Below are 118,947 nucleotides of genomic sequence, written 5' to 3' on the forward strand. Positions count from 1 at the left end.
TGTCCTCCAGCTCCTCCGGTGGGACCTCAAGGCGTTCCCAGGCCAGCTGAGAGACATAGTCCCTCCAGCGTGTCCTGGATCTTCCCCGGGGCCTCATCCCGGTGAGACATGCCCAGAACACCTCCCTAGGGAGGCGTCCGGGAGGCATCCTGAGCAGATGCCCGAGCCACCTCAACTGGTTCCTCTCAACATGTAGGAGCAGCGGCTCTACTCCGAGCTCCTCCCGTGTGACCGAGCTCCTCACCCTATCCCTAAGAGTACGCCCGGCCACTCTGCGGAGGAAACCCATTTCAGCCGCTTGTATCCGCGACCTTGTCCTTTCGGTCATTACCCAGAGCTCATGACCATAGGTGAGGGTAGGAACGTAGATTGACCGGTAAATCAAGAGCTTTGCCTTTAGACTCAGATCCTTCTTTACCACAACGGACCGATACAGCTGCAGACGCTGCACTGATCCGCCTGTCAATCTCACGCTCCATCTTTCCCTCACTCGTGAACGAGACCCTGAGATACTTGAACTCCTCCACTTGGGGCAGAGACTCACCACCCACCCGGAGAAAGCAAACCACCTTTTTCCGGTTGAGAACCATGGCCTCGGATTTGGAGGTGCTGATTCTCATCCCAGCCGCTTCACACTCGGCTGCAAACTGCCCCAGTGCCTGCTGCAGGTCCTGGCTCGAAGAAGCCATCAGGACAACATCATCTGCAAACAGCAGAGATGAAATCCTGTGGTTCCCAAACCAGACCCCCTCCGGCCCCTGGCTGCGCCTAGAAATTCTGTCCATAAATATAATGAACAGAACCGGTGACAAAGGGCAGCCCTGGCGGAGTCCAACATGCACCGGGAACAGGTCTGACTTACTGCCGGCAATGTGAACACAGCTCCTGCTCCGGTCATACAGGGACCGGACAGCCCTTAGCAAAGAGCCCCGGACCCCATACTCCCAGAGCACCCCCCAAAGGACACCACGAGGGACACGGTCGAATGCCTTCTCCAGATCCACAAAACACATGTGGACTGGTTGGGCAAACTCCCATGAACCCTCGAGGACCCGATGGAGAGTATAGAGCTGGTCCAGTGTTCCGCGACCAGGACGAAAACCACACTGCTCCTCCTGAATCCGAGGTTCGACTATTGGTCGGATTCTCCTCTCCAGTACTCTGGAGTAGACCTTACCCGGAAGGCTGAGGAGTGTGATTCCCCTGTAATTGGAACACACCCTCCGGTCCCCCTTATTATACAGAGGGACCACCACCCCGGTCTGCCATTCCACAGGTACTGTCCCCCACCGCCACGCGATGTTGCAAAGACGTGTCAGCCAAGACAGTCCCACAACACCCAGAGACTTGAGGTACTTGGGACAGAGCTCGTCCACCCCCGGAGCCTTGCCACCGAGGAGCTCCCTGAACCGCCACCTTAACGTGGTGGAGGGGTTTGAGTGCTCGAATGATCCTGGGAGCTATGTTGTCGGGGGCTTCATGCCCCTGGTAGGGTCACCCATGGCAAACAGGTCCAGGGGGACGGGTCAGACAAAGAGTGGTTCAGAAGCCCCTTTATGAAGAGTTAAATCAAGACAAGCTACGTCGCCCGGACCGGCGTTACCGGGGCCCCACCCTGGAGTCAGGCCTGGGGTGGGTGCTCGACAGCAAGCGCCTGGTGGCCGGGCTTTTCCCCATGGGGCCCGGCCGGGCTCAGCCCAAAGGAGTGACGTGGGGCCGTCCTCATGTGGGCCCACCACCCGCAAGAGGATCCGTAAGGGGCCGGTGCATGAAGATCTGGGCGGCAGTCGAAGGCGGGGCCCTCGACGACTGGAAAACATTTTTGATTTCTTTTATTCAGTTGAGATTGCACAGAAAGTCTACAATATCTCCTGGAGCACAGAGAAATGATGTTTAAATCCAGCTTAAATAATAGCTGTGTAGCTCCTAAATTTGGCAAATCTGGGGCTGAAATTATTCAAATGATTGTAGTGAATTTTAAAACACAGTGGAGCACTTCCTGTATTACCACTAAATGACATCACAAGGTGGAACAGAGTGTTTTCTATATTAGAGAAGAACTCCACCTAAATTTGTAGGGATTGTGTGTCAAATGTGTGAATGAAACAAAACACAACTTCATGTCTGTTTGTGATGAGGAAACTGCATTAGAACAGATCAGAAAATAGCCTAATATGAGCCCTTTAAAATAACCGTGATTTCAATAAAGGCATAAAAAGCAGTAGCCTGCAGCTGTCGTCACAGCCACGTACTTTATCACAAATGGATTTCTGCGATGGAACCAAAAGGACTATAGGATAATCAAGCCTTACATTAAATGGGGGCTGTTACACTTCTATGGGGTATGGTTTGTAAGTGGTTTGGGGCTAAGCAGACTTCATAAAGACACATTAGAATTTACACAGGGGAGAGATCATTCAGCTGTTTAATTTGTGAGAAAACATTTTTTACAAAGGCTAGTCGATATAAACATGTAAACGCACACGCCACTGAACGACCTTACAGCTATTCAACATTTACCATAAAGGGTAATCTAGACGCACGTATGAAAACACACGCAAAAGATAAACCATTCAGCTGATCAGCATGTGAGAAGACATTTTCTCACAGAGCCAATCTACGTAAACACGAGAGAACACACACTGCTGAGAAACCTTACCGTTCCATTTGTAAAGGGTTTTTACAAAGCTCTAATTTGAAGAAACACATGAAAACTCACAGAACAGAAAATGACTGAAGGCTAATTGGTTGTGTTCATGAGATGTTTTAAAAAGAATTCTGTGTTGGAGTCTATTGCTTCATTAGGGCTGAGCATGTGTGTGCGAGAAGGGCGACTAATATCTGTACCTCACTTCTCTTCAGTACAGAGAAAAGAAATGGTTTGAGAGAGAAGTTAAAGAAGCAATTGTTGTTAGGAAAGAGAATCCTTCCTTGATCAGGAATGGGGGGCCTCAGACATTGTTGTGGAATTTCTAATAAAAACCTTAAAAGATATAAAAATCAAGAGAGACCATGTCTTGAGTCAAAAAATCAGATTTATTGAATCAATTGTGCACAATTGTCAAAGAGATGTTGCCCCTAATAGTGTCGTCTTGCTCTCAGCTGACAAATGAACATGCATACAGTGTATTTATACCATCAAACAATCATACCAGTTTAGTCTAGTCCAAGTGTCTCAAGTCTGGTGGACACCATCTCGTAGGCAACAGACAAAAGATACATCCGTGTAATAACAGATAATATCACAAAGGTGAGATCAAAGAGATCCATAACAATCCCAGTAAAACTTTAGGATAAAGAATGCCATGACAACATAATTCATCTCCTATTTATAACTCCATTCTCAGACCCAAAGGAAACAAAGAGAACAATGGAGCTAGGCAGTAGGCTCATTTAGGCTGAATGATTATGCTAAGTAGGTCTCATTCATACAAGTAGGTAGGTAGGTCAAGTAGGTTCATACTTAGTGTAGCTGAATAGACCTAGCCTACAAACAGAAACTAAATAATAACTGTTTACAGTTTCAGTGTAGTTAGCTCCTCCCTTCAGACAGATATAAGGCAATGACAACGTTTTGTCCAGTTGACAGATTTAACTTTGTCTTTTACTATAGATCAGACCTGGACAACTGAGGGATCACACAGACAACTCCTTTGATGTTTTCCAGTCTGGTTTTAGACCCACCACAGCACTGAGACTGCTCTTATCAAGGCGACAAATGACATCCGCTTGAACACTGATTCAGGCAAAGTCTCAGTCTTGATCCTGTTAGATCTGAGTGCTGCTTTTGACACTGTGGATCATGGGATCCTCTTACAGAGACTAGAGGACTGGGAGGGCATCTATGGTAATGCACTGAACTGTTTCAAGTCTTATCTAGAAAACAGGGAGTACTTTGTTGAAATTGAAAAATGTGTCTCAGATAAAATGTCCCTGACCTGTGGGGTGCCCCAGGGGTCAATCCTGGGACCCCTGTTGTTCAAGCTCTACATGCTGCCATTAGTTTTATATATTTATAGTTTTACCCACAGGTGTCAGAATCACTGTAAGTTTGTCTGCTGAGCATTTATACACTTTGGAACACACATTAAAAAAAACAAAAACATTTTCTCATCCAGCCTAAAGGTGTAGAGAGCTGCAGTAGCTCCCTACTGCAGCTCTCTACACTGGTGACAAAAATACACCATATCTCAACTGACAAGATTGTTGACCACTTACATTTCAAATTTGAGGTTAATACCTATAAAAATGAGAGTTTTACAATCATTTTATCATGAGTAAGTCCAGGCCTCTCCAAACCTATCCATCAATGAGGCTCTACTGAAAACTCACACTGAGAGGAATCTGTATCTGCACACCCAGCTGCTCTATGACTGTACATTTATATATCATATCAAAACACAATATAAAATGTATATTTGTATATAAAATATAGTCAAAACAAGTGCTATGGGTCAAAATAAATATATATTTACAAACCACACACTGCAAACAGTGAACAAACACACACACACTTCAAAATGTAAACAAACACACACTTCAAAATGTAAACACACACACACTTCAAAATGGTCCCCCAACCCGAAGGTTGGAGGATTGAGTCCCGCTCGGACAAACTTCTGTCACTGTGTCCTTAGTTCTGTCATTGTGTCCTTAGGCAAGACACTTCACCCAAGTGGCGTGTGCGGGAATGATTGGTGGTGGTCGGGAGGGTGCAGATTGGCATTCATGCTCATGCTGTTCATGGACTTTAAGGGGAAAACATCACTAAACGTGTGTAATGTAACAGCTTGATTCTACAAGGGGGAGAGTGGGGTGTACTTTTTCAGTCATCTGTAGCTCTCATTCACTGTCCGCGGCTCCAGTAACCCACAGCCCCCACCTTATTGGCCAACTTTGGTGTCAATCACAAGCTAACAAGTTTGTTTTGTGCTGAGGGTCAAAGTTGGCGCTGTCAGAAGTTTATTATGCTTGAAATCGACAAAAGAAATGCAAAGAAGTGATGGAACAGATTTCACTTTCCTGCAGCAGATTGGACATGGAGGATCTAACTTCTTTTGTGGACATAATTTCTTGACTGGATTATATTCTCTGGACCTTTACGGAATGAATGAGACCAACTTTGTGTGAATATGTTGATGTTTGACAGAACCAAAGCGCTCAAAGTTAAGTAATGTCCAAATCAAAATGTTTGTCTTTTTCTGTAAAAACGTCTTTCCTGTCAGCACTGTGGTGATTACAGGTGTAAATGGTTTACATATTCAGAAAGATTGCTGTAAAGCTGTAACGTTGTAACACGGGCAGAACGTCGGAACGTCAAGTTTTAATACACAGCAATAATGTGTCTTACCACAACTCTGCAGATGACACTCAGATCTATGTCTCACTGCAGCAGGTGAATATGGACCAGTGGATTCACTCTGCCAAACTTTCTCCAGATAAACTCAGACAAGACTCAAGTCATCATCTTTTGTCCACAGAAACAAAGAGAAAGAGAAATTTTTATTTTGCCCTCTTCATTATGATGATTATTTGTGATTATTTATGTTTTGTTTTATTGTATTGTGATTTTAATGTCTTTCTTATTCTGTTAAGTACTTGAAATTACTTTGTGTACCACTTGTGTCATACAAATAAACTTGCCTTGTCTTTTATCCAACGGACTCCAAACTGGTGCTGCACCATCAGGACATGTAGATTCTTTTAACAACTTTTAATCCCACATAAGACTCATGGTGCGGTCATAACGAGCTCTTAACGTAGCAGCCATTTTAAAAGTAAAAAAATCCCTTTAACTTTTGCCAAAATGGTCAGATCTGGATGGACTAGCGTTTGAGTGGTTTGATAATCTGGACATAATGATGTGTGAATTAAACTTGTATATTTAAATGTGGCTCTTCAGCGCCCCCTGCAAAGTTAAAATGGGACAGAAAAATATATCTTCAACATGACACTGAAAATACTGAATCACATGTCAAGTTAAATATAACGTCTTCCCTTGAAGCCGAAGTGAGAGCCAGAGTGGGTCCTGGGTTCATAGTTTTGTGATACACTGGGAGATATTTGCAAACGAATACGCTGAGATCCAACATGCGTTTTGTGGTGATTTACAGTATTGTAAATAACACACAGAGCTATCAGCAGAGCAGCAGAGAGAATGGACATGGATGGATACAGCAGACTATGGTAAGACGGGTGAATGGAGGTGAAACTGGCGGTAAAACAAGTGGTCAACAAAAATGACGGCTACCCGGCCCTAAATCTCAACACCTATGTTCGAGGTGAGTGCCGCCTTTACACAGATACGTGCACACGCACTTGCCCATGTGAGCCCCGCTCTCTTTGCCTCTCAATCAACCAGACACACCCATGCAGCAAACACGCAGCGCACCCTTTTCTGTTTCCTACACACCAGCCCCTAATTATTAGATCCCACATAAAACTTCACATTTCCTAAGCATAATAGAAGACACATAACAGATGATCATAAACATCGACCAATGCAGCAGTTGTAATAGATCATTAATAGACCATGAATAGATCCAGTGGCAATAATACTTCTTCTGGTCACCCTTATGACCCAATAGTCCACGGTCTCAGTGGTCCAACTCATAATCCAGGAAAGAAAGTTCAGAAAAGGCAGTCTACAGACGTCAGCACTGTCCTTATGCTGCCTCCTCTGACTCCAGCAACAGACAGACTTTAGAGATGGATCTGTCCAAGCAGCTGGTTTTGGTCTTGATAGGGACTTGACGGACAAATACTTTTCAATCTAGAAAGGTTTGCACAACACGTCCCATAATCCATGACATTCTGGGTGCAGTACTGTCTATTAATAGAACTAGATCTCCTGTGATAAGATTCTTCTGGACTCCAGTCCATCTCTGTTGCTCCTGTAACAGAGGTAGGTACTCCTTTGTTCAGTGCTTCCAGAAAAGATCAGATGTGTACTCTACATGTTTCCATCTCCTTTGTGCAAACACATCTACTGCTTGGAACTGTCCAGATGGCAATGAGGGCTGGCCTTTGAGCAGTAACAGATGGTTCATGTTAGTGCCTCCAGATCAGTTGGATGCGTGGATGCTTTAGTGTTTAGTTAGTTTAGTTTTTTTCAACACACCAGAGTTAAACAGCTGATTGTGCACGTGGGTGCAGTTGACACCAGAATGGAACAGACTGAAATCTTGAAAGGGGATTTCATTAAATTATTCGAGGAGTTTGATAAAGTGGAGGTTAAGTGGTCCGCACCTGAGCAGAGGTGGAGAGAGAGTGCTGACAGATAAACTCCTCCACACTCCAGGCCTGGACAGGGTCCTGGGCCGTTGAGAGAAAAGACGAATGAGAGAAGCATCCTTGCTGCGCCAGCAAGAGACCGAGCCAATGTGTCAGCACCACCAGCAGCACCACAACTACAACCACCACCTCCCCCACCGAAGGAGTCATCACCAGCACGTCAGCCATCTCCCCCAGGGAAGGATTCAGCAAAATCTCCCCCAGAGAACAAGTCAGCACCACCACCACCTTCCCAAGTGAAGGATTCATCTCCAGCGTCACTTCCCCCTGGGCCCTCGTCACAGGCCTTGAACCTGTCTGTGACAGCTCAAGGAGAGGTTTCAATCCCAGCAGCACCTCCATCACCTCCCCTACCCACAGACCAGCCCTGGGTCCTCTTTGCTACATCTACTCCCTCTAGGGACTCTTCACTCTCCTTTTCCTTCCCACCTTCATCCACGGCCCTTCCCAACCATCAAGAAAGCCTCAGATCATGTTCATGGAAATGATACACTTTAAAAATACCTCATGTTCTAATGCTGAACTCTGTGACTTCACGTGTTTTGAATGTTCTGGACACCATTGCCCCGATGAAGGTTAAAATAGATAAAGATAAGCAGAAAGCGCCATGGGGGAATGATGACTTGGTCAGGGCTCAGAAAATGGAATGACGGAGGGCCGAGGGGAATGGTGCAAGTCAAAGCTCCAGGTTCATCATGAGATTTACAGAGACAAGGTGTACAACCACAGTTTATGTAGAATGAATGCTTGTATATTTTAGCTTTAGCTCCGAGGTAACCGCACACGGGGCTCTGTCTGCTTCCTGCTTTTTTTGCAGCAGAGTAGACACGGTTAGTGCACTGCTGCCCCCACTGGTCAGGCTGTTACACTCATTGAGCTTGTGCACAAGTGTACTATGTGTTTTCATTAGGTACGGCAGCGTAGAACCAAACCTGTACATAAATAAAATCATCAGTATTTCGTTTTAACATGATTTTACTGTAACACATTTAATGTTCACTCTGAAAATCTTTGTGTATGTTAAAGTCGCGCCCTCTAGTGGAGGTTTTTGGTTTTGTTTTCTGCTGCATGTGGACATTTTAAACATGGTCGGTTCACAGTCACAGACAAAATACATCCCCGTTTTCAGCCTTGAAAGTTCAACTTTGTTTTATGTTGTAATGTTTTTCTTTTTTTTAATTTGCATCATACTTGGGGTCAAATATTTTGATACATTTAAAACATTAGCGACTGCTAGCTCCTGTTATTATCTCCGTCCTATTTTAAGCTAGGTAACGTGTGCAGACTTTTATTTGATGGCACAATATTTTTTTTGTTGTAAAACATGTCCAGAAGTACATTTAATAAGGCCACAGTAATAATTCATGAATATCTATGTAACAAGGTACAAGTTTATGTACAACTGTTGTATTTCCCTGTAGTTACATGTACATCCCCTGTACAGTTTGTTAATGCACATTTCTGTGTGTTCTGGTTTACAATTTTACAAAGAGACAAGTGTGGAGAAAAACATCAGTAAAGACAAGTCTTTTGTTAATGGTGGTGTGGACTCTCTTTTTTGTTCCCTATCTGTCCAGCCCTGGTAGTGACGCCATAGTGAGGACAGAACAGTGATATTATTCAATTCAATTTCAATTAATTTATTTTTGTAATGCCCAAAATCACAACAACAGTTGTCTCAAAGGGTGTTCATGTTTTGGTTGATGGGGGAAACCGGAATACCCGGAGGAAACCCATCCAGACACGGGGAGAAACATGAAAAACTCCACACAGAAAGGCCTGGGCGACCCGGAGATCAAACCAAACCCTCTTGCTGTGAGACATGAGTGTTGCCACTCAGCCACCGTGCTGCCTACACACAAAAACAAAACAACAGGAAAAATCAGACAATGAAATCACACGTTACTATGTTGAAATGACGTGATGATAAAAACGTGATGGGACAGAGCACTGAAATGACCATGTCAGTGCGGTGGGCTGTGGTCCTCCACATCCAAACTCGAGGCTGAGTGAACTCGACTCAGAGCTAGATTTGAATGTGCCAAACCAACATGACCTTTCTCTTCTCCAGCGTTGGGACGCACCTTGTGTGTCTGCAGCCGTGTGCACTGCATTTATTACCCTTGACTTTCTACTGTATCTCTGTCCAGCCAGAACCACACGCTCTGACAAAACTTTACAAAAACGAATGGACCTGGAATCATATCCTGTCACCCCAACCGCAGCCACGATTACCAGGATGACCTCATCAAAAATATGTCTGAACAAGTTTTATTTGTCATCCATGTATGTTTGAGTAATCTAGTGAACAGCAAATATAACATTTCAAATCAATAAAGCTAACATGGTGATGTAAATATGTTATATGTTACAGTTAATACCCCATAGAAGAGTAACAGCCCCTCTTTAATGTAAGGCTTGATTAGCCAATAGTCCTTTCTGTTCCATTGCAGAAATCCATTTGTGATAAAGTGCGTGGCTGTGACGACAGCTGCAGGCTACTGCTTTTTAGGCCTTTATTGAAATCACAGTTATTTTAAAGGGCTCATATTAGGCTATTTTCTGATCTGTTCTAATGCAGTTTCCTCATCACAAACAGACATGAAGTTGTTTTTGTTTCATTCACACATATTTAACACACAAACTCTGCAGGCTTAGGTGGAGTTCTTCTCTCAAACAGAAATCACTGTTCCACCTTGTGATGTCATTTAGTGGTAATACAGGCAGTGCTCCACTGTGTTTTAAACTTCACTAGAATCATTTAAATAATTTCCGCCCCTCGATTTGCCAATTTTTGGAGCTATACAGCTATTGTTTTATCCTCGGTTAAACATCATTTCTCTGTGCACCAGGAGATATTGTAGGCTTTCTGTGGCAATCTCAACTGAACAAAAGGGAAAACTAAAACATTTTAGGAAGGTTTACAATTTATTCTACAATACACTAGAAAAAAACAAAGTAGTTCAAATGAGGTTAAAAATAGCTGCTAACCTTAAAATTACAAATAAATAACAGCACAAGGTGGAACAGACCAATTTGAGCTTCGGAGCTGGAGACCGAATAATACAGACAGAATTTTATCACATGTCATTAAATAAATACAGTCATTAGATCATCATTGGTGCTCAATTGTTCATGACAGGATTTTCACTCAAAATGAAGCAGCAGATTCCAAGACAGAATTCTCTTTAAAACATCTCATGAACACAACCAATTAGCTTTCAGTCACTTTCTGTTCTGTGAGTTCTCGTGTGATTCTTCAAATGTTGTTTACGTTTAAATCCTTTATTACAAATCAAACAGCTGTAAGGTCTCTCAGCAGTGTGTGTTCTCTCATGTTGCTCTAGATTACTCTTTCTGGCAAATGTCTTCTCACATGTTGAACAACTGTAGGGTCTTTCACCTGTGTGTGTTCTCAGATGTCGAAGAAGAGAACTCTTATCACTAAATGTTTTTTCACATATTGAACAGCTGAATGGTCTCTCTCCCGTGTGCACTCTCATATGTGCATCTAAAGTACACTTCATAGTAAATGTTTTCCCACATGTTGAACAGCTGAATGGTTTCTCTCCTGTGTGAATCTTCACATGGGAATCTAGATTAGCTTTTTGGGTAAATGTTTTCTCACATGTTGAACAGCTGTAAGGTTTCTCTCCAGTGTGTATTTTTATATGTGTATCAAGATGACTCTTCATGGTAAATGTTTTCTCACATGTTGAACAGCTGTAAGGTCGTTCACCAGTGTGTATCTTTATATGGTTATCTAGACTGGTCTTTGCAGTAAATGTTTTCATACAAATTAAACAGCTGAATGGTCTCTCTCCTGTATGAACTCTAATGTGTTTTTGCAAAGTCTGCTTAAACCCAAACCTCTTCATACACACAGAGCACTGATGTTCCTTCTTGTCAGCTCCTTGGGCTGTTCCTGACATGTCTCCATAGTTCACAGTGGGACTGGTCTCTGGTGCAGACTTGTATTTGGGGGATAGACCTGAGTTTGGTGCAGCGATGCTTCTGGCTCTGATCTGGACTTGGTTGCAGTGGTCTCCATCAGCCTCTGTCTCCATCTGTGCAGGTGAAAAGCTGAATGGAGCTCTCCAGTCTTCATCATTGTCAGTGTCAGAGGAGTGCTCCATGTGTCCCTCACTCTCTGAGTGTAAATGTGGCTCTGTGCTGATGTCCTCTCCCTGTGTTTCCTCTTTGTGCTCAGTTTGTCTATGTTGAAGCAGTGAGGACTCTTCTGTCTTCACACATACAACACTGAACTCTTGGACGCCCACTGGGAGCTGGGGTGGGGAACAAATACAGAAATTAATAGTAATATTTTTAATCTCCTGAGAACAATAATAATTAAAGTCGCACACGGCAATAAAAGCCCTCGCCATCCTTTGTGACATGCCACCGTGAAGTATGTGCCCCCCCCCAAAAAAAAAAATCAGCATCTATCTAATACTACTCCATTCATTCCAATGAGATTATATCTGACATTGTCACGCCTGCAGGATTGGAAATAAAGGCATGTCTTCATTGGCTTTTTTGTTTAGCATGATGTGTGGAGTATGAACCAAATTTCAATGTTTTATGGCAAACACATTTTTCATCCCAAAACCCATGTATTTCAATTAGTAATGTTGGTAATGTCCTCATTGGCTTTTTTGTTCAGTAAGACGACAAAGAGCCATGCCAAATTTCATTGGTCTTTGACAAACAAAAAATTGTGGACCCATTCAAATTTTCAAGGTGGCGCTGTAGAGCAGTTTTATTACAGTACTTTTACATCTTGTAGATTGTTGCATTCAGGTCATCAACATTTTATTGTGTCCGACTCAATTCAACATCACCTGTGAGAAATATGCATGTTTTTATACTTTTTAAAATTCCCACTGATTTGCAAATTAGCCACACCCACATTTTAGAATTCATCAAAACTTGAAACAATGATATTTCATTGCACATGGGTCTAAATTATTGGACTTAAGCATTTTGAAAGAAATTCCAAGGTGGAGATATTAAAAGTAAGACAAGCGCAATTTTGCAAAAATGGGGTTCCGCCCAATATGGCTGACTTCCTGTTGGGTTTAGGATGGGGTCATAACCCTCTCAGGCTCAAATTAAGTTTTAGTAACAGGAAAAATCTGATATTTGAGGAAAATTATCATACTGGAGTAGTAATATACAATCCTGACTTTTTTTTGAGAGAGATCTTCACACGTAATGCATTCTGGGATGTTGTAGATTTGCAACATTGGCCTGGTGTGGTAAATTAACACTGAAAACTGAATATGATATGAACGCTAACTTTATTTGTATGCCATTTGTCAAAACAATGTTTCAAAGTGCTTTACAGTGTCAGAACAATAAAAACAACTTAGATCACTTTTTCGTGTGGTACTCCAAGAAACAATTTTTTTCCTTTGTAAAGCACAAAAGTACTTTGCACTTCAGGCAGGCCGTTTGTGTGTAGCCATTCTTGCACAGTCTGCATCGTCCACGTTTATCAGCATGGATGGGAAAATGATCGAATCTGTCTAGTCTGATGACATCCCATGGTGCAGTGATCCTCTGAAGTGGAGGTGGAGGTGGAGCAGCTTGATGGGGTTCTGGAGCATCTTCCAATGATGGTCGTCCTCTTTTCCTGCTGTTCAAGTCAACCTGTTTTCCAACCTTGATGAGGGCATCTGCAACTTGAGCACGGAAGGCAAGAAGCGGCATATACTTCTTCTCCTGCTTCTGGGTGAGATGACGGCGGTAGAGGAGCCAGCCATTGACCAGTGATAGGTCAATCAAGTAGAACAAGATGCGCAGATACCAACGACGTGGGCGGATGTCAATGCGATAGAGAGCTGCAAACATGTCCGCCAAGTCTACCCCTCCCATGTTGTTGTTGTACACCTTAACAATGTGTGGTCTGTCCACTTCCACATATTCCTTCTTCTCTTTCGACCACCTTCTGCATCTATCAACAGGATCAGGGCCAATGAAGGATGACACTAGTAACACTGCCTTGTTATCATACCACTTCACGATGGCCATCCCACTTGTCATTTCGTATTTCACTTCATACGCACCACATCCAGCCTTTGACAGTTCCTTGTCACTTTTTAGGGTACATCCACGGAGATGGTTACGATTGATAATAGCAACTGTTAGAATTCCCATTTTCTTCAGTTCCACAATGAGTTCAGGGGAAGTAAACCAGTCGTCAAAGTAGCACTTGTAGTTTAGTCCTTTTGGAACTTCTGATACGAGACGAAGCACAACTTCACCGGCAACACCAAGTCCACACTCATTGGTCACAGTCCCTTTTCCAGTGTATATTTCAAAGTCATAGACTAGTCCAGTGACACCTGCACGAGTAAAGACCTTGAGACCCCATTTTTTTGGCTTGTTCTTGATATACTGTTTAATTCCAGTCTTTCCTTTGAAGGGGATCATCTGCTCATCAATGGAGTGGTTTTCTTCCGGTTCAACTTTCAAACAGTTGGCACGGACTTTCTCAAGTACTGGTCGCACCTTGAACAATGGATCGTATCCAGGCTCACCCTTTTGCTTCACATTGGTATTGTCGTTCATGTGGATGTATGTTCGCAGATGATCAAATCGCTTACGTCCCATGACTGTTGCAACTGGGTCGTAGCGTGTTGCCGTCTGCCAGTACAGGCGGTACGATGGCATACGTACTACGGTCATCAAGATGTGTAAACCAATGAATTGCTCCATTTCAGATGGGGTTGTTTTCAGTTCTGGCCCATTCTTCATAACTGCATACAGGTTAGATTGGTGAGAAATATGTTCAAACACGGATTTGTCCATGAACTGGTCAAAATACCACTTTGGACTTGGTATTTCTTCTGGTGGAGGTGAGAATGCAGGTCCTTGGAATGAAGAGTCTATGTCAGCTGCTGGGGGTTTCCTCTGCCTCCAAGAAAACTCTTTGTTTACTGGAGCTGGGTCTGGCTGAGGTTCATCATCATCTGGGACCTCAGTGTCATTGTCTGCATGTACGTTATGAATTTCAACATCAAGGTGGTTAGGATTATCTCTTGATATTGCTGCCAGTGGCTCATCATAATCAAGGTCAGACTCATATAATTCAGGAGCAAAATCTGTATTGCCAATTTCATCATCTGAAATGGATTCTGTGTCAGATAAAGCCCCATGTGGAAGGCAAACCATCTCAGTGTCTTCCCTGACTGAAAATCTTCGTCGGCCTGCCATAACGCACTGCAAATCCTGCAAAGAGAGTATTCTGTAAGAATAGTTTGCCAAAAAAAGCTCAGTCAAACAAAGATCTATATTATTATATGTGCCACGGAATTTAGGCTACATCAGTTTCCCTCACTGCACAGTCAAATGATTAAATCTGCTTCTGATAGTTTGTAACTTCACTCCAAATGATTTCATTTTCCACAGGATGTACCCTCAGTGGCACCTCAAAGTAATAAGTAAACAATAGTGATAGGAAAATAACCCTAGTATAAACTGTTGCTCAAAATATGGGCAATGGTACCTGTCCGGGGACACATTGCAAATCTGCAACACTGAAATAGAGCTGCCCCTGGGAAAAAAACCTGGAAGAGATAAAATCTACTAATTGGCATGTACTGTATCTATATATATTCATGATTTATCTTATGCAGTTGTGGTTTCAAATTAATGGAGGTTGGGAGTGATACTTACATGTAATTGATGCCTAGAAAATCAGTTTCAGTGAAACCAGGGAGGCAGACATGTTGGAAGAGAGACAGCGCTGACATCTGGTGAGCAATTGGGAAACTGTTGCTAATGCACAACTTAGTCCTGCAGTGGCACTTCTGAGTAAAAAAGGCTCATAAAATATAGATGTGGAGTAATTAGGTGATTGGCATTTAGCTGTTGCAAATATGTTTTTTTTTACTTGTCATGGAGTATTTTCATGTTAAGTTTCATCTTTCTATGTTTAAAAAGATTTGGACTCTTCTATTGGCGTAATGTATTTTGACTTTTTAAGTGGGTGCCACAGAGACATTTTCCTTAATTTTCAATTGTACTGTTACATTTGTCTGTCTTTTGGGATATTTGAATTTTAGGCCATAGTTGGATTAGTTTAGAACATCTATTTAGTCAACAACAAAGTCCAGTACAGTGTTTCCTTGTTATATCGCGGTTCGCTATCAACTACAAACTAATGGCAACTTTATTACGCTGGTTGCACCTGCTAGCATAAAGGCTAGTCATGAACCCAGACACACAGTCTTAGGAGGCACAGGAGGCTTAGCCGGGGCTCAGAGAGAGCGCTCTGAGGGAGAAAACCTCAGGGGAAAAGTGTCTGAATTCGTGTATTTTCGGCTTCTAATTATCAGTGAAAATGTCATAATTGCCATTATTGGCTGGTACTATGGATGGCCGATATTATGGTGCATCCTTACTGTTCCAGTCTGGTGGTACAAGTGTCTGTTTCATGCTTCATTTAATTGTTCATGGTTCTGATAAATAAATATATGAAATAAAATACTGAAACAGAAGCTGTGGCCTCCAATCTTAGGAGATCCGTTTCACCTAATTTCATCCTAGACAATCATGTGGATAAAGCTCACCTGTGCTGGGAGCGTGTCTTCCTCCTGTTTGACGCTCTGCTCCTCTGGCTCCTCTTTAATCCGTGGAGTGTCCTGGTTCCTCTGGTTCTCCTCTTTGGAGCGACACAGTTCCTCCTCATACTCCGCTGTCGTTCTTTCAAACAGCGCAAAGATCTCTTCAGCAGCTGCAGTCAGCCGCTCATTCACCAAAGCTCTCAGCGTTTGGCCTTTCTGGACTTGGTTGCAGTTGTCTCCATCAGCCTCTGTCTCCATCTGTGCAGCTGAACAGCTGAATGGAGCTCTCCAGTCGTCATCATTGTCAGTGTCAGAGGAGTGCTCCATGTGTCCCTCAGTCTCTGAGTGTAAATGTGGCTCTGTGCTGATGTCCTCTCCCTGTGTTTCCTCTCTGTGCTCAGTTTGTCTATGTTGAAGCAGTGAGGACTCTTCTGTCTTCACACAGACAGCACTGGACTCTAGGACACCCACTGGGAGCTGGGGTGGGGAACAAACACACAAATATTAATATTCATATTTTGATTGAAAAAAGTAATCAGAATATTTCTTGATTTTAATCAGAAATGTGCAAAATGTTTCATTTTCAAATAGTGCTTGGGAAATGAAATATTAATGATTTGGGTTAGGAGCTCGCTCTGGGCGCTGCTTACTCCATGCGACCGGAAGCAAAAGTTCAGCAATGCGGTTTACTATTAAACCTGTATTTCAATGTACTAATGCTAAAGTTAATGACATTAATGTTAATGAATAACAGTAACAGAAACACACACTATAAACACTGTAAACACACACCTCATGATCTGAAAATAGGTCAAATTGGACGCTTGTGAAAGCTAGATCCATGAAATAAAGCCTTGAGACTTTCCATTTCAGATTCATGTTGCTCTTTGACGCTTACACCACAAATGAACATCTTTAAACAGCCTCGTTGCTACAGCTCGCCCTCTGCCAAACCAACGGTGCGGGTGTGAAGGGCCGAGTGCCTTCACCAACCTCGCTCTCCATTGGCTTTTTGGTTGCTATGATACTTGTGGATATTTGTGACCTTAAAACCCTCAAACACAAGTTTCCTTTATGTTCCATGGGCTCTCTTTGTTATTCAAATTATAGACAGAAAATAAATGGACACCAGTCGTTCCCAAAGTGTGACGAGCCGTGGCCCCTACCCCCCTCCCGGACAGTTACTCAAAATGAGTATTCTGAAAAGACCTACGTATTTTCAGTCCGTGTATTTAGTGACTTCCAACACTGTGGATAAAGCTCACCTGTGCTGGGAGCGTGTCTTCCTCCTGTTTGACGCTCTGCTCCTCTGGCTCCTCTTTAATCCGTGGAGTCTGTGGAGTGTCCTGGTTCCTCTGGTTCTCCTCTTTGGAGCGACACAGTTCCTCCTCATACTCCGCTATCGTTCTTTCAAACAGCGCAAAGATCTCTTCAGCAGCCGCAGTCAGCCGCTCATTCACCAAAGCTCTCAGCGTTTGGCCTTTGGACATTTTAACAAAGTGTTTTTAGCTTTAGCTCCGAGCTAACCGCACACGGGGCTCTGTCTGCTTCCTGCTTTTCGTGCAGCAGAGTAGACACGGTTAGTGCACTGCTGCCCCCACTGGTCAGGCTGTTACACTCTTAAAATACTCACTGAGCTCGTGCACACACGTGACTAGGTGTATTCGTTACGTACGGCGGTGTAGAACTGTCAGATCTGTACTAAAATAAAATCCTTAGTATCTCGTTTTAACATGATTTTACTGTAACACATTTAATGTTCACTCTGAAAATCTTTGTTTATGTTAAAGTTGATTACTGCCCTCTAGTGGACGCTTTTGGTTTTGTTTTCTGCATACACTGATTTGAAGAATGAAGCTTAAGACTGAATTTGGAGCCCTACATGATTCACTGGTGTGTGACAGAATAGTATGTGGCATAATGTAACAGATGCAGATATGAACATGGAAAATACTGCCCTGTGTATGGTCAGACACACAATGTATGCCACAAAAAAATCATTTCACCAAGATGTGTAGAGCGCAGGACCAGCGCAAACAATACGGAAAGAAAGTTCACTCTGTTGAGCAGATTGACAATGAAACCCAAATGTTCCTGGAGACACTTAAAGTGCAGAATAACAAAAATGTTTCTGAAATGGAGTCCACTGACACAAGCCAAGCACAAAACATATGGACAGAAAAATTCAATATAGAGAAAAAAATGGTGACATTCAAGCTGGACAGTGGTACAGACAGCAACACAATGTCAATCAAGACTCTGGATGCACTGGGACTCGGGGACAAGCTCAAAATAAGCAAGACAAAACCCGTTCCCCTCTTTGGTCACAAGGGGCAGCGTTGGGCAAGAAATCACTGACATGTGAGTATAGAAGAAGATGTTTCCACTATTCTTGGAGGGACTACTCGCTTTAAGATAAGCTTAGTGAAAAGAATGGCAAGGCAGACAATGGAGAAGGTCAATAGTGTGGTCACTGTAGTCACACCAAAGAAAATACATATCTGCATGAACCGTAAAGATTTAAATCAAGCTACACAAAACCTGGATTTAACTAAGCAAATAGTTCCTCTCCTCCTGCAGTTGGTCAGGTCTAGGTTCAGCAACAGTCTGTGCTCAAAGAATGAGGTCAGCTGACACCTGAATATACTGAATGACCAGGTTATTCCATCAGTGGATTTTTTCTTCCCTGATGGCACAGGCAGATTCCAAGATGACAATGCCAGGATTCATCAGGCTCAAATTGTGACAGAGTGGTTCAGGAGCATGAGACATCATTTTCACACATGGATTGTCCACCACAGAGTCCAGACCTTAACCCCATTGAGAATCTTTGGGATGTGCTGGAGAAGCTTTGTGCAACGTCAGACTCGACCAGCATCAATACAAGATCTTGGTGAGAAATTAATACAACACTGGATGGAAATAAATCTTGTGACATTGCAGAAGCTTATCCAAACAATGCCTTTTTACTTGTTAGTAACCCTTGATAGAATTTTTACCTAGAGACTGAATAGTAGGGACTTCCACATGTTTGCCTGTTTACTAGCTAGCTACAACTAGACGGGAACTTCTCACATGACTGGTAGTTAACTGTGATGACTCCTAAACCTCACTCTGGAGAATAAATTCAAGTAGGTCCCAATACTAGATATTATATAAAACAAAGTGCAGCAAAACCAGTTCACCTTTACACAATGTCTCACAGCTCAGTCAGAGGTGGAGCTACAGTCAGCACAGCCCCATGGACTAGACCAGGATCAGGGGCGGGGCTAGTGACTGGGGCACATTCAGCACAGCAGGGGCATCACTGGGATGGGGAAGAGTGTTGTGTAGAACCATAGTGGCGTTCAGCAGCTTCACTCTTCTTCTGATGTTACAAGTTGACTTGGCTCCTCAGTTGGAATCCCCTTCTGTCCAGATCGTCTTGAAGTTTTGCTCTTCATTTTTGCTTTTGCACTTGTCTTAAAAGGAGGAATCAGGAGTGTTGGAACTGTATCTGCATCTTGGTGTTATAGCAGCATGGTGGCACACACATGACATTTTGTGGCCAAAAAGACTGAAAAAGGCCAATCTAGTCATTGAAACATGGGAATTTAGATTTTGTGAGATGAATGAAAAATGGTAAAGGATCAGAACTAAGACCGTTCTAATTAAGCATTTTACATTTTCCAAAATGCATTGTCCATTTACTAGTCTTTATAGATGAAGATTTGTTTGAATCCAGCGGTGGTGATCCAGGACAGAAACCAATGTCCATCCATGATCTTCTTTGAAAGGTCCATGTATGAGGAAAGAAAACAAAAGACAAAATGTGTTCTGGATGTCCACTCCTGGATCCCACTCTTCTGACACTATTATTGTTATAGAAAATACATAATTCTAGATGAAAAGCAATCCATTTGCAAAGCCTGTTGAGTTTTGAAATACAAAAAAGGTTTATTCTTTGTTACAGGAGATATGGACAGGCCAGACTGGTAGCCTTCCGCCGTCCCAAGTCTCTCTGAGTCTCTCTCCTAGAGCATCTCTCCCCCTGGTCACCAGTTTCCCCTCGAGCATCTGAGCTCTGAGTATTTATACCAGAAAGACAAAGCTACAAACATTTCAAAGCAGAGTGACTTTTGTTTCACACCGATGAGACAATGAACTTTGACCTGAGGATAGGTAAGACAACAAAGACTTTCCTGGAGGATGGGACAGAGCCTTCACACATGTTAATGTCTTGTCTGGGTCTCATCATTTACGCAAAGACATCCATCCATTTTCTTCCACTTTATCTGGGGCCGGGTCACAGAGGCAGCAGTTTCAGCAGGAAGGCCCAGACTTCCCTCTTCACACACACTTCCTCCAGCTCAGGCACCACCTTTTTCCGGTTGAGAATCATGGCCTTGGATTTGGAGGAGCTGATTTACATCCCAGCCGCTTCACACTCGGCTGCAAACTGCCCCAGTGCTGCAGGTCCTGCTTTGATAAAGCCATCAGGACAACATTGTCCTGTGTTTCTCAAACCAGACCTCTCCGGCCCCTGAACCGGACCCCCTCCGGCCCCTGGCTGAGCCTAGAAATTCTGTCCATAAAAACAATGAACAGAACCCGTGACAAAGGGCAGCCCTGGCGGAGTCCAACATGCACTGGAAATAGGTCTGACTTACTGCCGGCAATGCAAACACAGCTCCTGCTCCGGTCATACAAGGACCGGACAGCCCTTAGCAAAGGGTCCTGGACCTTGTACTCATGGAACAGCACCTGAAGAACTGGCTGGGCAAACTCCCATGAGCCCTCAAACACTTAATGGAGAATATGGAGCTGGTCCAGCGTTCCACGACCGGGAATCCGAGGTTCAATTATCAGTTGAATTCTCCTGTGACTAGCACAGAAGTCCAATAACAAAACAGCACTCTGGTTTAGATCAGGGAGGCTGTTCTTCCCCCTGTCCAGGTGTCACTGTCATTACCCACGTAGGCATTGAAGTCCTCCAGCAGACAACAGAGTCACTAGTCAGTGTACTGTCTAGTACCCCTCCCAGGGACTCCAAGAAGGCCGGGTACTCTGCACTGCTGTTCGGCCCGTAGGCCGACAAACAGTGAGAGACCTGTGACCTCCAACACAATGCAGAGTCCAGCCCCTCTGGAGGAGTTGGGCTCCAGAGACCAAGCTGTGTGTGGAGGTGAGGCACACTATATTTAGCCGGTAATGTTGTAACGCTCAACCTCCCACACAAGCTCAGGCTCCTCCCCCCCAGTGAGGTGACATTCCATGTTCCCAGAGATAGTCTCCATGCCCGGAGATCCAGTTGTTGACGTCCCCGCGTTCGACCGCTGCCCAGATCTCCATGCACCAGCCTTTCATGGATCCTCTCACAAGCGGTGGGTCCACAGAGGACGACCCCACACCGCTCCTTTGGGCTGAGCCCGACTGTGCCCCGTGGAGAAAGGCACCAGGCACTCATTGGCGAGCACCCACTCCAGGCCTGGCTTCAGGATGGTGCCCCCGTAACGCCAGTCTGGGCGATGTATCTAGCCTTGATCTTTGCTCATCATGAATGCCTCTGAATGTAAGGCTTGATTAGCCAATAGTCCTTTCTGTTCCATTGTAGAAATCCATTTGTGATAAAGTGCGTGGCTGTGACGACGGCTGCAGGCTACTGCTTTTTAGGCCTTTATTGAAATCACAGTTATTTTAAAGGGCTCATATTAGGCTATTTTCTGATCTGTTCTAATGCAGTTTCCTCATCACAAACAGACATGAAGTTGTTTTTGTTTCATTCACACATATTTAACACACAAACTCTGCAGGCTTAGGTGGAGTTCTTCTCTCAAACAGAAAACACTCCACCTTGTGATGTCACTTAGTGGTAATACAGGAAGTGCTCCACTGATTTACCAAATTTAGGAGTTATACAGCTATTGTTTTAGCCTTGTTTAAACATCATTTCTCTGTGCACCAGGAGAAATGGTAGACTTTCTGTGGCAATCTCAACTGAATAAAAGGGCAAACAAAAATATTTTTAGGAAATTGACAATTTATGTTTTTTTCTAGGGAGTCACTGATAGAAAAGCAGTTCAAATGAGGCTAAAATAGCTGTTGACCGACCTTAAATGACATCACAAGGTGGAACAGACAAATCTGAGTTTTGGGGCTGGACACAGAGTAATGCAGACAGGATTTTATCACATGTGTCTCTGTGCTCCTTCCATTATTAAATAAATAAACTCATTAGATCATCGTTGGTGCTCAAATTAGACTTTAATAAAAACAAGGCTATTTTTATTGTGACAAGATTTTCATTCAAAATGAAGTATCAGACTCCAACACAAAGTTCTTGTTATCTCATGAACACAAGCAAAACACAAAATTAAATCTGTCAACTGAACAAATTGTTGTTGGAGTGAAGATGTTTGGCTGCTCATCCAAGCCTATTCTTCAGTTCTGTTCAGATTGCTGGTGGACATTGCCTTAAGTCTGTCTGAAGGGAGGGGCTAACTACACTGACACTGTAAACAGCTATTGTCTCCAGTTTCAGCTGAAACTCTCTATTCAACCCTGCTATTCTTCTCTGCTTGGGTCTGAGGATGGAGTAATAGATGGGGGGATAGATGATGTCTAAAGCCCCCATTCCTGTTTAAGGATTGTCTTTCTGAGGAAACAACAATTTGTCCATTTGACAGATTTAAACTTCATCTTCTGCTATGGATCAGATCTGGACAACTGAAGAATTACAAAGACGTCATGAACACAACCAATAAGTCTTCAGTCACTTTCTGTTCTGTGAATTTTCATGTGTTTCTTCAAATACTGTCTAAGTTTAAACCCTTTCTTACAAATAGAACAACTGTAAGGGCTCTCACCAGTGTGTGTTTTCTCATGTTGCCTTAGTGTAGCCTTTGTGGCAAAAGTCCTCCCACAGGTTGAACAGCTGTAAGGTTTCTCTCTTGTGTGCATCTTCACATGGGAATCAAGATTGGCTATTTGAGTAAATGTTTTCCCACATGTTGAACAGCTGAATGGTTTCTCTCCTGTGTGAATCTTCACATGGGAATCTAGATTGACTTTTTGAGTAAATGTTTTCTCACATGTTGAGCAGCTGAATGGTTTCTCTCCTGTGTGTAGCTTCACATGGGAATATAGATTGGCTTTTTGGCTAAATGTTTTACCACATGTTAAACAGCTGTAAGGTTTCTCTCCTGTGTGTACTTTTTCATGTTTATCTAGATTACCCTTTAAGGTAAATGTTTTCTGACATGTTGAACAGCTGTAAGGTTTCTCTCCTGTGTGTGTTCTCAGATGTCGAACAAGAGTATGCTTATCAGAAAATGCCTTCTCACATATTGAACAACTGAATGGTCTCTCGCCTGTGTGTATTCTCATATGTGCAACTAGATTGCACCTTTTGGCAAATGTTTTTTCACATGTTGAACAGCTGAATGGTTTCTCTCCTGTGTGAATCTTCACATGGGAATCTAGATTAGCTTTTTGGGTAAATGTTTTCTCACATGTTGAACAGCTGTAAGGTTTCTCTCCAGTGTGTATTTTTATATGTGTATTAAGATAACTCTTCATGGTAAATGTTTTCTCACATGTTGAACAGCTGTAAAGTCGTTCACCAGTGTGTATTTTTATATGGTTATTTAGACTGGTCTTTGCAGTAAATGTTTTCTTACAAATTAAACAGCTAAATGGTTTCTCTTCTGTATGAACTCTAATGTGTTTTTGTAAAGTCTGCTTAAACCCAAACCTCTTCATACTCACAGAGCACTGATGTTCCTTCTTGTCAGCTCCTTGGGCTGTTCCTGACATGTCTCCATAGTTCACAATGGGACTGGTCTCTGGTGCAGACTTGTATTTGGGGGATAGACCTGAGTTTGGTGCAGCGATGCTTCTGGCTCTGATCTGGACTTGGGTGCAGTGGTCTCCATCAACCTCTGTCTCCATCTGTGCAGGTGAACAGTTGATTGGAGCTCTCCAGTCTTCATCATTGTCAGTGTCAGAGGAGTGCTCCATGTGTTCCTCAGTCTCTGAGTGTAAATGTGGCTCTGTGCTGATGTCCTCTCCCTGTGTTTCCTCTCTGTGCTCAGTTTGTCTATGTTGAAGCAGTGAGGACTCTTCTGTCTTCACACAGACAACACTGGACTCTGGGACGCCCACTGGGAGCTGGGGTGGGGAACAAATACAGAAATTAATAGTAATATTTTTAATCTCCTGAGAACAAAAATAATTAAAACTGCAAGCAGTGATAAAGGCCTTCGCCACCCCTTGCGACCGCGGGGTACACGCCACCGCAGAGATATTGCCTTTCGTTCCCGCTTACATCGACCCTGCCCCCAAAATCAGCGACTGAGTAATACTACTCCATTCATTCCAATTAGACGATTTATCACATTGTCACGCCTGAACGGTTGGAAATAGAAGTATGTCTTCTTTGGCTTTTTTGTTCAGTATGATGAGAGGAATATGTGTACCAAATTTCAATGGTCTATGACACAGTAATTATTTTTCATCTTTGTTATCCAAAACCCATGTATTTCTATGAGAAATGTCAGACGTTGCCATGGCAACACCTTTCAAAATAGAGGTATGGTGTCATTGACTTTTTTGTTCAGTATTGGAATAGGGATGCCCATGCCAAATTTCAAAAGTTTATGTCAAAGTAATTTTTTTGGTTCAATTCAAAAGTTCAAGGGGGCGCTGTGGAGCAAAAAAAATTCTGACACATGTAAATTGTATATCATTTCGTGCAGTTCAACATTTTAAACAAAACGTATATTAATGCTGGGAAATAGGACACTGCATGTGTGAGTTATGCACACTTTAACACTTCAAAATATTGCTTTTTTTTTTTGCAGGCTGACCACACCCACATGTTATGATGTAGAAAAATCCAAGACAATTCCCTATAATCCCACATGGGTCTAGTTCATTTTGACCAATTTGCATGTTTCTTGAATGAAAATCCGAGGCGCAAAACAATTCCGCCCACAATGGCCGACTTCCTGTAGGGTTTAGGGTGGGGTCATAATATAATTTTTTACTTGTCTTGACATGTTCTATGTTTGTAATGTATTTCAAATTTTGAGGTGGCACTATTGATAAAATTGACTTTTCATTAACGTTCAGGGGGTCAAAAGTGACTTCAATCCGGCCACCGAAATAATAAAGAATAATAATAATAATAATAATAATATGAAGAAGAAGAATGGAAACGCATTTTCCACCCATTATTTTTCTCCTAAACCATAACAGCTACAGTCATATGACTTTTTCATATTGTGCCCCATCACAAATAAGGCCCCTGTGAATTTTTCCACAAGTCCACAACAAAGCGATTGTCTTTGACAAATTTTTGAATATGAAATTTGAAGAGGGCGCTAGAGAGCCATTTGGTGCCTTGATTTGCATACCATTGCGTTCAGCTCACAAATGTGCATAAACACTGTATTAGCGTTTTCCCAACAAAAAATGTGTGAAAGAGAAATATTTTTTTGAAACATTCATAAATTTGCGATTTTGTTGAAAATTCACCCTGACCACACCCAAAGTCATAATCAAAATGTAATTGATAATCTTTAATCACACATGGGTTTAGTGGGATTTGGCCAAATTTCAAGTGTTTGTGATTAAAACTGTGTGAGAAAATGTTTCTCCTAAACCATAACAGCTACAGTCTTGTGACTTTCTCACATTGTGCCCCATCACAAATAAGGCCCCTGTGAATTTTTTCACACGTCCACGACAAATCGATTGTCTTCTATGAATTTATGAAAATGAAATTTGAAGAGGGCGCTAGAGAGCCATTTTGTGAGAGAGCGCCATCATTTGCATATCATTGCGTTCAGCTCACAAATGTGCATAAACGCTGTATTAGCGTTTTCCCAACAAAAAATGTGTGAAAGAGAAATATTTTATTGAAATTTTCCAAAAATTGCGATTTTGTTGAAAATTCACCCTGACCACACCCAAAGTCATAATCAAAGTAAAATTGATAATCTTTAATCACACATGGGTTTAGTGGGATTTGGCCAAATTTCAAGTGTTTGTGATGAAAACTGTGCGAGAAAATGTCCTGAATGTGAGAGTGCGCACTTTTGTCGTTCCTGGGTTTGATCCAAAATGGCCGACTTCCTGTACATTTTAGGGCAGGGCCATAATATCATTTTTGTCATGTTCCGACATGTACTATTTTTTTATGTGAGTTTCAGATTTTTACGTCGACTTTTTTCCAAGTCGGGCTCCCATTGGCCAAATGAAAATCAAAGTTTGAGGGGGCGCTGTGGAGCAATATAAAGTCTGACCTGTGTAAATTGTATATCTATGCGTTCAGATCAACATTTTGAATAAAACAGTATATTCATGCCGGGACGTAGGACACTAACTGTGTGAGTTACATGCAATTAAAAACTTAAAAAAATGGCTTTTATCTTTGCAGGCTGGCCACACCCACATTTTATTACTTAGAAAATTCCAAAAGAGTTGCTTATAATCCCACATGGGTCTAGTTCATTTTGACCAATTTGCAAAGTTTTTGAATGAAAATCTGAGGCGCAAAAAATCCAAATGTGAGAGGTAAAATTTTGAAAAAAATGGGGTTCCACCCACAATGTCCAACTTCCTGTAGGGTTTAGGGTGGGGTCATAATATAATTTTTTACTTGTCTTGACATGTTCTATGTTTGTACCAAATTTCATTTGTCTACGATGAAAAAGGTCTCTCATTGCCGCAATGTATTTCAAATTTTGAGGTGGCACTATTGATAAAATTGACTTTTCGTTAACGTTCAGGGGGTCAAAAGTGACTTCAATCCGGCCACCGAAATAATAAAGAATAATAATAATAATATGAAGAAGAAGAATTATTTTTCTCCTAAACCATAACAGCTACAGTCATATGACTTTCTCATATTATGCCCCATCACAAATAAGGCCCCTGTGAATTTTTCCACAAGTCCACAACAAAGCGATTGAATTTTTGAATATGAAATTTGAAGAGGGCGCTAGAGAGCCATTTGGTGCCTTGATTTGCATACCATTGCGTTCAGCTCACAAATGTGCATAAACGCTGTATTAGCGTTTTCCCAACAAAAAATGTGTGAAAGAGAAATATTTTATTGAAATTTTCCAAAAATTGCGATTTTGTTGAAAATTCACCCTGACCACACCCAAAGTCATAATCAAAATGTAATTGATAATCTTTAATCACACATGGGTTTAGTGGGATTTGGCCAAATTTCAAGTGTTTGTGATGAAAAATGTGCGAGAAAATGTCCTGAATGCGAGGGTGTGCACTTTTGTCATTCCAGAGTTTGATCCAATATGGCCGACTTCCTGTACATTTTAGGGCCATTATATCATTTTTGTCATGTCCTGACATGTTCTATTTTTTGATGTGAGGTTCGGATTTTTACGTTGACTTTTTTCCGAGTCGGGCTCCCATTGGCCCCATGAAAATCAAAGTTTGAGGTGGCGCTACTGAGTCGTCTTTCGTTATTTTTTCTTGGGGTCTTTCGTGACAATTAGAGCTCGTCGAGTTCTAATTATTGACACCACTCACTGCCATGTCGGGGCGTGTTTACTACTTGATTTTTGCCATTTTCCATGCTCCGGACGCGGTTTTAATGAGTCCCTCGCCGGGACGGAGTCCCAGGCTCGGGCCTAATTAAAGCCACACATGGCAATAAAGGCCCTCGCCACCCTTTGTGACTGTGTACATGACTGAGTACATGCCACCGTGAAGTATGTGCCCCTCCCCCCAAAATCAGCATCTATCTAATACTACTCCATTCATTCCAATGAGATTATATCTGACATTGTCACGCCTGCAGGATTGGAAATAAAGGCATGTCTTCATTGGCTTTTTTGTTTAGCATGATGTGTGGAGTATGAACCAAATTTCAATGTTTTATGGCAAACACATTTTTCATCCCAAACCCAAAACCCATGTATTTCAATTAGTAATGTTGGTAATGTCCTGATTGGCTTTTTTGTTCAGTAAGACGACAAAGAGCCATGCCAAATTTCATTGGTCTTTGACAAACAAAAATTTGTGGACCCATTCAAATTTTCAAGGTGGCGCTGTAGAGCAGTTTTAATACAATACTTTTACATCTTGTAGATTGTTGCATTCAGGTCATCAACGCGGTCAAATGTTTTACTGTGTCCGACTCAATTCAACATCACCTGTGAGAAATATGCATGTTTTTATACTTTTTAAAATTCCCACTGATTTGCAAATTAGCCACACCCACATTTTAGAATTCATCAAAACTTGAAACAATGATATTTCATTGCACATGGGTCTAAATTATTTGGACAAATTCTTAAGCATTTTGAAAGAAATTCCAAGGTGGAGATATTAAAAGTAAGACAAGTAAGCACAATTTTGCAAAAATGGGGTTCCGCCCAATATGGCTGACTTCCTGTTGGGTTTAGGATGGGGTCATAACCCTCTCAGGCTCAAATTAAGTTTTAGTAACAGGAAAAATCTGATATTTGAGGAAAATTATCATACTGGAGTAGTAATATACAATCCTGACTTTTTTTTGAGAGAGATCTTCACACGTAATGCATTCTGGGATGTTGTAGATTTGCAACATTGGCCTGGTGTGGTAAATTAACACTGAAAACTGAATATGATATGAACGCTAACTTTATTTGTATGCCATTTGTCAAAACAATGTTTCAAAGTGCTTTACAGTGTCAGAACAATAAAAACAACTTAGATCACTTTTTCGTGTGGTACTCCAAGAAACAATTTTTTTCCTTTGTAAAGCACAAAAGTACTTTGCACTTCAGGCAGGCCGTTTGTGTGTAGCCATTCTTGCACAGTCTGCATCGTCCACGTTTATCAGCATGGATGGGAAAATGATCGAATCTGTCTAGTCTGATGACATCCCATGGTGCAGTGATCCTCTGAAGTGGAGGTGGAGGTGGAGCAGCTTGATGGGGTTCTGGAGCATCTTCCAATGATGGTCGTCCTCTTTTCCTGCTGTTCAAGTCAACCTGTTTTCCAACCTTGATGAGGGCATCTGCAACTTGAGCACGGAAGGCAAGAAGCGGCATATACTTCTTCTCCTGCTTCTGGGTGAGATGACGGCGGTAGAGGAGCCAGCCATTGACCAGTGATAGGTCAATCAAGTAGAACAAGATGCGCAGATACCAACGACGTGGGCGGATGTCAATGCGATAGAGAGCTGCAAACATGTCCGCCAAGTCTACCCCTCCCATGTTGTTGTTGTACACCTTAACAATGTGTGGTCTGTCCACTTCCACATATTCCTTCTTCTCTTTCGACCACCTTCTGCATCTATCAACAGGATCAGGGCCAATGAAGGATGACACTAGTAACACTGCCTTGTTATCATACCACTTCACGATGGCCATCCCACTTGTCATTTCGTATTTCACTTCATACGCACCACATCCAGCCTTTGACAGTTCCTTGTCACTTTTTAGGGTACATCCACGGAGATGGTTACGATTGATAATAGCAACTGTTAGAATTCCCATTTTCTTCAGTTCCACAATGAGTTCAGGGGAAGTAAACCAGTCGTCAAAGTAGCACTTGTAGTTTAGTCCTTTTGGAACTTCTGATACGAGACGAAGCACAACTTCACCGGCAACACCAAGTCCACACTCATTGGTCACAGTCCCTTTTCCAGTGTATATTTCAAAGTCATAGACTAGTCCAGTGACACCTGCACGAGTAAAGACCTTGAGACCCCATTTTTTTGGCTTGTTCTTGATATACTGTTTAATTCCAGTCTTTCCTTTGAAGGGGATCATCTGCTCATCAATGGAGTGGTTTTCTTCCGGTTCAACTTTCAAACAGTTGGCACGGACTTTCTCAAGTACTGGTCGCACCTTGAACAATGGATCGTATCCAGGCTCACCCTTTTGCTTCACATTGGTATTGTCGTTCATGTGGATGTATGTTCGCAGATGATCAAATCGCTTACGTCCCATGACTGTTGCAACTGGGTCGTAGCGTGTTGCCGTCTGCCAGTACAGGCGGTACGATGGCATACGTACTACGGTCATCAAGATGTGTAAACCAATGAATTGCTCCATTTCAGATGGGGTTGTTTTCAGTTCTGGCCCATTCTTCATAACTGCATACAGGTTAGATTGGTGAGAAATATGTTCAAACACGGATTTGTCCATGAACTGATCAAAATACCACTTTGGACTTGGTATTTCTTCTGGTGGAGGTGAGAATGCAGGTCCTTGGAATGAAGAGTCTATGTCAGCTGCTGGGGGTTTCCTCTGCCTCCAAGAAAACTCTTTGTTTACTGGAGCTGGGTCTGGCTGAGGTTCATCGTCATCTGGGACCTCAGTGTCATTGTCTGCATGTACGTTATGAATTTCAACATCAAGGTGGTTAGGATTATCTCTTGATATTGCTGCCAGTGGCTCATCATAATCAAGGTCAGACTCATATAATTCAGGAGCAAAATCTGTATTGCCAATTTCATCATCTGAAATGGATTCTGTGTCAGATAAAGCCCCATGTGGAAGGCAAACCATCTCAGTGTCTTCCCTGACTGAAAATCTTCATCGGCCTGCCATAACGCACTGCAAATCCTGCAAAGAGAGTATTCTGTAAGAATAGTTTGCCAAAAAAGCTCAGTCAAACAAAGATCTATATTATTATATGTGCCACGGAATTTAGGCTACATCAGTTTCCCTCACTGCACAGTCAAATGATTAAATCTGCTTCTGATAGTTTGTAACTTCACTCCAAATGATTTCATTTTCCACAGGATGTACCCTCAGTGGCACCTCAAAGTAATAAGTAAACAATAGTGATAGGAAAATAACCCTAGTATAAACTGTTGCTCAAAATATGGGCAATGGTACCTGTCCGGGGACACATTGCAAATCTGCAACACTGAAATAGAGCTGCCCCTGGGAAAAAAACCTGGAAGAGATAAAATCTACTAATTGGCATGTACTGTATCTGTATATATTCATGATTTATCTTATGCAGTTGTGGTTTCAAATTAATGGAGGTTGGGAGTGATACTTACATGAAATTGATGCCTAGAAAATCAGTTTCAGTGAAACCAGGGAGGCAGACATGTTGGAAGAGAGACAGCGCTGACATCTGGTGAGCAATTGGGAAACTGTTGCTAATGCACAACTCAGTCCTGCAGTGGCACTTCTGAGTAAAAAAGGCTCATAAAATATAGATGTGGAGTAATTAGGTGATTGGCATTTAGCTGTTGCAAATATGTTTTTTTTTACTTGTCATGGAGTATTTTCATGTTAAGTTTCATCTTTCTATGTTTAAAAAGATTTGGACTCTTCTATTGGCGTAATGTATTTTGACTTTTTAAGTGGGTGCCACAGAGACATTTTCCTTAATTTTCAATTGTACTGTTACATTTATCTGTCTTTTGGGATATTTGAATTTTAGGCCATAGTTGGATTAGTTTAGAACATCTATTTAGTCAACAACAAAGTCCAGTACAGTGTTTCCTTGTTATATCGCGGTTCACTTTTTTTTTTTTTTTCTTGAGGTTCTCCTCTTTTCAAGTGTCAGTGCAGCGCATTTCCAGTGTCAAGACACCAGAGCTGAATAAGCTGAACTTTTGTCGATTGACGCACTGCATCAACCCATCAAAGACTACACTCCAGTGATGTAGTAACGTCATTATTCTGAAGGAGAAAGATATCAACTACAAACTAATGGCAAACTAATGGCAACTAATGGCCGCTCATTCACCAAAGCTCTCAGCGTTTGGCCTTTCTGGACTTGGTTGCAGTTGTCTCCATCAGCCTCTGTCTCCATCTGTGCAGCTGAAAAGCTGAATGGAGCTCTCCAGTCGTCATCATTGTCAGTGTCAGAGGAGTGCTCCATGTGTCCCTCAGTCTCTGAGTGTAAATGTGGCTCTGTGCTGATGTCCTCTCCCTGTGTTTCCTCTCTGTGCTCAGTTTGTCTATGTTGAAGCAGTGAGGACTCTTCTGTCTTCACACAGACAGCACTGGACTCTAGGACACCCACTGGGAGCTGGGGTGGGGAACAAACACACAAATATTAATATTCATATTTTGATTGAAAAAAGTAATCAGAATATTTCTTGATTTTAATCAGAAATGTGCAAAATGTTTCATTTTCAAATAGTGCTTGGGAAATGAAATATTAATGATTTGGGTTAGGAGCTCGCTCTGGGCGCTGCTTACTCCATGCGACCGGAAGCAAAAGTTCAGCAATGCGGTTTACTATTAAACCTGTATTTCAATGTACTAATGCTAAAGTTAATGACATTAATGTTAATGAATAACAGTAACAGAAACACACACTATAAACACTGTAAACACACACCTCATGATCTGAAAATAGGTCAAATTGGACGCTTGTGAAAGCTAGATCCATGAAATAAAGCCTTGAGACTTTCCATTTCAGATTCATGTTGCTCTTTGACGCTTACACCACAAATGAACATCTTTAAACAGCCTCGTTGCTACAGCTCGCCCTCTGCCAAACCAACGGTGCGGGTGTGAAGGGCCGAGTGCCTTCACCAACCTCGCTCTCCATTGGCTTTTTGGTTGCTATGATACTTGTGGATATTTGTGACCTTAAAACCCTCAAACACAAGTTTCCTTTATGTTCCATGGGCTCTCTTTGTTATTCAAATTATAGACAGAAAATAAATGGACACCAGTCGTTCCCAAAGTGTGACGAGCCGTGGCCCCTACCCCCCTCCCGGACAGTTACTCAAAATGAGTATTCTGAAAAGACCTACGTATTTTCAGTCCGTGTATTTAGTGACTTCCAACACTGTGGATAAAGCTCACCTGTGCTGGGAGCGTGTCTTCCTCCTGTTTGACGCTCTGCTCCTCTGGCTCCTCTTTAATCCGTGGAGTCTGTGGAGTGTCCTGGTTCCTCTGGTTCTCCTCTTTGGAGCGACACAGTTCCTCCTCATACTCCGCTATCGTTCTTTCAAACAGCGCAAAGATCTCTTCAGCAGCCGCAGTCAGCCGCTCATTCACCAAAGCTCTCAGCGTTTGGCCTTTGGACATTTTAACAAAGTGTTTTTAGCGTTAGCTCCGAGCTAACCGCACACGGGGCTCTGTCTGCTTCCTGCTTTTCGTGCAGCAGAGTAGACACGGTTAGTGCACTGCTGCCCCCACTGGTCAGGCTGTTACACTCTTAAAATACTCACTGAGCTCGTGCACACACGTGACTAGGTGTATTCGTTACGTACGGCGGTGTAGAACTGTCAGATCTGTACTAAAATAAAATCCTTAGTATCTCGTTTTAACATGATTTTACTGTAACACATTTAATGTTCACTCTGAAAATCTTTGTTTATGTTAAAGTTGATTACTGCCCTCTAGTGGACGCTTTTGGTTTTGTTTTCTGCATACACTGATTTGAAGAATGAAGCTTAAGACTGAATTTGGAGCCCTACATGATTCACTGGTGTGTGACAGAATAGTATGTGGCATAATGTAACAGATGCAGATATGAACATGGAAAATACTGCCCTGTGTATGGTCAGACACACAATGTATGCCACAAAAAAATCATTTCACCAAGATGTGTAGAGCGCAGGACCAGCGCAAACAATACGGAAAGAAAGTTCACTCTGTTGAGCAGATTGACAATGAAACCCAAATGTTCCTGGAGACACTTAAAGTGCAGAATAACAAAAATGTTTCTGAAATGGAGTCCACTGACACAAGCCAAGCACAAAACATATGGACAGAAAAATTCAATATAGAGAAAAAAATGGTGACATTCAAGCTGGACAGTGGTACAGACAGCAACACAATGTCAATCAAGACTCTGGATGCACTGGGACTCGGGGACAAGCTCAAAATAAGCAAGACAAAACCCGTTCCCCTCTTTGGTCACAAGGGGCAGCGTTGGGCAAGAAATCACTGACATGTGAGTATAGAAGAAGATGTTTCCACTATTCTTGGAGGGACTACTCGCTTTAAGATAAGCTTAGTGAAAAGAATGGCAAGGCAGACAATGGAGAAGGTCAATAGTGTGGTCACTGTAGTCACACCAAAGAAAATACATATCTGCATGAACCGTAAAGATTTAAATCAAGCTACACAAAACCTGGATTTAACTAAGCAAATAGTTCCTCTCCTCCTGCAGTTGGGCAGGTCTAGGTTCAGCAACAGTCTGTGCTCAAAGAATGAGGTCAGCTGACACCTGAATATACTGAATGACCAGGTTATTCCATCAGTGGATTTTTTCTTCCCTGATGGCACAGGCAGATTCCAAGATGACAATGCCAGGATTCATCAGGCTCAAATTGTGACAGAGTGGTTCAGGAGCATGAGACATCATTTTCACACATGGATTGTCCACCACAGAGTCCAGACCTTAACCCCATTGAGAATCTTTGGGATGTGCTGGAGAAGCTTTGTGCAACGTCAGACTCGACCAGCATCAATACAAGATCTTGGTGAGAAATTAATACAACACTGGATGGAAATAAATCTTGTGACATTGCAGAAGCTTATCCAAACAATGCCTTTTTACTTGTTAGTAACCTTTGATAGAATTCTTACCTAGAGACTGAATAGTAGGGACTTCCACATGTTTGACTGTTTACTAGCTACAACTAGACGGGAACTTCTCACATGACTGGTAGTTAACTGTGATGACTCCTAAACCTCACTCTGGAGAATAAATTCAAGTAGGTCCCAATACTAGATATTATATAAAACAAAGTGCAGCAAAACCAGTTCACCTTTACACAATGTCTCACAGCTCAGTCAGAGGTGGAGCTACAGTCAGCACAGCCCCATGGACTAGACCAGGATCAGGGGCGGGGCTAGTGACTGGGGCACATTCAGCACAGCAGGGGCATCACTGGGATGGGGAAGAGTGTTGTGTAGAACCATAGTGGCGTTCAGCAGCTTCACTCTTCTTCTGATGTTACAAGTTGACTTGGCTCCTCAGTTGGAATCCCCTTCTGTCCAGATCGTCTTGAAGTTTTGCTCTTCATTTTTGCTTTTGCACTTGTCTTAAAAGGAGGAATCAGGAGTGTTGGAACTGTATCTGCATCTTGGTGTTATAGCAGCATGGTGGCACACACATGACATTTTGTGGCCAAAAAGACTGAAAAAGGCCAATCTAGTCATTGAAACATGGGAATTTAGATTTTGTGAGATGAATGAAAAATGGTAAAGGATCAGAACTAAGACCGTTCTAATTAAGCATTTTACATTTTCCAAAATGCATTGTCCATTTACTAGTCTTTATAGATGAAGATTTGTTTGAATCCAGCGGTGGTGATCCAGGACAGAAACCAATGTCCATCCATGATCTTCTTTGAAAGGTCCATGTATGAGGAAAGAAAACAAAAGACAAAATGTGTTCTGGATGTCCACTCCTGGATCCCACTCTTCTGACACTATTATTGTTATAGAAAATACATAATTCTAGATGAAAAGCAATCCATTTGCAAAGCCTGTTGAGTTTTGAAATACAAAAAAGGTTTATTCTTTGTTACAGGAGATATGGACAGGCCAGACTGGTAGCCTTCCGCCGTCCCAAGTCTCTCTGAGTCTCTCTCCTAGAGCATCTCTCCCCCTGGTCACCAGTTTCCCCTCGAGCATCTGAGCTCTGAGTATTTATACCAGAAAGACAAAGCTACAAACATTTCAAAGCAGAGTGACTTTTGTTTCACACCAATGAGACAATGAACTTTGACCTGAGGATAGGTAAGACAACAAAGACTTTCCTGGAGGATGGGACAGAGCCTTCACACATGTTAATGTCTTGTCTGGGTCTCATCATTTACGCAAAGACATCCATCCATTTTCTTCCACTTTATCTGGGGCCGGGTCACAGAGGCAGCAGTTTCAGCAGGAAGGCCCAGACTTCCCTCTTCACACACACTTCCTCCAGCTCAGGCACCACCTTTTTCCGGTTGAGAATCATGGCCTTGGATTTGGAGGAGCTGATTTACATCCCAGCCGCTTCACACTCGGCTGCAAACTGCCCCAGTGCTGCAGGTCCTGCTTTGATAAAGCCATCAGGACAACATTGTCCTGTGTTTCTCAAACCAGACCTCTCCGGCCCCTGAACCGGACCCCCTCCGGCCCCTGGCTGAGCCTAGAAATTCTGTCCATAAAAACAATGAACAGAACCCGTGACAAAGGGCAGCCCTGGCGGAGTCCAACATGCACTGGAAATAGGTCTGACTTACTGCCGGCAATGCAAACACAGCTCCTGCTCCGGTCATACAAGGACCGGACAGCCCTTAGCAAAGGGTCCTGGACCTTGTACTCATGGAACAGCACCTGAAGAACTGGCTGGGCAAACTCCCATGAGCCCTCTAACACTTAATGGAGAATATGGAGCTGGTCCAGCGTTCCACGACCGGGAATCCGAGGTTCAATTATCAGTTGAATTCTCCTGTGACTAGCACAGAAGTCCAATAACAAAACAGCACTCTGGTTTAGATCAGGGAGGCTGTTCTTCCCCCTGTCCAGGTGTCACTGTCATTACCCACGTAGGCATTGAAGTCCTCCAGCAGACAACAGAGTCACTAGTCGGTGTACTGTCTAGTACCCCTCCCAGGGACTCCAAGAAGGCCGGGTACTCTGCACTGCTGTTCGGCCCGTAGGCCGACAAACAGTGAGAGACCTGTGACCTCCAACACAATGCAGAGTCCAGCCCCTCTGGAGGAGTTGGGCTCCAGAGACCAAGCTGTGTGTGGAGGTGAGGCACACTATATTTAGCCGGTAATGTTGTAACGCTCAACCTCCCACACAAGCTCAGGCTCCTCCCCCCCAGTGAGGTGACATTTCATGTTCCCAGAGATAGTCTCCATGCCCGGAGATCCAGTTGTTGACGTCCCCGCGTTCGACCGCTGCCCAGATCTCCATGCACCAGCCTTTCATGGATCCTCTCACAAGCGGTGGGTCCACAGAGGACAACCCCACACCGCTCCTTTGGGCTGAGCCCGACTGTGCCCCGTGGAGAAAGGCACCAGGCACTCATTGGCGAGCACCCACTCCAGGCCTGGCTTCAGGATGGTGCCCCCGTAACGCCAGTCTGGGCGATGTATCTAGCCTTGATCTTTGCTCATCATGAATGCCTCTGAATGTAAGGCTTGATTAGCCAATAGTCCTTTCTGTTCCATTGTAGAAATCCATTTGTGATAAAGTGCGTGGCTGTGACGACGGCTGCAGGCTACTGCTTTTTAGGCCTTTATTGAAATCACAGTTATTTTAAAGGGCTCATATTAGGCTATTTTCTGATCTGTTCTAATGCAGTTTCCTCATCACAAACAGACATGAAGTTGTTTTTGTTTCATTCACACATATTTAACACACAAACTCTGCAGGCTTAGGTGGAGTTCTTCTCTCAAACAGAAAACACTCCACCTTGTGATGTCACTTAGTGGTAATACAGGAAGTGCTCCACTGATTTACCAAATTTAGGAGTTATACAGCTATTGTTTTAGCCTTGTTTAAACATCATTTCTCTGTGCACCAGGAGAAATGGTAGACTTTCTGTGGCAATCTCAACTGAATAAAAGGGCAAACAAAAATATTTTTAGGAAATTGACAATTTATGTTTTTTTTCTAGGGAGTCACTGATAGAAAAGCAGTTCAAATGAGGCTAAAATAGCTGTTGACCGACCTTAAATGACATCACAAGGTGGAACAGACAAATCAAGGCTATTTTTATTGTGACAAGATTTTCATTCAAAATGAAGTATCAGACTCCAACACAAAGTTCTTGTTATCTCATGAACACAAGCAAAACACAAAATTAAATCTGTCAACTGAACAAATTGTTGTTGGAGTGAAGATGTTTGGCTGCTCATCCAAGCCTATTCTTCAGTTCTGTTCAGATTGCTGGTGGACATTGCCTTAAGTCTGTCTGAAGGGAGGGGCTAACTACACTGACACTGTAAACAGCTATTGTCTCCAGTTTCAGCTGAAACTCTCTATTCAACCCTGCTATTCTTCTCTTTGCTTGGGTCTGAGGATGGAGTAATAGATGGGGGGATAGATGATGTCTAAAGCCCCCATTCCTGTTTAAGGATTGTCTTTCTGAGGAAACAACAATTTGTCCATTTGACAGTTTTAAACTTCATCTTCTGCTATGGATCAGATCTGGACAACTGAAGAATTACAAAGACGTCATGAACACAACCAATAAGCCTTCAGTCACTTTCTGTTCTGTGAATTTTCATGTGTTTCTTCAAATACTGTCTAAGTTTAAACCCTTTCTTACAAATAGAACAACTGTAAGGGCTCTCACCAGTGTGTGTTTTCTCATGTTGCCTTAGTGTAGCCTTTGTGGCAAAAGTCCTCCCACAGGTTGAACAGCTGTAAGGTTTCTCTCTTGTGTGCATTAGTGTAGCCTTTGTGGCAAAAGTCCTCCCACAGGTTGAACAGCTGTAAGGTTTCTCTCTTGTGTGCATCTTCACATGGGAATCAAGATTGGCTATTTGAGTAAATGTTTTCCCACATGTTGAACAGCTGAATGGTTTCTCTCCTGTGTGAATCTTCACATGGGAATCTAGATTGACTTTTTGAGTAAATGTTTTCTCACATGTTGAGCAGCTGAATGGTTTCTCTCCTGTGTGTAGCTTCACATGGGAATCTAGATTGGCTTTTTGGCTAAATGTTTTACCACATGTTAAACAGCTGTAAGGTTTCTCTCCTGTGTGTACTTTTTCATGTTTATCTAGATTACCCTTTAAGGTAAATGTTTTCTGACATGTTGAACAGCTGTAAGGTTTCTCTCCTGTGTGTTCTCAGATGTCGAACAAGAGTATGCTTATCAGAAAATGCCTTCTCACATATTGAACAACTGAATGGTCTCTTGCCTGTGTGTATTCTCATATGTGCAACTAGATTGCACCTTTTGGCAAATGTTTTTTCACATGTTGAACAGCTGAATGGTTTCTCTCCTGTGTGAATCTTCACATGGGAATCTAGATTAGCTTTTTGGGTAAATGTTTTCTCACATGTTGAACAGCTGTAAGGTTTCTCTCCAGTGTGTATTTTTATATGTGTATTAAGATAACTCTTCATGGTAAATGTTTTCTCACATGTTGAACAGCTGTAAAGTCGTTCACCAGTGTGTATTTTTATATGGTTATTTAGACTGGTCTTTGCAGTAAATGTTTTCTTACAAATTAAACAGCTAAATGGTTTCTCTTCTGTATGAACTCTAATGTGTTTTTGTAAAGTCTGCTTAAACCCAAACCTCTTCATACTCACAGAGCACTGATGTTCCTTCTTGTCAGCTCCTTGGGCTGTTCCTGACATGTCTCCATAGTTCACAATGGGACTGGTCTCTGGTGCAGACTTGTATTTGGGGGATAGACCTGAGTTTGGTGCAGCGATGCTTCTGGCTCTGATCTGGACTTGGGTGCAGTGGTCTCCATCAACCTCTGTCTCCATCTGTGCAGGTGAACAGTTGATTGGAGCTCTCCAGTCTTCATCATTGTCAGTGTCAGAGGAGTGCTCCATGTGTTCCTCAGTCTCTGAGTGTAAATGTGGCTCTGTGCTGATGTCCTCTCCCTGTGTTTCCTCTCTGTGCTCAGTTTGTCTATGTTGAAGCAGTGAGGACTCTTCTGTCTTCACACAGACAACACTGGACTCTGGGACGCCCACTGGGAGCTGGGGTGGGGAACAAATACAGAAATTAATAGTAATATTTTTAATCTCCTGAGAACAAAAATAATTAAAACTGCAAGCAGTGATAAAGGCCTTCGCCACCCCTTGCGACCGCGGGGTACACGCCACCGCAGAGATATTGCCTTTCGTTCCCGCTTACATCGACCCTGCCCCCAAAATCAGCGACTGAGTAATACTACTCCATTCATTCCAATTAGACGATTTATCACATTGTCACGCCTGAACGGTTGGAAATAGAAGTATGTCTTCTTTGGCTTTTTTGTTCAGTATGATGAGAGGAATATGTGTACCAAATTTCAATGGTCTATGACACAGTAATTATTTTTCATCTTTGTTATCCAAAACCCATGTATTTCTATGAGAAATGTCAGACGTTGCCATGGCAACACCTTTCAAAATAGAGGTATGGTGTCATTGACTTTTTTGTTCAGTATTGGAATAGGGATGCCCATGCCAAATTTCAAAAGTTTATGTCAAAGTAATTTTTTTGGTTCAATTCAAAAGTTCAAGGGGGCGCTGTGGAGCAAAAAAAATTCTGACACATGTAAATTGTATATCATTTCGTGCAGTTCAACATTTTAAACAAAACGTATATTAATGCTGGGAAATAGGACACTGCATGTGTGAGTTATGCACACTTTAACACTTCAAAATATTGCTTTTTTTTTTTGCAGGCTGACCACACCCACATGTTATGATGTAGAAAAATCCAAGACAATTCCCTATAATCCCACATGGGTCTAGTTCATTTTGACCAATTTGCATGTTTCTTGAATGAAAATCCGAGGCGCAAAACAATTCCGCCCACAATGGCCGACTTCCTGTAGGGTTTAGGGTGGGGTCATAATATAATTTTTTACTTGTCTTGACATGTTCTATGTTTGTAATGTATTTCAAATTTTGAGGTGGCACTATTGATAAAATTGACTTTTCATTAACGTTCAGGGGGTCAAAAGTGACTTCAATCCGGCCACCGAAATAATAAAGAATAATAATAATAATAATAATAATAATAATATGAAGAAGAAGAATGGAAACGCATTTTCCACCCATTATTTTTCTCCTAAACCATAACAGCTACAGTCATATGACTTTCTCATATTGTGCCCCATCACAAATAAGGCCCCTGTGAATTTTTCCACAAGTCCACAACAAAGCGATTGTCTTTGACAAATTTTTGAATATGAAATTTGAAGAGGGCGCTAGAGAGCCATTTGGTGCCTTGATTTGCATACCATTGCGTTCAGCTCACAAATGTGCATAAACGCTGTATTAGCGTTTTCCCAACAAAAAATGTGTGAAAGAGAAATATTTTTTTGAAACATTCATAAATTTGCGATTTTGTTGAAAATTCACCCTGACCACACCCAAAGTCATAATCAAAATGTAATTGATAATCTTTAATCACACATGGGTTTAGTGGGATTTGGCCAAATTTCAAGTGTTTGTGATTAAAACTGTGTGAGAAAATGTTTCTCCTAAACCATAACAGCTACAGTCTTGTGACTTTCTCACATTGTGCCCCATCACAAATAAGGCCCCTGTGAATTTTTTCACACGTCCACGACAAATCGATTGTCTTCTATGAATTTATGAAAATGAAATTTGAAGAGGGCGCTAGAGAGCCATTTTGTGAGAGAGCGCCATCATTTGCATATCATTGCGTTCAGCTCACAAATGTGCATAAACGCTGTATTAGCGTTTTCCCAACAAAAAATGTGTGAAAGAGAAATATTTTATTGAAATTTTCCAAAAATTGCGATTTTGTTGAAAATTCACCCTGACCACACCCAAAGTCATAATCAAAGTAAAATTGATAATCTTTAATCACACATGGGTTTAGTGGGATTTGGCCAAATTTCAAGTGTTTGTGATGAAAACTGTGCGAGAAAATGTCCTGAATGTGAGAGTGCGCACTTTTGTCGTTCCTGGGTTTGATCCAAAATGGCCGACTTCCTGTACATTTTAGGGCAGGGCCATAATATCATTTTTGTCATGTTCCGACATGTACTATTTTTTTATGTGAGTTTCAGATTTTTACGTCGACTTTTTTCCAAGTCGGGCTCCCATTGGCCAAATGAAAATCAAAGTTTGAGGGGGCGCTGTGGAGCAATATAAAGTCTGACCTGTGTAAATTGTATATCTATGCGTTCAGATCAACATTTTGAATAAAACAGTATATTCATGCCGGGACGTAGGACACTAACTGTGTGAGTTACATGCAATTAAAAACTTAAAAAAATGGCTTTTATCTTTGCAGGCTGGCCACACCCACATTTTATTACTTAGAAAATTCCAAAAGAGTTGCTTATAATCCCACATGGGTCTAGTTCATTTTGACCAATTTGCAAAGTTTTTGAATGAAAATCTGAGGCGCAAAAAATCCAAATGTGAGAGGTAAAATTTTGAAAAAAATGGGGTTCCACCCACAATGTCCAACTTCCTGTAGGGTTTAGGGTGGGGTCATAATATAATTTTTTACTTGTCTTGACATGTTCTATGTTTGTACCAAATTTCATTTGTCTACGATGAAAAAGGTCTCTCATTGCCGCAATGTATTTCAAATTTTGAGGTGGCACTATTGATAAAATTGACTTTTCGTTAACGTTCAGGGGGTCAAAAGTGACTTCAATCCGGCCACCGAAATAATAAAGAATAATAATAATAATAATAATATGAAGAAGAAGAATTATTTTTCTCCTAAACCATAACAGCTACAGTCATATGACTTTCTCATATTATGCCCCATCACAAATAAGGCCCCTGTGAATTTTTCCACAAGTCCACAACAAAGCGATTGAATTTTTGAATATGAAATTTGAAGAGGGCGCTAGAGAGCCATTTGGTGCCTTGATTTGCATACCATTGCGTTCAGCTCACAAATGTGCATAAACGCTGTATTAGCGTTTTCCCAACAAAAAATGTGTGAAAGAGAAATATTTTATTGAAATTTTCCAAAAATTGCGATTTTGTTGAAAATTCACCCTGACCACACCCAAAGTCATAATCAAAATGTAATTGATAATCTTTAATCACACATGGGTTTAGTGGGATTTGGCCAAATTTCAAGTGTTTGTGATGAAAAATGTGCGAGAAAATGTCCTGAATGCGAGGGTGTGCACTTTTGTCATTCCAGAGTTTGATCCAATATGGCCGACTTCCTGTACATTTTAGGGCCATTATATCATTTTTGTCATGTCCTGACATGTTCTATTTTTTGATGTGAGGTTCGGATTTTTACGTTGACTTTTTTCCGAGTCGGGCTCCCATTGGCCCCATGAAAATCAAAGTTTGAGGTGGCGCTACTGAGTCGTCTTTCGTTATTTTTTCTTGGGGTCTTTCGTGACAATTAGAGCTCGTCGAGTTCTAATTATTGACACCACTCACTGCCATGTCGGGGCGTGTTTACTACTTGATTTTTGCCATTTTCCATGCTCCGGACGCGGTTTTAATGAGTCCCTCGCCGGGACGGAGTCCCAGGCTCGGGCCTAATTAAAGCCACACATGGCAATAAAGGCCCTCGCCACCCTTTGTGACTGTGTACATGACTGAGTACATGCCACCGTGAAGTATGTGCCCCTCCCCCCAAAATCAGCATCTATCTAATACTACTCCATTCATTCCAATGAGATTATATCTGACATTGTCACGCCTGCAGGATTGGAAATAAAGGCATGTCTTCATTGGCTTTTTTGTTTAGCATGATGTGTGGAGTATGAACCAAATTTCAATGTTTTATGGCAAACACATTTTTCATCCCAAACCCAAAACCCATGTATTTCAATTAGTAATGTTGGTAATGTCCTGATTGGCTTTTTTGTTCAGTAAGACGACAAAGAGCCATGCCAAATTTCATTGGTCTTTGACAAACAAAAATTTGTGGACCCATTCAAATTTTCAAGGTGGCGCTGTAGAGCAGTTTTAATACAATACTTTTACATCTTGTAGATTGTTGCATTCAGGTCATCAACGCGGTCAAATGTTTTACTGTGTCCGACTCAATTCAACATCACCTGTGAGAAATATGCATGTTTTTATACTTTTTAAAATTCCCACTGATTTGCAAATTAGCCACACCCACATTTTAGAATTCATCAAAACTTGAAACAATGATATTTCATTGCACATGGGTCTAAATTATTTGGACAAATTCTTAAGCATTTTGAAAGAAATTCCAAGGTGGAGATATTAAAAGTAAGACAAGTAAGCACAATTTTGCAAAAATGGGGTTCCGCCCAATATGGCTGACTTCCTGTTGGGTTTAGGATGGGGTCATAACCCTCTCAGGCTCAAATTAAGTTTTAGTAACAGGAAAAATCTGATATTTGAGGAAAATTATCATACTGGAGTAGTAATATACAATCCTGACTTTTTTTTGAGAGAGATCTTCACACGTAATGCATTCTGGGATGTTGTAGATTTGCAACATTGGCCTGGTGTGGTAAATTAACACTGAAAACTGAATATGATATGAACGCTAACTTTATTTGTATGCCATTTGTCAAAACAATGTTTCAAAGTGCTTTACAGTGTCAGAACAATAAAAACAACTTAGATCACTTTTTCGTGTGGTACTCCAAGAAACAATTTTTTTCCTTTGTAAAGCACAAAAGTACTTTGCACTTCAGGCAGGCCGTTTGTGTGTAGCCATTCTTGCACAGTCTGCATCGTCCACGTTTATCAGCATGGATGGGAAAATGATCGAATCTGTCTAGTCTGATGACATCCCATGGTGCAGTGATCCTCTGAAGTGGAGGTGGAGGTGGAGCAGCTTGATGGGGTTCTGGAGCATCTTCCAATGATGGTCGTCCTCTTTTCCTGCTGTTCAAGTCAACCTGTTTTCCAACCTTGATGAGGGCATCTGCAACTTGAGCACGGAAGGCAAGAAGCGGCATATACTTCTTCTCCTGCTTCTGGGTGAGATGACGGCGGTAGAGGAGCCAGCCATTGACCAGTGATAGGTCAATCAAGTAGAACAAGATGCGCAGATACCAACGACGTGGGCGGATGTCAATGCGATAGAGAGCTGCAAACATGTCCGCCAAGTCTACCCCTCCCATGTTGTTGTTGTACACCTTAACAATGTGTGGTCTGTCCACTTCCACATATTCCTTCTTCTCTTTCGACCACCTTCTGCATCTATCAACAGGATCAGGGCCAATGAAGGATGACACTAGTAACACTGCCTTGTTATCATACCACTTCACGATGGCCATCCCACTTGTCATTTCGTATTTCACTTCATACGCACCACATCCAGCCTTTGACAGTTCCTTGTCACTTTTTAGGGTACATCCACGGAGATGGTTACGATTGATAATAGCAACTGTTAGAATTCCCATTTTCTTCAGTTCCACAATGAGTTCAGGGGAAGTAAACCAGTCGTCAAAGTAGCACTTGTAGTTTAGTCCTTTTGGAACTTCTGATACGAGACGAAGCACAACTTCACCGGCAACACCAAGTCCACACTCATTGGTCACAGTCCCTTTTCCAGTGTATATTTCAAAGTCATAGACTAGTCCAGTGACACCTGCACGAGTAAAGACCTTGAGACCCCATTTTTTTGGCTTGTTCTTGATATACTGTTTAATTCCAGTCTTTCCTTTGAAGGGGATCATCTGCTCATCAATGGAGTGGTTTTCTTCCGGTTCAACTTTCAAACAGTTGGCACGGACTTTCTCAAGTACTGGTCGCACCTTGAACAATGGATCGTATCCAGGCTCACCCTTTTGCTTCACATTGGTATTGTCGTTCATGTGGATGTATGTTCGCAGATGATCAAATCGCTTACGTCCCATGACTGTTGCAACTGGGTCGTAGCGTGTTGCCGTCTGCCAGTACAGGCGGTACGATGGCATACGTACTACGGTCATCAAGATGTGTAAACCAATGAATTGCTCCATTTCAGATGGGGTTGTTTTCAGTTCTGGCCCATTCTTCATAACTGCATACAGGTTAGATTGGTGAGAAATATGTTCAAACACGGATTTGTCCATGAACTGATCAAAATACCACTTTGGACTTGGTATTTCTTCTGGTGGAGGTGAGAATGCAGGTCCTTGGAATGAAGAGTCTATGTCAGCTGCTGGGGGTTTCCTCTGCCTCCAAGAAAACTCTTTGTTTACTGGAGCTGGGTCTGGCTGAGGTTCATCGTCATCTGGGACCTCAGTGTCATTGTCTGCATGTACGTTATGAATTTCAACATCAAGGTGGTTAGGATTATCTCTTGATATTGCTGCCAGTGGCTCATCATAATCAAGGTCAGACTCATATAATTCAGGAGCAAAATCTGTATTGCCAATTTCATCATCTGAAATGGATTCTGTGTCAGATAAAGCCCCATGTGGAAGGCAAACCATCTCAGTGTCTTCCCTGACTGAAAATCTTCGTCGGCCTGCCATAACGCACTGCAAATCCTGCAAAGAGAGTATTCTGTAAGAATAGTTTGCCAAAAAAGCTCAGTCAAACAAAGATCTATATTATTATATGTGCCACGGAATTTAGGCTACATCAGTTTCCCTCACTGCACAGTCAAATGATTAAATCTGCTTCTGATAGTTTGTAACTTCACTCCAAATGATTTCATTTTCCACAGGATGTACCCTCAGTGGCACCTCAAAGTAATAAGTAAACAATAGTGATAGGAAAATAACCCTAGTATAAACTGTTGCTCAAAATATGGGCAATGGTACCTGTCCGGGGACACATTGCAAATCTGCAACACTGAAATAGAGCTGCCCCTGGGAAAAAAACCTGGAAGAGATAAAATCTACTAATTGGCATGTACTGTATCTGTATATATTCATGATTTATCTTATGCAGTTGTGGTTTCAAATTAATGGAGGTTGGGAGTGATACTTACATGAAATTGATGCCTAGAAAATCAGTTTCAGTGAAACCAGGGAGGCAGACATGTTGGAAGAGAGACAGCGCTGACATCTGGTGAGCAATTGGGAAACTGTTGCTAATGCACAACTCAGTCCTGCAGTGGCACTTCTGAGTAAAAAAGGCTCATAAAATATAGATGTGGAGTAATTAGGTGATTGGCATTTAGCTGTTGCAAATATGTTTTTTTTTACTTGTCATGGAGTATTTTCATGTTAAGTTTCATCTTTCTATGTTTAAAAAGATTTGGACTCTTCTATTGGCGTAATGTATTTTGACTTTTTAAGTGGGTGCCACAGAGACATTTTCCTTAATTTTCAATTGTACTGTTACATTTATCTGTCTTTTGGGATATTTGAATTTTAGGCCATAGTTGGATTAGTTTAGAACATCTATTTAGTCAACAACAAAGTCCAGTACAGTGTTTCCTTGTTATATCGCGGTTCACTTTTTTTTTTTTTTTCTTGAGGTTCTCCTCTTTTCAAGTGTCAGTGCAGCGCATTTCCAGTGTCAAGACACCAGAGCTGAATAAGCTGAACTTTTGTCGATTGACGCACTGCATCAACCCATCAAAGACTACACTCCAGTGATGTAGTAACGTCATTATTCTGAAGGAGAAAGATATCAACTACAAACTAATGGCAAACTAATGGCAACTAATGGCCGCTCATTCACCAAAGCTCTCAGCGTTTGGCCTTTCTGGACTTGGTTGCAGTTGTCTCCATCAGCCTCTGTCTCCATCTGTGCAGCTGAAAAGCTGAATGGAGCTCTCCAGTCGTCATCATTGTCAGTGTCAGAGGAGTGCTCCATGTGTCCCTCAGTCTCTGAGTGTAAATGTGGCTCTGTGCTGATGTCCTCTCCCTGTGTTTCCTCTCTGTGCTCAGTTTGTCTATGTTGAAGCAGTGAGGACTCTTCTGTCTTCACACAGACAGCACTGGACTCTAGGACACCCACTGGGAGCTGGGGTGGGGAACAAACACACAAATATTAATATTCATATTTTGATTGAAAAAAGTAATCAGAATATTTCTTGATTTTAATCAGAAATGTGCAAAATGTTTCATTTTCAAATAGTGCTTGGGAAATGAAATATTAATGATTTGGGTTAGGAGCTCGCTCTGGGCGCTGCTTACTCCATGCGACCGGAAGCAAAAGTTCAGCAATGCGGTTTACTATTAAACCTGTATTTCAATGTACTAATGCTAAAGTTAATGACATTAATGTTAATGAATAACAGTAACAGAAACACACACTATAAACACTGTAAACACACACCTCATGATCTGAAAATAGGTCAAATTGGACGCTTGTGAAAGCTAGATCCATGAAATAAAGCCTTGAGACTTTCCATTTCAGATTCATGTTGCTCTTTGACGCTTACACCACAAATGAACATCTTTAAACAGCCTCGTTGCTACAGCTCGCCCTCTGCCAAACCAACGGTGCGGGTGTGAAGGGCCGAGTGCCTTCACCAACCTCGCTCTCCATTGGCTTTTTGGTTGCTATGATACTTGTGGATATTTGTGACCTTAAAACCCTCAAACACAAGTTTCCTTTATGTTCCATGGGCTCTCTTTGTTATTCAAATTATAGACAGAAAATAAATGGACACCAGTCGTTCCCAAAGTGTGACGAGCCGTGGCCCCTACCCCCCTCCCGGACAGTTACTCAAAATGAGTATTCTGAAAAGACCTACGTATTTTCAGTCCGTGTATTTAGTGACTTCCAACACTGTGGATAAAGCTCACCTGTGCTGGGAGCGTGTCTTCCTCCTGTTTGACGCTCTGCTCCTCTGGCTCCTCTTTAATCCGTGGAGTCTGTGGAGTGTCCTGGTTCCTCTGGTTCTCCTCTTTGGAGCGACACAGTTCCTCCTCATACTCCGCTATCGTTCTTTCAAACAGCGCAAAGATCTCTTCAGCAGCCGCAGTCAGCCGCTCATTCACCAAAGCTCTCAGCGTTTGGCCTTTGGACATTTTAACAAAGTGTTTTTAGCTTTAGCTCCGAGCTAACCGCACACGGGGCTCTGTCTGCTTCCTGCTTTTCGTGCAGCAGAGTAGACACGGTTAGTGCACTGCTGCCCCCACTGGTCAGGCTGTTACACTCTTAAAATACTCACTGAGCTCGTGCACACACGTGACTAGGTGTATTCGTTACGTACGGCGGTGTAGAACTGTCAGATCTGTACTAAAATAAAATCCTTAGTATCTCGTTTTAACATGATTTTACTGTAACACATTTAATGTTCACTCTGAAAATCTTTGTTTATGTTAAAGTTGATTACTGCCCTCTAGTGGACGCTTTTGGTTTTGTTTTCTGCATACACTGATTTGAAGAATGAAGCTTAAGACTGAATTTGGAGCCCTACATGATTCACTGGTGTGTGACAGAATAGTATGTGGCATAATGTAACAGATGCAGATATGAACATGGAAAATACTGCCCTGTGTATGGTCAGACACACAATGTATGCCACAAAAAATCATTTCACCAAGATGTGTAGAGCGCAGGACCAGCGCAAACAATACGGAAAGAAAGTTCACTCTGTTGAGCAGATTGACAATGAAACCCAAATGTTCCTGGAGACACTTAAAGTGCAGAATAACAAAAATGTTTCTGAAATGGAGTCCACTGACACAAGCCAAGCACAAAACATATGGACAGAAAAATTCAATATAGAGAAAAAAATGGTGACATTCAAGCTGGACAGTGGTACAGACAGCAACACAATGTCAATCAAGACTCTGGATGCACTGGGACTCGGGGACAAGCTCAAAATAAGCAAGACAAAACCCGTTCCCCTCTTTGGTCACAAGGGGCAGCGTTGGGCAAGAAATCACTGACATGTGAGTATAGAAGAAGATGTTTCCACTATTCTTGGAGGGACTACTCGCTTTAAGATAAGCTTAGTGAAAAGAATGGCAAGGCAGACAATGGAGAAGGTCAATAGTGTGGTCACTGTAGTCACACCAAAGAAAATACATATCTGCATGAACCGTAAAGATTTAAATCAAGCTACACAAAACCTGGATTTAACTAAGCAAATAGTTCCTCTCCTCCTGCAGTTGGGCAGGTCTAGGTTCAGCAACAGTCTGTGCTCAAAGAATGAGGTCAGCTGACACCTGAATATACTGAATGACCAGGTTATTCCATCAGTGGATTTTTTCTTCCCTGATGGCACAGGCAGATTCCAAGATGACAATGCCAGGATTCATCAGGCTCAAATTGTGACAGAGTGGTTCAGGAGCATGAGACATCATTTTCACACATGGATTGTCCACCACAGAGTCCAGACCTTAACCCCATTGAGAATCTTTGGGATGTGCTGGAGAAGCTTTGTGCAACGTCAGACTCGACCAGCATCAATACAAGATCTTGGTGAGAAATTAATACAACACTGGATGGAAATAAATCTTGTGACATTGCAGAAGCTTATCCAAACAATGCCTTTTTACTTGTTAGTAACCTTTGATAGAATTCTTACCTAGAGACTGAATAGTAGGGACTTCCACATGTTTGACTGTTTACTAGCTACAACTAGACGGGAACTTCTCACATGACTGGTAGTTAACTGTGATGACTCCTAAACCTCACTCTGGAGAATAAATTCAAGTAGGTCCCAATACTAGATATTATATAAAACAAAGTGCAGCAAAACCAGTTCACCTTTACACAATGTCTCACAGCTCAGTCAGAGGTGGAGCTACAGTCAGCACAGCCCCATGGACTAGACCAGGATCAGGGGCGGGGCTAGTGACTGGGGCACATTCAGCACAGCAGGGGCATCACTGGGATGGGGAAGAGTGTTGTGTAGAACCATAGTGGCGTTCAGCAGCTTCACTCTTCTTCTGATGTTACAAGTTGACTTGGCTCCTCAGTTGGAATCCCCTTCTGTCCAGATCGTCTTGAAGTTTTGCTCTTCATTTTTGCTTTTGCACTTGTCTTAAAAGGAGGAATCAGGAGTGTTGGAACTGTATCTGCATCTTGGTGTTATAGCAGCATGGTGGCACACACATGACATTTTGTGGCCAAAAAGACTGAAAAAGGCCAATCTAGTCATTGAAACATGGGAATTTAGATTTTGTGAGATGAATGAAAAATGGTAAAGGATCAGAACTAAGACCGTTCTAATTAAGCATTTTACATTTTCCAAAATGCATTGTCCATTTACTAGTCTTTATAGATGAAGATTTGTTTGAATCCAGCGGTGGTGATCCAGGACAGAAACCAATGTCCATCCATGATCTTCTTTGAAAGGTCCATGTATGAGGAAAGAAAACAAAAGACAAAATGTGTTCTGGATGTCCACTCCTGGATCCCACTCTTCTGACACTATTATTGTTATAGAAAATACATAATTCTAGATGAAAAGCAATCCATTTGCAAAGCCTGTTGAGTTTTGAAATACAAAAAAGGTTTATTCTTTGTTACAGGAGATATGGACAGGCCAGACTGGTAGCCTTCCGCCGTCCCAAGTCTCTCTGAGTCTCTCTCCTAGAGCATCTCTCCCCCTGGTCACCAGTTTCCCCTCGAGCATCTGAGCTCTGAGTATTTATACCAGAAAGACAAAGCTACAAACATTTCAAAGCAGAGTGACTTTTGTTTCACACCGATGAGACAATGAACTTTGACCTGAGGATAGGTAAGACAACAAAGACTTTCCTGGAGGATGGGACAGAGCCTTCACACATGTTAATGTCTTGTCTGGGTCTCATCATTTACGCAAAGACATCCATCCATTTTCTTCCACTTTATCTGGGGCCGGGTCACAGAGGCAGCAGTTTCAGCAGGAAGGCCCAGACTTCCCTCTTCACACACACTTCCTCCAGCTCAGGCACCACCTTTTTCCGGTTGAGAATCATGGCCTTGGATTTGGAGGAGCTGATTTACATCCCAGCCGCTTCACACTCGGCTGCAAACTGCCCCAGTGCTGCAGGTCCTGCTTTGATAAAGCCATCAGGACAACATTGTCCTGTGTTTCTCAAACCAGACCTCTCCGGCCCCTGAACCGGACCCCCTCCGGCCCCTGGCTGAGCCTAGAAATTCTGTCCATAAAAACAATGAACAGAACCCGTGACAAAGGGCAGCCCTGGCGGAGTCCAACATGCACTGGAAATAGGTCTGACTTACTGCCGGCAATGCAAACACAGCTCCTGCTCCGGTCATACAAGGACCGGACAGCCCTTAGCAAAGGGTCCTGGACCTTGTACTCATGGAACAGCACCTGAAGAACTGGCTGGGCAAACTCCCATGAGCCCTCTAACACTTAATGGAGAATATGGAGCTGGTCCAGCGTTCCACGACCGGGAATCCGAGGTTCAATTATCAGTTGAATTCTCCTGTGACTAGCACAGAAGTCCAATAACAAAACAGCACTCTGGTTTAGATCAGGGAGGCTGTTCTTCCCCCTGTCCAGGTGTCACTGTCATTACCCACGTAGGCATTGAAGTCCTCCAGCAGACAACAGAGTCACTAGTCGGTGTACTGTCTAGTACCCCTCCCAGGGACTCCAAGAAGGCCGGGTACTCTGCACTGCTGTTCGGCCCGTAGGCCGACAAACAGTGAGAGACCTGTGACCTCCAACACAATGCAGAGTCCAGCCCCTCTGGAGGAGTTGGGCTCCAGAGACCAAGCTGTGTGTGGAGGTGAGGCACACTATATTTAGCCGGTAATGTTGTAACGCTCAACCTCCCACACAAGCTCAGGCTCCTCCCCCCCAGTGAGGTGACATTTCATGTTCCCAGAGATAGTCTCCATGCCCGGAGATCCAGTTGTTGACGTCCCCGCGTTCGACCGCTGCCCAGATCTCCATGCACCAGCCTTTCATGGATCCTCTCACAAGCGGTGGGTCCACAGAGGACAACCCCACACCGCTCCTTTGGGCTGAGCCCGACTGTGCCCCGTGGAGAAAGGCACCAGGCACTCATTGGCGAGCACCCACTCCAGGCCTGGCTTCAGGATGGTGCTCCCGTAACGCCAGTCTGGGCGATGTATCTAGCCTTGATCTTTGCTCATCATGAATGCCTCTGAATGTAAGGCTTGATTAGCCAATAGTCCTTTCTGTTCCATTGTAGAAATCCATTTGTGATAAAGTGCGTGGCTGTGACGACGGCTGCAGGCTACTGCTTTTTAGGCCTTTATTGAAATCACAGTTATTTTAAAGGGCTCATATTAGGCTATTTTCTGATCTGTTCTAATGCAGTTTCCTCATCACAAACAGACATGAAGTTGTTTTTGTTTCATTCACACATATTTAACACACAAACTCTGCAGGCTTAGGTGGAGTTCTTCTCTCAAACAGAAAACACTCCACCTTGTGATGTCACTTAGTGGTAATACAGGAAGTGCTCCACTGATTTACCAAATTTAGGAGTTATACAGCTATTGTTTTAGCCTTGTTTAAACATCATTTCTCTGTGCACCAGGAGAAATGGTAGACTTTCTGTGGCAATCTCAACTGAATAAAAGGGCAAACAAAAATATTTTTAGGAAATTGACAATTTATGTTTTTTTTCTAGGGAGTCACTGATAGAAAAGCAGTTCAAATGAGGCTAAAATAGCTGTTGACCGACCTTAAATGACATCACAAGGTGGAACAGACAAATCAAGGCTATTTTTATTGTGACAAGATTTTCATTCAAAATGAAGTATCAGACTCCAACACAAAGTTCTTGTTATCTCATGAACACAAGCAAAACACAAAATTAAATCTGTCAACTGAACAAATTGTTGTTGGAGTGAAGATGTTTGGCTGCTCATCCAAGCCTATTCTTCAGTTCTGTTCAGATTGCTGGTGGACATTGCCTTAAGTCTGTCTGAAGGGAGGGGCTAACTACACTGACACTGTAAACAGCTATTGTCTCCAGTTTCAGCTGAAACTCTCTATTCAACCCTGCTATTCTTCTCTGCTTGGGTCTGAGGATGGAGTAATAGATGGGGGGATAGATGATGTCTAAAGCCCCCATTCCTGTTTAAGGATTGTCTTTCTGAGGAAACAACAATTTGTCCATTTGACAGATTTAAACTTCATCTTCTGCTATGGATCAAACCTACAAAGACCTCATGAACACAACCAATAAGCCTTCAGTCACTTTCTGTTGTGTGAGTTTTCATGTGTTTCTTCAAATACTGTCTAAGTTTAAACCCTTTCTTACAAATGGAACAACTGTAAGGTCTCTCAGCAGTGTGTATTTTCTTATGTTGCCCTAGTGTACCCTTTATGGCAAAAGTCCTCCCACAGGTTGAACAGCTGTAAGGTTTCTCTCCTGTGTGTGTTCTCAGATGTCGAACAAGAGAACACTTTTCAGAAAATGTCTTCTCACATGTTGAACAGCTGAATGGTCTCTCTCCTGTGTGTACACTCATATGTGTATCAAGATGACTCTTCATGGTAAATGTTTTCTCACATGTTGAACAGCTGTAAGGTTTTTCTCCTGTGTGTATTTTTTTATGTTTATCTAGATTACCCTTTATGGAAAATGTCTTCTCACAGGTTGAACAGCTGTAAGGTTTTTCTCCTGTGTGTGTTCTCAGATGTTGAACAAGAGCACTCTTATCAAAAAATGTCTTCTCACAGATTGAACAGCTGAATGGTTTATTGCCTGTGTGTGTCTTTTCATGGTAATCTAGACTGTATTTATGGGTAAAAGTCTTCTCACATATTGAACAGCTGAATGGTTTCTCTCCTGTGTGTATCTTCACATGGGAATCTAGAATGCATTTTTGGGTAAATGTTTTCTTACAGGTTAAACAGCTGTAAGGTCGTTCACCGGTGTGCATCTTTACATGGTTTTCTAGACTGGCTTTTTCAATAAATGTTTTCTCACATATTAAACAGCTAAATGGTTTCTCTCTTGTGTGAACTTTAATGTGTCTTTGTAAAATCTGCTTTGTTCCAAACCTCTTCTTACACACAGAGCACTGGTGTTTCTTCTTGTCAGCTCCTTGGGCTGTTCCTGGCATGTCTCCATAGTTCACAGTGACACTGGTCTCTGGTGCAGACTTGTATTTGGGGGACAGACCTGAGTTTGGTGCATCCAGATCAGAGCCAGAAGGGGTGCTTCTGACTCTGATCTGGACTTGGTTGCAGTGGTCTCCATCAGCCTCTGTCTCCATCTGTGCGGCTGAACAGCTGATTGGAGCTCTCCAGTCTTCATCATTGTCAGTGTCAGAGGAGTGCTCCATGTGTTCCTCAGTCTCTGAGTGTAAATGTGGCTCTGTGCTGATGTCCTCTCCCTGTGTTTCCTCTCTGTGCTCAGTTTGTCTATGTTGAAGCAGTGAGGACTCTTCTGTCTTCACACAGACAGCACTGGACTCTTGGACGCCCACTGGGAGCTGGGGTGGGGAACAAACACACAAATATTAATATTCATATTTTGACTGTAAATGATAATCAGAATATTTCTTGATTTCAATCAGAAATGTGCTAAATGTTTCTGTCATTTTCCAGGTTGAGGTTCGTTAGAAATATTGTTCTACATTTATTAATTTCAAGATGAGAACAAACGCACAGCCTCCAGATGAAGGGATTTCCTGGTAACAAACCTTTATAGACACACATGCATCTGTTTTAATGTTTTAGTTGGATGTACAGTTCTTAGCCAAAGAAAAGTAATCATTTGAGAGAGAGGTTAAAGAGGCCATTTTTGTTAGGAAAGACAAAGTATTTTCGAGCAGGAAGGGGCCTTAGACATCATCTATCTATTTATAATTCCATCCTCAGACCTAAAGCTAAACAAGGAAAACAATGGGGTAGCTAGTATGGTAATAGGTGTGAGAGGACCAATTAGGGGCCTGCATCATACTTAGAATAATCACACTTATACACATATATTATTTCTGTGGATCCAAACATCAAGTTCACACAGGAAGAGGCCAAGGGAAAAAAAAAAACAGCCTTCGTAGATTGCGCAGTAAGTATAGGAGAGGACCGGGGAATCTTGGCTCCTCTCGGCTTGTCACCAACCTTGGCGTCACCATAGACAGCGATTTTAAATTTGACAAGCATATTAATGCCGTTTTAAAATCTAGTTTTTATCATCTGCGGCTTTTATCCAAGTCAAACCGTTTTTATCTTTTAAACTTTTTTAACAAATCGTGCACGCTTTTATTTCTTCGCGCCTGGACTACTGCAATGCACTTTATTCTGGCATTTCGCAAAACTCGCTTTACCGACTGCAGTTAGTCCAAAACTCTGCTGCACGACTTTTAACAGGAACCAAAAAACACGATCATATCACACCAATTCTTGCATCTTTGCATTGGCTTCCTGTTAATTTTAGAGTTGATTTTAAGATTTTATTGTTTGTTTTTAAAGCTTTGAATGGTCTGGCCCCAGATTACATCTCGGACCTCATCAAAATTTACACCCCGGTGCGCGCTTTGAGGTCTGAGGGCCAGCTCCAGCTCGTGGTCCCTAAGACCAGACTTAAAACCAGAGGGGACAGGGCCTTTTCTGTGGTTGGACCTAAACTGTGGAACGCCCTGCCCCCCCACGTTCAAACAGCTCCCACTGTAGAGTGTTTTAAGTCTCGTCTTAAGACCCACTTTTATTCTCTGGCTTTTAACATCGCGTGAGTTGTGTGGTCCTCTGTGTTTTTCTTTTCTTTTATTTATTTTTATGTGTTTTATTGATTTTATTTTTTTATGTCACTTTGTCTCTGTGCAGCACTTTGGAAACAATTTGTTTAGGAAATGTGCTATATAAATAAAGTGGATTGGATTGGATTGTCCGGGGGACTCCCAGACTTCTCCCACCCCAGACATGTCAGCTCCTCCGATGGGACCCCAAGGTGTTCCCGGGCCAGCTGAGAGACATACTCCCTCCAGCGTGTCCTGGGGCTTCCCTGTGGCCTCCTCCCGGTGGGATATGCCTAGGAAGATGTCCAGGAGGCATTCTGAACAGATGCCCGAGCCACCTCAACTGGCTCTTCTCGACGTGGAGGAGCAGCGGCTTTACTCCAAGCTCCTCTCATGTAGTTGAGCTCCCAGCCACCCTGCGGAGGGAACTCATTTCGACTGGTTGTATCTAACTCATGACCATAGGTGAGGGCAGGAACATAGATTGACCTGTACATCAAGAGCTTTGCCTTTCGGCTCAGCACCTTCTTTACCACAACAGACCAATACAGCGACTACATCACGGCAGACGCTGCACTGATCTGCCTGTCAATCTCACACTCCATCCATCTCTCACTTGTGAACAACACCCCTAGATACTTGAACTCCACCACTTGAGGCAAGGACTCAGCACTCACCCGGAGAGGGCAAACCACCTTTTTCCGGTCACGAACCATGGCCTTGGCTTTGGAGGAACTGATTCTCATCCCAGCCACTTCACACTTGGCTGCAAACCACCCCAGTGCCTGTTGAAGCTCCTGGCTCAATGAAGCCATCAGCACAACATCGTCTCTAAACAGCAGAGACGAGATCCTGTGGTTCTTGAACCGGGCCCCCTCCGGCCCCTGGTTGTACGTAGAAACAACATAACTACAATGAAGAGAACTGGTGACAAAGGGCAGCTCTGGCGGAGTCCAACATGCACTGGGAACCAGCCTGATTTACTTCTGGCAAAGCGAACACAGCTCCTGCTTTGGTCATACAGGAACCAGACACCACGAGGGACACGTTCAAATGCCTTCTCCAGATCCACAACACACATGTAGACTCGTTGGGTAAACTCCAATGAACCTTCGAGGACCCAATCGAGAGTATAGAGCTGGTCCAGTGTTCCGCAACCGCACTGTCCCTCCTGAATCCAAGGTTCAACTACCAATCAGGTTCTTGTCGTCAGTACCCTGGAATAGACCTTACCGGGAAAGCTCAGGAGTGTCATTCCCCCGTAATGGGAACACACCCTTCGTTCCCCCTTCTTAAACAGAGGGACCAGCCTCACAACATCCAGAAACTTAAGGTACTCTCATCCACCCCTGGAGCCTTGCCACTGAGGTGTTTGTCATTCACCTCAATGACTTCAGCCAGGGTGATTGATCAGTCTGCCTCTGGGTCCCTGGTCTCTGCTTCCTCCTTGGAAGACATGACAGTGGGATTGTGGAGATCCTCAAAGTATTCCTTCCACGGTCCGACAAAATCCCCAGTTGAAGTCAGCAGCTCTCCACCCACACTGTAAACAGTGTTGGTGAAGCACTGTTTCCCCCTCCTGAGGCGACGAATGGTTTGTCAGAATCTCTTTGAGGCCGTCCAATAGTCCTCATCCATGGCCTTTCCGAATTCCTCCCAACCCCAACTTTTTGCCTTTGCGACCGCATGAACCACAGCATGCCTCCATATCTGGAGTTTTGGTTGCTGAGGCCCATGCCGTCGACTGCCACCTAGATCCTTCTGCACCTCACGGATCTTCCCGCAGGTGGTGGGTCCATGGGAGGACAGCCCCAACCCACTCCTTTGGGGTGAGTCTGGCCGTAGAGCACTCACTCCAGGCCTGGCTCAAGGGTGGGGCCCTGGTAACACCAGTCCGGGCAACGTGGGTATGTAAAATGGGCCTTCAATAAATCTAAGAGATTTAAGAAAAAACAAAACAAAACAGAGAATCTGAGCCTAGACAGAATGGTGTAATCATTCTTTACAAAAGTAGTGTGTCTGAAAAGTTTCAAAGAATTTTCAGACAGCATGAAATTCCGGTCTATTTCAAACCTACAAACACAGAACTGTTTCATCCAAAGAACAAAACCCAGAGCCATAAACAAAGTAATGTGTCTACTCCATTCAGTGCAGTGAAGAGTGCAGTGAGCGTTACACTGGAGAAACTTAACAGCTACTCCATAAGAGGATGTACTAACACCGTCAAGAGAGCAGCTCAGAACCACAATCTTCTGTACATCTCTATCTTCAAGGAACAGGTTCATTGATATAAAGTATCCACATTTAGCAATGTGGTTTATTATTAAACCTGTATTTCAATGTACTAATGCTAAAGTTAATGGCATTAATGTTAATGAATAACAGAAACACACACACACTATAAACACTGTAAACACACAACTCATGATCTGAAAATAGGTCAAATTGGACGCTTGTGAAAGCTAGATCCATGAAATAAAGCCTTGGGACTTTCCATTTCAGATTCATGTTGCTCTTTGACGCTTACACCACAAATGAACAACTTCAAACAGCCTCGTTGCTACAGCTCGCCCTCTGCCAAACCAACGGTGCGGGCGTGAAGGGCCGAGTGCCTTCACCAACCTCGCTCTCCATTGGCTTTTTGGTTGCTATGATACTTGTGGATATTTGTGACCTTAAAACCCTCAAACACAAGTTTCCTTTATGTTCCATGAGCTCTATTTGTTATTGAAGGATGTAAACGTCATTGCTCATAATATTAAAGATTAGACTAAAAGGAGGTATAGGACTTTCACGTAACACTGCATAAAACACGCTCCATTCTTGCCCTATCGCATAGAAAAGAACGTACTGTGACAATAGATAGATTGTGTAGCATGTCCTCTCAGGTCAAGCTGTTGCAGATAACGCTGCGCCAGCGGGGCGCCTGGAGGGTAAAGGAGTGCCAGAAGGAAGAAGATGTCCACACCCAGCTACTGAATATTCATGATTTAAGTTTAAATGTGGCGTTCAGGGTCAGGCACTCAGATCAAAACGGGACTGCCCCTGAGATCTCCATGCAGGTACTAGGGACAGCATCACGCCTGACTTGTATTAGATTGGATGTATAGGGAACAATAAAACTCGAGTGATTCTACTCTCTGGTCTCCAGTGATTCTTCTGATCGGATAAAAGGAACATGCTTACATTATTCAAATTATAGACAGAAAATAAATGGACACCAGTCGTTCCCAAAGTGTGACGAGCCGTGGCCCCTACCCCCCTCCCGGACAGTTACTCAAAATGAGTATTCTGAAAAGACCTACGTATTTTCAGTCCGTGTATTTAGTGACTTCCAACACTGTGGATAAAGCTCACCTGTGCTGGGAGCGTGTCTTCCTCCTGTTTGACGCTCTGCTCCTCTGGCTCCTCTTTAATCCGTGGAGTCTGTGGAGTGTCCTGGTTCCTCTGGTTCTCCTCTTTGGAGCGACACAGTTCCTCCTCATACTCCGCTATCGTTCTTTCAAACAGCGCAAAGATCTCTTCAGCAGCCGCAGTCAGCCGCTCATTCACCAAAGCTCTCAGCGTTTGGCCTTTGGACATTTTAACAAAGTGTTTTTAGCTTTAGCTCCGAGCTAACCGCACACGGGGCTCTGTCTGCTTCCTGCTTTTTGTGCAGCAGAGTAGACACGGTTAGTGCACTGCTGCCCCCACTGGTCAGGCGGTTACACTCTTAAAATACTCACTGAGCTCGTGCACACACGTGACTAGGTGTATTCGTTACGTACGGCGGTGTAGAACTGTCAGATCTGTACTAAAATAAAATTCTTAGTATCTCGTTTTAACATGATTTTACTGTAACACATTTAATGTTCACTCTGAAAATCTTTGTTTATGTTAAAGTTGATTACTGCCCTCTAGTGGACGCTTTTGGTTTTGTTTTCTGCATACACTGATTTGAAGAATGAAGCTTAAGACTGAATTTGGAGCCCTACATGATTCACTGGTGTGTGACAGAATAGTATGTGGCATAATGTAACAGATGCAGATATGAACATGGAAAATACTGCCCTGTGTATGGTCAGACACACAATGTATGCCACAAAAATCATTTCACCAAGATGTGTAGAGCGCAGGACCAGCGCAAACAATACGGAAAGAAAGTTCACTCTGTTGAGCAGATTGACAATGAAACCCAAATGTTCCTGGAGACACTTAAAGTGCAGAATAACAAAAATGTTTCTGAAATGGAGTCCACTGACACAAGCCAAGCACAAAACATATGAACAGAAAAATTCAATATAGAGAAAAAAATGGTGACATTCAAGCTGGACAGTGGTACAGACAGCAACACAATGTCAATCAAGACTCTGGATGCACTGGGACTCGGGGACAAGCTCAAAATAAGCAAGACAAAACCCGTTCCCCTCTTTGGTCACAAGGGGCAGCGTTGGGCAAGAAATCACTGACATGTGAGTATAGAAGAAGATGTTTCAACTATTCTTGGAGGGACTACTCGCTTTAAGATAAGCTTAGTGAAAAGAATGGCAAGGCAGACAATGGAGAAGGTCAATAGTGTGGTCACTGTAGTCACACCAAAGAAAATACATATCTGCATGAACCGTAAAGATTTAAATCAAGCTACACAAAACCTGGATTTAACTAAGCAAATAGTTCCTCTCCTCCTGCAGTTGGTCAGGTCTAGGTTCAGCAACAGTCTGTGCTCAAAGAATGAGGTCAGCTGACACCTGAATATACTGAATGACCAGGTTATTCCATCAGTGGATTTTTTCTTCCCTGATGGCACAGGCAGATTCCAAGATGACAATGTCAGGATTCATCAGGCTCAAATTGTGACTGTGAGTGGTTCAGGAGCATGAGACATCATTTTCACACATGGATTGTCCACCACAGAGTCCAGACCTTAACCCCATTGAGAATCTTTGGGATGTGCTGGAGAAGCTTTGTGCAACGTCAGACTCGACCAGCATCAATACAAGATCTTGGTGAGAAATTAATACAACACTGGATGGAAATAAATCTTGTGACATTGCAGAAGCTTATCCAAACAATGCCTTTTTACTTGTTAGTAACCTTTGATAGAATTCTTACCTAGAGACTGAATAGTAGGGACTTCCACATGTTTGACTGTTTACTAGCTACAACTAGACGGGAACTTCTCACATGACTGGTAGTTAACTGTGATGACTCCTAAACCTCACTCTGGAGAATAAATTCAAGTAGGTCCCAATACTAGATATTATATAAAACAAAGTGCAGCAAAACCAGTTCACCTTTACACAATGTCTCACAGCTCAGTCAGAGGTGGAGCTACAGTCAGCACAGCCCCATGGACTAGACCAGGATCAGGGGCGGGGCTAGTGACTGGGGCACATTCAGCACAGCAGGGGCATCACTGGGATGGGGAAGAGTGTTGTGTAGAACCATAGTGGCGTTCAGCAGCTTCACTCTTCTTCTGATGTTACAAGTTGACTTGGCTCCTCAGTTGGAATCCCCTTCTGTCCAGATCGTCTTGAAGTTTTGCTCTTCATTTTTGCTTTTGCACTTGTCTTAAAAGGAGGAATCAGGAGTGTTGGAACTGTATCTGCATCTTGGTGTTATAGCAGCATGGTGGCACACACATGACATTTTGTGGCCAAAAAGACTGAAAAAGGCCAATCTAGTCATTGAAACATGGGAATTTAGATTTTGTGAGATGAATGAAAAATGGTAAAGGATCAGAACTAAGACCGTTCTAATTAAGCATTTTACATTTTCCAAAATGCATTGTCCATTTACTAGTCTTTATAGATGAAGATTTGTTTGAATCCAGCGGTGGTGATCCAGGACAGAAACCAATGTCCATCCATGATCTTCTTTGAAAGGTCCATGTATGAGGAAAGAAAACAAAAGACAAAATGTGTTCTGGATGTCCACTCCTGGATCCCACTCTTCTGACACTATTATTGTTATAGAAAATACATAATTCTAGATGAAAAGCAATCCATTTGCAAAGCCTGTTGAGTTTTGAAATACAAAAAAGGTTTATTCTTTGTTACAGGAGATATGGACAGGCCAGACTGGTAGCCTTCCGCCGTCCCAAGTCTCTCTGAGTCTCTCTCCTAGAGCATCTCTCCCCCTGGTCACCAGTTTCCCCTCGAGCATCTGAGCTCTGAGTATTTATACCAGAAAGACAAAGCTACAAACATTTCAAAGCAGAGTGACTTTTGTTTCACACCGATGAGACAATGAACTTTGACCTGAGGATAGGTAAGACAACAAAGACTTTCCTGGAGGATGGGACAGAGCCTTCACACATGTTAATGTCTTGTCTGGGTCTCATCATTTACGCAAAGACATCCATCCATTTTCTTCCACTTTATCTGGGGCCGGGTCACAGAGGCAGCAGTTTCAGCAGGAAGGCCCAGACTTCCCTCTTCACACACACTTCCTCCAGCTCAGGCACCACCTTTTTCCGGTTGAGAATCATGGCCTTGGATTTGGAGGAGCTGATTTACATCCCAGCCGCTTCACACTCGGCTGCAAACTGCCCCAGTGCTGCAGGTCCTGCTTTGATAAAGCCATCAGGACAACATTGTCCTGTGTTTCTCAAACCAGACCTCTCCGGCCCCTGAACCGGACCCCCTCCGGCCCCTGGCTGAGCCTAGAAATTCTGTCCATAAAAACAATGAACAGAACCCGTGACAAAGGGCAGCCCTGGCGGAGTCCAACATGCACTGGAAATAGGTCTGACTTACTGCCGGCAATGCAAACACAGCTCCTGCTCCGGTCATACAAGGACCGGACAGCCCTTAGCAAAGGGTCCTGGACCTTGTACTCATGGAACAGCACCTGAAGAACATCACAGGGGACATGGTCGAATGATACGAAGGCACATGTGGACTGGCTGGGCAAACTCCCATGAGCCCTCAAGCACTTAATGGAGAATATGGAGCTGGTCCAGCGTTCCACGACCGGGAATCCGAGGTTCAATTATCAGTTGAATTCTCCTGTGACTAGCACAGAAGTCCAATAACAAAACAGCACTCTGGTTTAGATCAGGGAGGCTGTTCTTCCCCCTGTCCAGGTGTCACTGTCATTACCCACGTAGGCATTGAAGTCCTCCAGCAGACAACAGAGTCACTAGTCGGTGTACTGTCTAGTACCCCTCCCAGGGACTCCAAGAAGGCCGGGTACTCTGCACTGCTGTTCGGCCCGTAGGCCGACAAACAGTGAGAGACCTGTGACCTCCAACACAATGCAGAGTCCAGCCCCTCTGGAGGAGTTGGGCTCCAGAGACCAAGCTGTGTGTGGAGGTGAGGCACACTATATTTAGCCGGTAATGTTGTAACGCTCAACCTCCCACACAAGCTCAGGCTCCTCCCCCCCAGTGAGGTGACATTCCATGTTCCCAGAGATAGTCTCCATGCCCGGAGATCCAGTTGTTGACGTCCCCGCGTTCGACCGCTGCCCAGATCTCCATGCACCAGCCTTTCATGGATCCTCTCACAAGCGGTGGGTCCACAGAGGACAACCCCACACCGCTCCTTTGGGCTGAGCCCGACTGTGCCCCGTGGAGAAAGGCACCAGGCACTCATTGGCGAGCACCCACTCCAGGCCTGGCTTCAGGATGGTGCCCCCGTAACGCCAGTCTGGGCGATGTATCTAGCCTTGATCTTTGCTCATCATGAATGCCTCTGAATGTAAGGCTTGATTAGCCAATAGTCCTTTCTGTTCCATTGTAGAAATCCATTTGTGATAAAGTGCGTGGCTGTGACGACAGCTGCAGGCTACTGCTTTTTAGGCCTTTATTGAAATCACAGTTATTTTAAAGGGCTCATATTAGGCTATTTTCTGATCTGTTCTAATGCAGTTTCCTCATCACAAACAGACATGAAGTTGTTTTTGTTTCATTCACACATATTTAACACACAAACTCTGCAGGCTTAGGTGGAGTTCTTCTCTCAAACAGAAAACACTCCACCTTGTGATGTCACTTAGTGGTAATACAGGAAGTGCTCCACTGATTTACCAAATTTAGGAGTTATACAGCTATTGTTTTAGCCTTGTTTAAACATCATTCACATTTCAACATAAATCTGTCAACTGAACAAATTGTTGTTGGAGTGAAGATGTTTGGCTGCTCATCCAAGCCTATTCTTCAGTTCTGTTCAGATTGCTGGTGGACATTGCCTTAAGTCTGTCTGAAGGGAGGGGCTAACTACACTGACACTGTAAACAGCTATTGTCTCCAGTTTCAGCTGAAACTCTCTATTCAACCCTGCTATTCTTCTCTGCTTGGGTCTGAGGATGGAGTAATAGATGGGGGGATAGATGATGTCTAAAGCCCCCATTCCTGTTTAAGGATTGTCTTTCTGAGGAAACAACAATTTGTCCATTTGACAGATTTAAACTTCATCTTCTGCTATGGATCAGACCTGGACAACTGAAGAATTACAAAGATGTCATGAACACAACCAATAAGCCTTCAGTCACTTTCTGTTGTGTGAGTTTTCATGTGTTTCTTCAAATACTGTCTAAGTTTAAACCCTTTCTTACAAATGGAACAACTGTAAGGTCTCTCACCAGTGTGTGTTTTCTCATGTTGCTCTAGTGTACCCTTTATGGCAAAAGTCCTCTCACAGGTTGAACAGCTGTAAGGTTTCTCTCCTGTGTGTATTTTCTTATGTTTATCTAGATTACCCTTTATGGCAAATGTCTTCTCACAGGTTGAACAGCTGTAAGGTCTTTCTCCTGTGTGCATTCTCAGATGTCGAACAAGAGAATACTTTTCAGAAAATGTCTTCTCACATGTTGAACAGCTGAATGGTCTCTCTCCTGTGTGTACACTCATATGTGCATCTAGATGGCGCTTTGTAGTAAATGTTTTTTCACATGTTGAACAGCTGAATGGTTTCTCGCCTGTGTGTATCTTCACATGGGAATCTAGATTGGCTTTTTGGGTAAATGTTTTACCACAGGTTAAACAGCTGTAAGGTTTCTCTCCTGTGTGTACTTTTTCATGTTTATCTAGATTACCCTTTATGGCAAATGTTTTCTGACATGTTGAACAGCTGTAAGGTTTCTCTCCTGTGTGTGTTCTCAGATGTCGAACAAGAGCACGCTTATCACAAAATGTCTTCTCACATATTGAACAACTGAATGGTCTCTCACCTGTGTGTATTCTCATATGTGCAACCAGACTGCACCTTTTGGTAAATGTTTTTTCACATGTTGAACAGCTGAATGGTTTATCTCCTGTGTGTGTCTTTTCATGGTAATTTAGACTGGATTTTTGGGTAAATGTTTTCTTACAGGTTAAACAGCTGTAAGGTCGTTCTAGACTGGCCTCTGCAGAAAATATTTTCTTAGAAATTAAACAGCTGAATGGTCCCTCTCCTCTGTGAATTCTAATGTGTCCTCGTAAAATTTGCTTAGTCCCAAACCTCTTCTTACACACATAACACTGGTGTTTCTTCTTATCAGGTCCTTGGGCTAAAACCATGTGTGCAACTGGACAGCTGATTGGAGCTCTCCAGTCTTCATCATTGTCAGTGTCAGAGGAGTGCTCTGTGTGTTGAAGCACTGAGGACTCTTCTGTCTTCACACTCTCCATTAGGAGCTGGGAACAAAAACACAAATATTAATATTCTTATTTTGATTTTCCAGAAAAAAAATAAAATAGTAATACATTTTATTCATAAGTGCCTTTCAAAACCCATGGACACTGTACAAAACATATTAATAACAGAAAAAAACAATACAAAACTGGAGGACGTGTGAATAGTTGATGCTGATTGAACAAGTTTTGAGTCGTAATTTGAAGAGACGAAGAGTCGATATTGCGGTGACGAGCAGAGGGAACAGAGCAGAAGAGGCGGAGCAGAGAGAGAGAAGAGAGGAGAGAGGACAGAGAGCTGCAGAGACAGGAGGAGAGAGTTTGGACAATGACACCCAGACTCTTGACCTGAGGGGAAGGAAGGACAGGAGTCACTGATATAAATGGACAAACTGTTGGATTTATCAGAGAGGAAGTGCCTACAAGCAGGACCTCCAGTTTGGAGCTGGTCAGTTTGAGGAAATTGGAGGAGAACCAGGAGTTGTTTTCAAGTGGACAGAGGGTGAGGGAGGTGGAAGTGATGGTTTAGTGAAGAGGTAGAGCTGGGTGTCATCTGCGTAACAACGAAAGTGGTTTAATTTTCTATAAGCTCAACATTCAAATGGCAGAATGTAGACTGAAGAAAAGGAGCCAGAGGAAGGATCCCTGGGGCACACTAGTGGAGACAGAAAAGGAGTGAGGACTGTGAGGTTTAATTTGAATGAACTGACTGTGATCAGAGAGATATGAAGAGAAGCAGGAGAGAGGAGTGTGAGAGATACTGATAGACTGGAGTCTGTGAATGAGAGTGGTGTGTGAGATGGTGCCAAAGGCTGCTGTTAAATGGAAGAAGATGAAAATGGAGAGAAGGCCAGAGTCAGAAGCTATGAGGAGGTCAATAGTGAGTTTCAAAAGTGCAGTTTCAGTGCTATGGAGAGGGTAAAAAACTGAAATTATTCATTGATATTGTTGCTGATGAGATGGGTGCAGAGTTGAGAGGCAACGGTTTTAGACAGAATTTTAGAGATGAAGGGTAATTTATAAATGGGATGATGGTTGCTGAAATAGTTAGGGTCCAGGACGTTTTTTGAGTTGTTTTTTTTTTTCCAGAATAGTGACGGATTAGGTTTGGAGTGATGATGGGACAGTTCCAGAGGTCAGGGAGGAGTGAATAATATTAGTAATGAAGGGGACAAGTGACAGAGGACAGGATATAATTTAGAGGAAGTGGGAGGGGGAGTTCGCTCCAGTGATGTAGCAATGTCATTATCCCGAAAAAGGAGAAAGACATCAGCTACAAACTAACGGCAATTTTATTATGATGGTCACACTAGCTAGCATCGAGACTAGTAAAAGACCCAGGCTGTGTCTCAATTCAATGGCTGCACACTTCCTCAACTGCATTTGAAGGGCACTTATGTAACTTCCCGCGCAACAAGGCCTGTCCCATTTCATGCACCGCATAAATGCAGCCGACAAATGTGCCCTGCATTTCCAGCGTTTCCATGGAGGTCAGCTATGAATGAAGTGTGCATTCGAGCACACTGATATATCCCATCATGCACCATGCTTCACTTATGCAATACACCTTTAAATGCAAGTACTGGTTTATGTCTCTTACAACAGTGCTACGACACATATCTGCACCATCACGTGGCGGTCGGGGACAGTGTCATTGGACTGGCAGACCAGGGTGGTGGTCCCTCTGTATAAGAAGGGGGACCGGAGGGTGTGTTCCAATTACAGGGGACTCACACTTCTCAGCCTTCCCGGTAAGGTCTACTCCAGGGTACTGGAGAGGAGAATCCAGCTGTCAAACCTTGGATTCAGGATGAGCAGTGCGGTTTTCGTCCTGGTCGTGGGACACTGGACCAGCTCTATACTCTCTATTGTCTCCTCGAGGGTTCATGAGAGGATGGAGTGTGAGACTGACAGACGGATCGGTGCAGCGTCTGTTGTAGTAAAGGAGGAGCAGAGTCAAATGGCGAAGCTCTCGATTTACCGGTCAATCTACGTTCCTACCCTCACCTATGGTCATGAGCTCTGGGTAATGACTGAAAGGACAATATCATGGATACAAGGGCCTGAAATGGGCTTCCTCTGCAGGGTGGCTGGACGCTCCCTCAGAGATAGGGTGAGGAGCTCGGTCACACAGGAGGAACTCGGAGTAGAGCTGCTGCTCCTACATGTGGCTCGGGCATCTGCTCAGGATGCCTCCCTAGGGAGGTGTTCTGGGCATGTCCCACCGGGAGGAGACCCCGGGGAAGACTCAGGACACATTGCAGGGACAATGTCTCCGGGCTGGCCTGGGAACGTCTTGGGGTCCCACTGAAGGAGCTGGAGGACATGTCTGAGGTGAGGGAAGTCTGGGAGTCCTTGCTTAGACTGTAGCCCCCGCGACCCGGCCCCGGATAAGAGGAAGAAAATGGATGGCCATAATCAAAGCTAAAGACGGTCCAACCAAATATTACAGTGTGTGACCTTTTTTTGGCCAGGCAGTGTATAAGCTGCTGTATTTATAATTGGGTAAATTGTGAATGTTTTTCAGTATGATTCAGGACAATACTGCAGAAGCTGGGCCTGGAGGGAAAGGTCACGCCCCTCAGGCCAAAAGAAAGTGGGACAATTTACAAAAGAAATATTAAGCATGTACATGATCTGAATGTATATTAGTTTGTATTTGTCCAAATAAACCATTGTTTGTCTTGTTTTCACATGTCTTGTATTAACATTTATTCTGTCAAAGGAGGACCAAGTGTCCAAATACTGGAGAAGGTGCGGCGAAGAAGGTCACTGCTCAAACTTGGCCCTGGTTTGTCTCCATGGATGAGGTGTTGGGGGCAGAGGCCCTTCATCAATCCCCCTGCCCTCATCGCCTCTAACCCTGAGGACACACCAGGGCCAAGTACTGCCAGGCAGTAGCAGTAAAAAAAAAAAAAAAGGCGGGAGAGTGACATTATAAACCTGTAAAGGGAGGACTTGAGGAGACAGAGGGAGCGACATGAGAGGAAGGCAGATGAGAGGGGGGCAGAGGAGAAAGAGGCTGACAAAAATGACAAAAACACTTTGATTTTGAAGCATTTGAGTGTTTATTTTCAAGTATTTACATGTATTATCATGATATTTCTTTAACAAAGGAAAACAAAGTACAATGTACAATATATTAACATAAAACACTAAAATAACAAATCAATAAACCTGAGTGTGCCACTGCCATGTTTTAATCATCAAGAAACACTTCCAGGGGTCTTGGCATTGCTAAAGAACCTTCTCTGCCTGGACCGACTTCACAGTGTTAAGATCAAGGTCTTCATCTTCTGGCTGCTAAGAGGAGCTCTCATACCGGGTGCTGTTCCACTGTCCACTGCATCGTTCATGGGTTGGATTTGCAAGGCTGGCTGGGGCAATAGATGACTGGCACTTTAGAAAAATCAGAAAAATAGTGATCGTACTCCTGCTCATGCTACATCACATCACACATTTACCAGTGTTTACAATATTAACAGGTAATCATCCTGAAACACTTTCAAAAATAATTTGAAATTGTTGATATTATGTAACTACCTAGATATAATCATGGTCCATGGGAACCTCCTCCAGGGCAGACACCTCAGCAGACAGCTGGTCCCGCCACTGTGCTCCAGCGATGGCCTCGACCTCATTCTCCCCCTCGTCCTCCACCACATTTTCCTCTGGCTCGTCCTCCAGGGCCACGATGTCTCCTGCCCCAAGACAGATGTTGTGGAGGACGGCACAGGCAGTGATGACCTACAACAAGAAAATATGATTTAGTCTTTCACAATCACATATGTGATGCTATTTAAGATTTCACTTACATGTGGTGCAAAAGTGTGTTGGACCTCCAGCGTATGAAAAAAGATGGCCCTGAACCTCGTTTTCATCATGCCAAAGGCACGCTCAATAATCGAGCGTGCTCTGGAATGATGGTAATTAAAGCGCTGGGCTCCTACACCTCGCACTTGCCGCTTGTAGGGAGTGATGAGGGGGAGTGGATGTTGGAGACAGGGGTAGCCTCTATCTGCGAGGATGAAGTGCCCTGGAGGAGGATACAGTCCTCTCTGGTACAGAGGACTGTTTCGCAGGACCCTTGCATCATGGACAGAACCAGGCCACCCCACGTAGGTGTCTATGAAGTGACCTTGATGGTCACAGACAGCCTGTAGGATGATGCTAGGAAACAGTTTCCTGTTTCTGTAACAATGACCATCAGGGTCGCTGGGTGGCCTGATTCTCACATGGCAGCCATCTATTGCCCCAGCTGCTCGTCTAAAGGCTCTGTGCCTCGCCAGCCCTGCAAACCCACGGGTCACTGCCTCAACGTCTTCATCACTGTTAGGGAGGTGGATGACTTTGTGACGCAGGGCCACCACCTCCTCAGTGACACTGTGGACAATGCGGTGGACAGTGGAGCGGGGTATCCCAAACACAGTGGAGACGATCCGGTATGACGTCCCACTTGCTAGCCAGAAGAGGAAGACCAGGACCTCGAGCTCAGGAGCGCATCTGTGTCGTCCGTCCTGTTCGAGAAGGCTCATTAGCACCGCCAAGGATTCCCTGCTCAGTCGAAAATCAGGCCATGTGTCTTGCTGATTAAAATACCTGTGCAGCACTGCCACACTCAGGTTTATTTTGCAGAACATTCTTCTGGGCTGGTTTGGGGAAACAAAAAAGTGACATTGAATAAAGGGATGTGCAGTTATTCCCAGACAACAACAATAATAATAATAATAATAATAATACTTTATTATCATTAGAAATTATTGCAATAATAAGAATAATAAGATGAAATGAACTAGCACAGCACTGAAAGTAAACAGCACCCTCTACTGGTATTAAAGTAGTGTAGCCACAGATCAAATTAAACCTGCCCAAATACTAAATCATTAAACTGCAATATCCCACTTGATGTACAACTAATCAGTATTCTCTGGTTTATATTTTATTCTTCTGGTATATTTTCTTAAAGTTATGCAATACTAGCTACAGTTGGGAACAAATCACCGTTATATTTGCCTACTGATAATCAGAGGCAAAGTTTAATTTCTTACTTCATTCAGTCTAAACAGAAATAAACGCTTGCGGTGACGGCGCCTTGACTCTTCTTCAATGAAATAATAACTAATTATTTCGGTGTCCATTTTACACCTTCGGTCATGAGTCAGCAGCCGTCATGGTTGCTAGGCGACATAATGTAAGCGACGTAGCGTAAGCGCACAGGCAGCGGTTGAGGTACGCACCGTGGTGTAGGCCTGTCCCATTTCGACACAGCCTTTGCGGTCGATGGAGGCTACACGGAGGAGCACCCTTTGTTGATCGGATACTTAGAAAGGTACTTCGAAGTGTGCAACCGTCGAATTGAGACACAGCATCAGACACACAGTCTGCTCTGCTCTGTCTGTGCAGCTGAAGCAGGAGGTGGAACCAGGGCTCAGAATGAGCGCTCTGAGGGAGAAAACCTCAGAGCGCCTCACCTTATGTGGTCTGTTTCACTTAACTTCATCCTAAACAATCATGTGGATAAAGCTCACCTGTGCTGGGAGCGTGTCTTCCTCCTGTTTGACGCTCTGCTCCTCTGCCTCCTCTTTAATCCGTGGAGTCTGTGGAGTGTCCTGGTTCCTCTGGTTCTCCTCTTTGGAGCGACACAGTTCCTCCTCATACTCTGCTGTCGTTCTTTCAAACAGAGCAAAGATCTCTTCAGCAGCCACAGTCAGCCGCTCATTCACCAAAGCTCTCAGCGTTTGGCCTTTCTGAACTTGGTTGCAGTGGTCTCCATCAGCCTCTGTCTCCATCTGTGCGGCTGAACAGCTGATTGGAGCTCTCCAGTCTTCATCATTGTCAGTGTCAGAGGAGTGCTCCATGTGTCCCTCAGTCTCTGAGTGTAAATGTGGCTCTGTGCTGATGTCCTCTCCCTGTGTTTCCTCTCTGTGCTCAGTTTGTTTATGATGAAGCAGTGAGGACTCTTCTGTCTTCACACAGACAGCACTGAACTCTGGGATGCCCACTGGGAGCTGGGGTGGGGAACAAACACACAAATATTAATATACATTTTTTGACTGAAAACAGTAAACAGAATATTTCTTGATTTCAATCAGAAATATGCTCAATGTTTCTGTCACCTTGGTTGAGGCATGTTACAAATATCATTATACATTTACCAATCTCAAGATGAGAACAAATGCATAGCCTCCAGATGTTCTTTCTGGAGGCGGCACATCACCTGCATGTTTCCATGAAAATACTGTGGACTATTATAACCAAAGAAACAATATTTCCAAAGAAATAAGCTGTTTGTGTGGACAAGACAGCATATGGCTAAGAACTAGCTGCACCAAAACTGAGACACAAAAGAGGCTTTTAGTCGTTTTTCTTCACAAAAATGGAACACACTCAAAGGAAAAGCAACGCTGGTGACACAATCGCAATTTAATAATCTGATAATGAACTTTTATACACACACCTGCAACTGTTTTTAATTAACTCTTAGTTGGAGGCCAAAAGAAAGACAATCCATTTTTGAACAGGAATGGAGTCTTATGGTGCATGCACATCGAGGCGTCGAGTTCACATGCAAAGTCTATGGTGAACGTGCGTCTTGGCCGTCCTGCGGAATCTGGCATTGAGCCAGGTGTCGGACGCTTTGTTTGTGCATCCAAAAGTTGAAAAAACTGAAGTTTTTGGCGTTCGACGTGCAGCGTCAACCAATCAGAGACTACTTCAGTTACAAAGCGACGTCATTATCCAAAAAAAGTAAAAAGACTAACGGAAACTTAATTATGCCGGGCGCGCTGGGTAGCTTAAAGGCTAGTCACAGACCTAGATGCCCCCACAGAGCTGATCGCCTCCGTTGATGGGTTTTATGTAATAAATAGACTAAAGTCACTTTCAACCTGGTCTGCAGCGTTCACAAAGACACAGAGAAAACAAAACATCCAAAGGCACTCGCAGGCTGCAAAGGACGTCATCTTGACGCGTGTCCAAAGAGTCCATGACGTGCGTCAGAGGTGTTTGTCCTCAAATGCAAAAGTATCCACCTAGAGGCATCCAATGCATTCTTGAAGCCCCGGTGTTAACGCACCATTAGACATCATCTATCCCCTATTTATAACTCCATCCTCAGACCTAAATCTAAACAAAGAAAACAGGGCTGGCCAGTATGTTAGTAGCCAGTATGCCAATAGCTGTGAGAGCACCAATTAGGGGCCAAACGTCTTCAGTCCAACAACTTTCTATCCAATGAGAGGTTTGACTTTACTATATTCGGTAATAATGTAGTTTTGATCAAAAGGAAAAGATCGTAGATACAAGCGGCCAAGATGAGTTTCCTCTGCAGGGTGGGTGGGCGCCCCCTTAGACATCGTGTAGCTACCCTGGTTTTCAAATATACTGACATATTACCATCAGCTACAGATAGGATGAGAAGCTCGATCAGGAGGAGAAGGGAGGAGTAGAGTCGCTGCTCCTCCACGTTGAGATAAGCAGCTGAGGGGGCTCGGGCATCTGCTCCGGATGCCCCCTGGACGCCTCCTAGGGAGGTGTTCCGGGCAAATCCCACCACATGGGACCTTTTTCTTTGGACTAGTTGGAAAATTTTGATTATTTTCTGTTATTCATAATCCAACTCTCTACAGCTCAAATCTCATCAAACTTTTATGACTCATAGAAATTAACTCCTAAAATGCTGCATTCTCTCATTGATTTAATGCAGCTCATGTTTTGTTTTTTGTTTTGTTTTGTTTTTTGTTTTTTTAACAATATTGTACATTTAGAATACCTTTGCTTTTCGCTAATGCTAGTACAGATTTGGAAGTTCCATGAGCTTTCTTTATTATTCAAATTATAGACAGAAAATAAATGGACACCAGCTCCTCCCGGACAGTTACTCAAAATGAGTATTCTGAAAAGACCTACGTATTTTCAGTCCGTGTATTTAGTGACTTCCAACACTGTGGATAAAGCTCACCTGTGCTGGGAGCGTGTCTTCCTCCTGTTTGACGCTCTGCTCCTCTGGCTCCTCTTTAATCCGTGGAGTCTGTGGAGTGTCCTGGTTCCTCTGGTTCTCCTCTTTGGAGCGACACAGTTCCTCCTCATACTCCGCTATCGTTCTTTCAAACAGCGCAAAGATCTCTTCAGCAGCCGCAGTCAGCCGCTCATTCACCAAAGCTCTCAGCGTTTGGCCTTTGGACATTTTAACAAAGTGTTTTTAGCTTTAGCTCCGAGCTAACCGCACACGGGGCTCTGTCTGCTTCCTGCTTTTTGTGCAGCAGAGTAGACACGGTTAGTGCACTGCTGCCCCCACTGGTCAGGCGGTTACACTCTTAAAATACTCACTGAGCTCGTGCACACACGTGACTAGGTGTATTCGTTACGTACGGCGGTGTAGAACTGTCAGATCTGTACTAAAATAAAATTCTTAGTATCTCGTTTTAACATGATTTTACTGTAACACATTTAATGTTCACTCTGAAAATCTTTGTTTATGTTAAAGTCGATTACTGCCCTCTAGTGGACGCTTTTGGTTTTGTTTTCTGCTGCAGTGACAGACAAAATGCATCCCCGTTTTCAGCCTTGAAAGTTCAACTTTGTTTTATGTTGTAAAGTTTTTTTTGTTTTTGTTTTTTTTAATTTCCCTAAAAAAAAAACTAAAAAAAAAACGTCAACTCCTATAAAATGAGCTAGCAGTAGCTAGTAGGTAATCTGTGCAGACTTTTATTTGTTGGTACAAAATATTTTTTGTTGTAAAACATGTTCAGAAGTACATTTAATAAGGCCATAGTAATAATTCATGAATATCTATGTAATAAGGTACAAGTTTATGTATAACTGTTGTATTTATCTGTATTTACATGTACATCTCCTGTACAGTTTGTTAATGCACATTTCTGTGTGTTTTGTTTGTTCCGTTTTACAATTTTACAAAGACACAAGTGTGGAGAAAAACATGAGTAAAGACAAGTCTTCTGTTTATGGTGGTGTGGACTCTCTTTTTTGTTCCCTATCTGTCCAGCCCTGGTAGTGACGCCATAGTGAGGACAGAACAGTGATATTATGAAATCACACGTTACTATGTTGAAATGACGTGATGATAAAAACGTGATGGGAGGGAGCACTGAAATGACCATGTCAGTGCGGTGGGCTGTGGTCCTCCACATCCAAACTCGAGGCTGAGTGAACTCGACTCAGAGCTAGATTTGAATGTGACAAACCGACATGACCTTTCTCTTCTCCAGCGCTGGGACGCACCTTGTGTGTCTGCAGCCGTGTGCACTGCATTTATTACCCTTGACTTTCCACTGTATCTCTGTCCAGCCAGAACCACACGCTCTGACAAAACTTTACAAAAACAAATGGACCTGGAACCAAATCCTGTCACCCCAACCGCAACCACGATTACCAGGATGACCTCATCAAAAATATGTCTGAACAAGTTTTATTTGTCATCCATGTATGTTTGAGTAATCTAGTGAACAGCAAATATAACATTTCAAATCAATAAAGCTAACATGGTGATGTAAATATGTCATGTGTTACAGTTAATACCCCATAGAAGAGTAACAGCCCCTCTTTAATGTAAGGCTTGATTAGCCAATAGTCCTTTCTGTTCCATTGCAGAAATCCATTTGTGATAAAGTGCGTGGCTGTGACGACAGCTGCAGGCTACTGCTTTTTAGGCCTTTATTGAAATCACAGTTATTTTAAAGGGCTCATATTAGGCTATTTTCTGATCTGTTCTAATACAGTTTCCTCATCACAAACAGACATGAAGCTGTGCTTTGTGTGTAACACACAAACTCTGCAGATTTAGGTGGTGTTCTTCTCTCAAACAGAAGTCACTGTTCCACCTTGTGATGTCAATTAGTGGTAATACAGGAAGTGCTCCACTGTTTTTTAAACTTCACTAGAATCATTTGAATAATTTCAGTCCCAGATTTGCCAAACTTTGGAGCTATACAACTATTGTTTTATCCTCGTTTAAACATCATTTCTCTGTTCAGTTGAGATTGCCACAGAAAGTCTACAATACCTCCTGCTGCACAAAGAGGAAAACTAAAATATTTTTAGGACATTGAAATTTTTTTTAATTTTTTTTTTGGGAGATTTAAGTAGTTCAAATGAGGTTAAAAATATCTGACCTTAAAACTACCACTAAATGATATCACAAGGGGAGGGTTATAAAACAGTGGTGCAATCTCACCCTGTTAGACTCTGCACTAGACTCTGAGTAGTGTCCTAAGTGGTGTCTGAAGCACTTAGACTCTGCTCTGAATTTTGCTGGACGCTACCTTTAACCTGACTGTATTGCTGTAATCAACAATAAAGATCTATAGAACGTTCCCCTGCATTTGCGCCTGTTATTTATGCAAAAGAACAGAAACTTACAGGCTCAAATTTGTCTTTTAGAAAAACAAAACTATTTATTGTGACAGGATTTTCATTCAAAATGAAGCAGCAGACTCCAACACAAAATTCTATTTAAAACATCATATGAACACAACCAATTAGCCTTCAGTCACTTTCTGTTTTGTGAGTTCTCATGTGTTTCTTCAAATGCTGTTTGAGTTTAAACCCTTTATTACAAATGGAACAGCTGTAAGGTCTCTCACCAGTGTGTATTCTCTTGTGTTTCTCTAGATTACCCCTTGTGGCAAATGTCTTCTCACATGTTGAACAGCTGAAAGGTCGTTCACTTTTGTGCATCCATAAATGTTGATGTAGATTGGCTTTAAGAGAAAATGTTTTCTCACATGTTGAACAGCTGTAAGGTTTCTCTCCTGTGTGTGTTCTCAGATGTTGAACAAGAGCACTCTTATCACAAAATGTCTTATCACAGATTGAGCAGCTGAATGGTTTATCTCCTGTGTGCGTCTTTTTATGGTAATCTAGACTGGTTTTATGGGTAAATGTTCTCTCACATGTTGAACAGTTAAATGGTTTATCGCCTATGTGTATCTTCACATGGGAATCTAGACTAGATTTTTGGGTAAATGTTTTCTTACAGATTAAACAGCTGTAAGGTTTCTCGCCCGTATGTATTTTTATATGCCTATCTAGATGATTCTTTATGGTAAATGTTTTGTTACATATTAAACAGCTGTAAGGTCTCTCTCCTGTGTGTGTTCTCATATGTCGAACTAGAGCACTCTTATCGCAAAATGTCTTCTCACAGATTGAACAGCTGAATGGTTTATCGCCTGTGTGTGTCTTTACATGGTAATCTAGGCCGTTTTTTTGTTTAAATGTTTTCTTACAGGTTAAACAGCTGTAAGGTCGTTCACCGGTGTGTATCTTTACATGGTTATCTAGACTAGTCTTTGCAGTAAATTTTTTCAAACAAATTAAACAGCTGAATGGTCTTTCTCCTGTGTGAATTCTAATATGTCTTTGTAAAATCTGGTTAGTCCCAAACCTCTTCATACACACAGAGCACTGGTGTTTCTTCTTGTCAGCTCCTTGGGCTGTTGCTGATATGTCTCCATAGTTCACAGTGGCACTAGTCTCTGGTGCAGACTTGTATTTGTGGGACAGACCTGAGTTTGGTGCAGCGGTGCCTCTGGCTCTGATCTGGAATTGGTTGCAGTTGTCTCCATCAACATCTGTGTCCATCTGTGCAGCTGAACAGCTGAATGGAGCTCTCCAGTCTTCATCATGTTCAGTGTCAGAGGAGTGCTCCATGTGTCCCTCAGTCTCTGAGTGTAAATGTGGCTCTGTGCGGATGTCCTCTCCCTGTGTTTCCTCTCTGTGCTCAGTTTGTCTATGTTGATGGGACAGTGAGGACTCTTCTGTCTTCACACAGACAACACTGAACTCTGGGACACCCACTGGGAGCTGGGGAACAAATACACAAATATTAATATTAATATTTTGACTGAAAACATCTGAATATTTCTTGATTTCTGTAATTTTCTTGGTTGAAATTTGTTTAAAATATTGTTAAACATTTATCAATCTCAAGATGAGAACAAATGCACAGCCTCCAGATGAAGGAATTTCCTGGTAACAAACCTTTATACACACACCTGCATCTGTTTTTAATGTTTTAGATGGAGGTACAGATCTTAGCCAAAGAAAAATGGGTTGAGAGGGAAGTTAATGAGATAAGTTAAAAGATTTTTGTTAGGAAAGACAATCTGTTTTTGAACAAGAATGGGGGCTTAGACATCATCTATCCCCCATTTATAACTCCATCCTCCTAAATCTAAACAAAGAAAACAATAGGCCTAGCCAGTATGCTAATAGATGTGAGGGCACCTATTAGGGGTCTGAATGACTATGCTCAGGAACAGTTTACACTTTGTGTAGTTCATTAGACCTAGCGTATAAACAGAAACTGTAAACAAACAAGTGTGTTAGTTTCAGTGTAGTTAGCTCCTACCTTCTGATAGATATAAGGCAGTGTCCACCAGCAATCTGACCAGAACTCAAGAATAGGCTTGGATGAGCAGCCAGACCTCTTCACTTCAACAACTTTTTGTCCAGTGGACAGACTTGAAATTTTCTTTTACTATATCTGGTAATGATTCTATTCAGATGGGGCTAAATTCACAATGAAATACTTGATGAGAACGGTATCATCAGTATGCATGTTCATGAGTTCCTCAAACATTTCCAGAGGGATTGGAAGGGACGGACCAACCCTGTTTGCACCACGTTCACCAGATATCACACCTCTGGATTCCTGTCTATGGGGCTATGTCTGGGTAATCCCTCACTTGTCTGATACATTGTGAAAAAAGACGTTTGGCTACTCATTTAAGCCTGGTCAGATGACTGCTGCACACTGCTTCATATCCCCATATTCCCACTCCTTTTTGGGCAATCGGAGGTACTCTTTTTTTGTGTGTGTTTTGCTGTTTTGCTGTCTGTTTTTGTTTATTTTTCCTTGTCTCTTGTATCATGTGTTGATTGATATCGATTGTGGCTGCCTAGGCTATGCAAGAGAAAAGATGTCCATTTGCCCAAGACAAATAAAAAAAAAAATAAAATAAATAAAAATATCTGTCTGAAGGGAGGAGCTAACAACACTGAAACTAACACACCTGTGTGTTTACAGTTTCTTTTTGTAGGCTTTGTCCCATTGACAGATTTGAATTTTTCTTTTCCTTCTATGGGGCTTTGTTAAAGATATTGTGTATCAAGGAAACATGCGGGACATTAGTGAACTAAAGCAAAAAATACAACATCTATGAGGATCTGCTACATTGACAGGGCAAAAAAAATCCAGTCCCATCTTGATGTGCTTTGTGCCCCTAATGGAGCCCATACAGAGGTGTATTAAATGAGGCCAAACACTTTGGACACCACTGAGTACAAGAGAACATGTTTGATTAAGATCTGATCAATTGCCTTTGTAATAACTTATTTAATTGTAAGAGGACTTGGACACCATGTATAATCGCACTTCAAAATGTGTTACCGTGACATTATCAAGCATTGTGTAGGATTCTCTGTGAAATAATGTTTTGGAGGTTTTACTACTGCTGTCTGGCTCAGTAGAGTTGTGGTCATAGAGTGTGCATGAATGAAGACAGGGCCAGGCCTTGTGTGTAGGCAGCACGGTGGCTGAGTGGCACTCATGCCTCACAGCAAGAAGGTTTGGTTCGATCCCCGGGTCACCCAGGCCTTTCTGTGTGGAGTTTTGCATGTTTCTCCCCGTGTCTGGATGGGTTTCCTCCGGGTACTCCGGTTTCCCCCATCAACCAAAACATGAATGCCCTTTGAGACAACTGTTGTTGTGATTTTGGGCGTTACAAAAATAAAATGAATTTAATTGAATGAATCTTAAATACTCCTCATTGGACGTCCACCTCATTGTGGTGGGGGACTTTGCATATCTCAATGATCCTAGGAGCTATGTTGCCCAGGGCATTATGCCCCTGGTAGGGGCGAGCCTACAGGTCCTAGGTGATGGGTCAGACTAAGAACAATTCACAGAAACCCTTTGGACAGTAGTATATCAAAGACCATGGTGTCATCCGGTATGGCCCTGCTGGGCTAAGCCCAAAAGAACAACGTGGGTTTGCCCTCCTGTAGGTTCACCACCCGCAGAGAGGTCATAGGGGTCAGGTGCAAAGAGGACTGTGCAGTGGTCACCGATGATCTCTGTGGTGACATGGAACGTCACCTTGATGTGGAATGTCACCCTGCACGAGCAGGAGTTTGAGCTAGACATGAGGCTAGATATAGTTGGCCTCACCTCCACGCACAGCTTGGGCTTTGGTAACCAACTCTCGAGAGGGGTTGGACTCTCCACTTTTATGGCGTTGCCCGTGAGGAGAGGTGTTGAGCTGGTGTGGGCTTGCTTATTGCTCCACAGTTCAAATCCAAGTGTTGACAGGTCTTTCACTGTTGTGTTGGCCTAAGAGCAGTGTAGAGTACCCGGCCTTTTTGGAGTCGCTGGGAGGGACTAGACAAGGGGTCTCAGACTCACTGCTCACGGACCAATTGCGGCCCCCGGGATGATAGTTTGTGGCTCCCACCTTAATATGAAAATTTAATGTTAGTGCGGCCCGCGAGTTTGATATATATGGCACTTTACAGTGTGGAGCTGAAAGAACCTACCAATCACAGTGGGGTAGATGGCTCTTGGAGGTGGGACATCGGCCAGACTTGATGTAAGCAGAGAAACATTTCTCAATGAGTGAAAGTTACAGCATTGCCATGGAGTGTTTTCTTCCATACCTGGCTGGCTGCCTCGTTTTTATTGGGCACATCCAGACATTTGTCCCAGAGCACTGCGTTCACAACACTTAAAAAAAAGTTATTATAAGTTGCTGCCGAACAGGACATTATACGTATATACATGTATATAAATATATACATAAATTTACACACACATCAATGGCACTTAGAAAGTTAATATGAGGTCTCTCTCCCTCTCTGACAAAATAAATCAAAGTGATGCGTACGCCGCGGGGTAAAAGAAAAGTAAGGAGCTCAATGTAGCCTAATGTAGTCTGCAGTCACATAGCGACACCTGTCCATCGGTAATAATCCAGAACAATTATAGGGTCGCATCGTTATTTGTGAGTCACTGGCCGTATACCAACTTGCCAAATGCATAATTCGAAGTACCGTTTGAAGTACCAGGCTGAAAATGTGTACTCCTCAGTGTAGCCACCATCTTGCCGAAATGGGACAGGGCTACACCACGGACCGCACTTCCACTGCTTTCTTTACGGTTACGTTACATATGTTATGTATGTTACGTATGTTATTTTTTATGATTTATTATTTAATAGAAGAAGAGTCAAGGTGTCGTCATCGCCGCTGTTTATTTCTGTTTAGATTGAATGATGTAAGGAATTCATGAAAGTGATTTTTTCTCAGTTGTAGCTACTACATAACTTTAACAAAATATATACCTTGTTAAAAAGTAATAAAGACAGAGGTAACCAATATTGTTTTTACATTCATAGTCTATAAACCAGACAACACTTATTAGTTGCAGCTTAACGATTCGGTATTTGGGCCAGGTTTAATTGGATCTGTGGCTAAACTACTTTAATACCTTTGGAGGGCTGTTTACCTTCTATGATGTGCCAGTTAATTTCATCTTATTATTCTTATTATTACAGTAATACTTTCTAATGATAGTCCAGGGACATTTTTCTACTAGGGGACATTAACGCCCACATGGGCAACATCAGTGACACCAGTGGAAGAACAGCCTCCCTGATGTGAACCATAACGAACACCATGTTCAAGCACAAGGGTGCCCATCAGTGCACGTAGCACCAGGACATTCTAGGTTGGAGATCGATGATTGACTTTGTCATCCAAGATTGCGCAACATACGGTCGCCCTGGTGATTTGGTGTGTTGTGTGTTTTTTGTTTTTGTGCGTTTGTCCTGTGACAGCGTGCTCTTAAACCCGTGAAGAGCTCTTATCCATCAGAACTACCACTCCTGTTGACCTACTGCCAGTTTTTTTAGTACCTGCAGTAGATTTTGTTCACTCTTTGGCCAAAAGAGTGAGACGCCGAAGACGAGGAAAGCGGGCACGGGCCTTGGTGCGCCTTCAGAGACGTGCCGCTCGCACACCCTTACCTGGGATTTTCCTCTCTAACGTTTGCTCACTCAGCAACAAGACAAATGAACTGGCGCTGCTGATGAGGAGAAAAAGGACTTTTCTTCCTCTTGCGTCTTGTGCTTCACGGAGACATGGCTCAACGTGCGTATCCCGGACTGCGCACTTCATCTGGAGGGATTCCAGCTCCTCTGCACGGACAGACAACGGGAACTCTCCGGGGGAAAGACGAAAGATGGAGGTGTCTGTTTCTGCATCAATAACGCCTGTTGTACGGATGTGACTGTGATCTCCAAACACTGCTCTCCCGCCGTGGAATATCTGTTCATTAACTGCAGGCCTTTCTATTCTCCACGTGAGTTTGCTTCATTCATTCTGGCCGCTGTTTACATCCCTCCGTGCGCGGACACGCACGAGGCCCAGCACGTGCTCGCAGAGCAGACTCTGAATGTGGAGCGAACCTTCCTGAACTCTTTACTAATCATCCTAGGGGATTTTAATAAGGGAAATCTGAGCCAGGAACTGCCCAAGTACAAACAGTTTATTAAATGCCTGATGAGAGAGCATAAGGCGCTGGATCATTGTTACACAACGGTCAGTGGAGCCTACAGAGCCGTGCCCCGTGCTGCTCTAGGATTCTCTGATCACGTCATGTTCACCTCATACCTGCTTACAAACAATGGCTGAAACTCTCCAAACCTGCTGTGAGGACTTTTAAGAAGTGGACCACTGAGGCTACGGAGGAGCTTCGCACGTGTTTGGACACTACAGACTGGGATGTGTTCAAGGCTGCCACAGACAGTTTGGATGAGTACACAGACACTGTGACGACATACATTCAGTTCTGTGAGGACAGCATCGTTCCATCATGTACCACGTTGACTTTTAAGAACGACAAACCCTAGTTCACACCCAGACTGAGACGTCTGAGGAGGGAAAAGCAGATGGCTTACAGGGCAGAAGATCGTGAAGGCTACAGGCGTTGCAAGTATGCTTTTAGCAAAGAGGTGGAGAAGGCTAAAGCAAAGTACAATACACGTCTGGAGCAGCATTTCTCCACCAACGACTCTGCCTCTGTCTGGAGAGGGCTTAGGCAAATCACCAACTACAGGCCCAAAGCCCCTCCTGCCATGGACAACAAACAGCTAGCAGAAAAGTTAAATAGCTTTTATGCGAAGTTTGAGGTCTCACACCCCTCCCCCTCCTCCGCACTACCATGGACATTACAGCCAAACCCACTTCAGACCCCTCCTCCTCCCCCAGCGCCCTCACAGTTTTGGAGCAGGACGTGACTAAGCTTTTCAGGAAGCAGAACCCTGGACCCTCTGCAGTTCACCTACAGAGCCAATCGTTCTCTAGACGACGCCATTAACCTGGCCCTTCACTTCATCCTCCAGCATCTGGGCATCTCCCTGCTCTGCACCAGGACAAGCTCGCTCAGCTCAACATGCCTGACTCCACCTGCAGGTGGATCACTGACTTCCTGAAGGACAGGAGACATCGTGTGCGGCTGGGGAAGAATGTCTCGGACGCTGGGATTATCAGCACAGGAACTCCACAAGGCTGTGTACTTTCTCCCCTGCTCTTCTCCCTGTACACCAACTGCTGCACCTCCAGCCACGACTCTGTCAAAATTAATCTCGGATGGCGATGAGTCTGCCTATACGAGGGAGGTGGACCGGCTGGTGTCCTGGTGCAGCAGCAACAACCTGGAGCTTAACGCCCTGAAGACAGTGGAGATGATCGTGGACGTCAGGAAAGTCACAGCCTCCCGTCAGGAAAGTCACAGCCTCCCTGCCTCCCCATCACCACAGTGGACTCTTTCCGCTTCCTGGGCACCTGCATCACCCAGGATCTCAAGTGGGAGCCGACCATCAGCTCCCTCATCAAGAAAGCCCAGCACAGGATGTTCTACCTGCGGCAGCTGAGGAAAGGCAAGCTGCCGGTCCAGCTGATGGTGCAGTTTTACACGGCCATCATTGAGTCCATCCTCACCTCCTCCATCACTGTGTGGTTCGCTGGGGCCACTGCCAGGGACAGACAGAGACTGCAGCGCATTGTGCGCTCTGCTGAGAAGGTGATTGGCTGCAGCCTTCCATCTCTACAGGACCTGTACGTCTCCAGGACTCGGGGGCGAGCAGGCCGTAGAGCAGCTGACACTTCTCACCCTGGACATGGACTATTTGAGCCACTTCCCTCTGGCAGGAGGCTACGGTCCATTAGGACCAGAACCTCTCGTCATAAGAACAGTTTCTTCCCTTCTGCCGTTTGTCTCATGAACACTTTATAATATTTGCACAAAACTGGACACTTTATAATACCAGTCACTTTAATAAGTCATGTTTGCACTGTTGTTCTGATGCTGCTGTTGTATATATTTTCTACCTGTAAGTATTTTATTTAATTTTTTTAAGCATATCTTTTTTTTTTTACTTTGTGCATGCTCTTATCTGTATTTGTATTTATTCAGTCTGTTTTATGTGGCACTATATCACCGAAGTACGTTCCTAGTTTGTGAACTGTGTTCACAAACAATGGCAATAAAAGTCTTCTGATTCTTCTGATCTGACCTTCGGTCGTGTGTCTTGAACGCTCCTATGAGCTGTCAATCGATCACCGCCTGCTGGAGAGTTGAATCCACTGACACAGGAGAAAGCCGGACAGACATGGAAGACCCAAGCATATTGTGAGTGTCTGTTGGGAATGTCTGGTGGAGCCATCTGTCAGGGGGGTCTTCAACCTACACCTCCTACAACTTCTCTCTCCCTCCTTTTGTTAGGAAAGACAATCCTTCCTTAAACAGGAGTGGGAGCCTGAGACATCATCTCTCACTGATCAACAACTCTATCCTCAGACCCAAAACAAACAGGAACAAACAGAACAATAGACCATTACAGGTTGAATAGGATCGTTAAGGCTGAACTGTAGACAATAGCTGTTTACAGTTTCAATGTAGTTAGCCCCTAACTTCATATAGATATTAGGCAATGTCCACCAGCGATTTGACCAGAACTGAAGAAGCGGCTTGAATGAGCAGCGAAACGTCTTCACGCCTACAATGATTTTTCCAGTAGACAGATTTAAACTTAATCTTTTGCTATAGATCAGATCTGGATGACCGAGGGATTACACAGACATTTAGAGGTAGAGTAAATGTAGTTTCTTTTATTCTTAGCTGAAGAGCACCTAAACAGTTTTATCATTGAGGAAGTGGACCATGGTAATGTTCCAGTTACAGAAAATAGATTTGTACTTCACGTTTGAAGTGTGTGTAAGTGGCAGAATGTTTAAAGACCAGAACACAGTTTATCCATGATGACCACAAGATAATTTGTGTTTTAATGATGTTTTCTGTCTATACTTATAACGCAACTAAGAGCATGATCATGATTTGTAGGACTAAAGAGGATAAACACATGCAGTATCCTGATTTTTGCCCGTCTAATGTTGTATTGAATGTTACAGCTAAAATTAAATATCTTGGGCATATCATCACTGCGGACATGGCAGATGATGATATTTATAGACAATGCAGGATGTTGTATGCACAAGCTAATACTCTTCTGTTCAAGTTCAGTTCATGCTCTGATGATGTAAAGTTAATGTTATTTAAATCATATTGCACACAACTATACACTGCCCACCTCTGGACTCAGTACAAAAAAGCCAGTCTACAGAGGCTGCAGGTGGCTTAAAATGACGCGTTGCGGGTGCTCTTGAGGAGGCCACGATGGACCAGTGTGACTGAAATGTCACTGCACGAGTGAATATGTTGCAAGCTGTACTGAGAACTTTAATGTACAGATTTATCTGCAGGCTGAATAAGTCAGAAAATGAAATTATACTGTCACTCACAAGCATAAGATGCAGTGCAATTCGCTACCAATCCAGAATGTGGAGACATTGGTATGGTTGTCTTTTTAAAACATAGATGTTTATTGTTTTGTATTGTTACTGTCTGTCTGTTTGTTTTTTTTGTTTGTTTTTTTTAAATGGACCTCAAGTCCGAAATAAAGATGAAATAAATAAAATATACTGACTTTGGATCCACTGTGAGATGTGACACTTATTTGTCTCTTTTTAAGAGATTTGGCTAGAGCTACTGTACAGTTCAGCTCCATTGACTCCAGGCCATGCTCACTGGCGCATGTCGCCATTATTTAGCCTAAAAAAAGTTTATGAATTGGAATTAGGTCAAAATCACCACAGAATTCAAGTTTTGTGAAAGCTGTAGGCGACCTGTCAGTGTCAGCTGAACATGAGCAGTTTGTGGTGACATTGCGCTCTATGAGAAAAATCCTTTCAGGGAAAGAGGGATTTTTTTGCTGTAGAGCCAATGAGTGGCCACTAGTCCAACTGGACAGTTACTCAAAATGAGTATTCTGAAAAGACCTACGTATTTTCAGTCATGTATTTAGTGACTTCCAACACTGTGGATAAAGCTCACCTGTGCTGGGAGCGTGTCTTCCTCCTGTTTGACGCCCTGCTCCTCTGGCTCCTCTTTAATCCATGGAGTCTGTGGAGTGTCCTGGTTCCTCTGGTTCTCCTCTTTGGAGCGGCACAGTTCCACCTCATACTCCGCTGTCGTTCTTTCAAACAGCGCAAAGATCTCTTCAGCAGCCGCAGTCAGCCGCTCATTAACCAAAGCTCTCAGCGTCTGGCCTTTCTGGACTTGGTTGCAGTTGTCTCCATCAGCCTTTGTCTCCATCTGTGCAGCTGAACAGCTGAATGGAGCTCTCCAGTCTTCATCATTGTCAGTGTCAGAGGAGTGCTCCATGTGTCCCTCAGTCTCTGAGTGTAAATGTGGCTCTGTGCTGATGTCCTCTCCCTGTGTTTCCTCTCTGTGCTCAGTTTGTCTATGTTGAAGCAGTGAGGACTCTTCTGTCTTCACACAGACAGCACTGGACTCTGGGACGGCCACTGGGAGCTGGGGTGGGGAACAAACACACAAATATGAATATTCGTATTTTGACTGAAAATAATAATCAGAATATTTCTTGATTTCAATCAGAAATGTGCTAAATGTTTCTGTCATTTTCTTGGTTGAGGGTTGTTAGAAATATTGTTATACATTTATCAATCTCAAGATGAGAACAAATGCACAGCCTCCAGATGAAGGATCGCCCTGACCAGAGGACATCAAGTCAACAACTGGCCCTTAACACATATTCTGTGTATTAGATAATGCTCACTCTCCCTCACTGAATAAAAGATAACAGCTCCATTTGAATATGTCCTGTTAGAGCCAAATTGTACGGTGTTTGGTTGGCCAGCAGGTGGTGCTGTTGTATTGTGCCCATGGGAGACCTCATTTATCAACATTGTGGTGAGACATTGAGGGTGAGTATAGTTGTGTGTATATTTGTGTATCCAGCAAAGGGCATGTGATATTTGAGACCTTGTGGCACAGCTCCACCCAAAAACACACCCAAAAATATTCAGGTTTCCAGAGCCCTGACCCCCGAGATGTATAGCACGAGCACATACAGCAAAGAGACGAGTTTATATGAACAGGAAATACAACACAAAAAAAGAAATACATGGGTTTGGCTTTGTGCTGGAATATTCAGATATTTTTAGGGGTTTAGGGCATTTGACCCAGTGACCCCAAATCATATCAGAGTATATATACACAGACGTGGATAATAATAATAATAATAATAATAATAATAATAATAATAATAAAATAAATAAATAAATAAATAATACAAATTCTATTAAATTTAACCAATGAAAGTCAGACATTGCTTTTCAACCATCCTAGAAAAGACTGAAAATAATGTGACAAAAGGGACATGTTAATCCAAGGTGTGTCCACTATAATTAGCATCACAGGTGTCTACAATCTTCAGTGGGCCTATATATATAGGGCTACAGGTCATCACTGTGCTGTTTGTGTACCACACTCAACATGGACCAGAAGAAGCAAAGGAAAGAGTTGTCTCAGGAGATTAGAAAGAAAATTATAGACAAGTGTGTTAAAGGTAAAGGTTATAAGACCATCTTCAAGCAGCTTGATGTTACTGTGACTACAGTTGCACATGTTATTCAGAAATTTAAGATCCATGGGACTGAAGCCAACCTCCCTGGACGTGGCCGCAGGAGGAAAATTGATGATAAATCAAAGAGACGGATAATACAAATGGTAACAAAAGAGCCCAGAAAAACTTCTGAAGAGATTAAAGGTGAACGTTAAGCTCAAGGAACATCAGTGTCAGATCGCACCATCAGTCATTGTTTGAGCCAAAGTCGATTTAATGGAAGACGACCAAGGAAAATACCATGGTTGAAAATAAATCATAAAAAGCCAGATTGGAATTTGCCAAACTACATGTTGACAAGCCACAAAGCTTCTGGGAGAATGTCCTATGGACAGACTAGACAAAAATTGAACTTTTTGCCAAGGCACATCAGCTCTATGTTCATAGACAGAAAAATCAAGCATATCAAGAAAAGAACATTGTCCCTACTGTCAAACATGGAGGAGGCTCTGTTATGTTCTGGGGCTGCTTTGCTGCATCTGGCACAGGGTGTCTTGAATCTGTGCAAGGTACAATGAAATCTCAACATTGTCAAGGGATTCTAGAGAGAAATGTGCTGCCAGTGTCAGAAAGCTTGGTCTCAGTCGAAGTTCATGAGTCTTGCAACAGGACAATGACCCAAAACACACAAGAATGGCTAAGAGGAAAACATTGGACTATTCTAAAGTGGCCTTCTATGAGCCCTGACCTAAATCCTATTGAGCATCTTTGGAACGAGCTGAAACATGCCATCTGGAAAAGGCACCCTTCAAACCTGAGACAACTGGAGCAGTTTGGTCATGAGGAGTGGGCCAAAATACTTGCTGAGAGGTGCAGAAGTCTGATTGACAGTTACAGGAATTGTTTGATTGCAGTGATTGCCTCAAAAAGTTGTGCAACAAAATATTAAGTTAAGGGTACCATCATTTTTGTCCAGGCCTGTTTCATAAGTTTTTTTTTTTTTTATATAATTTTGTTGAAGCATGGTTGAAAAGCAATGTCTGACTTTCACTGGTTAAATTACATAGATTTTTTATTTATTATTACTTTTGTCAGATTCAAGTAATTTCTGTGACCATTCTGAGTTTTTCTTTGATTAACCAAAGGGTACCAACAATTTTGTCCATGTATGTACACACACACACACACACACACACACCCACCCCCCCCCACACACACACCCCCACACACACACACACACACACACACACCCACATACACCCCTACATACATACATACATACACACACACACTACCTTTATATCTGCTTGTCAAGGTTTTTAGTATTAAATAGATGAATTTCTATAGAATCCTGCAGATGACGTAAAAGAAATAAGTTATAATACTAAATCTTGTGGCCACAGATTAATATCTTAAGGGAAAGACACATACCGTAAATTTCGGATTATAAGCCGCTACTTTTTTTCCACGCTTTGAACCCTGCGGCTTTTACAGCAGTGCGGCTTATATATGGAATTTTACTGGATAACGGACCCTGGGGGGCGCTCTCTAGCTGTAAACGTAAAAGTGAGACAGACGTGGGGAAAGATTCTGCTCTGAAGAATTCACTAGTTTTGATTTTGAACGATCATTTTGCGCATCATGAAATGGATATGATGCAGTTTTTAAGATAAAGAAACAGAAAGGAAACAGAGCAGGGGTCGGCCTTTAACACGCAAAGAGCCATTTGGACCCACTTTCCACATAAAATAAAACACTGGGAGCCGCAAATACTTTTTGACATCTAAAATGAAGATAACACTGTATAATAACAATAATGTAACGGAATAATGTAGGTTTTACTTTCACGGACAAGCCTTCTACACGTGGCAGATAAATATGGCAAAAACAACTTAAGTGCATAAAAAATACAACTCACCAAACCGCTGCATCATGCATCGCGCTGATTATGTGATTATGTCTACTCTACTCCGCAGTTTCTTTAAAAAAACAACAACAAAAAAACTCGTAGCGTATCGTTTAATCCCAGGTGCTTATTCTCCATGTGCCAGAGCAGTTTTGAAGGTTTCATTGCCTTATTTGCTTTTCCCGTATGTTACGCAGAGCGGACTCTGTGCGTGAGAGTCACCTGTAGCGACAAACCCAGATTTTAAGTAGGCATTGTCTGTTAAATTTATCTTTCTTTTTCTTGGAGGTCGTAGTCTCCTCTTCTGGCTCCTCAGTTGTCCTTTTCCCTTTTGTTAAAAAGATCTCCAAAGACTTTTGTTTTGGCTCATTTTCACTCGCTTGTGGCTCTACTTTTGTGCGTCGTGTCTGATGTGTTATACGTGATACGTCATCGCGGAGACAAGAGCAGATAATATACTTGCTACTACATCAAATAGATTTCTGTGGCGATTTCCAGCAGGATTTTCATGATACATCTACGGACGAGCTTATTAGTGTGTCATTAGGGACGGGCCAAAGTTGCTCCTGACCCCTGTGCGCACAGCGTCTGAAAATCAGGGCTCTTTACGCAGGACTGTGAGCTGTGTCTGTGTCAGTTCCCAAGCCACGCAGAGCCGCAGTATAAGGCTGAAAGAGGCGATACGGCTCCGGAGCCGCGAGTTGCCGACCCCTGAAATAGAGCCACTGCACGTGAGCTCGACATCAATGAATCCAACTTGGTCAATGTAAAAAGACGACAAAAGTTTTCAGAGGAAATAAAAGCAGATTTTCCGTGTTGGTGCAGCTTTATTTTCTAAACCTGCAGATGTGTTCATCCCGTGTTGTTGTCGTGTTGGTTCCAATTTTCAGGCACAGTTTAAAAAAAGCGTGTCGGTGCACCGTCTTTCTGTGTAAATATCTCATGTTACAATATGAAAACCTGCGGCTTTTATTCAGGTGCGGCTTATATATGTACAAAATTGATTTTCTCTTCAAATTTAGCTGGTGCGGCTTATATCAAGGTGCGCTCTGTAGTCCGAAATTTACGGTAATTGTCACATGTGCACGACTCCCTGGCAAACAGCCTGTCTGTGCGTGTTCAAACTTAAACATGGTTCTGCTTTACTCTCTTTACAGGTGTTAGAGCGAGCAGGTCTGTGAAGAGACTGCAGTGACTTTATTAGAGGAAATGAGTCTGTTTAGAGTTAAGGATGTGACAGGCCTTGGGGCCTGTTTGAGCTCTACACTGCTGTGTGCCTCTTTGTGTCATCCCTCTACAATTTAAACATTAGTTTCCATTAGTTTCCTGTGGATGACACAGTGCACAGGCAGTGACTAGATCAAATCCAGATGGACAACTTTACTCCCACCAAAGGTACAAGAGTGTGCAGCCAGCATTTCATGCAAGGGTGTGACAAAGAGAGGATCTTTAACTTTCTCAGCCCTGATGTAGTAGTGTGTATGTACATTATATAGATTTATATATTTTATATAGTATACATATTAATTACAGGCCAAATTGTGTCTTTACGTCTCATATAGGACACTTTCATATAGTCTACTTTTCCTCCTCACATAAACAATGATGTGTTTTTGATGTGACCTAAGCCTGACTTGGCTCATTGGTTTAATTGATGTGGTGCCTTCAGGGCCCGTATGGAGTGTGAACAACTTCAATTTCCCTACTGAATGCAAATGTATCTCTTGACACTGGTCACAAGGCATGTATGTCAGGGGTGTCAACATTTTTTTGAAAAGAGGGCCCAATTTGGTGAGGTGAAAATGTGTTGGGGCCAACCATTCGGCTTGATCATTCTTTGACCGGTTAATATTAAATAGAAATGATTTTTTTTTTTTTACTTTTTATTGCAAATAGCTTTCACCTTTCAAAAAGAAAATGAATGATACACAGATAATAAATATGAAAAAGTGAACATTTAAACTGTGTGTAAAATAAATTCACTGAGATTTCAGAATTTGTTCTCCTCAGAAGGCAAACAAATAACTTGCCTACACTAAAGTGAAGGGCGAGACTGAGATCTGGACTGTAGTAAATAGACTGTAGTTTTAATGGCAAAAGGTCACGTAAAACGTCACGTAAAACGTCACGTAAAACGTCACGTAAAACGTCACGTAAAACGTCACGTAAAACGTCATGTAAAACGTCACGCAGGTGAGAGTCAGTCTTGTCCTTGCACAGTTCTTGTTAAAGTTCAAAACCAAGAATGTCTTCTAACCAACAGCATTTTCTTAGCTAACATTCAAATTTCTTTAAACCTGTCTTTATCCAATTGGCAATAAAAGTCAGCGAGAGCATGGCCTCAGATCTCATGCCGTCTTCCAGTGAAATATAATATTGCTTGTACATTTTACACTGGTCAACAGCACTGACGGGCCACACATAATTATTTTTATTCCAAAGGTGGTGGGCCAGTGGAAATTTGTACATGGGCTGCAACTGGCCCCCAGGCCGGACTTTGGTTATGTCTGAAGCATGTGTATGTGATGCCTTCTGCTTCACCTTTAAGCACGGAGCACCCGTTCTCCAGCCGAGAAACATAGTCCCTCCAGCGTCCTGGGTCTCAGCCTAAATATGTTTGTGATGAGGAAACCACATTATAACATAGATGAGAAAACAGCCTAATACGGCCCTTTAACTATTCTCCAGACTCACCATCAGCTGCAGCCTCTGCTCTGTCACAAATACTGCACCAAACCCTGTCCTTTAGTCCGTCTGCAGAGCACAAAGCGGCGGCTTCATCAACCGAGTTTATGCAAATGATCCATGTGAGTTTAGGTTTGTTTCTATGAACGTAAAAGACGTGTCCAGATCTTTCCTTACGTCATTATGCATCTACAGATGAAGCGCGTGAGGCTGTGATGGCCGTAAAGCTTTTATTTTCACTCTTATATAAAGTTTGCTTTGTCCAGACACATGTTTTTTTTTACAATGTCGGGGCCAATTCAACTTTTACAGTGTAGAGATCAGCCGTGTTCGGAAACCTGCGGGAGAAAAGCGCACTGTATTGTGGGATGCCTCATAGGTCCTTAGCGCTGGTTTGGAAGCTCCCGAAGTTCCCATGCTAAAGGAGCTAAGAAAGGAAGCATACAGACTCCTTTTACAAATGAAATATTGAAACAGAAGCTGTGCTCTCCAACCTTATGTGGTCCGTTTCACGCAACTTCATCCTAGACAATCATGTGGATAAAGCTCACCTGTGCTGGGAGCGTGTCTTCCTCCTGTTTGACGCTCTGCTCCTCTGGCTCCTCTTTAATCCGTGGAGTCTGTGGAGTGTCCTGGTTCCTCTGGTTCTCCTCTTTGGAGCGACACAGTTCCTCCTCATACTCCGCTATCGTTCTTTCAAACAGCGCAAAGATCTCTTCAGCAGCCGCAGTCAACCGCACATTCACCAAAGCTCTCAGCGTTTGGCCTTTGGACATTTTAACAAAGTGTTTTTAGCTTTAGCTCCGAGCTAACCGCACACGGGGCTCTGTCTGCTTCCTGCTTTTTGTGCAGCAGAGTAGACACGGTTAGTGCACTGCTGCCCCCACTGGTCAGGCTGTTACACTCCGAAAATGCTCATGGATCACATGACCTTTCTCTTCTCCAGTGTTACCAGGCAGATTAACCAATCACACCTTTAGAAACTTTGTAAAATGTTCCAAACTTATTCCCTCATTAAAAACTTCCCTGAAGAGTCGGCCTGTCATGATGACACATTTTGAAGTACGATATAAGAAAATATCAGAAGAAGACTTTTATTGCCATAGTCTGTGAACACAGTTCACAAAGTAGGAACTTGATTCGGTGAAAAAGTGCAACATAAACACACTGAATAAATACAAATACAAATAAGGGCATGCACAAAGTTAAAAAAAGATATGCTTAAAAAAATCAAATGAAATACTTAAAGGGAGAAAATATATACAACAGCAGCATCAAAACAACAGTGCAAAGTGGCTTATTAAAGTGACCAGTGTTATTAAGTGTCCAGTTTAGTGCAGATATTATAAAGTGTTCATGAGACGAACTGCAGAGGGGAAGAAACTGTTCTTATGGCGAGAGGTTCTGGTCCCAATGGACCGTAGCCTCCTGCCAGAGGGAAGTGGCTCAAATAGTCCAGGGTGAGAAGTGTCAGCTGCTCTACGGCCTGCTCGCCCCCGAGTCCTGGAGACGTACAGGTCCTGTAGAGATGGAAGGCTGCAGCCAATCACCTTCTCAGCAGAGCGCACAATGCGCTGCAGTCTTTGTCTGTCCCTGGCAGTGGCCCCAGCGAACCACACAGTGATGGAGGAGGTGAGGATGGACTCAATGATGGAAGTGTAAAACTGCACCATCTTCTGGACTGGCAGCTTGCGTTTCCTCAGCTGCCACAGGTGGAACATCCTCTGCTGGGCTTTCTTGATGAGGGAGCTGATGGTCGGCTCCCACTTGAAATCCTGGGTGATGCAGGTGCCCAGGAAGCGGAAAGAGTCCACAGTGGTGATGGGGGAGTTCGTCAGGGTGAGGGGAGGCAGGGGGGCTGTGACTTTCCTGAAGTCCACAATCATCTCCACTGTCTTCTGAGCGTTGAGCTCCAGGTTGTTGCTGCTGCACCAGGACACCAGCCGGTCCACCTCCCTCCTGTAGGCAGTTTGACGGAGTCGTGGCTGGAGGTGCAGCAGTTGGTGTACAGGGAGAAGAGTAGGGGAGAAAGTACACAGCCCTGTGGAGTTCCTGTGCTGATAGTCCGAGTGTCCGAGACATTCTTCCCCAGCCGCACACGCTGTCTCCTGTCCGTCAGGAAGTCAGTGATCCACCTGCAGGTGGAGTCAGGCACATTGAGCTGAGCGAGCTTGTCCTGGAGCAGAGCAGGGAGGATGGTGTTGAATGCAGAGCTGAAGTCCACAAACAGGATCCTGGCGTAGGTTCCCGGGGAGTCCAGATGCTGGAGGATGAAGTGAAGGGCCAGGTTAATGGCGTCGTCCACAGACCGATTGGCTCTGTAGGCAAACTGCAGAGGGTCCAGGAGGGGGGAGGTGAGGGACTTGAGGTGGTGCAGGACCAGGCGCTCAAATGACTTCATGACTACAGACGTCAGCGCCACAGGTCTGTAGTCATTAAGTCCAGTGATCCTGGGCTTCTTGAGGACGGGGACGATGGTGGACAGCTGGGACGTGACATGACTCCAGGGAGGTGTTAAAAATGTCAGTGAAGACAGGAGCCAGTTCCTCAGCACAGTGTCTAAGGGTGGAAGGAGAGACACCGTCTGGGCCCGCTGCCTTACGGGGATTGTGCTTCCTGAAAAGCTTAGTCACGTCCTGCTCCACAACTGTGAGGGCAGTGGGGGAGGAGGGGGTCCGAAGTGGGTTTGGAGGTAATGTCCATGATGGTGGGGGAGGAGGGGGAGGGGTGTGAAACTTCAAACCTCGCATAAAAGCCGTTTAACTTTTCTGCTAGTTGTTTGTTGTCCACAGCGGGAGGGGCTTTGGGCCTGTAGTTGGTGATTTGCCTAAGCCCTCTCCAGACAGGAGCAGAGTCGTTGGTGGAGAATTGCTGCTCCAGACGTGTATTGTACTTTGCTTTAGCCTTTTCCACCTCTTTGCTAAACGCATGCTTGCAACGCCTGTAGCCTTCACGATCTGTAGCCTTACACATATACATATACACAATAAACAATAAAGTTGAAACTAATTTATGCAACTCACGCAAAAGCCCTGAAGTACAGTTATCTCTAAAAAATAGTCTACATGTTTTGATTTGGTTAGGAAAAAAAAAAATCCATCCATTTTCTTCCGCTTAGCTGGGGCGGGGTCGCGGGGGCAGCAGTCTAAGCAGGGACTCCCAAACTTCCCTCACCCCAGACACGTCCTCCAGCTCCTCCGGTGGGACCTCAAGGCGTTCCCAGGCCAGCCGAGAGACATAGTCCCTCCAGCGTGTCCTCCCGGTGGGACATGCCCAGAACACCTCCCTAGGGAGGCGTCCAGGAGGCATCCTGAGCAGATGCCCGAGCCACCTGGTTCCTCTCAACGTGTAGGAGCAGCGGCTCTACTCCGAGCTCCTCCCGTGTGACCGAGCTCCTCACCCTATCCCTAAGGGTGCGCCCGGCCACCTACGGAGGAAACCCATTTCAGCCGCTTGTATCCGCAACCTTGTTCTTTCGGTCATTACCCAGAGCTGATGACCATAGGTGAGGGTAGGAACGTAGATTCACCGGTAAATCGAGAGCTTTGCCTTTGGACTCAGCTCCTTCTTTACCACAACTGACCGATACAGCGACCGCATCACTGCAGACTCTGCACCGATCCGCCTGTCAATCTCACGCTCCATCCTTCCCTCACTCGTGAACAAGACCCCGAGATACTTGAACTCCTCCACTTGAGGCAGAGACTCACCACCCACCTGGAGAGAGCAAACCACCTTTTTCCGATCAAGAACAAGAAATGGCCTCGGATTTGGAGGAGCTGATTCTCATCCCAGCCGCTTCACACTCGGCTGCAAACTGCCCAAGTGCCTGCTGCAGGTCCTGGCTCGAAGAAGCCATCAGGACAACATCATCTGCAAACAGCAGAGATGAAATCCTGTGGTTCCCAAACCAGACCCCCTCCGGCCCCTGGCTGCGCCTAGAAATTCTGTCCATAAATATAATGAACAGAACTGGTGACAAAGGGCAGCCCTGTTAGAGTCCAACATGCACCGGGAACAGGTCTGACTTACTGCAACACAGCTCCTACTCCGGTCATACAGGGACCAGACAGCCCTTAGCAAAGAGCCCCGGACCCCATACTCCCAGAGCACCCCCCAAAGGACACCACGAGGGACACGGTCGAATGCCTTCTCCAGATCCACAAAACACATGTGGACTGGTTGGGCAAACTCCCATGAACCCTCGAGGACCCAATGGAGAGTATAGAGCTGGTCCAGTGTTCCACGACCAGGACAAAAACCACACTGCTCCTTCTGAATCCGAGGTTCGACTATTGGTCAAATTCTCCTCTCCAGTACCCTGGAATAGACCTTACTGGGAAGGCTGAGGAGTGTGATACCCCTGTAATTGGAACACACCCTCCGGTCCCCCTTGTTATACAGAGGGACCACCACCCCTATCTGCCATTCCACATGTACTGTCCCCGACCGCCACGTGATGTTGCAGAGACGTGTCAGCCAAGACAGCCCAACAACATCCAGAGACTTGAGGTACTCAGGACGGATCTCGTCCACCCCCGGAGCCTTGCCCCGGAGGAGCTTGCCAACCACCTTGGTGACTTCAGCCAGGGTGATGGTTTCTGCTTCCTCCTCGGAAGACGTGACAGTGGGATTGAGGAGATCCTCAAAGTATTCCTTCCACCGCCCGACAACATCCCCAGTCGAGGTCAGCAGCTCTCCACCCGCACTGTAAACAGTGTTGGTGAAGCACTGCTTCCCCCTCCTGAGGCGTCAGACAGTTTGCCAGAATCTCTTTGAGGCCGTCCGATAGTCCTCCTCCATGGCATCCCCGAACTCCTCCCAACCCTGAGTTTTTGCCTCTGCGACTGCCCGAGCCGCAGCATGCTTGGGCCGCCGGTATTCATCAGCTGCCTCAGGAGTCCCACGAGCCAACAAGGCTCGATAGGACTCCTTCTTCAGCTTGACGGCATCTCTTACTTCCGGTGTCCACCACCGGGTTCGGGGATTGCCGCCGTGACAAGCACCGCAGACCTTACGACCACAACTACGAGCAGCCGCATCGACAATAGAGGTGGAGAACATGGCCCACTCAGAGTCCATGTCCCCAGCCTCCCCCAGGATCAGGGAGAAGAGAGGTGTGAGTTGAAGACCCCTCTGACAGAGGGCTCCACCAGACGTTCCCAGCAGACCCTCACGATGCGCTTGGGCCTGCCAGGTCTGTCCAGCTTCCTCCTCCGCCAGCGGATCCAACTCACCAACAGGTGGTGATCAGTTGACAGCTCAGCTCTTCTCTTCACCCGAGTGTCCAAGACACGCGGTCGGAGATCAGGTGACACGACAACAAAGTCGATCATCGACCTCCGACCTAGAGTGTCCTGGTGCCACGTGCACCGATGGACACCCTTGCGCTCGAACATGGTGTTTGTTATGGACAAACTGTGACTAGCACAGAAGTCCAAAAACAAAACACCACTCGGGTTCAGATCGGGGAGGCCATTCCACCCAATCATGCCCCTCCAAGTGTCACTGTCATTACCCACATGGGCATTGAAGTCCCCCAGGAGAACAACGGAGTCCCCGGTTGGTGCACTATCTAGTACCCCTCCCAGGGACTCCAAGAAGGACTCTGCACTGCTGTTTGGCCCGTAGGCCGACACAACAGTGAGAGACCTGTCCCCGACCCGAAGGCGCAGGGACGCGACCCTCTCATTCACCGGGGTGAATTCCAACATGTGGCGGCTGAGCTGTGGGGCAATGAGCAAGCCCACACCAGCTCGCCGCCGCTCCCCGCGGGCAACGCCAGAGAAATGGAGAGTCCAACCCCTCTCAAGGAGTTGGGTTCCAGAGCCCAAGCTGTGCGTGGAGGTGAGGCCGACTATATCTAGCCGGTAACGCTCAACCTCCCGCACAAGCTCAAGCTCCTTCTCCCCCAGCGAGGTGACATTCCATGTCCCCAGAGCTAGTCTCCATGTCCGGAGATCCGGTTGTCGAGGTCCCCGCCTTCGACTGCCGCCCAGATCTCTCTGCACCCGCCCCTCATGGCTCCTCCCGCAGGTGGTGGGTCCACGGGAGGACGGCCCTACGTCGTTCCTTCGGGCTGGGCCCGGCCGGGCCCCGTGGGGAAAGGCGCTCGCTGCCGAGCACCCACCCCAGGCCTGGCTCCAGGGTGGGGCCTTGGTAACGCCAGGTCGGGCGACGTACCTGGCCTTATTGTTTCTGTCTTCATGTGGGCTTCTGAACCACTCTTAGTCAGACCCGTCTCCAAGGACCTGTTTGCCATGGGTGACCCTACCAGGGGCATGAAGCCCCCGACAACATAGCTCCCAGGATCATTCGGGTGCTCAAACCCCTCCACCACATTAAGGTGGTGGTTTGGGGAGGAAAATCCAAATTACAATAAAAATCATAATGAAACATGTAAGTGCCGAGTTTGTTTCTATAATGAGTCATTGAAGTGTGTTAGTGTGTTATTCAAGCCTCTACAGCTCAAGTCTTATTGTAGTACAGAAACAGAAAAATAACAAATGTTACGCACTAGTACGAAGAAAAAATCTCCATGATAAATAGTGAAAAGTACTGTTCAATCTTTCATATCATGAACAATAACTCCATATAGTAATTATCAGGACAGGCCAACTGAAGAGGTTTTAGATGTCATCCATGCATGTTAATCCCGTGACCTCTCCTGGGCCCTATTTGAACAATCCTTATGGTCAGCTGTAAGATTCTGCCCAATTTCATTAGCGAAATGCACACTGATCATGTTGTTATAGCGTTCGCTAACTAAGCGAGAGGAGCGACTCAGAGCGTCAAAAACAAAAGTGAAACTTATGTATTAAATATGTTTTGTGTGAGTTGTACAAATTAGTTTCATGCTTTTGGTGAATATATCATTCAAAACAATAAAAAGCAACACAGTGATCTAAATATGTGTCCCAGACTTCCCTCACCCCAGACACTTCCTCCAGCTCTTTGCAGAAACTTCTGGAATAAGGTGAAAAGGACCTTCAAATGTAAATTCTGACTACATGGTCCAGGAGGAGGCACTGTGGGATCACAAAATCAGTGGGTCTGAATTCGTGTGCAGAGGAAGTTGAAGTTAAAATGCAAGAAACACAAATGTTCAAATGGTTTCATACTGTCAACATAAAGCTTTTGTCACTTGTAGACTTACAGTGGGAAGAGGAGCCAAAACGTTTACTTTTGATGAGAGCAGTGTCAGTGCTGGGGTGGTGGGGTAAAACATCAAGGAGCTGTCTGTGGAATCCTTCAGTCGTCCAGGTCTGTCCTATAGTAAAAGCCAAACTTAAATCTGCCAACTGGACAAAACGTAGTAGGAGTGATGACTAGTGGTCCAGCTACTATCGGTCCAGCAACACTGATGCACCGGCGCATGTGTTGAGCTTAAAGAGCAAAGCCCCGTATCAATGCATGTGTTGCTTTAAGAAAAAGTCATGTGATCGATACTGCAGCTGTTTTGCTTGTCTCTGATGCACCAAACTGTGTTCAAAAGGTACCACATCTGCATCTGTCAATGGGATGAATCACTGTTAAAAGAAGAAAATTACCCTTCCACAGATTTAAAAAATCCATCCCCTTCTACATCAACAAAATGTATCTCGAAAGAAAAAGATAAAATTCTGCTGTGCGGGATCACTTGATTTATCAGAATTAAAAAAATAAATAAATAAAATGCAGGTTAAATGCCACATCTGTTCAATAGAGCTGTCCTAGATCAATAAAAGCACCTCCTCAATGCTGATGTTTTACAGACAAGTACACCCAGAATGAGCACTGGTATACAGACACTGAACAGCTTCCTCATGGTTGCTATATTAATATGTGTTTTATTATTTTAGAACATCAAGCCTCTTTGCAGTTTTTATGTACTCCAGCTTCATCTGTGCCCTGTGAGCGTGTATTTTCAAAAGCTGGGGAAATAGAGTGAAAAAACCCCCGCAATCAACTGACTTTTTTTTTTTTATTAAAAAAAAAAATCTCCCTGAGTCAATGACATTTAAATTGGTAAATTACATTCACATTTTCACTTTAATTTTCACATAAGATATAAAATAATACCACAGGAAATACAATGACTTAAATAATATTCTGTATACAAGTATGACTAGGTCATTGAATCAGTGTGTCTGCGAATCTCAACTAAGTTGCCTGTAATGATGTACACCGTATGATCCAAAAGGTGTCAGTATAGAGCAACACTACACCAGCACAGTATCGATACAGTTTGGGGAATGTGCCAAAACGCTTCACGAGGCCTCATCTATCCGTCACTAGTGAAGACGTTTGGCTGCTCATCCAAGGCACTTCTTCAGTTCTAGTCAGATTGCTGGTGGACACTGCCTTATATCTGAGTGAAGGGAGGAGCCAACGACACTGAAGCCAAAAACACCTATCGTTTATAGTTTCTGTTTGTAGGCTAGGTCTATTGAGCTACACTATGTATGAACTGAGCCTGAGACCTACTTAGCATAACCATTCAGCCTAAATGAGTCTACTGCCTCACGCCATTGTTCTTTTTGTTTCCTTTGTTTGCTTTGGGTCTGAGGATGGAGTTATAAATAGGAGAAAATGTATGTTGTTATGGCATTCTTTATCCTAAAACTTTAGTTTTTTGATGGATTTCTTTGATCTCACCTTTGTGATACTATCTGTTATTACACGGGTGTATCTCTTGTCTGTTGCCTACGAGGTGGTGTCGACCAGACTTGAGCCACTTTGACTAGACCAGGGGTCGGCAACTTTTAACACCCAAAGAGCCCGGTTTCCACGGAAAAAAAACAAAACACTGGGAGCCACAAATATTTTTTGACATCTAAAATGAAGATAACACTGTGTATATTGTTGTTTTACCTTTATGCTTTGTGTAAACAACTAGAGTGTGCTTATGACAGGGGCCCCCAACCTTTTTTGCATCATGGACCGGAATAATGTAGGTTTTATTTCCACAGACCAGCCTTCTACGTGTGGCAGATAAATATGGCAAAAATACGTTAAGTGCATAAAAATACAACTCACTCTACTGCTGAATCAGTGGGACCCTACGCTTATTTCTTTGCGATGAGGTGGTCCCATCGAGGAGTGATAGTAGACAATGACTCCCCCTTTGTGTTTCTTATGTCCAGTCTGCTCCGCAATTTCTTTCCAAAAACTCTAAAGGCTTATCTTTTAATCCAGGGAATTTAGCCTCCATGTGCTGAAGCCGTTTTAAAGGTTTCATTGCCTCATTTGCTTTTCCCGCATATTACACAGAGCGGACTCGGCACGTGAGAGTCCCCTGTAGCAACAAACCCATATTTAAGTAGGACTCCTGGTATTGTCTGTTAAATTTAGTTTTCCTTTTCTTGGAGGTTGTAGGCTCCTCTTCTGGCTCCTTAGTTGACCTTTTCTCCTCTGCAAACAATTTCTCCAAAGACTTTTGTTTTTGGCTCATTTTCACTCGCTCGGCAACGTGTCTGATGTGTTATATGTGATACATCATTGCGGAGACAAGAGCAGATCTAGCACAGATGTAATATACTCACCATTATATTAACTGGATTTCTGTGGTGATTTACTCTCAGGATTTTCATTATATATCTACAGACGGGCTTATTAGTGTCATGAGGGACGGGCAAAGTTACGTCGGAGAAGATCCTCCTGCTCCTGACCCTCTGCACAGGGTCTGAAAATTGGAGCTGTGTCTTTATGCAGGACCGTGAGCTGTGTCTGATCAAGATCAAGATCACAATAATCTTCCAATTTAAACTACAATAGAAAAGAACTAACACAAATAAAGTATATTTAAATTAAATACTTAAAATGTATTTTCCCAAACCACACAGAGCCGCAGTATAAGGATGAAAGAGCCACGGGTTTCCGATCCCTGGACTAGATTTTTGATGGTATAAATACACTGTATGCATGTTCATTTGTCAGCTGAGAGCAAGACGACACTATTAGGGGCAACATCTCTTTGACAATTGTGCACAATTGATTCAATAAATCTGACTTTTTGACTCAAGACATGGTCTCTCTTGATTTTTATATCTTATAAGGTTTTTATTAGAAATTCCACAACAATGTGTGAGGACCCCCATTCCTGATCAAGGAAGGATTCTCTTTCCTAACAACAATTGCTTCTTTAACTTCCCTCTCAAACCATTTCCTTTCTCTGGCTGATATATGTACTGAGGATAGTAAGATACAAATGTTAGCCAGAGAAAAGCTGACTCGCCCTCCTTGTACATTTGTGCTCGGCCCTAATGAAGCAACAGACTCCAACATAGAATTGTAGGCTCTTTTAAACATCTCATGAACAAAACCAATTAGCCTTCAGTCGCTTTCTGTTCTGTGAGTTTTCATGTGTTTCTTCAAATTAGAGCTTTGTGAAAACCCTTTATCACAAATGGAACAACTGTAAGGTTTCTCACCAGTGTGCGTTCTCTCGTGTTTACGTAGATTGGCTCTGTGAGAAAATGTCTTCTCACATGTTGTGCAGCTGAATGGTTTATCTCCTGTGTGTGTTCTCATGTGTGCCTCTAGACTACACTTTATAGTAAATGTTTTCTCACATGTTGAACAGCTAAATGGTCTCTCTCCTGTGTGTACTCTCATATGTGCATCTAGTCGAAATTTTTGGGTAAATGTTTTCTCACATGTTGAACAGCTATAAGGTCGTTCACCAGTGTGTATCTTTACATGTTCGCGTACATGAGCCTTTTGAGAAAATGTCTTCTCACATGTTGAACAGCTGAATGGTCTCTCTCCTGTGTGTATTCTCATATGTGCCTCTAGATTACACTTTATGGTAAATGTCTTCTCACATACTGAACAGCTGAATGGTTTATCCCCTGTATGCGTCTTTTCATGGTAATCTAAACTGTTTCTGTGGGTAAATGTTTTCTCACATGTTGAACAGCTGTAAGGCCGTTCACCAGCATGTGCCTTTACATGTACATCTCGACTGGCCTTTGTAGTAAATGTTTTCTCACAAATTAAACAGCTGAATGGTCTCTCGCCGGTGTGAACTCTAATGTGACTTTGTAATTTCCACACAGTCTTAAACCTCTTCTTACACACAGAGCACTGGTGTTTCTTGTGAGCTGTTTTGACTTTTCTTGACATGCCTCTATACTTCACAGTGGGACTGGTCTTTGGTGCAGACTTGCATTTGGGGGATAGACCTGAGTTTGGTGTAGCGGTGCTTCTGGCTCTGATCTGGACTTGGTTGCAGTGGTCTCCATCAGCCTCTGTCTCCATCTGTGCAGATGAACAGCTGAATGGAGCTCTCCAGTCTTCATCATTGTCAGTGTCAGAGGAGTGCTCCATGTGTCCCTCAGTCTCTGAGTGTAAATGTGGCTCTGTGCTGATGTCCTCTCCCTGTGTTTCCTCTCTGTGCTCAGTTTGTCTATGTTGAAGCATTGAGGACTCTTCTGTCTTCACACAGACAGCACTGGACTCTGGGATGCCCACTGGGAGCTGGGGTGGAGAACAAACACAAAAATATTAATATTCATATTTTAACTTTAACAAAAAAAAAATATATATGTATATTTTATTTATAAGTGCCTTTTAAAACACCCAAGAAGGAGCAGAGAAGAGGAAAGGGAACAGAGACCTGGGGAGAGGAGAAGAGAGGAGGAGCAGAGAAAGGGGCAGAGAAGAGGAGGAGAGAGGAGAGGGATAGAGAGAGCTGGAGAGAGGAGCAGCAGAGAGGAGTGAGAATTTTGAAGCTGATTCTTTGTTTTATGTGAAACCAGTGAAGTTGTTGGAGGAGATTTGGTGAATGGTGGTTTCCCGGTGCTGATCCAAACTGCACAATTTTGAAGGAGCTGCAGTTTCTAGACGGATATGTGAGGGAGACCAAAGAGGAGAGTTACAATAGTCAATCCAGGAGGTGACAAGACTGTAGACAAAAATAGGAGCAGTGTGAGGAGTGAGAGAAGGGTGAAGACGAGAGATAGTTCTAAGATCTAAAGCAGCAGCCTGTGTCCCCACTCTTGTGTCAGTTTGGCTGAAATATATTTCCTCAAAACGTAAAAGCTTGTATATGTAAACATGTGTCCTCTTCTCTCTGCTTCTGACCTCGAGCTGTGTGTTTATTTATTTATTTTATTCATTTATTTAAAAGGGATAATGCACATTAATAAACACCAGTAAAAAATACACGTGTAAATGTTCCGAAGTTAGCTGCACAGTTAATTTTCATTCGCAGTCCCTCAACATCTAAAATGGGACAAGAGACAGGACAACACAAACAACAATCAAACAACTCCACAGATCACAAAAAATTCACACTCCATATGGTCTAAAGTGCCTATTTATAAAGTTCGTATGTGACTGAAGTGCTTCCAGTCATTTTAAAGTGCTGTAGTGTTCTAATAAATAAGTTAATTTAGTTTAGTTTAAAGCCAGTTCAGTCCAGATGTGTCAGTCATCTCCTGCCGCTCAGAAACGACCAAGACACTGGAATTTACAGAGCGCCCTCAGGTCCTAAAACACTCATACATATATACATATTTACATATTAACAGTAAAAAATTGTATAGATTGCCGGGTACATGTATGCGGTGCATGCCTACATGCGTACATGTAGGCATGCACCGCACAACAACAACAGTAAAATATGAGTCAGTTTATTGGAAACAACCATTAAATTGAAATAGGCTGATGTCTCTCCTCTGTGTCTGACCCGAGACTACTCTGTCTTTGCGGCTGAAGTACGAGGCGGAGCCAGGGCTGAGAGTGAGTGCTCTGAGCAACAAAACCTCAAAGGAAAAGAAGCTGAATCTGCATTTTGAGCTTCTAATTATCAGTGACAATGTTTATTATCTGAATTATTGTATGATGTCATAATTCTCATTATCTGCTGATACTTATCGGTGGCCTGGCCAAGCTCAGCCCGAAGAAGTGGCGTGGGGCATCCTCCTGTGGACCCACCACCTGCAGGGCCTCCCTAGGGAGGTGTTCTGGGCATGTCCAACCGGGAGGAGGCCCTGGGGAAGACTCAAGACATGCTGGAGGGACTATGTCTCTGGGCTGGCCTGGGAATGCCTTGGGGTCCCACCAGAGAAGATGGAGAACATGTCTGGGGTGGGGGAAGTCTGAGAGTCCCTGCTTAGACAGCTGCCCCCGCGACCCGACCCCGGATAAGCGAAAGAAATGGATGGACTTATTGGTGGCCGATATTACAATGCATCTCTCACTGTTCCAGTCTGGTGGTACAAGCCTCTGTTTTATGCGCCATCTAATTGTACATGGTCCTAATAAATAAATATATGAAATTAAATATTGAAACAGAAGCTGTGCCCGCCAATCTTAGGAGATCTGTTTCACCTAAGTTCATCCCAGACAATCATGTGGATAAAACTCACCTGTGCTGGGAGCGTGTCTTCCTCCTGTTTGACGCTCTGCTCCTCTGGCTCCTCTGGCTCCTCTGGCTCCTCTTTAATCCGTGGAGTCTGTGGAGTGTCCTGGTTCCTCTGGTTCTCCTCTTTGGAGCGACACAGTTCCTCCTCATACTCTGCTGTCGTTCTTTCAAACAGCGCAAAGATCTCTTCAGCAGCTGCAGTCAGCCGCTCATTCACCAAAGCTCTCAGCGTTTGGCCTTTCTGGACTTGGTTGCAGTGGTCTCCATCAGCCTCTGTCTCCATCTGTGCAGAAGAACAACTGAATAGAGCTCTCCAGTCTTCATCATTGTCAGTGTCAGAGGAGTGCTCCATGTGTCCCTCAGTCTCTGAGTGTAAATGTGGCTCTGTGCTGATGTCCTCTCCCTGTGTTTCCTCTCTGTGCTCAGTTTGTCTATGCTGAAGCAGTGAGGATTCTTCTGTCTTCACACGGACAGCACTGCACTCTGGGACGCCCACTGGGAGCTGGGGTGGGGAACAAACACACAAATATTAATATTCATATTTTGACTGAAAACAACAATCAGAATATGTATTGATTTCAATCAGAAATGTGCTAAATGTTTCTGTCATTTTCTTGGCTGAGGTTTGTTAGAAATATTGTTATACATTCATCAATCTCCAGATGAAGGATCGCCCTGACCAGAGGACATCAAGTCACCAACTGGCCCTTAACACATATTCTGTGTATTAGATAATGCTCTAACAGCTCTATTTGAATATTTTCTGAGCCAAATTGTACAGTGTTTAGTTGTATTGTGCCTGTGGGGGCCCTCATTTATCAACATTGTGGTGAGCATATTTGTTTGTATATTTGTGCATCCAGCACAATCTTAAGGGAAAGACACATAATTGTCACATGTGCACGACTCCCTGGCAAACAGCCTGTCTGTGCGTGTTCAAACTTAAACATGGTTCTGCTTTACTCTCTTTACAGGTGTTAGAGCGAGCAGGTCTGTGAAGAGACTGCAGTGACATTATTAGAGGAAATGAGTCTGTTTAGAGTTAAGGATGTGACAGGCCTTGGGGCCTGTTTGAGCTCTACACTGCTGTGTGCCTCTTTGTGTCATCCCTCTACAATTTAAACATTAGTTTCCATTTTAGTCAAGGCAAGGCAAGTTTATTAGTATAGCACAATTCATACAAAGTAATTCAAAGTGCTTTACAGAATAAGAAAGACATTAAAATCTAATAAATCAAATCAAAACATAAATAATCACAAATAATCATAAAATTAACATTAAAAAAGAAGAGTGCAGAATAAAACCCTTTCAGTCGTATGCACAGCTAAACAGAACAGTTTGGAGCTTGGATTTAAACATTGTCAAAGTAGAGGCCTGTCTCACATCTTCAGGAAGACTGTTCCAGGTTTTAGCTGCATAAAACTGAAACGCCGATTCCCCATGTAGTCCTGACTCTAGGCACCGGTAGAAGGCCGGTCCCTGAAGTCCTCAGAGTCTGAGATGGTTCATATGGCACTAACATTTCAGAGATGTACTTTGGTGCTAGGCCATGGAGAGACTTATACACAAGCAGCGCTGCTTTAAAGTCTATTATTTGAGCTACAAGAAGCCAGTGCAGAGACCTGAGCACAGGACGTACGTCCTCGTACTTCCTGGTTCTGGATGTACTGTTCTGTCTTAAGGCTCATTTGGAGAGGCCAGTGAGCAGGACGTTACAGTAGTTCTAACCTACTGGAGACAAATGCATGGATAAGTCTCTCTAAGTCTGGCTTTGACAGTTTACCTTTTTGCAATGTTTTTTTAGGTGGTAAAAAGCTGCAGATGTTACTGATTTGATGTGGCTGTTAGTTCAGGTGGTGACTGCTGACACTTTCTCTATGGCTCTGTGGGCACAAAGACTATGACTTGAGTCTTGTCTGAGTTTAGCTGGAGAAAGTTGTTTTGCATCCACACACTGATCTGTTGGATGCAGTGGCAGAGAGAATCCACTGGTCCATATTCACCTGCTGCAGTGAGACATAGATCTGAGTGTCATCTGCAGAGTTGTGGTAGGACACATTATTGCTGCGTATTAACTGGCCTAACGGCAGCATGTAGAGATTGAACAACAGGGGTCCCAGGATTGACCCCTGGGGCACCCCACAGGTCAGGGACATTTTATCTGAGACACATTTTCCAATTTCAACAGAGTGCTCCCTGTTTTCTAGATAAGACTTGAACCAGTTTAGTGCCATACCAGAGATGCCCACCCAGTCTCTGTAGGAGGTTCCCATGATCAACAGTGTCAAAAGGCAGAGCTCAGATCTAACAGGATCAAGACTGAGACTTTGCCTGAATCAGTGTTCAAGCGGATGTCATTTGTCACCTTGAGAAGAGCAGTCTCAGTGCTGTGGTGGGATCTAAAACCAGACTGGAAAACATCAAAGAAGTTGTTCATTTGGAGAAAGTTAATAAGCTGTTGGTAAGCAACTTTTTCAAGGACTTTGCCTAGAAACGGCAGATTTGAAATTGGTCGTTAATTGTAATTATGTATGACACAGTGCACAGCAGTGTTGGGAGTAACGGCGTTAAACTATAACAGCGTTACTAACTGCGTTACTTTTTCAGTAACGGAGTAATCTAACTAATTACTTTTCCCAGCGTCGTAATGCCGTTACCGTTACTGACAATAAAATGTGGCGCATTACTTTTAATTGATTTCACTCTGCTCTTCATCAGAGTCTCAGAGATAAAAGGTTTGTTTGAGATGAGGTGGGCGCAGATACGACGCCGTCGATCGGTGCGCGGTGCATGCCAGTTAGTTTTGTGTCCAGGATGCCACCGACTTGCTCTGACGTAACTTGTGCGCTGGTAACGGGAAGTTTTTGAGCGCAGCAGCTCTCCACCGCCTGCGGCCGCCTGCATGGACTACAAACGCGTAATGCATGATGGGAAATGATGTCCTGTCCACACGTGCATTCACAGCGGATTAGGTCCGAGTTGTGTTTTGATCAGAAACGTGACTGTGTTCTCTCCAAAGAGGAACAGGCTCAGATCAGAGGTGATTAATATTTGAATACTGGACAGAGAATCACAGTGCGTGGCCAGAGAAGGTTAAAGGTTTTGTATTATTTTACATGGTTTACATTTGAATGCCTTAGTTTTGCAAAACATGGTAATGAATCTTCAGTATTATACTGAAAGCACTTTATTGTTACTGTTTATTTTAATGAACAAAATACTTGAAGTTGAAATTGTGTGACATGTTGATCTATTTGCACTTCAAATGAAATGTTTTATATATTTTTTAATTTTTGATAAATTCCATAATTTACTTGGAAACAAATGCAAAATAATTGCAATCTGTTAAAGTAAAATCAATGTTAAAGGTTCACATCTGTTGTGTTTTTATTGTTTTAACATAATAAGTAACGTGGAGTAACTCAGTTACTTTTTGGGAGAAGTAACTTGTAACTATAACTAATAACATTTTTGAAGTAAGATGCCCAACACTGGTGCACAGGCAGTGACTAGATCAAATCCAGATGGACAACTTTACTCCCACCAAAAGGTACAAGAGTGTGCAGCCAGAATTTCATATAAAGGAATATAGTGACAAAGAGAGGATCTTTAACTTTCTCAGCCCTGATGTAGTAGTGTGTATGTACATTATATAGATTTTATATTGTATAGATATTAATTACAGGCCAGGTTGCGTCTTTACATCTCATATAGGACACTTTCATGTAGTCTACTTTTCCTCCTCACATAAACAATGATGTGTTTTTGATGTGACCTAAGCCTGACTTGGCTCATTGGTTTAATTCATGTGGTGCCTTCAGGGCCCGTATGGAGAGTGAACAACTTCAATTTCCCTACTGAATGCAAATGTATCTCTTGACACTGGTCACAAGGCATGTATGTGTATGTGATGCATTCTGCCCCACGTTTAAGCACGGAGCACCCGTTCTCAGTGCGCCACCACCTGGTGGGACCCCAAGGCGTTCCCAGGCCAGCCGAGAGACATAGTCCCTCCAGCGTCCTGGTTCTCAGCCTAAATATGTTTGTGATGAGGAAACCACATTATAACATAGATGAGAGAATAGCCTAATACGGGCCCTTTAACTATTCTCCAGAATCACAGTACTCCACCAAACCCTGTGATGGCCCTAAAGCTTTTATATTTTCACTCTTATTAAAGTTTGCTTTGTCCGACACATGTTTTTTTACAATGTCGGAGCCAATTCAACTTTTACAGTGTTACAGACTCTTCGTGCAGAGATCGGCCGTGTTCGGAAACCTGCGGGATGCCTCATAGGTCCTTAGCGCTGGTTTGGGCTCCCAAAGTTCCCATGTTAAAGGAGCTAAGAAAGGAAGCATACAGGCTCCTTTTATAAATGAAATATTGAAACACAAGCTGTGCCTTCCAACCTTATGTGGTCCGCTTCACGCAACTTCATCCTAGACAACACTGTGGATAAAGCTCACCTGTGCTGGGAGCGTGTCTTCCTCCTGTTTGACGCTCTGCTCCTCTGGCTCCTCTTTAATCCGTGGAGTCTGTGGAGTGTCCTGGTTCCTCTGGTTCTCCTCTTTGGAGCGACACAGTTCCTCCTCATACTCCGCTATCGTTCTTTCAAACAGCGTAAAGATCTCTTCAGCAGCCGCAGTCAGCCGCTCATTCACCAAAGCTCTCAGCGTTTGGCCTTTGGACATTTTAACAAAGTGTTTTTAGCTTTAGCTCCGAGCTAACCGCACACGGGGCTCTGTCTGCTTCCTGCTTTTTGTGCAGCAGAGTAGACACGGTTAGTGCACTGCTGCCCCCACTGGTCAGGCTGTTACACTCCTAAAATACTCACTGAGCTCGTGAACACGTGTCTAGGTGTATTCGTTACATACGGCGGCGTAGAACTGTCAAACCTGGACTTAAAAAAAAAAAATCAGTATCTCGTTTTAACATGATTGTACTGTAACACATTTAATGTTCACTCTGAAAATATTTGTGTATGTTAATGTCGATTACTGCCCTCTAGTGGACGCTTTTAGGTTTGTTTTCTGTCACATGTGGTATGTCACATGTAGTATGGTCGGCTCATAGTCACAGAATACACTCCGTTTTCAGCCTTGAAAGTTCAACTTTGCTATATGTTGTAATTTTTTATTTTTATTTTTTTTTTATTATTATTATTTGCATAATACTTGGGGTCAAATTTCAAGAATATTTTGGTACATTTACAACATTATCTACTGCTAGCTCCTGTTATTAACTCCTGTTATATTTTAAGCTAGGTAATGTGTGCAGACTTTTATTTGATGGAACAATATATTTTTTGTTGTAAAACATATCCAGAAGTACATTTAATAAGCCCCTCCTTGAACTGCCACCTTAACGTGGTGGAGGGGTTAGAGCACCCGGATGATCCTGGGAGCTATGTTGTCGGGGGCTTTGTGCACGTGGAGGGGGGATGGGTCAGACCAAGAGCGATTCAGAAGCCCCCATGATGAGTGTAAGAACGAGGCCAGTTACATCGCTCGGATTAGTGTTATCTGTGCCTGGAGCCTGGGTGGGGCCTGGGGTGGGTGCTTGGCAGCGAGCACCTGTTGGCCGGGCCTTTTCCCCATGGGGCACAAGCTGCGTGTCTTGGACACTCGGGTGAAGAAAGGGGCCTACTTGTTTGTGAGTTTCATCCGCTGGCGGAAGAGGAAGCCGGACAGACCTGACAGGCCCAAGCGTATCGTGACGGTCTGCTGGGAACGTCTGGTGGAGCCCTCTGTCAGAGAGGTCTTCAACTCACACCACCGAGGGAACCTCTCCCGGATCCCTGGGGAGGCTGGGGACATGGACTCCGAGTGGGGCATGTTCTCTGCCTCTATTGTTGATGCGGCTGCTCATAGCTATGGTCGTAAGTGCTTGTCGTGGCGGCAACCGCCAAACCCGCTAGTGGACACCAGAAGTAAAAGTAAGGGATGCCATCAGGCTGAAGAAGGAGACCTATCAAGCCTTGTTGGCTCTTGGGACTCCTGAGGTAGGTGATGAGTACTGGTGGGCCAAGCATGCCATGGCTCATGCGGTCGCAGAGGTACAAACTTGAGGTTGGGAGGAGTTTGGGGAGGCCATGGAGGAGGACTATCAGACCGCCTCAAAGAGATTCTAGCAAATGGTCCGACACCTCAGGAGGACGAAGTAGTGCTTCACCCACACTGTTTACAGTGCAGACGGAGAGCTGCTGACCTCAGGCAGTGGAAAGTACTTTGAGGATCTCCTCAATCCCACAGTCACATCTTCTGAGGAGTAAGCAGAGACTGGGGACCCAGAAGCGGACTCGTCCATCACCCTGGCTGAAGTCACCGAGGTGGTTTGCAAGCTCCTCGGTGACAAGGCTCTGGGGATGAACGAGATCCGTCCCGAGTACCTCAGGTCTCTGGATGTTGTAGGGCTGTCTTGGCTGACACGTCTCTGCAACATCGTGTGGCAGTCGGGGACAGTGCCACTGGATTGGCAGACCGGGGTGCATGTGCTGTATTGTTCTGTTGTGGTGAAGATTGAGCTGAGCCGGAAGGTAAAGCTCTTGATTTACCGGTCAATCTACATTCTTACCCTATGGTCATCAGCTCTGGGTAATGACCGAAAGGACAAGATCGCAGATACAAGCGGCCAAAATGGGTTTCCTCTGTAGGGTGGCCGGGCGCACCCTTAGGGACAGGGTGAGGAGTTCAGTCACATGGGAGGAGCTCAGAGTAGAACAGATGCGCAATCAGTTAACGGCACTTGCCAATAACCCTTTGACAGATCTAATTTATAGACATATTTAGCGAAACTGAGGTTGTCAATACGATTTTCCATGCGGGGCATGGGATAGGAGTCAGGGACGGTAACGGCATTAATTTTGCAGTAGTCGGTGATGAAGCGGGGGGAACCATCAGGTATGCCTACAATTAAACAAGGTGAGCTCCACGCACTTGTACTGTGTTTGGCTAAACCGTTTTGTAATAAATATTCAGGGGTGCTGGCAAATTGGACGCGCATATCCTACATTTATGTCATGTGTTAAAACAGTAGTGCGGCTTGGCACATCTCCGAAAAGACAAGAGTATTCCTGAATTAAATTGCCTAAACCAGTTGCCTGAACCATCCTCATCAGTTGTTTGAGTGGCCACAATTAACGCGGACACATGGGCAGAGTTTTAGGTTCTGTTGAGCTTGCATCATGAGAGTGATACATTTTTAACATGTTGACATGGCAGACGTGAGATTTGCCATTGTTTGTGAACACAGTTCACAAACAGTTTACGGTCCGGAGTCCGGAGTACTAATAATGTAATCGGTGTCAGTGATTTTTTGTTTAGTCACATAAGGGCCGGAAAATTTTGCAGAAAGCACGTTTCCTTGGATTGGAAGAAGAACGATCACTTTGTCACCTACATTAAAGTCATGTTTTACAGCCTTTCTGTCAAAACAACAGTTTGTTGGTCTTCAGGACACGTTCACGAAATGTACTAACATAATCTAGTAGGTTATTAGGAGTAGAAGAGGACGGGGAAAGGAACTTTTCCTTTAATGCCTTTAATGGTCCACGAGGGAAATGAGCAAAAAGCAATTGCACTGAACTAAATCCTAAAGATTCCTGGACAGCATTTCTAGCAGTGAACAAGACAAACGGAACACCCTCATCCCAACTTCTACCCATTTGGTAACAACACTTTTTTAACATGGATTTTAAAGTTTGGTGCCAACATTCCAATGCGCCCTAGGACTCGGGATGATACGCACTTGAGAGTGTGTGGATTCCTTCTTTGAATATTTTTGACTGGAAATTAGCCCTTTGGTCAGTTTGGATTACTCGAGGCAGCCCAAAAAGAGTGAAGAAGTGTGTCAGTACTTTTAGCACCGAACAGGAATACATTTTTTGCAGAGGAATAGCTTCAGGAAAACGAATGGCACCGCACATAATGGTAAGTAGGTATTCATATCCACTTGGAGTTCAGGGTAGTGGGCCAGCACAGTTAATTATGATACGGTCGAAAGGCTCGTCAATAGCATGAATAGGATGCAGAGGTGCTTGTGGGATTGTTTGGACACACATGACAGGTGCGACAATGTTTGGTTACATGTTGTTTCATACCTGGCCAAAAGAATTGATTAAGAACAGACTGGTATGTTTTGGTTACACCCAAGTGTCCAGACCACTGGATTTCATGACCTAAAGCTAGGATTAATGGTCGGTACTTAGTGGGAATTACAATTTGGCAAACAGTTTTAATTTGGTTCCTCTGCACAATTTGGGGACCATTTAGGCATTAGCATATCATGGTCAAGGAAATGGCCGATTTTTGCATTGTCCAGTTGTTCCCCACTCACCACATTGGAAATTAGAGGGCGTAGTGTTGGATCTGCCCTCTGCTCTGCACACAGCTGGTCACGGGAAAAGCTGACACGTCCCAGTAGCAAAAAAGGTGTCAGACAAGATTATTTCAGGGTTTTCGCGTGCGAGGGCGCATGCGAGGGCACGTGTGATGGCGCGTGTGATGGCACAGACTGGGTACAGTTCTGATGCGCCAAAAAGTACATCGCCGCATGACGGGGAATCAATGACCTTGAGGGAAGGAGTTACTTTACCCCCTGCAATGTCATTTCCCATCAGCATTTCTACTTCATCTATGGGCAATGTGGGACAAATAGCTACAGGAAAAATGCCGGTAACGAGTTTAAATTTTATATGAACAAAATTAACAGGTCTAGGACTAACTCCCATTTCTATTCCCCGTAATATAGTTTGGCAACCACAGGACGACACAGAAGAAAAAGGGAGAGCACTGGATAGAATAACTGTCTGGGAGCCACCAGTATCTCTTGAGATGCAGATGGGGCACTGATCAGATGCTTTGCCAGTCAAAGGAACTATCCATCCATCCATCCATTTTCTTCCGCTTATCCGGGGCCGGGTCACGGGGGCAGTAGTCCAACCAGGGACTCCTAGACTTCCCTCACCCCGGACACGTCCTCCAGCTCCTCCGGTGGGACCCCAAGGTGTTCCCAGGCCAGCCGAGAGACATAGTCCCTCAAGCGTGTTCTGGGTCTTCCCCGGGGCCTCCTCCCGGTGGGACATGCCCAGAACACCTCCCTAGGGAGGCGTCCAGGAGGCATCCTGAGCAGATGCCCGAGCCACCTCAACTGGTTCCTCTCGACATGTAGGAGCAGCGGCTCTACTCCAAGCTCCTCCCGTGTGACCGAGCTCCTCACCTTATCCTCAAAGGAACTAGTCCCGTTCATTTTTTTCTGAAAAATGAACGGCTCAAAACACGAGTCAGACTTTTGGCTGGCATTGGGGAGTAAGCTACATGGGTCAGATTTAATGAACCCAATGCCTTTTGTTTGGGGTGTGGACAAGTCCACTTTTCTTTTGAGGGCAGAGCAGTCAGCGATGAGATGTCCAGGCAGGTGGCAATAGGAACATTGTCTTTCATCAGGTTGAGTTTTTGCGGCATTAACAGGAGAAGTCGGCGTAGTCTTTTCAGGGTTGGACACCCATAATTTCTCACCCGGATTTGCTATAAAAGTAGACTTATGAGTTAACACATACACGTCAGCTAATACAGCAGCATCAGACAGGGTTTTCACTTTTTATTCATTCAAATAAACAACCACTTGATCAAGGAGATTTTTCAAAAATCCTCTAACAAAATTAGCTCCCGTATTGTATCAAAATTTTGGGCTTTTGCAGAAGAACGCTATTATCAAATAACATTCCTTTCTCCCGTGCAAACTCAACATATGTACGTGTGGGATCAATAATAAGAGACAGTCACTGTTAATATTACGTTTGTACAATTGGAATACTTTAGAATAGACCACCCACCCACTGTATATTTTTCACTATTTTATTATCACGTTACAATAGTTGGACATTTTTATTTTTGGTAATTTTGAGCACATAAAGCAAAGTAAAATAATATTTTTAGTCAGGAGATAAGCAGACGACTCACGCAGGCAGGTGAAGGCAACTCGTGGGGGCCTCGCTGGTCCAATTAAAAAAGTGTGCTCAGACGTGAATGGCGTGGTCACAGAATTGTCTCTTGTATTTAAGTGCATACGGCAAATAAAGGAAGAAAATACCAAACTCTCTCAAGCTCCTTTTTCCGACCAAATGTGCTACAAATCTTGGGGGCTCGTCCGGGATGGAGAAAGACTTCTGAGAGTGTCTTTCCACCGCCGAAGCACCGAACAACTTTCCCGTTGACGGCCACGCGCATTCACGAGGGAGGCACGGCAAAATGAGTCTCGAAGAGTTAGCGGAGCAAGTGTCACAGCAGCTCTGGGCGCTGAAGCTGGATGAGCTCAAAGAGGTGAGCGCGCGTGCTAAAGTTGACTACCGACATGCAGCGACCAAACGGGCAGTTATTAAAGTCATCATAGACTCAATAGACAATGCAATTGAAAACGAGGAAAGTGAAGCGGCAGAACAATATCTGAACATGTTGCTAAGTTTAACCAAAACGGGCACAAGTCTAACCAATGCATCTGAAGCAGAAAATATTGAGGAAAGAACGACTGGAGTGCCAATCATAGATCAAGCACCTGTCAATGAAACTCAAAGGCTAAGTGATAGAGTAAGCATCCTTTCTCTACAAAATGAGCCCTCTGTCCATACAAACACAAGTTTGCCTACAAACAGGCTTCAAGAAGTCACAATCAGAAGAGAATTCAAAATAAGTGGCCAGATTGGGGAAAAGGGACAGAAAGATAAGCTCTCATTCACAAATCTCATGCACCAGATTGAAAGAGGCTTAGTTAAAGGGCACAGTGAAGATGAAGTGGTTGAAGCTGTTGTCAAAGCCATTAGCCCAGGTTTGAGTTTACGAGACATGCTTGAAGTTAAAAGTGACCTCACATTATCACAGCTAAAGACTATATTAAAGGGGCACTTTAAAGAGGACAGTTCAATGGACTTGTATCACAAACTAGTCAATGTCACCCAAGACAGTCGTGAATCTCCCCAAAACTTTCTTTTTAGGGCAATAGAGCTTAAAGAGAGACTTTTCCTGGCATCTAAAGAGTCAGGCTCAGATGATCAGTACAGCCCAGGAGTGATCCAAAGAAAATTTCTGAGGTCAGTCAGCACTGGACTTATAAGTGATCACATTAAGTTTCAGCTAAAGCCTTATTTAGATGATCCTACAGTAACGGATGAGATTCTCATTGATAAACTGAATGAAGCGGCTAGTGTAGAGTCAGAGCGTCAGTCCAAACAGCGCAAAAATGCTGTAAACAGAGCTCCAAAAGTAAATGAGCTGCAGGCAGAAGCACAAGCAGGACAGACTCAAAGCAAAACTGTTTCTGAAATGAGAGTAGGAGTACAGGACCAAGCTGAAGTTGTCAAACCAAAGGCACGCAAAGCTCCAGCACCTTCCAGCCCTCGAGATACTGAGTTGTATGAAACAGTGAATTTGCTCAGAGAGGAAATGGCGGACATAAAGAAAAATCTGCAGGACCATCAGCAGCGTACCACTCCAAGTTTCAAGCACACTCAGCGAAGGGCGTGCAAAGCATGTGAAGAAAGTGGGCAAAGTAATCACTGTGAACACTGTTTCAAATGTGGATTATCAGGACACTTTTCAAGGGGGTGCAGAGGAACACGGAGTGCTGCTAACCGGTCAGAGACAGTAAATGTTAAACCCCACAAGGTGGCGCCATCCACTCTTTCCCCAAAGAAATCCCTTGAGTCTGAAAACAAAATGCAAGAGCTACTGTTGGACAGAATTAAACAGCTTGAAGCTCAGCTGGAAAACAGTAACAAAACACACCAAGGGGTGAGTGCCACTTATGCAGATCCAATGTCCTCACGCTGCCATGCTAAACTTCACGCCCTCATTGGCAGAAAGTGTCTGGTAGACTGTTGTTTTGAGGGAGTATCTACAAAAGCGCTATGGGACACTGGTTCGCAAGTAACCATCATCAATGAGAGCTGGCGTAGTACTTACCTGCCTCACACTGTGACTCGCAACCTGCAAGAGCTTCTGGGGGAAAATGAAACTTTAGTTGGTAAGGCAGCAAACCAAACAGTCATTCCTTTCTCTAGCTGGGTTGAGTTAAAGTTTAGGCTCAATACATCAAACCAGGGTGCACAAGAACTGTTAGCTCCAGTTTTGATTTCAAATGAGCCAGGTGTTGCGGAGCCACCAATAATTGGCTATAACATAATTGAACAGTTAGTCAAAAATGGGATGGAGCAATACCCAGAGTTCACCTCAGCAGCTGTGCAGGAGGCATTCTCACTTGATTGTGCAAAGACTGAAATATTCATTCAGCTGGTTACGAAAAAAGATGACATGAGGGAGGGGATAGTGAGAGTAGGACAGCCGAGAGTAACTATTCCCCCAGGTCAAACACAGTTGGTCAAGTGCAGTGTACGCAGATATCCTTGTGCAGCAGAACAAGATGCTTTATTTGAACCAGTAGATAGCTCAAAGTGGCCTGAAGGACTAACTCTATCTGAAACAGTAATAAGTGTACACAAGAGAGGCTGGTCTAAAGTGTCTATTCCAGTTTCTAATGAGAGCAGTCGTGACATTACTCTAACATCCCGTACTGTGTTGGGCCAACTCCAACAAGCTAAAGCTATCTATCCAGCTCATGCACAACCTTTGCAGACTGAGCGACATGAGAACACTTGCTGCACCAAAACCGAGAGTCAAAAGTACAGTGTAAGCCCCGCTCAAGAGCAGAACAAGGAACTGTGGGATCCACCGGTGGCTCTCGACCATCTGACACCAGAGCAGCAAGACAAGGTACGTGCAGTATTAAGAGAAGAGTGTCAAGCTTTTTCAAAAGGGGATCAAGATGTTGGCTGTATCCCGTCACTCAAACTAAAGATCCGACTTAAAGACACAACTCCTGTAACACGCACGTACACCTCAGTACCCAAACCACTTCACAAAGAGGTGAAGGAATATTTGGAGGACCTTCTGAATAGAGGATGGATACAAAAGTCTCGCTCTCCTTATTCCTCACCACTGGTGTGTGTTCGCAAAAAGGATGGGACATTGCGACTGTGTGTGGATTATAGAGAACTAAACCTTAAGTCCATACCAGATAGACACCCCATTCCCCGTGTGCAAGACATCCTAAACAGCTTATGTGGCAGTGCCTGGTTTTCTGTGCTAGACCAGGGGAAGGCCTACCACCAAGGGTTCCTGGAGGAGGAGAGCCGACCCCTCACCGCCTTCATAACACCGTGGGGCCTGTATGAGTGGGTCAGGATCCCCTTTGGCCTTTCCTCAGCCCCTGCAGAGTTCCAGCGCAGCATGGAGGAGTGTCTAGCAGGTTTGAGAGATGAAACATGTCAGCCATATTTGGACGATAACCTTGTACACAGTAAAACATTTGAGGACCATTTACAAGATCTGAGAGCAGTGCTGTGCCGATATCAGCAGCATGGTGTCAAGCTAACCCCGAAAAAGTGCGAAGTTTTCAAAAACAAA

General features: G+C 43.6%; 8 protein-coding genes across 8 annotated transcripts; all 8 read right to left on the reverse strand.

The window, feature by feature from the left end:
* Positions 1-9,793: 9,793 nt before the first annotated feature.
* LOC129456920 (zinc finger protein 892-like) lies at positions 9,794-17,462 on the reverse strand. The gene is made up of 3 exons (XM_055227967.1): positions 17,129-17,462; positions 15,870-16,340; positions 9,794-11,579 (listed from the first exon to the last, which is right to left on the reverse strand). The coding sequence occupies exons 1-3, from the start codon at positions 17,351-17,353 to the stop codon at positions 10,515-10,517; spliced, it is 1,761 nt and encodes a 586-aa protein (XP_055083942.1). The 5' UTR covers positions 17,354-17,462; the 3' UTR covers positions 9,794-10,514.
* A 4,627-nt stretch (positions 17,463-22,089) lies between these two features.
* Positions 22,090-32,952, reverse strand: LOC129456912 (gastrula zinc finger protein XlCGF26.1-like). The gene is made up of 3 exons (XM_055227948.1): positions 32,651-32,952; positions 31,578-31,862; positions 22,090-24,011 (listed from the first exon to the last, which is right to left on the reverse strand). Exons 1-3 carry the CDS (start codon positions 32,873-32,875, stop codon positions 22,611-22,613), a joined length of 1,911 nt encoding a protein of 636 aa, XP_055083923.1. The 5' UTR covers positions 32,876-32,952; the 3' UTR covers positions 22,090-22,610.
* A 5,049-nt stretch (positions 32,953-38,001) lies between these two features.
* On the reverse strand, positions 38,002-54,553 carry LOC129456881 (gastrula zinc finger protein XlCGF8.2DB-like). The gene is given in 3 exon segments (XM_055227719.1): positions 38,002-38,596; positions 38,598-38,764; positions 54,233-54,553. Coding segments are annotated over 3 exon segments (1,083 nt in total).
* On the reverse strand, positions 43,987-48,397 carry LOC117383467 (piggyBac transposable element-derived protein 3-like). The gene is made up of 2 exons (XM_033980651.2): positions 48,121-48,397; positions 43,987-45,903 (listed from the first exon to the last, which is right to left on the reverse strand). Exons 1-2 carry the CDS (start codon positions 48,343-48,345, stop codon positions 44,044-44,046), a joined length of 2,085 nt encoding a protein of 694 aa, XP_033836542.2. The 5' UTR covers positions 48,346-48,397; the 3' UTR covers positions 43,987-44,043.
* A 9,176-nt stretch (positions 54,554-63,729) lies between the features above and the next one.
* On the reverse strand, positions 63,730-73,805 carry LOC129456917 (gastrula zinc finger protein XlCGF57.1-like). Its single transcript, XM_055227956.1, has 3 exons — positions 73,507-73,805; positions 71,075-71,554; positions 63,730-65,549 (listed from the first exon to the last, which is right to left on the reverse strand). Exons 1-3 carry the CDS (start codon positions 73,729-73,731, stop codon positions 64,416-64,418), a joined length of 1,839 nt encoding a protein of 612 aa, XP_055083931.1. The 5' UTR covers positions 73,732-73,805; the 3' UTR covers positions 63,730-64,415.
* Positions 68,746-70,163, reverse strand: LOC129456945 (putative nuclease HARBI1). The gene is made up of 3 exons (XM_055228027.1): positions 69,362-70,163; positions 69,090-69,293; positions 68,746-68,945 (listed from the first exon to the last, which is right to left on the reverse strand). The coding sequence occupies exons 1-2, from the start codon at positions 70,079-70,081 to the stop codon at positions 69,090-69,092; spliced, it is 924 nt and encodes a 307-aa protein (XP_055084002.1). The 5' UTR covers positions 70,082-70,163; the 3' UTR covers positions 68,746-68,945.
* Positions 73,806-75,635: 1,830 nt separating the features above from the next.
* LOC129456910 (oocyte zinc finger protein XlCOF6-like) lies at positions 75,636-93,014 on the reverse strand. The gene is made up of 3 exons (XM_055227946.1): positions 92,693-93,014; positions 86,017-86,496; positions 75,636-77,369 (listed from the first exon to the last, which is right to left on the reverse strand). The coding sequence occupies exons 1-3, from the start codon at positions 92,915-92,917 to the stop codon at positions 76,050-76,052; spliced, it is 2,025 nt and encodes a 674-aa protein (XP_055083921.1). The 5' UTR covers positions 92,918-93,014; the 3' UTR covers positions 75,636-76,049.
* A 7,582-nt stretch (positions 93,015-100,596) lies between these two features.
* LOC129456915 (oocyte zinc finger protein XlCOF22-like) lies at positions 100,597-110,293 on the reverse strand. The gene is made up of 3 exons (XM_055227951.1): positions 109,960-110,293; positions 105,497-105,994; positions 100,597-103,601 (listed from the first exon to the last, which is right to left on the reverse strand). Exons 1-3 carry the CDS (start codon positions 110,182-110,184, stop codon positions 102,456-102,458), a joined length of 1,869 nt encoding a protein of 622 aa, XP_055083926.1. The 5' UTR covers positions 110,185-110,293; the 3' UTR covers positions 100,597-102,455.
* Between the last annotated feature and the right edge of the window lie 8,654 nt (positions 110,294-118,947).

Source organism: Periophthalmus magnuspinnatus, chromosome 16 (assembly GCF_009829125.3).
Source record: "Periophthalmus magnuspinnatus isolate fPerMag1 chromosome 16, fPerMag1.2.pri, whole genome shotgun sequence".
NCBI classification, from domain to species: domain Eukaryota; kingdom Metazoa; phylum Chordata; class Actinopteri; order Gobiiformes; family Gobiidae; genus Periophthalmus; species Periophthalmus magnuspinnatus.

Bases quoted from the DNA above. Each gene is read 5' to 3' on its own strand.
- LOC129456920 (XM_055227967.1), bottom strand. From the start codon at position 17,353: ATGTCCAAAGGCCAAACGCTGAGAGCTTTGGTGAATGAGCGGCTGACT. The intron at 16,341-17,128 runs GTGAGCTTTATC...TCCCCACCCCAG, and splicing joins AAGACACGCTCCCAGCACAG to CTCCCAGTGGGTGTCCTAGA. The intron at 11,580-15,869 runs GTGAGCTTTATC...TCCCCACCCCAG, and splicing joins AAGACACGCTCCCAGCACAG to CTCCCAGTGGGCGTCCAAGA.
- LOC129456917 (XM_055227956.1), bottom strand. From the start codon at position 73,731: ATGTCCAAAGGCCAAACGCTGAGAGCTTTGGTGAATGAGCGGCTGACT. The intron at 71,555-73,506 runs GTGAGCTTTATC...TCCCCACCCCAG, and splicing joins AAGACACGCTCCCAGCACAG to CTCCCAGTGGGCATCCCAGA. The intron at 65,550-71,074 runs GTGAGCTTTATC...TTTTGTTCCCAG, and splicing joins AAGACACGCTCCCAGCACAG to CTCCTAATGGAGAGTGTGAA.
- LOC129456945 (XM_055228027.1), bottom strand. From the start codon at position 70,081: ATGAGCCTTCTCGAACAGGACGGACGACACAGATGCGCTCCTGAGCTC. The intron at 69,294-69,361 runs GTAAGTGAAATC...TTCTTGTTGTAG, and splicing joins AACACACTTTTGCACCACAT to GTCATCACTGCCTGTGCCGT.
- LOC129456912 (XM_055227948.1), bottom strand. From the start codon at position 32,875: ATGTCCAAAGGCCAAACGCTGAGAGCTTTGGTGAATGAGCGGCTGACT. The intron at 31,863-32,650 runs GTGAGCTTTATC...TCCCCACCCCAG, and splicing joins AAGACACGCTCCCAGCACAG to CTCCCAGTGGGTGTCCTAGA. The intron at 24,012-31,577 runs GTGAATGAGCGG...TCCCCACCCCAG, and splicing joins GCCAAACGCTGAGAGCTTTG to CTCCCAGTGGGCGTCCCAGA.
- LOC129456910 (XM_055227946.1), bottom strand. From the start codon at position 92,917: ATGTCCAAAGGCCAAACGCTGAGAGCTTTGGTGAATGTGCGGTTGACT. The intron at 86,497-92,692 runs GTGAGCTTTATC...TCCCCACCCCAG, and splicing joins AAGACACGCTCCCAGCACAG to CTCCCAGTGGCCGTCCCAGA. The intron at 77,370-86,016 runs GTGAGCTTTATC...TTTGTTCCCCAG, and splicing joins AAGACACGCTCCCAGCACAG to CTCCCAGTGGGTGTCCCAGA.
- LOC129456915 (XM_055227951.1), bottom strand. From the start codon at position 110,184: ATGTCCAAAGGCCAAACGCTGAGAGCTTTGGTGAATGAGCGGCTGACT. The intron at 105,995-109,959 runs GTGAGCTTTATC...TCCCCACCCCAG, and splicing joins AAGACACGCTCCCAGCACAG to CTCCCAGTGGGCGTCCCAGA. The intron at 103,602-105,496 runs GTGAGTTTTATC...TCTCCACCCCAG, and splicing joins AAGACACGCTCCCAGCACAG to CTCCCAGTGGGCATCCCAGA.
- LOC117383467 (XM_033980651.2), bottom strand. From the start codon at position 48,345: ATGTCCAAAGGCCAAACGCTGAGAGCTTTGGTGAATGAGCGGCTGACT. The intron at 45,904-48,120 runs GTGAGCTTTATC...CTCTCTTTGCAG, and splicing joins AAGACACGCTCCCAGCACAG to GATTTGCAGTGCGTTATGGC.